At 45.1% G+C, this 144,179-nt stretch overlaps 2 protein-coding genes across 3 annotated transcripts in view; both read left to right on the top strand.

Annotated features, from left to right (window-relative positions):
* Positions 1–34,329: 34,329 nt before the first annotated feature.
* ADRA1B (adrenoceptor alpha 1B) lies at positions 34,330–101,877 on the top strand. The gene is made up of 2 exons (XM_040345232.1): positions 34,330–35,579; positions 100,738–101,877. The coding sequence occupies exons 1-2, from the start codon at positions 34,631–34,633 to the stop codon at positions 101,289–101,291; spliced, it is 1,503 nt and encodes a 500-aa protein (XP_040201166.1). The 5' UTR covers positions 34,330–34,630; the 3' UTR covers positions 101,292–101,877.
* Positions 101,878–140,580: 38,703 nt separating this feature from the next.
* TTC1 (tetratricopeptide repeat domain 1) overlaps positions 140,581–144,179 on the top strand; it is a 15,953-nt gene continuing 12,354 nt past the window's right edge. For both annotated transcript variants that reach the window (XM_040345230.1, XM_040345231.1), the window contains exons 1-3: positions 140,581–141,004; positions 141,044–141,154; positions 143,791–143,851. In XM_040345230.1, the coding sequence (XP_040201164.1) occupies positions 140,666–141,004; positions 141,044–141,154; positions 143,791–143,851 (511 nt within the window). In that variant the 5' untranslated portion in view covers positions 140,581–140,665. The remainder of the gene's footprint in view (positions 141,005–141,043; positions 141,155–143,790; positions 143,852–144,179) is intronic.

The raw sequence follows: 144,179 nt of genomic DNA, 5'->3' as shown, positions 1-144,179 counted from the left end.
AAGAGATTTCACTTTAAGCCAAACCTTTTGAAGTAAGAAATACGTGGGATAGAGTCTATTTTGAGGAGTTAAAACACAGGGATTCTAAACCCCCAGGTATATCTTGCATCTTCATATGATACCGCATATGGGAATGCGCAGAAGGAGACAGCGAGGCTGCTATATTGGTCCTTATCAAAAAAGCCCCAATAGGGTGTTAGATTTGAGCCTCTAGATAGTATAGCCAAGGGTTAGGCAAGGCAACCCCACCCCGATCCTTGTGGCACTGAAGTTGCCCCAGTCTAATCCTAGGGGACTTGTCCTTCCATAGCAGGGTGGGGAAGGTGGTATTGACTAGTCTAAATAGTGGAACTAGCACTGGGGAATTATGCAGGAGGTAGAGAAGTTGGAGCATATAAATCATCCTTATAAGGTTAGCTTTGCCAATCATAGAGATCCATAATTTATTCCAAATGCTAACTGTGGCCCTGAGACCGTGTATAAGCAGCATTATATTAAGTGTACAGTAGTCTGTTACAATAGGCGAGATATATATATCAAAGTACTTGAATGATCGGACCACAGGAACAGGGCAGAAATCAGCCAATGATGGGGCAACTACATCGCTCAGCGGCAAAAGGGCAGGCTTGGCCCAATTAATCGTTAAACTGGAGTAAGAACCAAATAAGGTTATTATGGCCATGACTTCTCTCAAGGAGGCACCTGTGTCATCTAGAAATAATAGCATGTCATCGAAAGCTAAATTGAAAGCTTGGGAAGTCATGCCACCCTCCCTAATTGAAGCTACAGATGCGTGGTACAGCAATTGGACCCAGGAAATGAAAGTGTCACCAAAGCCAAATCACTGCAATGACTGCCATATGTAGGGCAATTCCATGCTTTCGAATGCCTTATTGGCATCTAAGGAAAGAAATGCCTTTCAGTACACTTTCAGTAGTTGGGATGCTAGACTTTCCACGTAAAGTTTGTATACCTCTGTGTGAATACCATCTTCCCCTGGGGCCTTACAATTTGGGAAGGAAGCAATCACTGCAATTATCTACTCCTCCTTTATAGGAGAGTCCAAGGCCTTCTTGTGTGATAACGAGAGTTACGGAAGATTGACCTGGTCTAAGAACTGAGGGAGCTCACACATAGAGGTCTGTGTTTTGGATTGGTATAAAAGCATGCTAACTCATCTACGATCATTTTGGGGAAACTATTCAGCGTCCCTGTAGCAGTACATAAAGCAGAGATAGGGGCGGTCCCCTGTTGTGTATGAACAATTTTGGCCAGCAGCCAGCCTGTCTGCTCATCTTCCGCATAATAGGCCTGTTTCCTAAAGAACAGTTTCCTCTCAAATACCTTCAATTGATGAAGCACCTTTTTAGCCTCCAGCCATGCCTCCAGTCTTGGCGGAGAACATATATTAGCGCTCTGTTTCCTGAACCATCTGAGTAATGTGTAAATAAATCATGCCCTTGAATTGCATTTTGCACTGCTTTCATTTCTGAAATAAATAGACCCCACAAAGAGTATTTCAAAAGCATCCAAACAAAAAGGGGATCTATAAAGTCTGGATGTACTTGAAAATAGGCTTTAATGTGGGATGTTATAGAGGTCTTATCTGGGAATAAATTAAGCCAAAAGGGATTAAGTTTCCAGGGAGCCTTAGAAAGACTGGTGTGGCCATGCAATCACATGGGACTGATCTGACACTGTCCTAGCAATGTATTACAGTTTAGAAACATCAGGTACACAATTAGCACAAAAATAGTAGACATAAATCAATTCTTGATAGTGACATAAAGGTTTTAGAAAAGCAGGAAAACGTGCTATCCCCAGGATGTTTACATCTGCTGAGGTCTAGCCAACCCACTTCCTTGGCAAACCCGCTTAAAGTTGTTCCCTTTAAAATGAGGGCACACCACTGCTGGCGGGGGCTTGTCAAGGGTGAGACACATATAACCGTTAAAGTCTCCCATGACCAGTACTGGGACGTCAGGCTTGGTGAAGAGAAACTGAACCAGCAATCTGAGGACCACTGTAGAGAAGGGGGGTGAAATATATACAGTTGTTATAATACACACAAACTGAAAAATCTTATAGTGCAGAAAGATTATATCTTCGGAGTATCTGGTAATCTAATGCAGTATGTCCGCAGTATCTGGTAATCTTGTGCATTATGTCAGCAGTATCTGGTAATCGAATGCAGTATGTCCGCAGTATCTGGTAATCTAATGCAGTATGTCCGCAGTATCTGATAATCTTGTGCAGTATGTCCGCAGTATCTGGTAATCTAATGCAGTATGTCCGCAGTATCTGGTAATCTAATGCAGTATGTCCACAGTATCTGGTAATCTAATGCAGTATGTCCGCAGTATCTGATAATCTTGTGCAGTATGTCCACAGTATCTGGTAATCTAATGCAGTATGTCCGCAGTATCTGGTAATCTTGTGCAGTATGTCCGCAGTATCTGGTAATCTTGTGCAGTATGTCCGCAGTATCTGATAATCTTGTGCAGTATGTCCGCAGTATCTGGTAATCTAATGCAGTATGTCCGCAGTATCTGGTAATCTTGTGCAGTATGTCCGCAGTATCTGGTAATCTTGTGCAGTATGTCCGCAGTATCTGGTAATCTTGTGCAGTATGTCCGCAGTATCTGGTAATCTTGTGCAGTATGTCCACAGTATCTGGTAATCTAATGCAGTATGTCCGCAGTATCTGGTAATCTCATGCAGTATGTCCACAGTATCTGGTAATCGAATGCAGTATGTCCACAATATCTGGTAACCTTGTGCAGTATGTCCACAGTCTCTGGTAATCTTGAGCAGTATGTCCGCAGTCTCTGGTAATCTAATGCAGTATGTCCGCAGTCTCTGGTAATCTAATGCAGTATGTCCGCAGTATCTGGTAATCTAGTGCAGTATGTCCACAGTATCTGGTAATCTTGTGCAGTATGTCCGCAGTCTCTGGTAATCTTGTGCAGTATGTCCGCAGTCGCTGGTAATCGAATGCAGTATGTCCACAGTATCTGGTAATCTTGTGCAGTATGTCCGCAGTATCTGGTAATCTTGTGCAGTATGTCCACAGTATCTGGTAATCTTGTGCAGTATGTCCGCAGTATCTGGTAATCTAATGCAGTATGTCCGCAGTCTCTGGTAATCTTGTGCAGTATGTCTGCAGTCTTTGGTAATCTCGTGCAGTATGTCCACAGTCTTTGGTAATCTTGTGCAGTATGTCTGCAGTCTCTGGTAATCTTGTGCAGTATGTCCGCAGTATCTGGTAATCTAATGCAGTATGTCCGCAGTCTCTGGTAATCTTGTGCAGTATGTCCGCAGTCTTTGGTAATCTCGTGCAGTATGTCCGCAGTCTTTGGTAATCTCGTGCAGTATGTCCACAGTCTTTGGTAATCTCGTGCAGTATGTCTGCAGTCTCTGGTAATCTTGTGCAGTATGTCAGCAGTCTCTGGTAATCTCGTGCAGTATGTCCGCAGTCTCTGGTAATCTCATCCCCATTTAGAGTCCTTCATTATTAACAGTGTAATTTTTTAGTTTGTTTGCGCCGATCTGTAATGCTGCGTACACATGATCATTTTGCGGCATGAAAAAAACTATGTTTTTCGGCACGTAGAAAAAACAAAGTTTTTCCAACTTCATCATTAAAACGACGTTGCCCACACACCATCGTTTTAAAAAAATGCTCTAGCAAAGCGCAGTGACGTACAACACGTACGACGGCACTCTAAAGGGGAAGTTCCGTGCGGATGACGCCACCCTTGGGGCTGCTTTAGCTGATTCCGTGTTAGTAAAAGACTTTTCTGTCTGTTACAGCGTGATTATGAATGGTAGTTTTACCAGAACGAGCTCTCTTGTCTCATAACTTGCTTCTGAGCATGCACAGGTTTTTAACGTCGTTTTAGCCCACACACGATAATTTTTTACAACCCGAAAAACAACATTGTTTAAAACGTTGTTAAAAAAATGCAGCATGTTCGAATTTTTTTTTTTGTCGTTTTTCAGAACCCGAAAAATCATGTGAAGCCCACACACGATCATTTTAAATAATTTTTTTTAAAAACAACGTTTTTTTCATGCCGAAAAATGATCGTGTGTACGCGGGCTTTAGGCTGAGCTATATACCATGATTTGTGATGCTGGGGCTATATACTCTGTCCTGTGATGTTGAGCTGTATACTCCTGACACTATGGGCCGGATACATTGGCGCATATTTATGCCGGCGTAGCGTATCTTATTTGCACTACGCCGGACCAGCGCAGAGAGGCATGCACTGTATTCAGAAAGCTATTACTCACCAAGATGCGCCAGCATAACGTATTTTCAACGGCGTAGGGCAGCGTAAGTGTAAGTGGGCGTCACCCCATGCAAATGATGGTCCGACCGTGTCGCAGTGGTTTACATTGGGCGTATCTTAAACGGCGCATGCGCTGTGATGTGGACGAATTGACTGCACCCATCTGCGCATACTCACAACTACGCCCGGCGTAACCCCTAAGGCCCCGTACTCACGACCAAACATGTCTGCTGAAACTGGTCCGCAGGCCAGTTTCAGCAGACATGTTTGGTCGTGTGTGGGCGCGAGCGGGCCGAATTCCAGCAAACATTTGCCCGCCGGGCCTTTTCCCAGCGGACAAATATTCCTGGACTTGTTTTAAAACAGTCCGCTGGAATCCTGCCCGCTCGGACATGTACGGTCGTCAGTACAGACCTACCGTACATGTCCAGGCGCCCGCCGTCCCTCGCATGCGTCGAATGACTTCGACGCATGCGTGGAAGCATTTTAAAGGCGGGCCGCCCACGTCGCTGCGTCATTGTCGCGGCGACACCGCGTCATCGACGCGGCGACACCGCGGACACGCCCCGCGTATTGTTTACGCGCGGACTTCTGTACGATGGTGTGTACAACCATCGTACAGAAGCCCTCTGGCAGACATGTATGGTGAAAACGGTCCGACGGACCGCTTTCACCATACATGTTTGGTCGTGAGTACCCGGCCTCAGATACGGCGGCCCAACGCCTATGCCCAGTGCATAAATACTCCCAGACATACGCCCGTCAAGTGCAAAAGTACACAAGCATTTTTTTTACTGCTAGTACTTTTGTTATTTTCTTGAGGCATGTCTGCACCAGTGGTGACTGCTAAGGGTCGGAGGAAGCTCAATTTCACCCCTGAGGAGAAGGCACTTATTATCGAGGGCCTCAATAAGTACGGCGCGTGCCTCTATGTGGCACTGACTGGCACTACCAGCAAGGTGGAAAAAGATCAGATCCTGCTGGAGATAACCACACAGGTGAATGCCCTTGTCATGGAGGCTAGGACCCCCAGGGATATAACGAAAAAGATTAACGATCTGTGGCGTCTTGTTAAAGAAAAGCTGGCAAAGATCCGGAGGCATGCCAGTGGCAAAGGAGGTGGACCAGCCACCAACATCACCCTCACTCCTGATGAGCTGGTCATTGCCCGATGCCTGGAGAGGGAGCAGGTTGAGGGCCTGGAGGGATTTGATTCGGTTGATCAGCCCTTGAGGACAGGTAAGTGTGTTTTATCTTCTCTCCGGTGTGTAGCATGTGTGGGGGGGCAAGGGAACATGTGACAAGTGTGTGGGTCCACCAACATGTGAATGTTTTGTGTCATCCACAGATGTCCAGGAGGGAGCTGGGCCGTCGTCGGCTGATGGGTGACCGACGCCATCCCTGGCCGAGAGTGCCCCCAACTAACCTGTAGAGGAGGAGCAGGTCACTATGAAGGAAGGGTTTTTCATAGTGGAGGAGACCCCCATACCTGTACCCTCCCAAACCTCCTCCCCCATCAGGGATAGCCCCTCAAGGGCCACCCCCCCCATCAGGGATAGCCCCTCAAGGGTCACCCCATCCAGCCTGCCCAAAGCCTCTCCTGCCCCAAGGAAGGCTACACGAAAAACAAGGGGTGTTCCGGAGGCATTGGAGGAGAATTTGGCGAGGGACCAGGCCCGCCAAACCCACCATCTGGCTGCCTTAGTGGGGGACCTACACCATTTGGCAGAGAGCCTGGCCTCCTCGGCTCAGACCCAGGCTGCCTGTACCGTAGCTCTGCAGCAGGCTCTCACCCAGCTGGCGGGTCAGAATTTTGCCATCAATGACAGCCTGCAGGATGTGAGTGGCAATGCACAGGTATTGTCACGTGTCTGGGGGAGCTGCAGGCCACCACATCAGGCCTTGTAACGGAGGTCCGGAGCCTGGCAGAGGCAGTCCAGGCCAATACGGCTGACATGCAGGTGGAGGGGAGGAGCCTGGCAGCTGCCGTACAAGAGGAGGGGAGGCAGACACGGCGCCACCTGCGCAACACCACCACCCGCCAGCTGCAGATGCAGGCGGTGACAAATTCTTACCTCTACCGCATTGCCCTGGAATTGGAGGGCAGCCAGGCAGCCAGAGAGAGACCGGGGGATGTACCTCCACCAGACAACCCCCCCCCCACCTGAGGCTCCCCCCAAGCGACTGCGGCCCAGGAGCCTAGGCACCAGGCGCAGCCCACGACAGGGCAGATGTTTATTTTTTGCTTTTCTTTTATGCTCAAATGATGAGTTTTTTGTTTTATTTGTATACTCAGGTGATGAGTGTTTATTTTTATTTAAACTCAGGTTATGAGTTGTCTTTTTTTTTCTAATTCCTGCACATGGGGAGTAGTGCAGGCTACAGTGTGACTGGTGTGTGAATGTGGGGGTGACATTCCTGCCGGCAAAGGGGTGTCACCCTCGGTCTTTGGGGAGAAGTGATCCCCACGACCGTGTGAATGTGGTATGAATGGACAGCGACATAATTGGGACCTTGGCGTGGCGTTGCTGCTCCCAAGTCCTGCATGGTGGACTTGGGCTAATCCAATGTGTGCAACATACTGTGGTGGAACCATAATACTGGGCCACATAGATAAGTAGAGTATATAAGGGTGTGCAAATATATCTCTGATATGCTGAAAAATAAGTTATCTTCAATCAAGACACATAAAACATTTGCTAGTATTATTAATATGTGTCTTGATTGAGGATAACGCATTTTTCAGGATATCAGAGATATATTTGCACACCCTTACATACTCTATCTATCTATGTGGCCCAGTATTCTGTTTCCACCACAGTATCCAGATCCTTCTCCCATGCCAAATGGTGCAGAAGCCTATTAAAGAGGAAGTAAACCCTATATTAAAGAAAAAAAAAACCCTGCAAGACAAAGGCATAATGAGCTAGTATGCATAGCATATTAGCTCATTATGAATTACTTACCTGAGAACAAAGCCCCCGCTGTGGTCCTTGGACACGTCCTCCGTCGCCGCCATGATACCCGGAGTAACTTCTGGGTATCGCTGCTCCGGTGTTGTGACTGGCCGGAGCAGCGATGACGTCATGCGCGTGGGAGCCGCCATTAACGGCATGATGCCGTTAGTAGCGGCACACTCACTGTGCCTGCGCGTCGTTGTCTACAGTGCATGTGCCTTAGACATCGGCACTGCCTTTCTTGGAAATATCTCCTTAACCGTGTAGGTTAAGGAGATATTTCTTGGACCTACAGGTAAGCCTTAATATAGGCCGCATATTTGCGTGCAGTAGAAGCAAATACAGATGTGCCGAGAGTGTCTGCCAGCAAAGTTACTGGTGGCTAACGGAAAGCTCCCGATCACTGCTTGCATTTGGGAGCTTTCCGATCATGTGACCACTGTGACAGCTAATCATGGTGGTCACATGATCATAAAGCCCACCTCCCAGCATCCTAAACCCCTTAAAGAGGCTTCTTTACAGTAAGAACTGTGAAAATATGGAATAGACTCCCTCATAAGCTGATTTTGGCCAGCTAAACTAATTGTTTTAAAAAAAGGCCTGAATTCTTTCAAAAATGCATATTGGTGCATATTGATCCAGGGAACATCCAATTGCCACCTGGGGGATCAGGAAGGAATTTTTTCCTCTGCTGGAGCAAATTGCATTATGCTTTAATGAGTTTTTCTGCCTTCCTCTGGATCAACTGTGGGTATAGGATAGTGTATATGGAGGCTTTCGATTTGTGAGTGTGGGGTTGATTTACTATAACTGGGGAGTGCAAAATCTGGTGCAGCTGTGCATGGTAGCCAATTGGATTCTAACTTCAGCTTGTTCAGTTAACCCCTTAACGCCCGCCGCACGACTATATACGTCCGCAAAATGGCACGGACATGCAGAAGGGCGTATATATAAGTCCCTGCCTTCTAGCGGGTGGGGGGTCCGATCGGGACCCCCCCTCGCTGCGTGCGGCGGACGGATTCCCTCGGGGAGCGATCCGGGACGACGGCGCGGCTATTCGTTTATAGCCGCTCTGTCGCGATCGCTCCCCGGAGCTGAAGAACGGGGAGAGCCGTATGTAAACACGGCTTCCTCGTGCTTCACTGTGGCGGCGTATCGATCGAGTGATCCTTTTTATAAGGGAGACTCGATCGATGACGTCAGTCCTACAGCCACACCCCCCTACCGTTGTAAACACACACTAGGTGTACCCTAACTCCTACAGCGCCCCCTGTGGTTAACTCCCAAACTGCAACTGTCATTTTCACAATAAACAATGCAATTTAAATGCATTTTTTGCTGTGAAAATGACAATGGTCCCAAAAATGTGTCCAAATTGTCCGAAGTGTCTGCCATAATGTCGCAGTCACGAAAAAAATCGCTGATCGCCGCCAATAGTAGTAAAAAAAAAAAATTAATAAAAATGCAATAAAACTATCCCCTATTTTGTAAATAGGTAGAAAAATACGTATCGGCCTAAACTGAGGAAAAAAAAAACATTTTATATATGTTTTTGGGGGATATTTATTATAGCAAAAAGTAAAAAATATTGCATTTTTTTCAAAATTGTCGCTCTATTTTTGTTTATAGAGCAAAAAATAAAAACCGCAGAGGTGATCAAATACCACCAAAAGAAAGCTCTATTTGTGGGGAAAAAAGGACGCCAATTTTGTTTGGGAGCCACGTCGCACGACCGCGCAATTGTCTGTTAAAGCGACGCAGTGCGGAATCGCAAAACCTGGCCTGGGTATTTAGCTGCAAAATGGTCTGGGGCTTAAGTGGTTAAACTGATTGCAAAATCTCGTTTTTTTTTCTCTCAAAAAATACCAAACATTATATACTTACCTGCTCTATTGCAATGGTTTTGCACAGAGCTGCCCAGATCCTCCTCTTCTGTGCTCCTGGCTCCTCCCTCCTGTTGAGTGCCCCAACAGCAAGCAGCTTGCTATGGGGGTACCCGAGCCGAGTCACAGCTCCCTGTGTGCTTTCAGACACAGAGCCTCGATTTGGCCTTGCACTCCTCTTTCTCCTGATTGGCTGACTGACTTTAATTGACAGAAGTGGGAGCCAATGGCGCTGCTGCTGTGTCTCAGCCAATCAGGAGAAGAGTCCCAACAGCCGAGACACTCGTGGACATCGCAAAGGAGAAATGGGGCTCAGGTGCTGCACACAGAAGGTTTTTTATCTTAATGCATAAAGATAAAAAAACTTTTTGACTTTATACCTACTTTAACCACTTAAGCCCCGGACCATTTTGCTGGCCAAAGACCAGGCCATATTTTGCGATTCGGCACTGCGTCGCTTTAACTGACAATTGCGCGGTTGTGCGACGTGGCTCCCAAACAAAATTTGCGTTCTTTTTTTCCCACAAATAGAGCTTTCTTTTGGTGGTATTTGATCACTTCTGCGGTTTTATTTTTTTGCGCTATAAACAAAAATAGAGCGACAATTTTGAAAACAATCTTTTTTTTTACTTTTTGCTATAATAAGTATCCCCAAAATATATATAAAAAAACATAGGGCCTGATTCCCAAAAAGCTGTGCAAATTTAGGATTATCTAACTTATGTCATTTAAGTTACGGCGCCCTAAGTTGGTGTCGTAAGTACCGTATCCACAGCGCATTTGCGCACAAAATTGCGCCATCCTTAACCTAAGTTCCAATGCGTAAGGCGTGGTTATGGCAAGTGGGAATGAAGTGGGCGTGCTTCATTGTAATGAGCCGTGACCCCATGCAAATGAAGGGCCAGCCGTACTGCGCATGCGCGCACGAATCTGGACCTCACTGCGCATGTGCAGAACTTTGGTCATCGCAATCAGTGAGATAGGTAAAAGGCCAAGCGTACTTAGTTTGAGGATCGCCCTGTGTCTAAATAGCCCCAGTCAAACACACTTCTATTGCAAAAGTATTTTCCTGTGTTCTCTTCCTAAAGCAAGTTGCTTCTGCTTTGAACGTTTGTCAGTGTTTGTTGGTAAGATTTGTTTGTGAGAAAAGTGTTTGTGGAGTTGGAGGGTATAGTTGGTGTTTGTTTTTGATAATTTGTTCTTTGTTTTGATTGTTTGCCTGTTTGTTTTTGATAAGTGTGTCTTTTTTGGTGTGTGATTGTTTTTTGTTTCCCTTTTTTGCCTGTTTGTTTTTGAATTTATAGTAGCTGTCTGTTTTTTTTTTTTTTTTGCTTGTTTTTATTTTCTTTGTTGTGTGTGTGTATTGTTGTTTGTTTTTTGGGTGAGTTCCCTGTTGCTGGGTGTTGTCTGTCATGGCTCCCAAGCGCAGGAAGCTAAATTTTACAGTGGCAGAGAAGCATATACTTGCTCAGGGCGTCATTAAATATGGGCGATTTCTCCATGGCCCTGAGAGCCACAACACCACCCCGGCCAGGAGGAAGGAGATCCTTTAAAATATTACCGATCGGATCAATGCGGCGGGGGGGGGGAGACCAGGACCATCGCTGGAGTTCAAAAAAAGATCAATGACTTGAGGAGCGTGTCCCGGAACAAGCTGGCAACGCTGCATGCCCATACCAGGGGCACTGGAGGAGGGGGACCCTGCCCAGTCAGGATGAGTGAGGAGGAATGGGCAGTGGCCCAGTGTTTCCACCCACAGCAGGTGGTGGGCCTGCCTGGCTTTGACTCTGATCCTCTTATGAGGACAGGTAATTTTTTTGAATTTCTATCTGGTGATTAGCATGTGTGGGTGGGGGAAGGGAAGATGTGCCAAGTGTGTGGATCCACCAACCTGTGATTGTTTTGTGTCCTCCCCAGATGGCCAGGAGGTTGCAGCCCCATCAGCCCAGGAGGTTGCTGGGTCATCAGCCCAGGAGGTGGCAGCCCCATCAGCCCAGGAGGTGGCAGCCCCATCAGGTCAGGAGGTGGCAGCCCCATCAGGGCAGGAGGTTGCTGGCCCATCAGGGCAGGCTGCTGCACCACCCCCAAGACAGGCTGATGCAGAGTCCCAAGAAGGGCAGGATTCGCCATGGGAGGGGAGTGCCTACAACTCCCCTAATTTGGATGTTGAGTGGGAGGAGGATGAGGGGGAGGAAGATGACAATATTGAGATTGGGCAGCAAATCATGATGGGCCAAGATATGACCTTTGAGTCATCCCCTGAGGGAACCCCAGAGGCGCCCAGCAGTCAGGCCACCATCATGGGTGGCCCCTCCCAACCCTTCTTCAACATGCAGCAGCACCCATGGCTCACTCCAACCCCTCCTCCAAGGCCACAAGCCTCAGGGGCAAGTAGGAGGCCGACCCCGGAAACCAGGGGGGGGTTTGTGCGTCTGCCGGTCAGTCTGTTGAGGGACAATGCCCGGCAGACCCGCAGTCTGGCTGAACTCAAAAAATCAATGACCAAGGTGGAGCACAGCCTGGGTGCAATGAGGGAGTCACTGGGTGACGTGGCCACCAACTCAGTGGGGGTCATCACGTGTTTGTGGGACCTGAAAAACGCAACAACAGGCGTGGCCCAGGAGGTGACTGCCCTCACCCAGGCTGTGCAGGCCAATACCCGGGCTGTGCAGGCCAATACCCGGGCTGGCCAGGCTAATACGGCTGACATTACTTCCTGTCTGACAAGGATAGCCGTTGCCTTGGAGGGAAGGCCAGCAGGAGGACAGACACCAGGGGAGGCTCCTTCTTCCCCTGCACAGACCCCCCCCATGAAAATACTCCCTCCCCTGCACAGACCCCCCCCATGAAAATACTCCCTCCCCTGCACAGACCCCCCCCCGTGAAGATCCCCCAGTCGGCCGTGGCCGTCCCCGTGGCCGTGCCCGTGCCTGTGGGCAGCCCAGAAGGAGCACTTGGCAACATCCTTAAGTTGCAGGGGTACTTTTGATTTTTTTTTTGTTTTGTTTTTTTGATACTGTACTTATGATTTGGTTTATGTGTGTGAATGATGTGTGAATGTGGGGGGGTGGCATTCCTGAAAACATAAGGGTGTCACCCTCAGTTTTGGTGGAGTAGGGATCCCCAGGACCAGGGAGAAGTCACCCTAGGTTCCTGAATGGTGTATGAATGCACAGTGACATAATTGGAGCCGTGGCGGGGCGTTACTGCTCCCAAGTACCAAAGGGGGGGGGTACTTGGATCTAATCCAATTCGATGTGCATGTGATGTGTCTGTGCTAGGGACCACAGTGACATGCATTCATGCATTCTCATTGTGAGATAATTAATGTGCGTTTTGTACCAAAAAAAACATTCTCATTGTCATATAAGTAATGTGCATTTTATGTACAAAGAAAATATTTAAACGTCACATAATCTCTGTGATTTTTTCTGGGCAAAGCAAAAAAATAAAGATAATTAGGGTCCATTTACTGGGCAAAGATGCCTTCAGCCAGTTGTCTCCTTATTGCCTGGCCCTCAGCAGTCCGGGTAGAGGGGTTTGGGGGGGGGGGGATTGCCTGGGTGGGGGGTTAGGTCAGGACATATCTCAACATGCAGGCCCCTTCTCAGAGCAAAATTATGGAGGATGCAACATGCCCCAATAATTTGGCAGACAAAGTCTGGGGAATACAAGAGTGTACAAACGTGCCAGATGAGGCCATGGGCATCTACAATCACCTGGACGTTGATCGAATGCCAGCCTTTCCTGTTTCTGAACAGGTGTTCAGTTTCATGGGGGGGCTGTAGTGCCACATGGGTGCAGTCTATCGCCCCGATGGTCCTTGGGAAGCCAGCAATGCTGTAGAAATCTGTCATGGCTTGCAGACGCTGCTCCGCCTGGGTGGGCATCACAAACTGGTTGGTCATGCGCAGCAGTATGGCAGGGACCACCTGATGGACAAATCGGCTCATTGTCGACTGGACCATCCCAGCCAGAACTCCAGATGCACGCTGGAATGAGCCACTGGATAAAAAATGGAGGGTTGCCATCACTTTATGTAGAGGTGTCAGGGCATGGGAGCGTCTGGTTGGGGTGATAAGATCCTCATGAAGTAGTTGGGTGATCTCCAGGATGGCTTCCCTATCAAACCTGTAGTTGCCATACACCTCATAATCTGGCATTTGCAAAAGATCACGCCGTGGCGGATAAACTCTCGCCTGTGCCCTCATCCTCCTCCTCTGTGCCCTCCTCCTCCTTTGTGCCTGTAAGGCGGCAAGTGCCGTCAGAATCATAGCTGGCCCTGGCATTTTTCAACAAAGATCCTTCTCAACTATAGCTCTAAGCTCTAGTCACTACCTACAGCAAACCCTTCCACAGCATGTGTAAAATTAGGGCTGGTTTTATAATGTGGAAATTTAGTCAGGGAAACTAACAGGTGCGCACAGGGCGGAAAATACGGCGCACACACTTAATTTTGAGAATCGCCCTAACTCCCTCATTTGCATCTTTGCCTATCAAAAACAGCGGCGAGACTAGCGTAATTTGCGCCCGGGGATGCGCAGGTGTAACTAATTTAAGTACGGCTGAAAATACGGAAATCTGCGCTTAACTCGTTTTGAAGATTGTGCGCAAATATACGCGCCGTGTAAATTTAGAAAACTTGAGTTAAGTCTGCGTATCTCTTTTGGGAATCAGGCCCATAATTTTTCCTCAGTTTAAGCCGATATGTATTCTTCTACATATTTTTGGTAAAAAAATTGCAATAAGCGTATATTGATTTTTTTGCGCAAAAGTTATAGCGTCTACAAAATAGGGGATAGAATTATGGCATTTTTATTATTAATTGACTGCGACTTTATAGCGGACACATCGGACACTTTTGACACATTTTTGGGACCATTGTCATTTTTTACAGCGAACAGTGCTATACAAATGCACTGATTACTGTGACAATGACACGGCAGTGAAGGGGTTAACCACTATGTGGCGCTGAAGGGATTAAGTGTGCCCTAGGGAGTGCTTCTAACTGTAGGGAGGATGAGCTGTGTGTGACACAACAGTGATCACCGCTTCCGATTACAGGAAGCTGTGATCACTGTCCTGTCACTAGGAAGACTGGGGAAATGCTTGTTTACATCAGCATTTCCCCATTCTCCCTCACCGTGACATGATTGCGGGTATCCCCGCGGACATCGAGTCCACGGGACCTGCAGTCGGAGTCACGGAGCTCTCGGCGGGCACGCACGTCCACAATGCCGCTTCTCAAAAGGGATGTATATATACGTCCTTTTGCCTGCCCGTGCCATGCTGCAAACGTATATCTGCGTGCGGCGGTCAGCAATCGGTTAAACTTTGACAAAAAACCTGCAAGCTGATTGGTTTCTATGCAGAGCTTCACCAGATTTTGCACTCTCCAGTTTTAGTAAATCAATTCCTGTGTGTGTTTTTTTTTCTCTGTAGAATGAACTGGATGAACTTGTGTCTTCTTTCAACCAGACAAACTATGGGCCAGATTCACAGAGGAAATACGACGGAGTATCTACTGATACTCCGGCGTATTTTCAAATTTGCCGCGTCGTATCTTTATTTGTAATTCACAAAAAAGATACGACGGCTTTTGGCTAAGATCCGACAGGCGTACGGCTTTGTACGCCTTCGGATCCTAGGTGTAATTTTCCGGCAGCCGCTGGGTGGAGTTTGCGTCGTTTTCCAGCGTCGGGTATGCAAATTAGCTGATTACGGCGATCCACGAAGATACGCGCGTTCGTCGCAATCTCTTATGTCGTCGCTAGTCGTTTTTTCCCGTCGCAAACTTAGGCCTGCTTTTTCATGGCTTATATTTAGAAACAGCCATGTTAAAGTATGGCCGTTGTTCCCGCGTCAAATTTCAAATTATTTTTTTTGCGTAAGACGTCCGGGAATACGAAACAACGTAACGCACGTCGCCGTTCAAAAAATACGTCGGGGCGCCGTAATTTCGCGCAAAGCACGTCGGGAAATTTTCACATGGAGCATGCGCAGAACGTTCAGCGGTGGTACACGCCCCATTTGAATTAGGCGGGCTTGCGCCGGACGGCTTTACGTTACACCGCAGTAAGTTTACATGCAAGTGCTTGGTGAATCAGGCACTTGCGCTGAAAACTTGCGGCGGTGTAACGTAAAGGGGATACGTTACGCCGCCGCAGATATCTGTGAATCTGGCCCTATGTAACTATGTAAAGCCACTGCGCAGTATAGAATAAAAAACAAAAATGACACTGCTACTGTGAAATGTGACTTGTTAGAAATGTATTATTTTTGCAGAGTCAATTTAGTGAAGGTCCATTTTAAAAAGATTTACACTTGTATTTCGTCCATCGACTTGACACCTTATCGGTTAAGTTGACCTCAGCCACTCAGATCTAGGGCTAATTTAATATTGACAAATATTATACACAGCGTTACATGACCTTTATTACAAGCGCAAATCAATAGAGAATTTGCATAACAATCAGGTATGAAGCTGGCACCGGTTCACCCCAATGCGATGTGAGTCACAGGAAAACAAAATGGCTGATGCCGAGATAATTGTGCGTAATGATGCATTTATACATGCTGGAATTTTCTGACAGTGAATTATTCATACACTTGCCAGGCTTCCAGGAAAATGTCCCCACAAGTACATTTTTGTTTTCCCACAGGAATTTGCCCGTGAGGAGAATACTTTCCAGACAAAGCAGTTGAGGGGGGCTGCCTTCCTGATTGACCTGACAGTGAAGATGAGGTGTTATCCAAGGTGCAAATTAATTCTGTTAAGACAATCTAGATCTTTATTGATCTTCTTCTGTAACAATACATATGCATATTTATAAGGTCTGTTACAGTCTCTAGAGGTATGAAAGCATGATTTTAAAGTAGGTGTAAATTTTAACCGAATGACATGTAGTTCACTTAAGCACTGTGTATCATTAACAACAATATACAGTATCTCACAGAACTCCCCTCACATTTTTGTAAATATTTTATTATATCTTTTCATGTGACAACACTGAAGAAATGACACTTTGCTACAATGAAAGTAGGGAGTGTACAGCTTGTATAACAGTGTAAATTTGCCGTCCCCTCAAAATAACTCAACACACAGCCATTAATGTCTAAACCGCTGGTAACAAAAGTGAGTACATCCCTAAGTAAAAAAAATTTCAAATTGGCCCCAATCAGCCATTTTTCTTTCCCGGTGTCATGTGACTCATTATTGTTACAAGGTCTCAGGTGTGAATGGGGAGCAGGTGTGTTAAATTTGGTGTTATTGCTCTCACTCTCATACTGGTCACTGGAAGTTCAACATGGCACCTCATGGCGAAGAACTCTCTGAGGATCTGAAAAAAAGAATTGTTGCTCTACATAAAGATGGCCTAGGCTATATTGCCAACAGCCTGAAACTGTGCTCCCAAAATTCAAAGAGAATCAGTTTGTTTTGAATAGAATACAAAAGAATAGATTAGAATCGAAAGATGGTTATATTGGGCCAGATCCACAAAAGGGATACGCAGGCGTATCTGCTGATACGCCGTCGCATCCCTGTTTCTATCTATGCGGCTGATTCATAGAATCAGTTACGCATAGATATCCCTAAGATCCGACATGTGTAATGGACTTACACTGTCGGATCTTAGGATGCAGTACCGCGGCCACCGCTGGGGGCATTTCTCTTCGAAATCCAGCGTCGGGTATGCAAATTAGCACTTACGGAGATCCACAAAGCTTTTTCCCTTCGTTAGGCTCCATTCACACCTTGGCGACAAAACGCCCGACGCTCGTGCCGCTGGAGAGGAGAATTGCCATTGATGTCTATGGAGATGGTTCACATCTCATAAACGCCGTACGCCTGTCGCCTGAAAACAAGTCCCGGACCCTTTTTTTCAGGCGGCATTGGCGGTCGGCCATAGTCACCAATGGCAATTCTTTGTGAAAAAAAAAAAAAAGGAACCTAATTGCGGCAAAATACGCCGCGTACGCGGCGTTACAATGTGAATGGGGGCTTAAGTCTCCGTAAGTGTTAGTTTTCCGTCGCAAAATTAGGGCTGCTTTTACAAAGTGTAAACTTAGTACACCATGTAAAAGTATACCCTTCTAACCCGCGTCGCTGTCAAATTTCTTTTTTCCCGCATCTCTTTTTTACCCGTCGCGATTCACAAAACTCGGCGCAACGTAACGTAACGCAAAGCACGTCGGGAAAATAGCGTCGGGAGAATGCGCAGTACGTCCGGCGCGGGAGCGCGCCTAATTTAAATGGGACTCGCCCCATTTGAATTGGCCCGCCTTGCACCGGACAGATTTAAGTTACACCGCTGCAAATTTCCAGGTAAGTGCTTTGTGGATCGGGCACTAACTTGGGCAATTTGCGGCGGTGTAACTTAAATCACAAAAGTTATGTTGCGCCCGCTCGTTGTGGATCTGGCCCATACTTTCTATTCTATTCTGGGTTTTTTTCCCTATACTATTCTGTTATTTTCTATGCTAATCTATTATTTTCTATTCTATTTAAATTAAAATTTGTATTCTATTCTATTGTTTTTTAACCACTTCCATACAGGGCATTTTCACCCCCTTCCTGCCCAGACCAATTTTTAGTTTTCAGCGCTGTTGCACTTTGAATGACAATTGCACGGTCATGCAACACTGTACCCCAATGAAAAGTTTTTTTTCCCCCACAAATAGAGATTTGGTTTGGTGGTATTTGATCATCTCTGCGGTTTTTATTTTTTGCGCTATAAACAAGAGAAGAGCGACAATTAAAAAAAAAAACACAATATATTTTACTTTTTGATTTCATAAATATCACAATTTTTTTTTAAAAAAATATATTTTTTCCTCAGTTTAGGCCGATACGTATTCTTCTACATATTTTTGGTAAAAAAAAATTCGCAATAAGCGTATATTGATTGGTTTGCGCAAAAGTTATAGCGTCTACAAAATAGGGGATAGTTTTATGGCATTTTTTTTATTCTTTTTTTTTTTACTAGTAATGGCGGCGATCTGCGATTTGTATTGTGACATTGACATTGCGGCGGACGTATCGGACACTTTTGACACTTTTTTGGGACCATTCACATTTATACAGCGATTAGTGCTATAAAACTACACTGATTACTGTGTAAATGTGACTGGCAGGGGAGGGGTTAACACTAGGGGGCGCTGAAGGGGTAAATATGTTCCCTGGGAGTGATTCTTACTGTAAGGGGAGGGGGACTCACAAGGGGAGGAGACCGATGTGTGTTCCTCTGTACTGGGAACACACATCGGTCTCCTCACCTCTGACAGGAGGTGGATCTGTGTGATTTAAATAGTACACTCCCCCTAGCCGTGGAATTTGAATTCCGCCGGGGGATTTAGGATCCGCCGCCGCAAGTTTGGAGGTAAGTGGTTTGTGAATTAGCCACTCTCAAACTTGCGGGAGCGGATCTTAAATCACGTAGATCGAGCGGATCTATAGATCCGCTGATCTACGTGAATCTGGCCCAATAGCTATATATATATAGCTTGATTAAAACAGTATCTTTTCAACAGCAGCAGATTCTCATTCTCCCTCTTAACTATGTGAGAAAAACATGGGATTGTGGGTAAATCTTATACCCAAAAACCCATGCTTTTTCCTTGTAGTTAAGAGGGCTGGACTGGAAGGGAGCATTTGTCTTTTAGACATATGCACCTTCTATGACACTGCAGTGAGAGGCGTGCATTTTTATTTGACAGCTGGGGCTAATGGTACTTTAACATTCATCCAAGACTCCAAGCTGTCCATTGAGCTTGGCGCCTCTGACAAGACGTTAGGAGAGGCACTGTGAGCTCTACCACTCAGTCTGCTGCAAACAGAGTGTGCCAGCTTGTATTTAAACTGACTGCTCTGTATGTAGCTTCTGACAGGCTGCGCAAGGATCTCTGGAACCATGTGTCGTAGGAACCCCACATTTTTACCAGTGGTGGGGTAGGACTTAAGCTACCTACCCCCCAATGGGATCTGTGACCTCAGGTCGCCAAACTATGACCCTCGAAGCTCGGTTTTGTTTTAATGTTCATGGCAGGTGAGGCTAATGTCTATGGCAGATGAGGCTCTGCTTTACCTGCCTCCCCTGACTGCATATCCCTGGTAAGATGACTGCAATGGTTCTGTGATTCGGAGTGTTCTGCACTAAAGAGCACAACTGTCAGGAATCATAATATAAAGGGGGTATAGTATTCTACACTAGAGACTACTGGCAGGAAGTCATGATAATGATTGTTTTACTGTGAAGATGAAATATCATAGTGCCAGTGTGATTATCTGAACAGTTTACATTAAAGCGTTGAAAATACTTTTGGGCTGGACATTCTATATTCTGGATGTAGCGCCCTCCTACATAGGCTGTTCGATAAATTTAGTATGTGACAGTGAAAATAGCTGGCAGTTGGAAAGGTCTTTATTGAAGACGATGTTGGTGTAAAAATCCAAGAACAAGACAGTTCTCACAAGATGTGTTTCAGCCTATGTGGGCCTTAGTCATAACTGTCTTGTTCCTGGATTTGTACCCCAACATAATTTTCAAAAAAAAAGATTGGATTTTAACAAATCAAGTTGCTGGATCTTTTGACTGCTATATACCTATGACTTGAAGAGGCTTTGAGCGGGGCACCACTAATCTATCTAACCTCATTTGAAACAGGATTGCAGGGTGGTAGTGGGGCTTTTGCTGTAGCTTTTGCTGTAGCCACTGACTGAAGCAAAAATTATTTTGTTTCCACAGTCTGGAAGTTTGAGTACCTCCCCTTGGCTCTAAAATAAGTTTCTGGAGATGAGGATTCAAATACCCAGCCTGAATAATTAGTAGGGTCTATCCAATCCAATCCAATCCAATTTGCTGCCTAAATTCAACGTCACCTTTTAAAGTGGACTGCGCCTACAACTTACCCTCTGAAAGTGAACTATGCACACAACTTTACCTTTTAAAGTGAACTATGCCAACAAATTTGCCATTTAAACTGCCCCTTTGGTCACACTTTTTAAAGGTATAGCACCTAATATTGTGGGCCAACGTGAAGGACCCCAACTAAACTGGCAGAAGCCTCAATATTCAGACTATTTTTTATACCCAGGGTCTATTCCGGTAGCAGTACTCCTAAGTAGTAGGGTCTTCTAGATTTTCAAGCTTAAACCTAGACCTCTCCTGACTGAGGGACTAAAAGTGATATAGCCATTTCGTTATCATGATAACCAAATATGTCTCACTTAGGGAGTAATCTCCCAGTCAGAAGGCCATTGTTTAGGCTCTTGGTCCTGCAGGACATAGGAGGCCCCACTTTAAAGAGTATGTGACTACACTGCATTGTTATTGTGTTGGCTCACTGTGTTTAATGGTTAACCTCTACACTATTACATTGTCCTACCATTCTATCTACCAATACAACCTGTTTATTTCATCACAGTTGGTGTGTATTCTTCTTGTGTGACTGCCAGGAGACCCCCCCTCTCCCCCCCAGCCAAGGTATTCTGGTGGTGTCAGCAGGGGTGAGGCTCTGTTTAGGGTCATGGAAGAGTAGAGGACGCTAATGAATCAGCTTCTCCTTCAGGGGTAGCACTACACTCCTTTACAACTGGCTACAATACCTGCTGGCACTTCCAACTTTGGAGGAGCATGTCACTTTCTCCCCTGGTAGAAAGCAGCTGCAAGGGAGTGAAGGAAAGCAGAGTATATAGGGTTGGGGGGCAGTTCAGAGACACTTAGATGGGTGCAGCCAGGGCCGTTTGAAGGAATTTAGGGGGCCCCAAGCAAAATTGGGGCCCCAAGCAACCCCCCGCACGCAATGCCTATGTTTAGCGATACACTAATTTTTTAAACCCATGTTCTTACTCCCGCCCCCCCCCCCCCGTCCCTATGTTTTTCTAATCTCACCTCCACATCTTCCCTGTAGGCTGCCGCTGTAGCGTGGCCGAGCTCCTCTTCCTCCTGTCAGTCTGGTGTTCTATCATTATGGATCCCCAGCCCCCTATCAGATGCCTGCGCAGGTACCGCGCGGTACAGGAGATTCAGTTTCCTGTGTTCCCGGCCAGACTGAAAGGAAGTGAGCACTCAGTATGCACTTCCTGTCAGTTCGGCCAGAAACAGGAAACAAAATCTCCTGTACCGTGTGCGGTACCGGGCCGGACTGATGGGACTCCAGGAGGAAGGAAGAGGAGCTCGGCCATGCTACAGCCTGGGAAGGGGAAGTTGGGGGCCCCAGGCCAGCTCGGGGCCCCAAGCAATTGTTTGTTTTGCCTGTCCTGTAGCAACGGGCCTGGGTGTAGCATGGTGTGGTGGAAATAAGACACACAGTCCAGGTGCAATGTAAAGAACTTGTATTGAAGTAAGTCAAAGACAGTTCACAACAAACCTAGTGGGAAGACAACCCAACTGGGAACACTCACAAATTCTCATAGCATGTAGTGGAGCAGGTTTCAGCCAAACTGACAGCGCCTGTTAGGAGGGGCAAAATGTGGAATAATCTCCTGCCCAAGCCAGAAGAAGTTCAGAGAAGTTGCCTTCCTCATCTGGAACCTTTCCCTGTCGCTAGTACTGACCCTGACAGGCGGAAAACCTGTCCCTACCCTACCCACTCGCAAATGCACGTCGAAACCTAGGGAACAAGGACTTAAGAAGATTGTGCAGACACGATGGCTGAACAAGGGTCACCTTAACACAGCGCAGCCAACCAGAACGCTGCCTTCAGGAGCGAGAAAACCTCAGAGGAACCAAGTTTCCCATGACTTCCTCTTCAGGTTGTGATGCTGCTCAAGTCTGGTGCCATCTACAGTGGAGGAAGCAGACTGCACCTGCCTATACACAGTCACTTTGTACTGCACGGTCAAAGTGCCAGCGTCTTTTAAAGTAGATTTTGACTGCATTTTACACATGCAGATCACCATAGATTCCTGAAACTGATTGCAAAGGCAAGTGAAATTTGATCATCTCCCTTTGTACATCCTGACTTAGCTACCAAGTGCTCTTTGTTGACATTTACAAAATCAATCACTAGGAGGGTGAATTTAACCAACAAAAAGGTACACTAAAGTTTTGAAGAATACCACACAGATGGACATACAAACAGTGCAGTTGAATGTTCCTCTAAAAGACAATTATATCCAAACACTTAGCAAAAATACCTGAATTTGTCCTGCAGCATCTCAGCCTCCTGTTATATTATGTGCAGCAGCACTGGGAGCCAATCAGGCTCTGTTGCATTGCACATGCGCTGGCAGGGAACTTAGCACGTCCATCACAATACTGACATTAGAAGAGAGCAGAGAAATTATGTATATGTTTGTTGCTGCTTCTTCATGGTCCAATCATCAGGCTGCAGGTGGTAAAATTACACCAATGTATTCTTTAACACCAAGCTGTGCTGCCTGGCAAGGGCATGTATGAATCACACTGCACTGAATTGCAAATTCATTGTCAGATAATACAGCTCATAGTTAACCTCTTCACACCAGCAGTACGCATATATGCAGCCTCTCGGCGGGTGGGCCCTAAGGCCAAGCATCCACATATATGCATACCAGCATGTAAACAAAGCTGTGCCGAGAGTGCGTGCCCTACGTGTTCCCGGCAGTGCTATGGCGGCTAACGGAAAGATCCCAATCTCTACTTGTGGTCGGGAGCTTTCTGATCATGTGACCGCTGTGACAGCTAATCATGGTGGTCACATGATCAAAAGCCATGCCCCGCCTCCCTGCATCAGAAACCTCCCAAAGGGCCGGCCGGCGTTAACGGGCTAAGCTGTGTACTGAGTTAAAGGGGAGTTCCACCCACAATTTCACTTTTTAAATATAAATACCCCTCTAATACACAAGCTTAATGTAGTCTAGTAAAGTTAGTCTGTAAACTAAGGTCCGTTTTGTTAGGTTGTTAGAGCATTTAGTTAGTTTATAATCTAGAAATAGACCGTGGCCATCTTAAGTGTGGGCATCATGAAGCCAGACTGTATGACTTCCTGGATTTCAGCCTTGCAGATCTCACACATTCTCAGTGCTGCACAAGCGATGTAATAGGTTTCAGTCAGGTTTCCATAGCAACGGGAGTGTCAGAGGGAGTTGCCGCCCCTTCTCTATGTAAATAGGCTATTTGCAAGGACAACTGGGATACATGATGCCTATCCCAGAAACCCTTGCAAATAGCCTTGTGACTTAATAGCCTAGGCTAATAAGGAGGAGGAAGTAATGAAGGACTACAAAATAAAGGTATTTACAAGCAACAAAATCACTATGAGATTAGGGCATGCAGCACAGACAAACATAAAAAAATGGGTGGAACTCCACTTTAATGATAAAGTCCTATAAAATATACCGGCATGCTATAAATACAGAACATACAATAAAATACTTACTTTGGGAACTTGTTTATATTATATTACAAAGAATATAGCAGCAGGAATTTACATGCCATGGTCACAAGGAAGCACAGCCAGGAATCACAGCAAGGAAATCTTAAAGGCAAAACTTTTTTCTTCATTTTGGATAGAGTAAGGGGGGGATAAACCTTACCTGATTTTTATTTCTTTTTTGCCATCTCATTGCAGAGATTTCCCTTTACTTCCTGTCCCATAATCAAACAGGAAGTGAGAGGAAATCCCTGCAAATTAAGGGAATACCTTGGGGACCCCCAGGTCACCAGAACTAGAGTCCCCATTGAAAGATTTCCCCTCTATTACTTTTCTGGAGACAACCCAAAATTTGGAATTTTACTTTCACTTTCAATGATAATGGTAAACAGGACAAATCGAGAGGGTGAATGACGGGGACACAAACAGCAATAAAAACTGACAAGCATTCTAATCCCTCTGCACTCTATCCAAAACTAAAAAAAAGAAAAATTTTAACCTTTAGTTATATGTCAATGTAAACTGGTCACAAGAGAAACACAGAAGATACCATGGCAGAACTCTTCCTGAAAATGCTAGTTGCCTGACTATTATGCTAATCTTTTCGCTATAATATCTGAGTCACTGACCAGGAACTTGTTACATAGTAAGGCCCCTTTCCCGCGTGTAAACCGTGTAAACCGAACTTTTGAGCATTAAGAACGCAGTGACGTACAACACTACGACAAGGCGAGAAAAGGAAGTTCAATGTTTCCGAGCATGCGTCAAATTGTTTCCAAGCATGCGTGTTTTTTTTCTCATCAGAATTCCATACAAACAAACAGATTTTCCGATAGGAATTTTTTCCATCTGAAAAATTGAGAACCTGCTCTCAAAATTTTGCTGGCGGAAATTCCGACAGCAAAAGTCTGATGTAGCATACACACGGTCGGAATTTCCGATGAAAAGCTCACATCAGACTTTTGCTGGTGGAAATTCCGCTTGTGTGTATGGGGCATTAGTCAAGCTAAAAAAAAAAAAAAAAGACATATTGGCCAGATTCAGATACAGTTACGCCGGCGTATCAGTAGATACGCCGACGTAACTCTGAATCCGTCGTAAATTTAAGCGTATTCTGGAAACCAGATACGCTTAAATTAGGCTAAGTCTAAGTCTCCTACGCCGTCGTATCTTAGGGTGCAATATTTAGGCTGGCCGCTAGGTGGAGCTTCCGTTGAGTTTGGCGTAGAATATGTAAATGCCTAGATACGCTGATTCACGAACGTACGTGCGCCCGTCGCAGTAAAGATACGCCATTTACGTAAGGCATTTTCTGGCGTAAAGTTATTCCAACAAATAGCTGGCCTAGTCAATGTTAAGTATGGCCGTCGTTCCCGCGTTGAAATTTGAAATTTTTACGTTGTTTGCGTAAGTCGTCCGTGAATGGGGCTGGACGTAATTTACATTCAGGTCGAAACCAATACGTCCTTGCGGCGTACTTTGGAGCAATGCACACTGGGATATGTACACGGACGGCGCATGCGCCGTTTCGTAAAAAATGTCAATCATGTCAGGTCACCAAACATTAACATAAAACACGCCCCCCCATCCTCATTTGAATTAGGTGCGCTTACGCCGGCCCCATTTACGCTACGCTGCCATTAATTAGGAGTCAAGTGCTTTGTGAATACAGTACTTGCCTCTCTGACTTAAGGCGGCGTAGCGTAAATACGATACGCTACGCCGCCTTAAAGATGCGGCGACCTACTTGAATCTGGCTAATATGTCTACTTAGTTAAACTGATAGAAAAAATGAATACATAAATACATTTAAAATCTCCACATACAGAATCCTATACTCACAGTTGATCCAAAGGAAGGCAACAAAGACCTTATAAAGTGTGATCCAATTTGCTCCACCAGGGAAAAAAATAAAATTCCTTCTTGATCCCCTAAGGCAATCAGATATTCCCTGGATCAACAGTCTCTGTTGTTACTAGATTCTGTGCACCCAACTTTTTTAACAATCAACTAAGCTCGCAAGAACAAGTATGAAGACCAGGAGAGAAAAGAAAATTGGAGGTTCTTATCTATAAGTTATTCTAGATCATTGACTCAAAGTATTAAAGATAGCATGACGGCCAGGCAGCTAGCATTTTCAGGTGTGTTCAGGAGGACAAAAAAAAGTCAGTACGTGATTCAATGCATCAGAGTTCAGCCACAAGTGGAAATATCAGAAACCACAACTGAAATAGGAGAACAATAATCTTCTGACGCTTATAAAAGGAACAAGAAGTTTCAGAGCGACAATACTGGCACCACGGCAACTTGGCATACGATGCCGTACAATTTGGCATAGGGTGCGTATTTGCTAGTTTTGGAGGATAGTTATGTTTCAGTTAATAGTTCAGGCAGCAGTTTCTTTTTTGGAGCTAAGGGTTAAAATAGTTTGTTTTGGATTGGGGTAGGAAATAAAACAGAATTAAGTACAGTAAAACCTCGGATTGCGAGTAACGCAGTTTACGAGCGTTTTGCAATACGAGCTGTTTTTTTGTTTTTTTTCAATCCTGACTCGATTTGCGAGCGTTGTTTCACAAGATGAGCAGGATTCAAGCATCTGGGGTGTGCAGTACTGCATGTGTCCAGAGGGGGCGCCGGTGACACTTGGAGATGCTCGAAAACACTCAGAAACACTTAATTTCCGAGTGTCTCAGAGCGTCTCTGGGCGTCTCAGAGTATCTCTGCGCATCTCTGAGTGTCTCAGAGTAATCTCAGAGCGTTTTCGAGTGTCTACGGTGCCCCCCCACCTCTGGCCACATGCGGTACTGCATACACTAGCAGTGACACTGGAACAAAAACACACTGGACTGCATGTGGTGTGAACTGGCCCTGAAATCAAAAACAATTATTTTTTAATTATAGCTTGCATATTCTTAGAGCTTATGTCTGCTTTATTTATTTTTTTTTTTTTTAAATTTAGGTTTTATTTTTTCCATTGTCATCTGGTGATCTAGCCCATAAGTCTGTTGTTTTTTTTCAAAAGAACAAGGTCTATTGCACTCACAGTGATGAGACAAGCAATTTAACACTAACTGACTTGCAATGCTCAGCTTTTATTTATTTATGTTAAACCTTTATCCCGAAAGGAAAAAAAAGCTGTATTCTCTAACTTAGGCCCCTTTCACACGGTCAGACTGTTCAGGTCCGCCTGTCAGTTTTGTCGGCGGACCTGAACGGCCGCTCCATGCAGTCCTATGGAGCATCGGATGTCAGCGGAGACATGTCCACTGACATCCGACCCAATCCGCCAAAATCAGACGGATGGCGATATGTTCCCATCCGTCCATGGCGGATGCTGTCCGTTTTTATCAGATCTCTCCATAGGAGACAGCGGCGCTGCACAAGCCCCTCCCCACTCAGTGAGCAGAGAGGGACTTGTCATCCGCCAGCTCAGCGGAGAGGTCTCCCACTGAACTGTCGGGAGCTGGCGGCAGTGCTGGGACAAGGTCATCTATAGCCCAGGGCAAACATGCCAAATTGCCCCCCCCCCCCCAAAGATTATGATTATGTGTCAGCAAAAATCCCCTCCTCGCCCTCAAAAAAAAAAAGCACTAACCTATGTGCCTCCCTAAGCATGAATCCCCCTTCCTCCCAGTACAACTTCATCCCCCCTGCTGAAAACCCCCCCAACCCAATATTATTCCCCCAGCTCAAATCCTCTCTCTCCCCATATGCCCCCAGCACAAACCCCCCCCCCCCCAAAAAATGTTCCTCTCCAAGCACAAATCCTCTACCCCTCAACACCCCCCCCCCCCCAAGCACAATTCCTTTCCTCCCTCCTCCTAGCACAGATACCCCCCAATCGTCCCTACTAGCATTAATCTTCACCCCCAAAAAAATTCTTAGCACTGATCTTAATCCCTCTCCCACCATATTACCTTTTCTAGCACAAATCCCATTCACCCATCTTCCATCCCAACACAAATCCCCCCAAATCACTACTCCCAGCACACCTCCGAAAATCTCCCCTCCTAGAAAAAGTCTTACTTCCTGCCACACCCCACCCAAAACAAATCCCCCCTCCAATCTCTTTGTGGTGCCCCCCCCCCCATCTCACATGATACCACAGTGCCCAGGGCAGCCGACCCTCCTGCCCACCCCTTGTCCCGTCCCTCCGTAGCGACGGAGTCCACCTCGTGTGGAAGAGGCCTTAGGCTCCATTCACACTTGAGTGTTTTGGATCGTGGGTAGAATTGCTGTGATTCCAGATTCATGGAAAAATTAAGAACGTGTTTGCAATGCCATTATTTCTTAATGGCACCCCAAATGCAGTGCTATTTTGACGCTACAATCAGCAGGTGCCGGCGGACATCGAGTCTGTGGGATCCGCTGATTGGCTCCCGCTGTGTACTGTAGACTCAAGTGCAGGATCATGTATATATATATAGTTACATAGTTAGGTTGAAAAAAAGACACAAGTCCATCTAGTTCAATCAATAACCAATATACGTGATCCTGCGCAGCACGGCCGCCCTGTAGTAGTAAAACGGTTTTAGGGTGGTCAGCAAGTGGGGAAACAGAATAAAAGAATAGGGAGAAAGCTTCAATTTGTTAGTGTATTCAAACCTGCTAGTACATGTAACACTCCTCTCCCCCATTAGCTACCAGTGCTGTTGTCCAAAGGTGCCCCCTGTGCTCCTTCATCCAGAGTGGAGGCACTCTAAGACAGCATTCACATTTCAGCGTTTTGTATCTGCCCACGATTTCAAAGTGCCGATGTGTGAATGACAAATCGCGGGACCAAATCACCAATAGACCTGTACACTGCCGAAAAATGTGTTTGTTTTCGTTTTAATTTGTTTTTCGTTTTAATTTACTCGGAAGGGTGGTATTTATTTGCCACCCCCCAAAAGAAAAACCCACCAGCCTTTGAAATTGCAGTCAGCCTGAATGCAGCCTAATGTAGGGTACACACTATAAGAAAATCACACGGACAATCGTCCGATTTTCCTCGTTGTTTCACAGAAAATCGGAACCGATGAACGAAAAAATACGTATGAAAAGTCTCGTACGACAAATGCTTTTTTGTTGTTGTTTATTGTTTTTGATCATGCCCTGTCTTTTTCTGATTTTTCTTGTATAAAAATGGTACTTATTAACCACTTCCCTACCGCCCACTGTCAAATGACGTCCACAGATGGGATCTCCCATCCTGGGTGGACGTCATATGACGTCCTGGGCTTCCCGGCTGTCTAGGGGGAACGCGCGCCACTGGCGGCACACGCGTGCGGCATCGCCCGGGACCTGGTGCGCGTGCCAGGGGGCGCGATGTCTGCCGGGCACCCACGATTGCTCGCAATCACGGCTGGACCGTGGATCTGTGTGTGTCAGGTGAGGAGATCGATGTGTTCTCTCAGTACAGAGGAACACACATTGGTCTCCTCCCCTTGTGTGTCCCCTCCCCCTACAGTTAGAATCACACACTTGGGGACATATTAACCCCTTCAGCGCCCCCTAGTGTTAACCCCTTCCCTGGGGTCCTAATCAAAATTCTGCTAAGGGGCCCTTTACGGTGGCCAAAATGAGCGTGGTTCACGCTAAATAGTGGGCGTGGCTTATGTGGGCGAGGCTCAGGTGGGGTGTGGTTAGAGTCTGAGATGAATGAGGGATGGAGGGAGAAAGAAAGAAAGAAAGAAAGAGGGAGAGAAAGAGAGAAAGAAAGAGGGTGAGAAAGAGGGAGAGAAAGAGAGAAAGAAAGAGGATGAGAAAGAGGGAGAGAAAGGGGGAGAGAAAGAAAGAAAGAGGGAGAGAAAGAAAGAAAGAGGGAGAGAAAGAGAAAAAGAAAGAGGGTGAGAAAGAGGGAGAGAAAGAAAGAAAGAGGGAGAGAAAGAAGGAGAGAAAGTAAGAGAGGAAGAGAGAACGAGAAAAAGAGAGAAAGAAAGAAAGAAAGAAAGAAAGAAAGAAAGAAAGAAAGAAAGAAAGAAAGAAAGAAAGAAAGAAAGAAAGAAAGAAAGAGAGAAAGAAAGAGGGATGGAGGGACAGCAGGCCCAGATCCTACACCACAATAGAAATGTGTATTCAATAAAGTTTAACAAATCAGCAGATAAAGATACTCCAAATATCTGGTTAGTGCTTCAATCATCCCGGCACCATGGTTGTTATGGTGTCAGGATGATTGAAGTGCATTATTTCTATTATTACATTGTAATATAGAATGAAATTATTTAACTCACCATAATGCAGAATCAGTGGAAGCCCTGAGTCCCTCCTTACATCAGGCATTCCCAGCAGAACACCTCCTTACATGAGGTGTCCTCAGCGGAGCTCCTCCTTACATGAGGTGTCCCTAGCGGAGCCCCTCCTTACATCAGGTGTCCCCAGCAGAGCCCCTCCTTGCATCAGGTGTCCCCAGCAGAGCCCCTCCTTGCATCAGGTGTCCCCAGCAGAGCCCCTCCTTACATCAGGAATTCCCAGCGGAGCCCCTCCTTACATCAGGCTCTCCCAGCGGAGCCCCTCCTTACATCAGGCTCTCCCAGCGGAGCCCTTCCTTACATCAAGTGTCCCCAGCAGAGCCCCTCCTTACGTCAGGTATTCCCAGCGGCGCCCCCTTACACCAGGCAATCCCAGTGGAGTCCCCCCTTACACCAGGCATTCCCAGCGGAGACCCCCCTTACACCAGGCATTCCCAGCGGAGTCCCCCCTCACACCAGGCATTCCCAACGGAGTCCCCCCTTACACCAGGCATTCCCAACGGAGTCCCCCCTTACATCCGGCATTCCCAGCGGAGTCCCCCCTTACACCAGGGATTCCCAGCGGAGTCCCTCCTTACATCAAGTATTCCCAGCGGAGTCCCTCCTTACACCAGGTATTCTCAGAGGTGTCCCCCCTTACATCAGGCATTCCCAGTGGAGTCCTCCCTTACACCAGGCATTCCCAGCAGAGTCGCCCCTTACGCCAGGCATTCCCAGTGGAGTCCCCCCTTACACCAGGCATTCCCAGTGGAGTCCCTCCTTACATCAGGTATGATCCCCCAGCAGCAGAGACTCTCTCCGCCGCCATTACAGTACAGAGTGGACAGTGGAGGAGCCAGGCGGGTAGCTGCCAAAAGGTATTGAGCTGTGGCGCCGCCCACCCTTGCCCCTTCCCACATCATTTCACAGACAGACGGCAGCGGGGCGGGAGGTGTGCGGTGCCGCAGCTCAATTCCTATTGGCAGCCACCCGGTCTCCTCTTATTTGGTCTTCAAGAAAATGGCGGTCGGCGGAGACATTGTTGCCCGGCCACGGACCTCTAGCGGCGGCGTCGGCGGTCTTCAAGAATGGCCGCGGACCTTTAGTGGCGGCGGTGAAAAATTGGGGTCCTCGAGTATTTTGCAGGGCCCTACGCAGCTTGCGTAGCAAGCGTATAGGGCGGATCGACTCTGTGTAAGTATAACATGTCTGCTGTTTAAAAGAACAAAAAAAAAACTATACAAGTCCTTTAATGCATTCTATGGATTAGGGTGAAAAACCTTCTGTAGTGCTGCAGCCCCCCCTCCCCCCCCCCTGTTTTACTTACCCGAACGCTGTCATCCTCCATCCAGGGAACAAGCACACCATAGATTGATTGATTGATAGCAGCTCAGCCGGGGGGGGGGGGGCAGGGCTGAGTCCTGCATTCTGTGTGAATGGACACAGATGTAGGACTAGGGAGCGCACTCGCATGGGTGTCCACCAAGGAGAGCGCTTCTTCAGCCTGGACACTAAATGCGGGGGGGAGCCACCAGCACTGCTAATGGACCCCAGAAGAGGAGGATCGGGGCCACTGCAAAACCAACTGTACAGTGGAGGCAAGTATGACATGTTTGTTACTTTAAAAAAAATTAAATAAATACAAGGGTTTACAACCCCTTTAAGGGTCCGTTTACACTAGAATGCAGTGTGGGAAAGTGGCTTCCTGCACCACATTCTAATCACATTGCCTGTGCAATCTGTTGGGGGGGGGGGGTCAGTGCAAAGTGGACGATGCCAACCCAACATCGAGGGACAGTGGAAGGAGGATGGCTGATCCCAGAAAGGTGAGTGCCGGGCGGGGGGGGGGGGCAATCTGGCAGCATTTTACAGGGCACAGTGGCGACAATTCATTGGCACAGTGGCGACAATTGATGGGCACAGTGGCGACAATTGATGGCACAGTGGCTGCGTTTGGCATGGCACAGTGGTGACAATTGATGGGCACAGTGGTGACAATTGATGGTACAGTGGCGACAATTGATGGCACAGTGGTAACAATTGATGGCACAGTGGCTGCTTTTGATGGCATAGCACAGTGGCTGCGTTTGATGACACAGTGGATGCGTTTGGCATGGCACAGTGGTGACAATTGATGGGCACAGTGGCGATAATTGATGGCACAGTGGCTGCATTTGATGGCATGGCACAGTGGCGACAATTGATGGGCACAGTGGCAACAATTGATGGGCACAGTGGCAACAATTGATGGGCACAGTGGCGACAATTGATGGCACAGTGGCTGCGTTTGGCATGGCACAGTGGTGACAATTGATGGGCACAGTGGTGACAATTGATGACACAGTGTCTGCTTTTGATGGCATGGCACAGTGGCTGCGTTTGATGACACAGTGGCTGCATTTGGCATGGCACAGTGGTGACAATTGATGGGCACAGTGGCGATAGATGATGGCACAGTGGCTGCATTTGATGGCATGGCACATTGGCGACAATTGATGGCATGGCACAGTGGCGACAATTGATGGCATGGCACAGTGGCGACAATTGATGGCACAGTGGTGACAATTGATGGCATGGCACAGTGGCGACAATTGATGGGCACAGTAGCAACAATCGATGGGCACAGTGGCTGCATTTGATGGCACAGTGGTGACAATTGATGGGCACAGTGGCTGCTTTTGATTGGCACAGTGGCGACAATTGATGGCACAGTGGTGACAATTGATAGCATGGCACAGTGGCGACAATTGATGGGCACAGTAGAAACAATTGATGGGCACAATGGCTGCATTTGATGGCACAGTAGCGACAATTGATGGGCACAGTGGCTGCTTTTGATGGGCACAGTGGCTGCATTTTATGGGCACAGTGGCGGCAATTGATGGGCACAGTAGCTACGTTTGATGGGCACAGTGAGGCTGCAATTGTTTTGTTGTTTTTTTGTTTGTTTGTGCCCCCCCCCCCCCAAAAAAAAAATTTGAGCACCAGCCGCCACTGCCCCAAACGCAGGACACAAATGCAGTGCGTTTGTCCGCACTGGATCGCATGGTAAAAAAGTGCGTTTTCATGCATGCACTACTTTTAAAAGTGATATACGATTTCAGCCCATTCAAAATGAATAGTGCACAGAACTACATGCGAAGCGCACCGGAACCGCACAGCGTTCAAATGCCGTTTCTAGTGTGAATGGGCTCTAATACAGAAGGTGTGTTACTGGCCAGATCACAAGGTGTAAAGAGAAGGGAAAAAAGACTAAAAAAAAGAAAACAAATTAATACAGCCACTACATCTAATGATTGGTAAGCTGCAATATAATACATTTGTGATTTGGTGTTTAACCACTTAAGGACCCCTTCACGCCGATATACGTTGGCAGAATGGCACGGCTGGGCACATCCACGTACATGTACGTGGCCCTTTAATCTCCCGCGACCCGGTCCGAAGCTCCGTGGCCACGGTACTTGCGGACCCGATCGCCGCTGGAGCTGAAGAACGGGAGAGCTGTATGTAAACACAGCTTCCCCGTTCTTCACTGTGGCGCTGACATCGATCGTGTGTTCCCTAATATAGGGACACACAATCGATGACATCACACCTACAGCCACACCCCCCTACAGTTAGAAACACAGATGAGGTCATACATAACCCCTTCAGCGCTCCCTGTGGTTAACTCCCAAACTGCAACTGTCATTTTCACAATAAACAATGCATTTTAAATGCATTTTTTGCTGTAAAAATGACAATGGTCCCAAAAATGTGTCAAAATTGTCCGAAGTGTCCACCATAATGTCGCAGTCACGAAAAAAAACCGCTGATTTACCATTAGTAGTAAAAAAAAAAAAATTATAAAAATGCAATAAAACTATCCCCTTTTTTGTAAACGCTATAAATTTTGCGCAAACCAACCCATAAACGCTTATTGCGATTTCTTTTTACCAAAAATAGGCAGAAGAATACGTATCGGCCTAAACTTATATATTTTTGGGGATATTTATTATAGCAAAAAGTTAAAAATATTGCATTTTTTTCAAAATTGTCGCTCTATTTTTGTTTATAGCGCAAAAAATAAAAACCGCAGAGGTGATCAAATACCACCAAAAGAAAGCTCTATTTGTGGGGGAAAAAAGACGCCAATTTTGTTTGGGAGCCAAGTCGCACGACCGCGCAATTGTCAGTTAAAGCGACGCAGTGCCGAATCGCAAAAACTGGCCGGGTCCTTTAGCTGCATTTTGGTCCGGGTCTTAAGTGGTTAATAGCACTTTATTAAGCCTTCTATGATTTTGCAAACACCTTACAAGAAACCTTACAACAAATAGTTGTGTGAAGAGTAAGCCTAGGATTACAGTGAAATTACAACTATTAAAAGTGAACAATCAGATGCGACTTTGAGCCAAGGAGGTCAGTTAACCACTTCATTCCTTGCCACCCCAGTAAAGATTTCTGTACCTTTTAATGGGTCCCCTCCGGCGAGAAAAATGATAATTAAAAGTCTCAATCCATACCAAGCCCTGACTGCAGCTGGCAGACAACTGTCAATGCTCGCAGTCACTTTGCTGGGCTTTCTTTTTTTGGACAGCTGCGCCCTCTAGTGTCCGCTCCGATCCCTGCGCTGTCCTCGTGATGTCACTGGTAAGAAAAGCAGCTGCTAAAAGCGCTTTCTCCCGGAGATGGTTAGTGGTAGCAGCATGCCATGCCACTTCCAGAGCAGAGGTCCCGATCTCCTGAGATCACACTTTCACTCTTTGGTCTCAGCATCCTCACGTGATCCGGAGGAGGGCATCATCATCCTCAGGACGCCCAAGAACTGAATTAACTCTACAAAAAAGTTGGGGGTGAGTTTTTCCCTGGGGTACACCAGCTTTGCTAGGACTTCACCATGCTCTAATTATTTCCTGGTGATCACCTGCTCCAGCACCCACCTTGTAGTGCCTATGGATGACCTTTCAAACACAACTGTGGGTGAGAACTATACATTTTCTCCAAATGTCTCCTGGGACAATGGAAGTTCCATAGTCCACAACCAAACGGATGGTAATAGGACTCACCTGCATGTAGACTTAACAAGGGCTATGCTCCTTGGATTCACCTTGGGGGCCTTTATATGCGTGGCCATCGTGGGCAACATCATGGTCATCATCTCGGTGGTGGCCAACAGGCAGTTGAGGATCCCAACCAACTATCTGATAGTCAACTTGGCCATAGCTGACCTTCTCCTGAGCACCACTGTCTTACCTTTCTCCTCAACCCTTGAGATTGTGGATGCTTGGGTATTTGGGAAGATATTCTGTGACATTTGGGCCGCCATGGACGTTCTGTGCTGCACGGCGTCAATTTTCAGCCTTTGCGCCATTTCCATCGACAGGTACATAGGAGTTCGCTACTCTCTTCAGTACCCTACTATAGTGACCAGGAAAAGGGTCTTGCTGGCTTTACTCTGTGTCTGGATATTGTCTATAGTGATCTCCATTGGACCCTTACTGGGATGGAAGCAGCAGACAGCTACTAATGAGTATGTGTGTAATATTACTACAGAGCCTTTTTATGCCATCTTCTCCTCCCTTGGATCCTTCTTCATCCCTCTTGTTGTCATTTTGGTGATGTACTGTAGAGTCTATGTGGTAGCCAAAAGGATCACCAAGAACTTAGAGGCTGGGGTGATGAAAGAGAGGATGGACTCCAAGGAGCTGACCCTGAGGATCCACTGCAGGAATATGAATGATGGCATGCCTAACAGTAAAAACAAAAACCAGCAGACGCGAAGCTCCTTGTCCGTGAGACTCCTTAAATTCTCCAGGGAGAAGAAAGCTGCCAAGACACTAGGGATTGTGGTGGGCTTGTTCATCCTGTGTTGGCTTCCATTCTTCACCTCTCTACCTTTAGGTAAGCATCAAGTATAAAAGACTTGACCTACCCTAAAAAAATAATGTGTATTCTTGTTTGAGGCTAATGCATTAAAGTAGACCTTTGTTTTAGTTTTGGATAGTACGAGAAAGGTTCAGATCCGCTATGAGGACTCGGCGACCTTGGTGGAAAATTCTGCAAGGCAAGGACTTAAAGTGGAGGTTCACCCTATAAAAAATTTCTAACACTACATCCAGCACCGTGCTGCATATAAAATGACACTGACCTTTATTTTTTTTTTGCCGTAGATATAGTTTAGCCGTGGAATTCACCGCGGCTTCCGGGTAGGGAATCCTGCGGGAGTGGGCGTTCCTATTGTCATGCCAATTGATTGACATGCTAAACGACGGCGCACACAGCGCATCACGACTCGGGTAGGCTCGGCTCTATTCGGCGCCTGCACACCGGCGCCGAATAGAGCCGAGCCGACCCAAGCTTCTTTCGGGAAGTCGTGACGCACTGTGTGCGCCGTCGTTTATCATGTCAATCAATTGGCATGACAATAGGAACGCCCACTCCCGCGGGATTCCCTACCCGGAAGCCGTGGTGAATTCCACGGCTAAACGATATCTACGGCAAAAAAAAATAAAGGTCAGTGTCATTTTATATGCAGCACGGTGCTGGATGTAGTGTTAGAAATTTTTTATAGGGTGAACCTCCACTTTAAAGTGTCTCTAAACCTCAGACATTAAATATGAACAAAGCATATCCCTCTATAGTGTGTACTTGTTTTAATTAAGAGCACTAAGGGGTTGGTTTACTAAAACGGGAGAGTGCAAAATGTGGTGCAGCTCTGCAGTCGGATTTGAGGATTTTTTTTCCGGCACTCTCCAGTTTTAGCAAATCAATCCCTAAGGCAGGCCAACCACGGGTTACAGGAAATAAATTCTGCAATGTTGACAGGGGAATCAGCAATTGTCTTCTCCCGGAGGGGAACTCAGAGAAGACAGCCGCTAGCAATAATCCTAAGAGAATCAGGCAGGCTGGTTGTACCCAAGCTGCTCGATCGACTTGGTACATTCATCCTGCCCAGTAACGCTTCAAATCGCGGCTGGTTTCTGCTGAACTGGTCGAAATATGAACTGTGTGTGGCCAGCCTAAGACCCCTTTCACACTGCCGACGCCCATAGCGTCGGTGGTAAAATAGCGGTAAAACGCCGCTATTTTACCGTCGGATTTGCGGCGCATTTGGGCCGCTAGCGGGCGCTTTTAACCCCCGCTAGCGGCCTGAGAAAGGGTTAATACCGCCGGCAATACGCCGTTGTAGCGTGGCGTACCGTACCATTGGGGCTGCCCAATGATTTCAATGGGCAGGAGCGCATTAGCAGCGGTGAGTTCACCGCTGCTAATGCGCTCCAAAGAAGCTACTGGCAGGACTTTTTCTGACGCCCTGCTAACGCAATGCTCCAGTGTGAAAGCCCTCTGGCTTTCACACTGGAGACAATAGAGCAGCAGTTTAAGGGCGGATTGCAGGCGCTATTTTTAACGCTATAGCGCCTGCAAAAACACCCTCAGTGTGAAAGGGGTCTAAGCTTCATTTCTGTCTGCTGCTTGGTTCCTCTATCAGCGTGAATCACTTCTGACAATTTTTCCTGACACCAAAAAAAAAAAAGGTGACGGCAGGAATCTCCAGCTGATTGAGAGCCTCAGCTCTGTGTGCTGTGTGAAAGGGGGGGGGGGTGCCCCTTCAATCCAATCAGCTCTCAGATCTCTCCTCATTGAGCTCTGCAGAGTGTAACTTCAGCTCTCTGCACCCTTTTTCCAGCAGTTTAGGCAAGTTGTGTAAATTCTGGACTTTGAAGGGATGTAGAGAGGAGGACACTGCAAGTAAACAGGTACAACTTATGTAAGAGGATTTGTTTCATCTCTGTGTATCTCATGAGAATAGTCCCTTCACTGGGTATGCGTAAGGGCTTACGACCATTTTAACTTCATAGTTCCCCTCCCTGAAATCTGTATATTAGTATGGATGATCAGCTAGGAGTCATCAATCAGGGTTGTATGTGACTCCTAATAAACTCTTCATAGCAATATATTGAGGGTTTACTTCAAGCGGACCTTCACCCCCTTCAATAACTTTACATAAATATACCCAGCCCCCCAATCCTGTTACACAATATGTACCGCAATTTTTTTTATTTTAAAATACCTTTTTTATGGGACCCAGTTGCACACCTAGACGAGAATGTCGTCATGCAGCTCCCACAGCCTCCTGGGATTCCATGTCACCAATGGCAGGAGGCTTTGGGGCAATCTCCGCCGCACTGCGCACATACCATGCAATCTACTCCAGACACTGCATGCGGCCATCAACAGAGGACAAGCTGCAAGAACTAGTAAAGCAGGCTATAGATTATGCGATTTTCTCGCAGGTGGTTGCAGGAAAAAAACTCCCAATCCCGACTGACTGCATTGATGGGAGAATCCCTCCCGTGGAGCTATTGTGGAGATATTGTGGAGCTATTGTGCCCTCCTGGCTGAGGGGGTTTGGAGGGGAGCCATCCCTGCCAGGACAACACAGTGATTACTACTAGTGGCTATAGCCACTGGCAATAATTGCATAATAAAAATACGACATGCTGGTTGTACCCAAGTTGATTGATGGATCGACTTGGCTACAATCAGCCTGCCCATAGATGGATCGTCACTGCTGAACCGCCCGAGATTTGATCCATATAGCCGGCTTAAGGCTCCATTCACATGTGTGCGACAACTTTGGACAACTAAAGTCGCATGACATGTCGCACCCCATGTTCTTCAATGATACCCATTCAAATACGTGCGTATTAAAGTCACCGTGACTTTAAAAAGGTTCCTGCACTTCTTAGGTCCAAATTCTATTCGCCTTGAGTGCCAAGGACTTCAACGTAAACCCTCAAAAGTCGCATGAAAGTCATGCCTGAATGTTATACATGAAACAGTTGTGCGTTATCATTGGTCAAAGCCAAATCGTATCCAAGTCGCATCCATCCAGAGTTGCATCAAAGTTTCACCAAAGTTGCACTCCAAAGACCAAAAGTGAATGGAGCCTAAAGCCCCGTACACACGAGAGGATCGATCCGCTGGAATTGATCCGCGGACCGGTTTCAGCGGATAGATCCCCTGGTGTGTACGATCCAGCGGATATTTTTCCGCGGATATTTTCCCCGGCGATGGATTTCCAGTGGATCAAAATTTCTTAACATGCTAAGAAATCGATCCGCTGGAATCCAGTCCAGCGGATTGATCCGATGGTCTGTACAGACTCACCGGATCAATCCGTCCGAATCCATCCCTCGCATGCGTCGTAATGATTCGACACATGCGTGGAAGTCCTTATATTACAGCGTCGCGCACGTCGCCGCGTCATCATTGCGGCGACGGCGCGACACGTCACCGCGGAGGGGATTTATCCGTGGAAACGGACCTCCGGACCGTTTCCGCGGATCGATCCTCTCGTGTGTACTAGGCATAAGAGACAGCCAGCCCCCTGATGACGTAAGAAGAAGATGGCGGCACAGGTCCCGCAGCAGAGCAGTGGATTATACCAGGCAATGCTGATTTCGCTGGGTGTGTATGGCCCCATACACACGGGAGGATTTATCCGCGGATACGGTCCAGCGGACCGTTTCCACGGATAAATCCTCTCGAGGATTTCCGCGGATTTCCATGCGATGGAGTGTACTCACCATCGAATCGAAATCCGCGCCGAAATCCTCTGGCGATGACGTGTCACGCCGTCGCCGCGATTATGACGTGGTGACGTGCACGACGCTGTCATATAAGGAATTCCACGCATGCGTCGAATCATTACGACGCATGCGGGGGATCCCTTCGGATGGATGGATCCGGTGAGTCTGTACAGACCAGCGGATCCATCCGTTGGGATGGATTCCAGCGGATAGATTTGATAGCATGTCATCAAATATTTATCCGCTGGAAATCCATCCCAGGGGATAAATATCCGCGGAAACAGATCCGCTGCAGTGTACACACCATAGGATCTATCCGCTGAAACCCATTCGCTGGGATTTTTCAGCGGATGGATTCTATCGTGTGTATGGGGCCTATGAGTTTTGAGGACAGCAGATAAGGTAAAAGGGAAAATAAATAATACAAATTTAGAGGGGGGGGTGAAGTTCCTCTTTAGGAGAATTAGATTGCGGCTGATTCTTAGTTATCTGGGCAGGGAAGGGCATCTTTGTGCTGCAGTTATGCATAACAATAAAAAATTGGTTAAGGTCAAGCCCTGTTCCATCCAAAGGAAAAAAAAAAAGAGAGGTAGAGTTTCACTGTACGTTTCTTCTGACTGTGATGAGAGCTGAGCTAATTATATGGTGTCACGAGTCTGCATACACATGTATCAGCAGCTGTTTATTTAAGTGTATGTAAGGCCAAGGTTTCTTTTTCTTTTTATAGTAGGGAAAGGTTAACTCCTATCTGGTTTCTTTTTTATTTATTTTTTGGTATCTTAGTCCCATTGTGAAGAGTTTTCTTCACTTCCTGTGTTAGAGACACAACAGGAAGTAAGAGGGAAAAAAAGAGACAGTTGTTACCAGCACCGTAGTCCCTACTGAAAGATCTTCCATTACCTCCTGTTCCAGTAAAAGCCACAAAAGTATGGATTGCCCAATAATATCTGACACTTTGCACTGGGACTTTTTTATATTCTTTTATATATTGTTCTTCTCATTTGCCACTTGCACATATGTTTTATGTTTTTTTTTTCATTTGGGTTGTAGGGTGTGGATCTTCAAGCCTACCCTGAAGTCTAGGGGAGAATGGTTTCAGGTTTCTATGAGGAAGGACCCTCCCACGACGAAGGTCCCTCCCCTGACACCCAACGCATCCCCCTTTCCAGGGCAGTAGACTCCTGATAGGGGCAAGACAGGGGAGAACGGAATCTGAAGGCCACGACGAAGGAACCTCCCCTGACACCCAACGCATCCCCCTCTCCAGGGCAGTAGACTCCTGATAGGGGCAAGACAGGGGAGAACGAAATCTGAAGGCCACGATGAAGGACCCTCCCTGACACCCAACGCATCCCCCTCTCCAGGGCAGTAGACTCCTGATGGGGGCAAGACAGGGGAGAACGGAATCTGAAGGCCACGACGAAGGAACCTCCCCTGACACCCAACGCATCTCCCTCTCCAGGGCAGTAGACTCCTGATGGGGGCAAGACAGGGGAGAACGGAATCTGAAGGCCACGACAAAGGAACCTTCCCTGACACCCAACGCCCCCCCTCCCCAGGGCAGTAGACGCCTGATGAGGGCAAGACATGCTTAGGTCCAACTAGTCAAAAGGTCGGACCGAAGCTGACCAACAAGTGTTAGGTGAGGGGCTCTACTCAAGAGAGACCCCCCTTCCCCAAAGTAGGGAATAAAGGAAACTGTCTTGCTCCTATCAGGAGTCTACTGCCCTAGGGAGGGGGGCGTTGGGTGTCAGAGAAGGGTCCTTCCCCGTGGCCATCGGGTTCCTTTCTCCCCTGCTTTGGGGAAGGGGGGTCTCTCTTGAGTAGAGCCCCTCACCTAACACTTGTTGGTCAGCTTCAGACCTTTTGACTAGTTGGACCCAAGCATGTCTTGCCCCATCAGGAGTCTACTGCCCTGGGGAGGGGGGGCGTTGGGTGCAGGGAAGGGTCCTTCATCTTTGGAAGGGGACCATATGCAACCAAGGGGGTTGATTTACTAAAGGCAAATAGACTGTGCACTTTGCAAATTGCAGTTTCTATAGATCTTAGTAAATCAGCAGAAGCTCTGTTGACTTCCATCATCCAATCAAGTGCAAGCAAAAATGCTGTTTTTTTTTTTTTTCCTTGCACGTGATTGGGTATTCGTTGCAAAGTGAAGCTTTATCTCATTTACTAAGCTCTGGAGCAACTGTACTTGCACAGTCTATTTGCCTTTAGTAAACCAGCCCCTATGACTCACTCTAAGTGCACTTTTTTGTGTGTGTTTCACGTGCACTTTTTTGTACACCCTGGTGTCTAGTTTTTGCCCCCTCCACACCCCCGAGACATAATCAGAAATAAAACCCCTATTTACTTATCCAAAACTGCAAAATTTGACTTTAGATATACTTTATGATGCAAGGGACAGATTGCTGAATATATACAATATACTGGATATAACTGTCTCTGGGGCATTACATCGTTTATCCAATTCCCACTGGTTTATTAGATAAGAAAATATGTTTTTTTTACATTTATTGTTTTTAAAGCGGAGTTCCACCAAAAAAAAAAAAAAAGAAGAATTAAAAGTCAGCAGCTACAAATACTGCAGCTGCTGACTTTTAAAATAAGGACACTTACCTGTCCAGGGCACCCGCAGTGTCCTCACCCGAAGCCGACCCATCCCTGGGCTCCCGGATGGAGGCTCCGGTGTTCTATCGAGAAGTGTCCGGATCGGCCTGCGCATTCACAGTACAGATAGAACAACAGCTGATTTTTACGAGCAGCTGTTGTGTCGGCGAGACGACGCCTGCGCACAATAGCGGCCACTTCTCGATAGAACACTGTGTGCTGCGGTGAGGGGTGGATTTTTACTTGATGGGGGCAGTTTATTAAATGATGGGCAGTGCTGCTAAGATGCGGGCAGATTTTTTAATGATACCCAGTGCTGCAAAACACATATTTTTCTGATATAAGCGTCCACGAAGAATAGCAGAAAAATATGTGTTATGCAGCACTACCCATCATGTACTAATTGGCCCCTCACCGACATGAACACGCCTTGCAGCGCGGGGCACAATCTGACAGAAAAAAATCTTCCGTCTGCGATTGTGCGCAGGCGCCGTCTCGCCCTCACAACAGTTGATCGTAAACTCAGCTGTTGTGCTGCACATGTGCAGTTCATCCTGGGCACTATTCGATGGGGGGGAACTTCTTAACAGAACACTGGCATTGCTAGTAAGGGAAGCAGGAAGTGAAGCCTTGCGGCTTCACAGCCTGATACCCTACTGCACATGCGTGAGGCGCCCTGCGCGTTCTTAGTGGTCCCTGCTGTCTTCTGGGACCTGTGTGTCTTCCAGAAGACAGCTGGGTGGGGGCAGAGGAGGGACCGGACATAGCTTAGATCACTGTGGAATCTGCGGCGATCTTTCATGGGAGCAAATACCTGTATTAGACAGGTATTTGCTCCCCCCTGAAAAGTACCAAATGTGACACCGGAGGAGGGGGGGGGGGAATCCGGACAGCGGAAGTTCTATTTTTGGGTGGAACTCCACTTTAAGTGCCTAAATCACAAATAAGAATTGAATAATTGTATAGTACAAGTAAAAAGTATTATAAACCAACAAAAGAAACAAAAAATGTAGGAATGGCCTTGTCTGATTTATGAGGGTGGGAGGAGAACAAATGTTTTATAAAACTTAAATTCAATTTTAAATGCAACGTTTTACAATAAAGTTATAATATTATGTAATCATTCTGTAGTTTTTCAACCAATAAATCTTTTTGTATTTTTGTTTGACCAATAAATCAACAATCTGGATAGATAGATAGATAGATAGATAGATAGATAGATAGATAGATAGATAGATAGATAGATAGATAGATAGATAGATAGATAGATAGATAGATTTTTTTATTATTATTAAATCAAATTTATAACCAATTTTTAGCCGGATATATATATATATATATATATATATATATATATATATATATTTTTTTTTAATAATCATATTTTTGGTATTTTTATGCCTATAGCATCCAATCCAAGCTCTCGCTTGTACCTTGTTATGGAGGAATAACTTCTGGATTTTGTTTGGTATTTTTTTATTTATTTTTTGTCCTGGTTTAAATCAATGTAGAACATCAGTATATGTTCTTACTTAGCATAGCTGAAGAAACGCTGAGTTATGTAACAGACATAGTGCATGTAAGAAGGATGTGCGGTAATTTATCGCAAACTTTTATATAGAAAAGTGAAAGCAATGAAATTCCATGATAAACTGGCTGCTGTAGGTTAATGTACTAAATACACTTCACTGTCGGGAAAAGGAGAAATTTCACATATATATTTATATATATATATATATATATATATATATATATATATATATATATATATATATATATATATATATATATATATATTGCTACTTTGGAGTGGCAGAGGGCTGCCTTTTTATTAAAATAGTTTTTGCTGCTTTTTATTACAAAATATTTAAATTAAAACAAGCTTATGGCCAAAGCTGCACCCATGAGCGTGGTATCATTCATTTACAGCCAGTGATTGGCTGTTCAGTAATAGGGATCTGGGTATCTAGGGATATATATAAAAAAAAAATTAAAACACCAACCATCTTGACCTATATGATATCTTCTTTTCTTGATACAACATAATATTTTATTTATATATATATATATATATATACACACACCATTCCTTCCTTGTATTTTATAATCAATAAATTGAGTATTATATTTTGTCTTTGCATTAAAATTCATATTAATAATAATAAAAATAATAATATTATTGTTGTATTTTTTCTTGGAAATGTGCATTTGACAAATTTGACAAATAGCTGCACAAATATTGTGCGACATAAAAAGAAAATTCCAACAGCCACCATTTTAAAGAGTTCAGAGCCTCTGCTTTCAGAAAATATAGAATGTTTGGGGGGGTTTCTAGCAAAAAAAAAAAAAGAAGATTTTAACATGTCTGTGAAAATATAAAATAAATTGTCCTGGAGTTCTTATTCAATAAGTGGTTAAAGCATATTTCCCTCCCCCTCTTCAAGCCAAATTCCTGCTGCGTATGTCCCTCCTGTACCCCCAGCTCCCACACCGCCATTTTTAGTAATAAAGTCATGAGTGGTCGGCTTCTTCTGCATATTCACTACCACCAATGACGTTAGAGCCGGAGTTGTGTAAATAAGAAAGAATGAATGGGCTTTTTCCCAAGATCTCAGGAAAAAAGCTCATTCATGTATTTCTTTTTTCAGTCTTACCTAGGAGAGTTCCCGGGAGGCCCTGGTGACATAGTCAAATACAGAATTTGCTATCAGCATGCAGCACTGCATTCAGCGATGATTAATTATATTGGGAGAAAAAGTCTGATTTTAAACCAGTAAGAGGTCCTTTAAACTCATGGGTCCCTTTAGAAGTTTGCTACCAAAGTTCCGACATCCTGGCATTCTTCAATAAACCAGGTATTTTCAATATACAGCTTTATTATATTTAATAAATTAATAATATTGTATGTTCCTCAAATGGAACTAGGAGTGGGGAACCCCTTACTAGTTCAGCATATGTCAGTGTTAAAGGACTTCTATTCCTATACCCAGGGCTTTTATTCTCAGACAATAGGTGGAGGTACTCCCCCTTTTCCAATCACCCCTTGTCTCCGCCCCCTACCCACCTCTGAGCACCGTCCCTAGGTTCCACCCCCTACCCACCTCTGAGCACCGTCCCTAGGTTTCCGCCCCTACCCACCTCTGAGCACCGTCCCTAGGTTCCACCCCCTACCCACCTCAAAGCACCGTCCCTAGGTTTCCGCCCCTACCCACCTCCGATCACTGTCCCTTGGTTCCGCCCCCTACCCAACTCTGATCACCGTCCATTAGTTCTACCCCCTACCCACCTCTGAGCACTGTCCCTAGGTTTCACCCCCTACCCACCTCTGAGCACCGCCCCTAGGTTCCAACCCCTACCCACCTCTGAGCACTGTCCCTTGGTTCCACCCCCTAGCCACCTCTGAGCACCGTCCCTAGGTTCCACCCCATACCCACCTCTGAGCACCGTCCTTTGGTTCCACCCCTTGCCCACCTCTGAGCACTGTTCCTAGGTTGCACCCCCTACCCACCTCTGAGCACTGTCCCTAGGTTCCACCCCCCTACCCACCTCTGAGCACCATTCCTAGGTTTCACCCCCTACAGACCTCTGAGCACTGTCCCTAGGTTCCACCCCCTGCCCACCTCTGAGCACTGTACCTAGGTTCCACCCCCTACCCACCTATGAGCACTGTACCTAGGTTCCACCCCCTACCCACCTCTGAGCACCGTCCCTTGATTCCACCCCCTACCCACCTCTGAGCACCGTCCCTAGGTTCCACCACCTACCCACCTCTGAGCACCATCCCTAGGTTCCACCCCTACCTGGAGAATACAGAAGCAAGTATCATTTTTGGTGCTAAGTAGTTTGTATGGAGTTTGCTAAAGAAAGGCAGTAAAACAGGTCCCCTACAGCCAGCAATATTAGACCCCCTCAGCACCAATAGACCTCCCCAGCAACAACAAATCTCCCCAGAAACAATAGATCCATCCCAGTAAATACAGATACCCACAGCAACAATAGATCCACTCAGCAACAATACACCTCCCCAGCAACAATGGATCCCTCCCAGCAACAATATATCCCCCAGCAACAATGAATCCCCCACAGCTAAATACCCCCACCGCAACAATAGACCGCATCAACAACAATATATCTCCCCAGCAACAATAGATTTTCCCAGCAACCATGGATTTCCCTAGCAACAATAGATTTCCCCACCAACCATAGATCTCCCCAGCAACAATAGATTTCCCTAGCACCCATAGATCTCCCCAGCAACAATAGATCCCCCACAGCTCAATACCCCCAACAACAATAGATCCCCACCACAACAATAAACCCTATCAACAACAATATATCTTCCGGGCAACAATTGATTTCCCCAGCAACTATAGATTTAGTCAGCAACCATAGATTCCCCAGCAACAATAGATCCCCCACAGCTAAATACCCCCAGCAACAATAGATCCCCACCGCAACAATAGACCCCATCAACAACAATATATCTCCCCGGCAACCATAGATCCCTTCCAGCAACAATAGATCCCCCACAGCTAAATACCCCCTGCCACAATAGATCCCCATCGCAACAATAGACTCCATAAACAACAATATATCTCCCAGACACTATAGATTTCCCCAGAAACCATAGATCTCCCCAGCAACAATAGATCCCATCAACAACAATATATCTCCCCAGCAACAATAGATTTCCCCAGCAACCATAGATCTCCCAGCAACAATAGATCCCCACAGCTGAATACCCCCATCAACAATAGACCCCCACCACAACAATACATCCCATCAACAGCAATATTTTTCCCCAGCAACAATAGATTTCCCCAGCAACCATAGATCCCTACAGCAACAAGAGAACTCCCAAGCAACAATGGATCCATCCCAGCAGGGTGGATTCGATTTAAATTAATTCAATGTAAATCATGATTTAAATCACTAGTAAAAAAGTCTCAATTTAAATCTCTATTTATACAGTTCTATTCACTTTAATGGGATGGCTGGTGATGCGGCAGTGACACAACAAGGTGAGGGACATGGCAGCAGCAGGTGAGCGGATGCCCACTAACAGGCGCTGCCATGATGGGTCTGAAGTGGTTATTATGTGAATCACACATTTGGAGAACTACTCAAATTATTTTATTTAATTAAAACAATAACATTGCCAGTGCATGTTATCTCAGTTTGCAGAGCTTGAATCCATTGAATGAGTTTACCAAAAAGGAAAATATTGCAAACACACATCCTCATGCTACATAACTAGGCTCCATTTCATGCTGAATAAACTCAATTATTAATGTATCTTAAAGCGGAGGTTCACCCTAAAAACAAGTATATACCATTCAATCCAGCATACTGCCGACATGTACAGTATGCTGTTTTTTTTCGGTTTACATACCGTAGTATAGGTATTTCCCCCCCCCCCCCGGCTTCCGGGTAGTGAATCCCGCGGGAGTGGGCGTTCCTATTCAGAGACTAAGTGATTGACGTATGACAAAAGCTTCACCCCCGGCGCATTATGCGTGTCACCAGTTTCCGAAAAAAGCCGAACATCGGTGCACAGGCTCCGTATAGCGCCGTATAAAGTCGACTCGCAGTTTGGCTTCTTTCGGAAACTGGTGACACGCATTATGCGCCGGGGGTGAAGCTTTTGTCATACGTCAATCACTTAGTCTCTGAATAGGAACGCCCTCTCCCGCGGGATTCACTACCCGGAAGCCGGGGGGCAAAATACCTATACTACGGTATGTAAACCGAAAAAAAAAAACAGCATACTGTACATGTCGGCAGTATGCTGGATTGAATGGTATATACTTGTTTTTAGGGTGAACCTCCGCTTTAAGATACATTAATAATTGAGTTTATTCAGCATGAAATGGAGCTTAGTTATGTAGCATGAGGATGTGTGTTTTGCAATATTTTCCTTTTTGGTAAACTCATTCAATGTATTCAAGCTCTGCAAACTGAGATAACATGCACTGGCAATGTTATTGTTTTAATTAAATTAAATAATTTGAGTAGTTCTCCAAATGTGTGATTCATGTGAATGTGTCGGCAGTATGCTGGATTGAATGGTATATACTTGTTTTTAGGGTGAACCTCCACTTTAAATAGAAAACTCTTTAGATATATTTTTACTCCAAAAGCATTTTATTAAATATAATTTTAATTTAAAAACAAAACATAAAAAAATATATTTTTTTTAAATCATTGATTTTTATCCACCCTGCATCCCAGTACCTATAGATCCCCACAGCAACAATAGATCCACTCAGCAACAATAGATTTTCCCAGGAACAATAGATCCCACCAAGCATCAATATATCACCCTCACCGCAAAATACCCCCAGCAACAATAAATCTCCCAGTATCCAGCATCAACAGGCTCTCCAGCAGCCAGCAACCATAGACCTCCCCCCCCAACTGTAGATGTCTCTCATTAACAATTTACCCCCCCCCCCCAGAAACAATAGATCTACCCTGCCAACTCACTCTCTCCTTTCTGCTACAATCTATGACCCCCAATACAGACCTCATTGGAGGACTTCTTAAAGCAAAGTGCTGCGTACTATGCTTTTTTCGTAAGCACTAGCAGGGATCCTATCAGCTACCCCACTGGCTCAGTGGAGGGTGAAAGCACTGCCCCAGCCTTTGGATCAGGAGGATGATGGAGGACCATAAGCCTCTCATGTTGAATAGGTATATCCAATGCATAATAGGTTATGTATTAAAAAACCTTGTGGCCTGGATCCCATAGCTCATTAACTGCTTGCCGACCGTCTATAGCAGTTCTACTGCTACAGAGCAGCCACACTACGCAGGATCACGTGTATATATATGCGATCCTGCACTTGCAGGTTTACAGCTCAAGTGTGTGTTGCTGGAGCTGATCAGTGGGCCCTGCAGATCCGATGTCAGCCAGCACCCGCTGATTGTTCTGCACATAGGCAGAATGGCAGCCTGCCTATGTAAACATGGCAGATTGCCGTTCTGTCAGTACGGAAGGCATGGATTCTGTGTTCCTGTAAAGCAGAAAACGCTGATCCGTGCCTTGCATTAGTAAAAGCACCTCCCACACTACACTGAAACACCATCTAGGCACATAGTTAAACCTTTGATCGCCCCAGATGTTAACCCCTTCCCTGCCAGTGTCAATTAATACAGTGACAGTGCAAACTTTAGCTGTATTAGTGTCACTGGTCCCCAAAAAAGTGTCAAAGTGTCAGTTAGGTGTCCAATTTCTCCGCCACAATATCGCACTCTCACTATAAGTCGCTGATCACCGCTATTACAAGTAAAAAAGAAAAAAAAAGTTCCATAAATATATCCCATAGTTTGTAGACTTGATGGGGCAGATTCACTTACCTCCGCGCATCTTTACGCCGGGCGCAGCGTACCTAAGATACACTACGCCACCGTAACTTTTTTTTTTTCTCGAATCCTTAAAGAATTTGCGCCGTAAGTTACGGCGGCGTATTGTGTATCTTTGGCGGCGTAAGGGCGCGGAATTCTAATGGTTGTAATTTTACACAAATCCCTATTCGCGAACGACTTACGCAACAACGTAAAAAATTCAAATTTCAACGTGGGAAACACGGCCATACTTAACATTGAGTACGCCACCATATAGCAGCTTTAACTATACGCCAGAAAAAGCCGAACGCAAACGACGTAAAAAAATGCGCCGGCGGGACATACGTTCGTGGCTCGCCGTAACTAGCTAATTTGCATACTCGACGTGGAAATCGACGGAAACGACACCTAGCGGCCGGCGGAAAAAATGCACCTAAGATCCGACGGCGTACTAAGACATACGCCTGTCGGATCGATCCCAGATGCCGTCGTATCTTTGTTTTGTAGATACAAAACAAAGATACGACGCGGGAAATTTAAAATTACAGTAAGTCTTTTGTGGATCTGCCCCGATAACTTTTGCACAAATCAATCAAAATGCGCTTATTAGTACTTTTTTTTTTTTTTTTTTTTTACCAAAAATATGTGGCAGAATACACATTGGCCTAAACTGATGAAGACATTTGATTTTTTAGATTTTTTTTTAATGGATATGTTTTATAGCAGATAGTAAAAATTTTCACAATTGTAAATAGATTTTTGTTTATAGGGCAAAAAAAATAAATCGCAGAGGTGATCAAATACCACCGAAATAAAGCTCTATTTGTGGGGGGGGAAGGACATCAATTTTATTTTAGTAAAGTGCGCAGTTAAAGTAACGCAGTGCCGTCTCGCAAACAATGGCCGGGTCATGAAGGGGTTAAATCTTTTGAAGCTTGTGAAGATACTTTGGGGCGAAGGTGAAGGGTGACTTTGAGGGCAACAGACCAAGCATAACCTTTTTTCATTTACATACATACTCTGGTTTAAAGTATAATTTAAAGCAAACAATTTTTTTTAATTATTATTATTATTTGAATAGTGTGGTAAGGGGTTAGAAGCACTGTTAGGTTTTGATTGCTGCCCTCATTGGATATTTACTTTCACTAACTGTCCTGATCACCATTACCGCAGTGAATAAAGGATCAATTAAAATCTTGAGCTGTCACAAGAACAGAAATAGAAGAGAGATCTTCCAATGGAGACGTGTTTTCCTGTGGCAGCTTTCTAATATAAGTAAGCCTCTGGGTGACGTCACCGCTCAGGTATTACCAGCTGCTGTTGAGCACGCTCTCCTCTCCCCTGTAGCAGCGCTGGCTGACACAGGGAGATTATGTAACCAGGCTGGAGGCCCACCCGCCGAGAGGCCACATATTTGCATGCTGACGGCGCCAAGAGGTTAAGTATGGTTAGTAAAAGCCTGACATATTTTTTTCAATGACAGGGTCACTTTTCCTTAAAGGGGTTGTTAACCTATGTGTTTTTTCACCTTAATGCATCCTTGCAGTGTCGAGTCCCCCCAAATTTCCGTGGGCGCATCCCCGCCGTCCTTCTCTCCATGGAGTCCCGGCTTTGATTGGATAGATTGATAGCAGCGCAGCCATTGGCTCTCGCTGCTTCTAATAAAATCCAATGACGCAGGGCCGAGTCATACACTCGTCATCTATAGATGCCGAGTTTATGACACAGGAGCGCGCCCGCAAGGTAACCCCCTTGAGAGAGAGCTTCCCAGAGGGGGTTATCTAATGCAGGGAGGAGCCATGAGAGCCGCCGAGGGACCCTAGAAGACGGCGTTTGGGTCCACTCTGTGCAAAACAAGCTGCACAGTGGAGGTAAGTATGACATGTTTGTTATTTAAAACTAGACAACGTGTAATCATCCAGGCAGCGCTATAAGCATAAACACACTCAGGCCTCGTACACACGGCCGAGTTTCTCAGCAAACCGGAAACGGGTCGTGTGTACACTTTTCAACGAGGAAACCGCCGAGGATCTCGTCGGGCCAAAAAGAAAGCATGTCTTCTTTTTCCCCGACGGCAATGGGAAAAGTTGGCTCACCGAGATCCTCGGCGGCTTCACAAGGAACTCGACGAGCAAAACGATGTGTTTCGCCCGTCGAGTTCCTCGGCCGTGTGTACGAGGCCTCAGACTCCTAAGCATAAGACCACTTTCACACTGCTGCCACATATAGCGTTGGCGGTAAAATATCGGTAAAACGCTGCTACTTTACAGTCGAATTTGCGACGCACTTTTAGCCCCCGCTAGCAGCTGAGAAAGGGATAATGCCATCGGCAATGCACCGCTACAGCAGCGTATTGCCGGCTGTACGGCGGCGCTGCCCCATTAATTTCAATGGGCAGGAGCGCATTAGCAGCAGTGAGTTCACCTCTGCTAATGCGCTTCCGAAGAAAGCTGCTGGCAGGTTTTTTTTCTGACATCCTGCCAGCGCAACGCTCCAGTGTGAAAGCCTACAGGCTTTCACACTGGAGACAATAGGGCAGCTGTTTGAGGGCAGATTGCAGGCGCTATTTTTAACGCTATAGCGCCTACAAAACGCCCTCAAAGTGAAAGGGGTCTTACAAAAGTAAACGATATCCCCAAATGACGAGTTCACATCAATACTGGTAGTTGTGTAGCCTCACTCTGACATGTTTCGTCTTGATACGACATCATACGGACGCTCAGATGATGTTGAATTTGTAGGAGGAGGTTGTGTTATCTACAGTTTTTGTATGACATGTTTGTTATTTAAAAAAACATTTTTTGAACCTTTTAGTATCACTTTAAGCTTGGTTCACACTAATGCAATATGGGAACGTGCACATGAATGCGCATGTTAACAGAGAGTGCGACATTACATTCTACTTGCGTTGGTGCCATTCATTCTGAAAGGTACCTCAACAAACCTTGCCAACTGATGTGCTTTGTGTTGTGGATGTTATAAAAAACAGTAAGTTTTTAGCGCATTTAATTTGACTAGGCTGCCTTACGCAGCACTCGTTAACGCAAAGCAGTACATTGTGACCCTAGCTTTAGTGCATAGCTCCAGGCAAGACTTGGCAGTGCTCCATGTTCTCCAGCTTCTCCAGCAGTTAAGCTACAGACCATTTATTGGGAAGTATCCCGTCTTGTACAGACGTATCAGAGGTTTGGAATATAAATAATACACCCCAGGTTGGATTCCATTATTTTTACTTTATAAGCTACAGACCATGACTTTTCCAGAATGGAAATAAACCCTAAGCTGCAGCTCCAGGCAGCTCCAGGCAGCTCCAGGCTGCTCCAGAACACCCAGTTAATCCTCCAGAGCTGCTCCAAAAATGATTTCTCCGGCTTCAAAACTGTAGTTCAGCTTCAGAAGCATTACTTTAATAACAGCTATGTTGCTGAAGTGCAAACGAAAAGATATTTTATATAAATACTTTTTTCTTGGATATAAATATACCAGTCCAAGTTTATCTTTTACACTTGAAAACTGTTAAATACACTTGAATTGTTTAAAGCCTAAAAGACAAACTTTATTTTTTAATAGAATTTTCCGAGTGAGTAAAGTAAACAGGGTGCCTAGTAATAAATAACATTTAAAGTTATTACAGTCAGTGGCGGAACTACCAGGGTTGCAAAGGTTGCACCTGTGACCGGGCCCTGGGGTTCTGCCACTGTGGAGGGGCCCCAGGGAGGCAGGACATTGCCGATCTTTGTTTTTTAAAAACCCAGCACTTTTCTCATGTCTGTGACGGGAGAAGAGGGCTATGGCAGTGCTGTAGTCTAAGCTCGGCTCGACTGCTCCGGCGGCAGGGGGCGGGTTCAGAGGTGGCATTGTGGAAGCCCTGAAGGAAAATAGCGGCAGAGGCGGCTGACCTGAGTGGAGGAGGTCCCAGGGCTCAGGCTGATGTTTAGTGTACAGACCCCTCCTCCTGCACTTTACTGCAAAGGCGGACACCTGCTGCAGGAAGTGACACCAAGAAGGAGCCAGTAATCCACAGTTAAATTTAACATGCACAGTGAATGTCAGGGCTGTAGCAGGGAGAGGGCGAGCTGGACGAGAATAGGGGGGCCGTGAGGTGGGCTGTGTGCTCCGCTTTTTCTAACACTGACATTACAGGAACAGGCTGGTCTGCATGGCATGGAACAATGGCAGCAATCACTCCTCAGGGCTCTCTGTAGAGGCCACTCTGGAAGTGCTATCTTAGTACCTCCAGAGTGCCCCCTTTACATCCTCCACATTGCCCCCAGAGTGCCCCTTTACATCCTCTGCCAGAGTGCCCCCTTAGTACCTCCACAGTGCCCCTAACATCCTCCAAAGTGTCCCTTTACATCCTTCAGATTTCCCCCTTTACATCTTCTAAAGTGCCCTCTTTTCATCCTCTAGAGTGCCTCCAGAATGCCCCTTTACATCCTCTGCCAGAGTGCTCCCTTAGTACCTCCAAAGTGTCCCTTTACATCCTTCAGATTGCCCCCTTTACATCTTCTAAAGTGCCCTCTTTACATCCTCCAGAGTGCCTTTAGAGTGCCCCTTTACATCCTCTACCAGAGTGCCCCCTTAGTACCTCCACAGTGCCCCTAACATCCTCCAAAGTGTCCCTTTACATCCTCCATGATACCCCTTTACATCCTCCTCCAGAGTGCCCCCTTAGTACAGTAGCAGCTACATGTAAGGACTGATAGTATTATTTGTTTATGTTCTGGTTTAGTTACATCTTAAAGTGGTTGTAAAGGCAGAAGTTTTTTTTACCTTACTGCATTCTATGCAATAAGGAAAAAAATCTTCAGCATGCAGCTCGTCCTGCAGTCCCCCTAAATACATACCTAAGCCCAATCTCGATCCAGCAATGTGCACAAGAGCCAAGAGCCGAGGATCTCTTGCTCCTCATAAACACCTGCTGCTGTCAATCAAAACCAATGATGAGTAAAACACAAAGAGCGTGGCTCGGGAGCGAGCACGCAAAAGTGCCCCCCATAGCAAGCGGCTTCAGCCTTTGCAACCACTTTAAATATGCTTTCATTATGAATCAGGAATAATAACTATATTATAATTAATATTTGTTCCAAAAGGAAAAAAGAAAATGCCAGGGAAATCTATTCTGGCTAACGCTCCTAAATAGGGCATCAGAACTCTGAATGTGATAAGAATTGTAAATCAGTTCACTATTCTGACCAAAAGGGAACTATTCAAGAAAACCAAGCACAATCTTTGGACAAGAACTGGAGGGGTGTACTCTACTTTCCGATGTGAATGAGAATAATGATTGCTAGGATACCAGTAGTTGTAGATTCTTGGCATGTACGAGTTTGTTGCTGTTTTTACAGATCAGTCGCCGTGTTCCTTTGATTCTTTGCAGAAAGAGTTGTTTTCATAGATTTTTAAGTTTAGATATTTTTCATTAAAGCAACACTGGTGTTGTACAAAAATATAATTGTAAAAGAAGACAGTAACTATTTTCAACATATCTAAATGATATCCCTTTTCTCCAAAAATAATCCAAATATCCACTACGTAAACGGATACTAAGGGCTAGATTCAGATAGAATGGTCTATCTACCCGCCCAGCGTAACGTATCTCAGATACGTTACGCCGCCGTAATTTAGGGTGCAAGTTCTGTATTCAGAAACAACTTGCGCCCTTAGTTACGGCGGCGTAACGTATCTGTGTCGGCGTAAGCCCGCCTAATTCAAATGTGGATGATGTGGGCGTGTTTTATGTATATTAACTGTGACCCCGCGTATTTTAAGTTTTTTACGAACGGCGCATGCACCGTTCGTGAAAAAATCCCAGTGCGCATGCTCAAAATTCCGCTGCAAATCGTCATTGCTTTCGACGTGAACATAAATTACGTCCAGCCCTATTCGCGAACGACTTACGCAAACGACGTAAAATGTTCAAAACTCGATGCAGGAACGACGGCCATACTTAACATAGGATACGCCTCATATAGCAGAGGTAACACGTACGCCTAAAAAAACGTAAACAACGTAAAAAAATGCGCCGGCCAGACGTACGTTTCTGAATCGGCGTATCTAGCTCATTTGCATATTCCTTGCGTAAATATACGGAAGCGCCACCTAGCGGCCAGTAAGACACTTACGCCGGTCGGATCTTAGGGAAATCTATGCGTAACTGATCCTATGAATCATTGGCATAGATACGACCCCGCACACTCAGAGATACGACGGCGCATCTGGAGATACGCCGTCGTATCTTCTATGTGAATCTACCCCTAAGTCTTCTTTTTCTTTTCTCATTAAAATAACAAACATGTGCAGTGGGTTTGCACAGAGCAGCACTGATCTCCCTCTTCTCACTCCTGGCCCCTCCCACCTGCCAAGTGCCTCCATAGCAAGCAGCTTGCTATGGGGGCACCCGAGCAGGCTCGACCCCTCAAGCCACTGCTCTGTGTGTCCATACACACACAGAGCACAGCTCAGCCCCGCCCCTGCTTTCTCCTGATTGGCTCACTGGGTGTGATTGACAATGTGCATGAGAACAGCGACTCTCCCTGGTCTCTTCCTCCTTATTGGCTGAGCGGGAGCCAATGTCTCAGCCAATAAGGAGGAAGAGAGCCGCACTCTCAGGCCTCGTACACACGACCGAGTTTCTCCACAAAACTCGACAAGCCAAAAAGAGAGCAAATTCTCAATTTCCTCGATGGGAATGGAGAAACTTGCCTTGTCGAGTTCCTCAACAACCTGACAAGGAACTCGACGAGGAAAACGATGTGTTTCGCCCGTCGAGTTTCTCGGTCGTGTGTACGAGGCTTCAAGCACATCGCTGGATCAAGATGGGACTCAGGTAAACGATAGGAAGGGCTGAGGGGGCTGCAGACAGAAGAATTTTATTTGCATGAAGGTAAAACCTTCAGCCTTTATAACCACTTTAATGACCCTGTAATCTATTTTTTAATGAAATAATTTCTGTGTTTTTCTTGTATCATGTTCCGTGAGCTCTTAAACGTCTTCTTATCCCCCCTCACTTCCATTTTCTTGGAATGAGCAGTACATATTAGTTGCATATTATATAGTGATACTCCCTAAAGGGCCCCTGAATTTTGGGTTCCCCTTCAAGCTGCAGGCAATATGCATTTTCCTAAGGCATTTCACAGTCAATGAACCAGTCCTTGTTTTTCTTTATTTAGACTCAGTTCACATCTTAGCGTATGGGGGCAACAATCACTGTAAAATCGCGCAAATAGAATCGCATGGTGCCCATCACCCAAAAGAAGCTTGTATACTTCTTTTGGGCAACAGACGTCCCGCAATTTTATCGCGATTGTCACCTGACGATCTCTATTCCAGAGTTTGACGATTCTTTCATATAACAAGTGGCGAGACTTATCTGCTCACTCAGCTGTCAAAAGAAAAAATCCATGCAGCCTGAATCCATGCAATATTTTTTACTTTTTGCTATAATAAATATCCCCCAAAAATATATATATAAAAAAAACGTTTTTTTTTTCTCAGTTTAGGCCGATACGTATTCTTCTACCTATTTTTGGTAAAAAAAAATCGCAATAAGCGTGTATCGATTGGTTTGCGCAAAATTTATAGCGTTTACAAAATAGGGTATAGTTTTATTGCATTTTTATTAATAATTATTTTTTTAATACTAATGGCGGCAATCAGGGATTTTTTTTCGTGACTGTGACATTATGGCGGACACATCGGACAATTTTGACACATTTTTGGGACCATTGTCATTTTCACAGCAAAAAGTGCTATAAAAATGCACTGTTTACTGTGAAAACTAGGGGGCACTGTAGGGGTTAAGTGTGACCTCATATGTGTTTCTAACTGTAGGGGGGCAGGGCTGGACATGTGACGTCAGTGATCGTCTTTCCCTATATCAGGGAACAGACGATCACTGAGACTGCCACAATGAAGAACGGGGAAGGTGTGTTACACACACCTCTCCCCGTTCTTCAGCTCCGGTGACCAATTGCGGGACACCCGCAGCGATCGGGTCCACGGGTACGGCGGGCGCGGTCACGGAGCTTCGGACTGGGTAGCGAGCTCGCCGCCGGCGGCGCGCTCGCTACCCCAAGGCTGGGCTTAAAGAGACACGTACAGGTACGTGATTGTGCCCAGCCGTGCCATTCTGCTGACGTATATCGGCGTGAATGGGTCCTTAAAGGATCACTAAAGGAAAAAAAAATGTTGCCTAAAATTAATGTCTGCAAGGTAGACAGACAGAATAGTGTAATGATTCTGTTAAAAAAACAAGTAAATACCTATTAAATTCCTTCATCTATATCACCTCCGTCATTCTAGTTTCTGTTCTCTCATTCACTTCCTGGTTTGCATCGCTCGTTCATGCAAGAACTACATTTCCCAGTATGAATTGCGGCACGCCCAGTAATTCACACCTCCTTGAATTCTCTAACGAGTAGAGAGCGTCCTGCCACACAGATGTAGTTCCCAGGAGGGGGTGAGCACGTTACTGACCACCGCAGTAAAGCCTCCCATCACGGTGGTCAGTGAAATCAGACAAGCAGGAAGTGAACAGAACAGAGAATAAATAGAGCAACTTCTGAGCAAAAATGAACAATGAGGAAGTGAAAAGAGGAATGTCTGCAGGTAAAGGATACTTATTATGGAAAAAAAAATGTTTCCTTTACAACCCCTTTAAGTGGTTAAGTTAAAAATCAATATTTTTTTGCAAAAAAAATACTTGGAACCCCCAAACATTATATATATTTCAGCAGAGACCCGTGGCAATAAAATGTCAATTGCTGCAATATTTTATGTCACACTGTATTTGCCCAGCGGTCTTTCAAATGCAATTTTTTGGGAAAAAATACAATTTAATGAATAAAAAAAAGTTAACAGTAAAGTTAGCCCAATTTATTTATTTTTTTTATGTGAAAGATGATGTTACGCCGCGAGAATCGTGATCTATCTTCTAAGCAAAAAAATTGTGATTCTCATTTTAGCCAGAATCGTGCAGCTCTACCCAGAACTTGATTGCTGAAAAACTTGAGGATAACCCTCACTCACTGGACTACTCCCTCCAGTTCTTGCACACTCTGGCTAGTCCAAAATCCCAAATTAGATGCAGGTACTTCAACTTTCCCTGATGAAAAAAAAATGCTAGCACACTGGGCTCACTACTGAATAATCCCCAAGCAAGGGTTAAGGCTAAGGCCCCGTACACACGACCGAGTTTCTCGGCAGAATTCAGCCAGAAACTCGGTCGGAGCTGAATTCTGCCGAGAAACCCGGCCGTGTGTACACTTTCGGCCGAGGAAGCCGACGAGGACCTCGGCGAGGAAATAGAGAACATGTTCTCTATTTCCTCATTGTTCAATGGCAAATTTCGGCTCGCCGAGATCCTCGGCGGCTTCACAAGGAACTCGACGGGCAAAACGATGTGTTTTGCCCGTCGAGTTCCTCGGACGTGTGTACGGGGCCTTAACAGTTCTCTGCCTCTTGGTAAGCTGGCTGAAGATTTCACTCGGCAGTAAACTTCCTTTTAGGCTGGACAATGTAGATCAGGGGTCTCCAAACTGCGGCCCGAGGGCCAGATGTGGCCCTTTGCTAGCCTTAATCCGGCCCTTGGGACACAATTCATTCCACTGATATGAGGCACTATTCCTCCCACCGACACCAACAATGGGACACTATATCTTCCAGGGATACCAATGATGGGATACTACTAATAGGGGGAATACTCCTCCTACTGACCACCAATCCTGAGGCCATATTTATTCTCACTGATGTCGGGCCCATGATATTTTCTGCCCCCGCTGGCCACAATCCGGCCCTCCTAAAGTCTGAAGGACAATAAAGGTGGCCCTTTGTTTGAAAAGTTTGAAGACCCCTGATGTAGATGTTTACTCATGCAGTCCTTTTTTTGTCCTGGAGCATAGCTGGTGACTTCTGTTCGGGCCTTCTGCTGGTCTGGTCCCACTGACTAATCAGAGTGTCTTCTGGCTGAGACTGGAAGCGAGTAAGAGTCTTTCTGCAACTATTTCCTCTCTCTCTCTTCAACCGTTTCTGCTGGCCCCTTGCCTGGAGACAGAGCCCCCTAGCACAGGAGCCCCCTCCAGGCCTCTTTTTTATAGACTCTGCTCTCCACATGGCAGATTCCTGAATACTTATGAGCCACGGTCCACGATCCTTCCCCCAGGTATTGGTAGAGTCCCCATGAATATTCAGGCTGAGGTCTCCACTACTCTGCCCACTAAGTTCTAGGACCTTCTAGAAGCTTCCAGAAGTAGGGGGGAGGTGACCAAGACTCAGCCCTCAAAACCTGCCAAAAAAACTACATGACCCCAAATAACCTGGCATCACAGACTAAAGTGAAGCCCAACTAAATTTGTCTACACTACCTGACTATGTACACAAGGAGGTGCTAAATTAAGAAAACTTTAATCAAGTATAATTTATTTTATAAATAAGAGTTTAGTGTCACTTTAACTTTCTCACACATGTCGTTGAACACTGGTCTGATATAGGAAAACACAGAAATAGACACCTCAGAAAGGTAAGTCCCTGTGGACTTCTGGGGGTGATATCACTAAACTGGGGCAGTGTTTGGTGACACAGACAGTGGGAAAAATAAGAAGTTACAATCTTCTTTTACAGGAATACCTTAGCTTGATGAACAGGGCCTTTCAAATCTCGTTGGACTCAGCCTAAACAAAGCTGTCACTATTTTAAAAAGAGGGATCCTAATAATCCTGGTGTGTTTTATTTTTATTGAGCTTTATGGTGTATAAGATGTTTTATATAACATATATCACATTTGTATAGAACAGTGTTTTTCAACATTTTTGTAGTCAAGGCACCCTTTAGAATTGCGCACAACCCTCGGTGCACACCAGTCTGATGACTTGTTTACACAAGGTGGTGGATGTGCGGTACCATGCATTTAAGTGGGCGCAAACAAACATGCAATTGCTGGATGCATGGTGGTGCCATAAAGAATTGACACACATGCGCAACTGCAAAAGGCAGCGCATTTTTCACGTGGTGCTGGAAAATTCGCAATTTAACGCGTTATACAGTACTGCACCTGGTGTGAAAAAGCCCTAAAATGTAGTTTGTAAGGCAAATTTAAGTGGGCAGTAGGTTGTTACTCCCCCCTTCCAAAACAAGAAAATACCCTGTCTAGCACAAATCCCCTCTTAGCACAACCCCCCCCCCGGCACAAAATCTCCCCCATGACACAAACCCTCCCTGCTAGCTACAAACCCCCCTTCCTAAATCCCCCCTTCTAACACCCCCCCCCCCCCCCCCAAAACAAATTTCCCCTCTTTGTCCTTGCTACAGCGAGATGACACATATCCCTGTGTACAGGCCGGCCATGAAAGGGAGAAGGGAGAGCACATCTCATTACTCATCCAGGCTCCCTTTAAACCCCCCCCCCCCATATTGCTGTTATCTGTACTTTTGCTGCCAAAACTGAAAGCTGTGCGGGCCGCCCGACCTGCCCTTAGCAACTGATGACGTCATCGGTTGGTAGGACATGGACGGGCAGCTTACACAGTTTTCAGTTTTGATGGCAAAAGTACAGATAACAGAATAGAGGGGGAGAGAGTCTGGACTGGAGGAATAACAGAAGGTGCCCTTTATGGCACCCTGGTTGAAAAACCCTGGTATAGAATAACTTGTTTACTATGAGCTTAAAAATTTAGATAATCCAAAAGACATATCCTCCAAATGAGATTTGGGGGGATATCCAGCCCAAAGTTTATTTGACATGATGGCTTTCTTTGAGCAAGGAAGAGTGTTTCATCCTTTTTGCTGCTTTGGTATAACAATCTGTCACTATGCAAGATACCTGTGTGAGAAAGTGCTGATGGAAGGGGTCATTGAGGTAGATCAGTAAGCCCTAACCGGATTACATTAAATTTGCCAGGACAACTGTGGGATTGATTTACTAAAACTGGAGAGTGCAAAATCTGGTGCAGCTCTGCATAGAAACCAATCAGCTTCCAGGTTTTATTGTCAAAGCCTAATTAAACAATCTGAAGTTAGAAGCTGATTGGCTACCATGCACAGCTACATCAGATTTTGTTGTACTCTCCAGTTTTATTAAATCAAACCGTGTGTCAAAAAACTATTACTGTATTTGCTGGCATATAAGACTACCTTTTACACTTAAAAAAACTGGCCAAAAAGCAGGGGTCGTCTTATACGCCGGATCAGCTGCTCAGATGCCTGCTGGATGTGTGGTAATACTGTATGTAGCTCCGGCTACATATACCGCTTAGCCAATCTCGGTGAGCGTTGTATTCAAATGAATACAGAGCCTGCTCTGATTGGAGTAACAACCTCTGCCAATCCGAGCAGGCTACATACAGTAGCCTGCTTGGATTGGCTTTGAGAGTCAGAGAGGAGTGGCCTGATGTTACAGCCTCTGCCAATCCAAGCAGGCTTTGTATTCATTAATTGAATACATCGCTTGCCGTGATTGGCTCCAACTCCAGCAAGAAGGAAGAAGGATATGGCTCCAGAAGGAAGAAAAAGGAAGCGTCGAAAGCCTCGGAAGGGGGGTCGTCTTATACGTTGAGTACAGGCAAAAAAGCTTAAAAAAATTTAAAATTAGGGGGTCGTCTTATACGCCCGGTCGCCTTATACACCGGCAAATACGGTACCTACACTGCTAATGTAAAAATTTACATACGATTTTATTGATTGGGTTTAGATCTGCTTTAGGGCCTTATTCGCATGTAGGGGCAAATTATGAATTTCTCTGCATATTAACAAGAAGTCTACACACCGAAAAATCCATCTTTATTTGGTCATATGCATAAAAAGAAGGATTTGGGACTTTAAATGAAGCACATATAATGATGTGCCACCATCCCTGTTTGTAGGAAGGCAAAGGAAAGGTTTGGGATTTTATATGAGGTGTGTAACCAACCGTTGGTATATTACATATAAAACATGGTATACATTCATGTACAAAAAGGTGGATGCATATTAAAAACAATATGTGATCATAGAAGGAACACATTCAGCAGCAAAACACTGTAGGACATGAGGAAAGTCTACGTGTTTCGTGCTACGTCAATGCTTAATCATGAATCACAACCGTGGCTGATCTAGCATGAAAAGCATAAACTTTCCTCATGCCCCACAGTGTTTTGCTGTTATATGTGATGCTTTTATGAACGAATAAAACTGGATTCTTTGGTGTGCAGCAGTCCGGACTCTTGTCAAGGCTCCCTCCAAGAAGCTCAAGGCTCCCCCCAAGAAGCTTAAGGCTCCCCCCCCCAAAAAATGAAAAGTCAGCAGCTACAAATGCTGTAGCTACTGACTTTTAACCTCCCTGGCGGTATGATTATTTCAGAAAAAAGGTGCTAAAAGCGGTACCTTTATTTGCAAGGAAATTTGGCGTTTTTATATTGTAGGCCTGCAATTCTTAGGAATAACTCACTTAAATCTGACCAAACAAGAGTCTAGTAGGCATCCTGGGTATGAAATATTTTTTGAAAACAAAATTATAAATTATAATATAATAAATAATTATAAATAAGTATATCAAATAATAATATAAATATAATAAAAATTATTCAATAATGTAATCAACTCAAAATCACTGAAATTTGCTCAGTTGCAGAATTGCCGCTGTCATTACTTTTATTTTTTTTATGACGAATTTCCCCACAAATCGCTATCGCACAATTCTGCAAGTGATTATAATTTATTATTGCTGTTTTCTAGCTGCTCTAAAAGCACTTTTGACATAAAGGGATACTTTTGGTTGCTATGGACAATCTACAGTTTTCAGGCAGAAGGAACAGTTTTTATTATATAAAAGAACACGTAGGGCACTGGGCAGACCACTAGGGACAAGGGGGGTGTGTATTTTTTTTACATACAGTACTGTAATCTATAAGATTACAGTATACTGTATGTAAGGTGTTTGTTTACCTTTTTGAATTTGGCGCCGTTCTCCGCTCCCGTGCGTCGTAACGTCACAGGGAACGGAGATCGGCGGCACACAGAGGCACTGTGTGAATCGAGCGAGGTCCCGCTCGCTCACACAGCGCGGTGGCATCACTGGATCCAGGGACAAGGTAAGTAAACCAAGCCTGTGGATTCAGCGAGGCGAGCCCGAGTCTGACTCGGGGTTACCGATCGTAGCACAAAAATTTAACCCCGAGTCAGACTCGGGAATACCGCCAGGGGGGTTAATATAAGGACACTTACCTGTCCAGGAATCTAGTGGTATCCTCACCCGAGCCGATATCTGGTGCTATCAGGTGCTGGCGCCACCATCTTGACTAAGGGAAACCAGCAGTGAAGCCTTGCTGCTTCACAGCTGATTTATGACTGCACATGCATGATGCGCTTTGTGAATGGGCCGGACTGTGGGGGAAGGAGTTTTCTGCGGCAAACTGAGCTGGAAGTGGGAGCGGGCACCTTTCAAACCAGGTACCCCCCCCCCCCCCACCAAAGGTGCCAAATGTGGCAGCGAAGGGTGAGTAAGCAGACAAGTGGAAGTTCCCCTTTTGGGCTTTAATATACATGCTTCAGTTTGAGAAGCTGAGCTAGCACCGGTGTGGAGTGTGGTGTGTAGGACCATTACAGGAGACCCACCTGTAGCAGCATCACAGGAACTAAATTCCTGTGGGAGACTCAGCAGGGTTTCTGCAAACAGCTGTGTGCAAGAACCCCCCCCCCCCCCCCCAAAAAAAAGACCACTGATCACGGGCATACATTGATTATCTGTGGATGATCGGCCCAGGACGAAAACTAATGATAACTGCTTTTCAAATATATTATAATACAATATAATAAAAAAAAAAAAATAATACGGTAAAAAAAAAAAAAAAACTCTATGTTCCCTTAAAAGTCTATCTTTGGGGAAAACAGAAAACTCCAGTTGGTGAGCCCTGCATTGTACGTTATGACATCACATAGCCTGCGACCACCAGAGCAAGAGGAAGAACAGGTTTTGGGGACCTGGTCTAGAAGAGTGGGAGGAGCGTGTGGGAGCGGAGGATCAGGTAAGTATGTGCTCTTTCCTATTCTCCTAGGCATGAATAAATATTTAACCCTTGTAGTGCAGGGGGAGCTTTTTGTCTTACCTGGAGTTCAGCTTTAGGTTTTCATGCATATGGACGGTTTGAGTATTAAAATCTATCTAGCATCAAATCACTGCATTTTTGCCCATCTTACATACATACATCCTCCCTCCATGAAAGCATCAGTGTATAGCTAAGTATGAGCACGGGTAAAATGCTGGAATTTTCATGCTAGAGTACATTTTAAGACGCAAACCGTGCACGGGGCCCTAAGTTAAGCACAGTGGACTTTGTGACTTTAGCACAGTTGCCAAGTTTGCTAGAAAGCCTTTAAAGAATGGTTTACTAAAATAGCTGTTTGCGTGTGGCCACTATATGAAGCTCATATTACCGAAATTTAAGACAACCTGCAAAGAACAGTAAACATTACGGTGCTTAACAAATGGATTAAGCGTGAACAGAAAACACTTCTATATACAGCGGGAACACGTCACTTACCTCCTGCACAGCAAGGTAAATCTCTGGCAGCCGTCACAAGTCAGACTGCCGATTGGCTGATTATTTCACAGTTCAGAATGCTCTGTTTGGATGCAACATAACAAACCAACATCATAACTACAACTCTTTGTAGGAAATCAAACGTACTTTTCTGATATCCGTACAATTCCCGTAAAAAAAGGAACAGGCATTTGTGTGCAATTGACTTTTTAATTTACTATAGAACGGGTATTTTGTCCATGGTGGGTAAACCACCAACTTCAATTTAATCCCGCATTGCCAGCTACACATACTTCCCGGTCACTCTATGTTGTGTCCATAGTAAAGAGAAACACCTTGTAGTTTAGAATATGGGGATGCACACTTTCAATAAAGCTCATTCATACCAGTGCGTTGCAATAACGTGTTTATTTTACATCACGGTGTTCAAGCAGTTATACCACGGCCATGATTACAGCTGTCAGCTATAACCCCAGTATCTTTTTATTTCACCTGGCTAATGACCTACACTATAAAAGTGATCCTAGTGGCTAATTAGCCACTGGATCGCTTTCACAAGTTGCGGGAGGGGCTGTCTCCTCCTGCTGCTCTCCGGTGCGCTTTTGTTGTTTCCCAGGCTCTACCGTCCCACGGAGAGCCCAGGATCTGATACAGCGGTTCCTACTGGTAAAAATAGAGATGATCGGGGACTGGAACATCCTGGATCATCTTTATGGTCTAGGACAGTGTTTCTCAACTCCAGTCCTTGAGGTGCCCAAAATAGGTCATGTTTTCAGGCTTACCATTATTTTGAACAGGTGATTTGATCAGTTTCACTGCCTCAGGCTGGGTTCACACTACTACACTACTTTCATCCTACTTTGCTCTGCTACATTGGTCCTACATTTATCCTACATTGGTCCTACATCCATCCTACTTTCATGAACAGGATACTACTTTGGTCCGACTTCAATGATATTCAATGGGCCTGAAGTAGGATCAATGTAGGACCAAAAGTAGTACAGGGAGCATTTTCAAAGTCAGACCGACTTGTGTAGGACCAGTTAAGACGGCTCTCATAGGGAAACATTGATTTTCACACGTCATGCTACATGAGGCTCCCAATGTAGGACCGTTTGTCGGACAAGTGTGAACCAAGCCTTAGTAAATACTATAGCCATGTAATCTGAGTGAAATCCTGAAAACATGACCTGTTTGGCGCTTTGAGGACTGGAGTTGGGAAACACTGGTCTAGGAGACCGGAAGCTACGAGCATTTAATCACTTCTGGTTAGGGGAAATCTAAACGTTAGATCAGCGGTCTCAAACTGGCGGCCCTCCAGCGGTTGCAAAAATACAAGTCCCATGACATGAGGCATTACAAGGCTGACAGTTACAAGCATGACTCCCACAGACAGAGGCAGTTGGAGACCCCTGTGTTAGATCAATGTTTTTTTTTTTCTTTAATCTCATTCTTTCAAGGGTAGCAGAGAGACCTGGGATCTTAATCACCTCAGATGTCTCCATAAAGAGGACCTGTGATGTTTTATTGCTATCACAAGGGATGTTAACATTTCTTCTGATATTGTTAAAAGTGATCCAAAAAAATAAAGTGACGCAGTAAAAATAAAATATTTTTAATAAAACAAATAAAAAAAAATCACGCTTAACCTCTTCCATACCGGGCACTTACGCCCCTTCCTGCCCAAGCCAATTTTCAGCTTTCAGTACTGTCGCACTTTGAATGACAATTGCGCGGTCGTGCTACACTGTACCCAAACAATTTTTTTATCATTTTGTTCCCACAAATAGAGCTTTATTTTGGTGGTATTTGATCCCCTCTGCGGTTTTTATTTTTTGCGCTATAAACAAAAGAAGAGTGACAATTAAAAAAAAAAAACACTATTTTTAACTTTTTTATTTAATAAATATCACAATTTTTTTTAAAAAAACTTTTTTTTCCCTCAGTTTAGGCCGATACGTATTCTTCTACATATTTTTGGTAAAAAAAATCGCAATGATCATATATTGATTGGTTTGCGCAAAAGTTATAGCATTTACAAAATAGCTGATAGATTTATGGCATTTTTATTTTATTATTTTTTTTACTAGTATTGGCGGCGATTTGCGATTTTTTTACTGTCACCGTGACATTGCGGCGAACACATCGGACACTTTTGACACGTTTTTGGCGCCATTCACATTTATACAGCGATTAATGCGATAAAAATGCACTAATTACTGTATAAATGTGACTGGCATTCAAGGGGTTAACACTAGGGGGTGAGGAAGGGGTTAATATGTATACCTGTATTGTGTTCAAACTGTGGGGGAAGGGGGGTGACTGGGGGAGGTGACCGATCTGTGTCCCTATGTACAAGAGACACAGATCGGTCTCCTCTGTCCCCTGACAGGACGTGGAGCTCTGTGTTCACACACAGAGCTCCACGTCACTGCTCTTTCGTTACCGATCGCGGGTACCTGGCGGACATCGCGACCGCCAGGCACGCGCATCGGCATCTCGGGGACGCGCCGGGCGCGCGCCGCCGCCGGCGCGCTCGCGCGCCCCCCAGTGGTCGCAGGAATACAGGACGTCATATGACGTCCTGTTGAATATTCAGAGTCAACGTGGAGCCGTCATTTGACGATGGCCCGGTACTCTAGTGGTTAAAGGGTCCCCATGCTGATGGGCAGAGGCGAACGCATACATAGGCCCTGTAAGCATATGTAAACTGTGTTCGCACCACACATGTGAGGTATCGCTGCAAATGTTATAGTGAGAGAAATCAGTCTAGCTCTAGACCTCCTTTGTAACTCTAAACTGGTAACCTGTAAATATTTAAAAGTGTAAATATATAAAGTGTTATCTATGGAAATTTTTAAGTATTGTAGTTTGTTGCCATTCCACGAGCCTGCGCAATTTTAAAGCCTGACATGTTAGGTATCTTTTTACTTGGCTGAACGTCATCTTTTATATTTGACCCCAAATAATTGGTTATATATTGTGTTTTTTGCATTAAAGTTCATTAAGTTGTATTTTTTTTTTATGATTGCTTTTGAAAAACCGCTGTGCAAATACTGTGTGACATAATGTTGGCAGTTTTCTAAATCCATTTTCTAGCAAAAAAAGTACTACTTTTTACATGTACAAGGCCTGATTTTCAAGTAGTTAAAGGGTCACTAAAGGAAATATTTTTTTTAGCTAAATAGCTTCCTTTACCTTACTGCAGTCCTGTTTTCATGTCCTCATTGTTCGTTTTTGCTTTGATGTTGCTGTAATCCTTCTCTGTTCTTAACAGTCTGTTTCCTGATGAAAAAAGTCATGGGAGCTTTCTCTCTGTGGCACTAATCAAGGAGGTGTGATTACTGTGTGTCTTAAACCCCTCAGAACCAATCAGTTTCGTTTTACAAACCATCTCTGCCCTCTATTGGCTCTGTGTCTCTGTACTTCACAGAAGCATGAAACTAGATGCATAAACGAAACTGAAACTACAGGTACATTATATGATTGATTTGTATCTATTTTTAATCATTTTTAAAAGGAATCAGTTAACTATTATGTCTCTATACCCTGTAAACAGTCATTTCAGCAAAAAAAAAATGTTTTCCTTTACAACTCCTTTAAAGCAAAGCACAGAATTGTTCATTAACCACTTCCTGTCCGCGCTATAGCCGAATGACGGCTACAGCGCGGACCTACTTTTCCGTGAGGACGTTAATAGACGTCCTCCCCTTTGCACCCTCCTCGCGCACTGTGATCACCCGAGTCACTGAGACTCGGGTGATCACAGATCCGAGTAAGGGGCCTGTCCTGGCCCCTTACCATGTGATCAGCTGTCAGCCAATGACAGCTGATCACTTGATGTAAACAAAGCTCGATAATCAGGGTTTTTTTCTTCTCATGCCGACAGCGTGAGGGGAAAAAAAGTCGATCACTGGCTTAGGTGCAAGGGACATCGCTCCCGAAGAGGAAGGAGGCACATCTGCCTCATGTGTGCCAATCTAAACCCCTGCAAGTGCCACCTACCAGTGCCCACCAGTCCCACCTATCAATGCCCACGAGTGCCACCTATCAATGCCCACAAGTGCCACCTATAAATGCCCACCACCATTGGTGCCAATCAGTGCCTCATTAGTGCCAACTAGCAGTGCTGCCTATCAGTGCCCATCACTGCCACCCATCACTGCCACCCATCAGAGCCCATCACTGCCAGCTATCAGTGCCACCTATCAATGCCACCTATAAGTGCCACTTCTCAGTGCCCACCAGTACTACCTATTAATGCCCTTCATTGCCACCCACCAGTGCCACCTATCAGTGCCGCCTATCAGTGCCCACCAGTGCAGCCCTATCGGTGCCTATCAGTGCAGCCCATCAGTTCCCATCAGTGCAGCCTCATCAGCGTACATAATTGAAGGAGAAAAATTACCTGTTTGCAAAATTTTCTAACAAAATATAAAAATATATATATATATATATATTTTTAAAATTCAGTCTTTTTTTTAAAAAATACCAAAAAATAAAAACTGCTGAGGTGATCAAATTTCACCAAAAGAAAGCTCTATTTGTGGGAAAAATTATAACATTTTCATTTGGGTACAGTGTTGTATGACCGCGCAATTGTCATTCAAAGTGCATCAGCGCTGAAAGCTAAAAATTGGTCTGGGCAGGAGGGGGGTTTAAGTGCCCAGTAAGCAAGTGATTGAATGTGTTTGCGTGCTGTGGTGCCATTTATAGTGGCTGGAATTCCAGTATACCTTGCTTGCAGCACACCCCAACATGCAGTAATACAATACCATCCTTTGTGGTGCAATGCACTGTCCAGACTTAGAACAGGAGCATATTTTTGGTCAGTTATGGTATGTTAGGCACCCCATTCACATGTGTGAATGCCATAAAGATCTTAAATTACACATGTTATTTACCTGTAAAAGCATATCTTGGGTAGACATTCATAATAGGCTTAGATGTCCGCTACTAAAGCACATAGCACCTCATTGGCTAGTTCGGTTTCCTAGGACCCCCAGTGACCCTATTCACAGCCCATTATATGTATGACAGTTTATGCAGATGTTTTAAATGGTTTGGCGTGTATAAAAAAAAATTCTTTGGAGTATACCGCTGACAGTTCCCACTCCTCTTTTGAGGTATGGACCTCTTTTAGTTATTTTTGTCCCTAACCCCCCTCTTTTTTTAGACATCCATAATCCCTGAGACTGCAGACACTCAAGTGACACTCTATACCAGTGATGGGGAAGATTTTTTTGGAACTACATTTCCCATGGTGCTCAACTACACTGCAGAGTGCATGAGCATCATGGGAAATGTAGAAAGCATCTGGGGTGCCAAGGTTTGCCATCACTGCTCTATACTCTTCCTCTTTGCTTCTCCTCCGGCTGCTGCATAAAAGGACATGTAGGGAGGGGTGGAGGAGCTGACCGAGCGCAGAGAGTAATTAGACACTCCCAGAAGAAGAAAAAGCTATGACATGTAAGGAGCGAGAAGACCGTGCTTCCTGGTTCCATACCCATCATTCTAACAAAGATGTACTCTTATTTTTTTCCTTGCAGTGCCATTGATCATTCCCCCGTTAATGAAGAAATGGCTGTACAAAATTATGTTCTCTAGTGCGCATGGAGTTGTTTACAGCTAGATATTCCCAATTTTCTACTATCCCCTGGATTCTCTTCTGGGATAGTACCATGTTTAACTGAAAATAAGACCTACCCCGAAAATAAGACCTACCGTTATTTTCCAGGAGGGCTGCAATATAAGCCCTTCCCCCTGAAAACAAGCCCTAGTTTAAAATGCTTGTACAATCCTATAATGCACTCTATTACAGTTGTATGTAATGTACAATGTGTGTGTTTCTGTAATATAATTGTGGGGACGAGAGCTTCGGCGGGTCACAGCAGTGCAGAATGGCACTATAACAAAGGTATTTGGCACAATTATATTACAAAAACACACACATTGTATACTACTGTAATAGTAAAGTATAGGATTTTACAAGAATTACTATCAGGCAGGGAGAGAGAGGGGGAGAGAAGACAGCACATTACATGATAAGACCTACCCCTAAAATAAGCCCTACAGTGTCTTTTGTTGCCAAAATTAATATAAGACCGGGGCTTATTTTGGGGGAAACACAGTATCTACTTCCAAGACTAGCTGCTAGCAAAAATCTCTGTGTCCTGCCAATGGGGATGGGGATGGAAACCCACACATATAGGTAAAGTATATAAAGTATTTCATAGTACAATCAAACCTGAGCCTTTCTATTTGACCATTGAGCACCTGGCATGCACCCCTGCGCATCAGATTTTGTTATAGAATTGTAGATGATAAAATAGAACTATAATAATTTTTCTTTGACCGACCCTGGACCTATAGAAATTACAAAACATACTGTAGAGTTTATGGTTTTCTATTACTGTGCTTTTGACCAGAAAATTAAATGTAATTTTTACTTGCTCATGGACCCTTCACTGTCTTCTGTCTGTGGCACAAAAAAATAGGAAGCAATTGGATACTAGTTGCCATAATAACTGCAAATGTTATGATAATAAATTTTCAAAATAAATTGGATTTAGGTTTATTTTAGACACTTTGGCAAGATATACTCGAGATCAAATGCACTTTAAACTAATAATAAAGTAAGGGGTTATAAATAAATTATAAGAATGCAGTCCATAAACTCTGGACTGTTAACATCCCCATTTGGGGGATGTGTATTTGTATATATTATTATTATTATTATACAGGGTTTATATAGCGCCAACAGTTTGCGCAGCGCTTTACAACATAGGGGCAAACAGTACAGTTACAATACAATTTAATACAGGAGGGATCAGAGGGCCCTGTTCGTTAAAGCTTACAGTCTATATATATATATATATATATATATATATATATATATATATATATATATATACAGAGAGAGAGAGGAGTGAGTGTGCGTATATAAAATGCTGAACAGGTATGTGTCAGATTAAATATACACTTTAACCTAGTAGCAAAGTAAATTATAAATGATTAAATATCAATAGACATGTGCATTTGTTTTCGTCCAAATGCATTTTCGTCTGAATTTTAGGTATTTTTTTAACAAACGGAAACGAACGCACAGAATACGAAAACCGAAAGATCTGACATAAACAAATGCTTTATTTTCGTTTTCGTTGGTCGAATGTGCCTAACCTTAACTCTATTAGTCTAAGAATATTCTACATAGAGAGAAAAGATTCGACATTCGACATATAGTCTGTATCTGTCTGTATCTCCCGTCTGCCAGCCATACTTCTGCCTATCTGTAGATGTTAGAGAATATGTGGCGTGTATATATGTTGTTTATATACCCCTCCGAGCACCCAATACCCAGTGGATGCCTAGGTGGTAACGAAAGATAGAGGAAGTACACCTATCAAGACGGATCGCACGAACTCGCTGTTCGTAGGAGATAGGCCCGCTGCTAGAGGCCTCCATGTGAGTGCACGTGCATGTGATATATTATCTTCCACACCTGCAGTCACAGTATTATGCCATATTTGCCCTTGTCTTTCACTTCCAACATGACCATTTGATTTGGAGATTTTGATGTCACCTCAACCCTGCTGAGCCTGTGAACATACAGTGTGTAAATTGGTTTTAGGCTGTCCGTGCTATGGCCTGGAGGTGAGCCTTTTATACCACTAGAGGTGTGCGCACCGAAGTCTGCTCTTCAACCACGGGATACCCCCTTGGGCCTCTATTATTGTTCACAGTGCACTTTAAGATTTTATTTGTGTTATTTGACGTTTTTACCTCATTACGGTCCCACATTTTCCCTCTTCTGGGACTTCTGGGACTCCATTTGGATTGTGTTTTATTTGAACTTTTTGGCACCCCCTTGGGCCTCTATTATCGTTCACAGTGCACTTTAAGACTTTATTTGTGTTATTTGACGTTTTTACCTCATTGTGGTCCCACATCTTCCCTCTTCTGGGACTTCTGGGACTCCATTTGGATTGTGTTATATTTGAACTATTTGGCACCATTCACATCAACTAAGCTGTTATTTGACTTCTTTACCTATTACGGTCCCACATCTTCCCTCTTCTGGGACTTATGGGACCTCATCTGGATTGTGTTATATTTGAACTTTTTGGCACTATTCACATTAACTAAGCTGTTTGGTTTTACATGCTTCTCATGTTTGTGATGTTCATCATTTAATTTAATTATAGTGTATGATTAATATTTAATTTATGCTCACCATTACTGACTCACAGACCTCCCACCCTCACTGGCTCTAGCGATTACTCAGTGGTGGGTTTTTGCTACTCACTTTCTTGTGCATCTGCTCTTTACCCTTCCTCACACAGCGCAGTCACCATCATCTATTTCAGTGTTCCTTTTTTGTCCTCCTCCTAGGACCTAAATAATTTTACCTTCAGATTTTTAGTCTAAGTTCAGTCCTGGCGGTGTTTTTTTTTTGGGAGAATTTAATGGCTGGAGTCCAACAAGTCCCCGCTATTAGCGGGGTGGATTGCACAGTACAGAATTAATTCCTGGTAGAAGCTTACTATCTAGCCATTGGCTAACAAGCTACTTGTGGTCAATCGTCCTGGCTATTAGCAGGAGACCTTCTTCCCCACAGATGATGCCCAGGTGATTTGTCTATGCTCCCACTCCCAGGCTGGACCGGATCGTTTTGGTAATGTATCATTACAGTATCTTTTATGGCAGCTGTTTGTGTTTGTTGTTCGTCAGCGCCGCCTTAAGCCTTACCTTCCGGGTCTATGGCTACTGGAACGCATTGTGCGTTTCACTCTCTCCTCCTTCAGTCTCTTGGTTGTGCGGGCGCGAGTCTCCGGCTCGCGCGTGCGCAGTGGAGTCCATTTGCCGATTCGCGCAGGCGCGCGCGGCAGTCAGGGCCACGCCAATCACAGCGCAGGTGCGCGGCGTACGTGACGGGCGCGGTGACGTCATCGAGGGCAGCAGATTTAAAAGGCTGTCTGCTACAGCTGATTCTGGGGATTTCTCCTAGGATCGCTGTTGCTCCCAGGCTCAATCCTTATTGGAGAAGGTAAGGTGCTTGGCTGCACTCTGTCCTTATACACTGCACCAATTGTCTCCTATACTTTGTTGCCTGTGCCCTGCCCTCATTGTGATATTTTTTTGTAAATTGTTTTCAGTGGATATATCTTTACCACTATGGATGTGTCACCGCCCCCCAGTGGCCAACCCTTACGCCGCAGGTAGGATGGAAATTTTCTTTCCTCTGCCTGTTTGTTTGGGTTATTGTATCTTTTTCTTATTGTTTCTTTCTCCACCATCAGCCCTTCTAGGTCTGATCGTCAGCCCTCAGTTCATGAAGTCATTGACGTCGCTAGAGCACATCGTCATCATTCTAGGTCAAGCTCTAAACGTCCAAAGAGCAGGTCACCCTCCAAACATCATGGGGAAAAATATAGATCCACCTCTGACCGCCATTCCCACCGTCATTCGGGCAATTCTGGAAGAAGATCTTGCTGGGGGTGCAAGGCCCAGGTCCCGGAAGGGAAATCTCTCTGTGATCCCTGTTATTCTCGTGCGGCAAGAGAGAGGGTGGATGGAGACCAACAAATTGAGGCTCTGGTCAGGAAGGTGGTCCAGGAATCCCTGAACAAACCTGATCCCAGTGGTGACATTCTTTCACCTGTAGTTCCAGCCCCTGTCCTTATACAGGATGACTCTGAGGTTCCGGGTCCATCTCAGCGCAATCGCTCCTCAAGTTTGTCCTCCTCTAGCGAGGTAGAGAGTGTCGTCAATTCCACATGATTTGATTTTTCTCTAGTCCCAAATCTGGTTAAGGCAGTTAAAGCCGCTCTAAAATGGGAAGACCCGGTGGAATCTCCTAATAAGCAGAGAAAATATTTCAAACACCTCAAGAAGGAGCGTCCCAGCTTTCCCCCTTTGGGTGAACTTGGTGAAATGATCACTGATGAGTGGACTACCACTGAAAGGAAAAATTAATTGGTCTCTAAAGTATCAAAGATGTATCCGTTTAAACGTGAAGATGTGAAACACCTAGAATCGGCTCCTTTGGTGGAGTGAGTGAGTGAGTGAGTAACTTGTATAGCGCAGCAAATGCGAACTTAATCGCCTCAAGGCGCTTGTCATCCAGAGTAGTACAGATCTTTCAGAAGAGGTGGGTCTTTAGCTTTTTCCTGAAAGCCCGATGGTTTTCTTCCAAGCGGATGGTCGTGGGTAGAGCATTCCAGAGCCGTGGTCCTTGGACCGAGAATCTTTGTTCTCCTTTCGATTTGTAGCGGGATTTAGGAATTTGGAGAAGGTTTTGGTTGGTTGACCGAAGCATGCGCTTGGTGACGTACGGTTTTATTTTCTCGCATAAGTATTGAGGAGCTTTTCCCTGTGAACATTTGTGGGTGAGGCAGAGCGTCTTGAATGTCACCCGGTCCTGTACGGACAGCCAGTGGAGGGACCTCAAGACTGGGGCGACTGATTCCCACGGCTTTTTACCTGTTACCAGTCTGGCTGCCGTGTTCTGGACGACTTGTAGACGCGCCATCTGGTATTTTGGTAGCCCTAAGTAGAGGGAGTTTGCGTAGTCGAGTCGTGAGTTGATGATTGTTCCGACAACTACTGCCGTGTCTTCTTTCGGGATAAAGGGGATGAGTCTACGTAGCATGCGGAGCAGATGATGAGAGCTGCTGACGACTGATCCTATTTGTGCATCCATCGTCATGTCTGAGTCGAAGATGACTCCGAGACTTTTGATTTTTTTGCTTGGTGCGATGGTTTGTCCGAGGATGGTGGGTGGTGTCCATGTGGTCCTAGCAATGGATTTTTTATTTGCGTGAAGGATGAGTAGTTCTGTTTTCGATCCGTTAAGTTTGAGGGAGCTTTCGGTCATCCAATTGTCGATCAGTGTGAGACACTTTCCAAGTTCAAGAAATTGGTCTTTTTTGTTGGTGATTCGAAGGTAAAGCTGCGTGTCGTCCGCATAGGAGTGGTAACGCAGGTCCTGTTTGCTGATGATTTTGAGGAGCGGGCGGATGTAGATGTTGAAGAGTAGAGGTGAGAGGGGTGATCCTTGCGGGACTCCGCATGTGATGGTCCGTGTTTCTGATGTGAAATCTCCAAGTTTCACGGTCTGAGTACGATTTTCCAGGAAAGATGCGAACCACGGTAGGGCTGCGTCAGAGACTCCTGCTACTTCTTTGAGTCGCGTGAGCAATATGTTGTGATCTACTGTGTCGAAGGCTGCACTAAGATCCAGCAGCACTAGGAGACAGGATTCTCCGTCATCTGCTGCTTCAAGGGCGTCATCCCATATCTTGAGAAGAGCCGTTTCTGTGCCGTGGCCTGGGCGAAAACCTGATTGTAGAGGATCTAGGAGTTTGTGGTCGTCCAGGTGGGGCTGGAGCTGTTGCACTACTGCTTTCTCCATGATCTTGGAGATCGTGTTCAGGCTTGTTACCGGTCTGCGCTGGTTAGGGTCTTTCGGATCGAGGTTGGGCTTCTTTAAGAGAGGTTTTATTATGCCTTGTTTGAGGTTGTCCGGAACCATCCCTTCCCTGAATGATTGGTTTATGATGTGCGTTATGGTGGATGCCAAGATGTCCGTGCATTCTTTCAAGAGTTTTGTCGGGATGATGTCACGTGTCTAGTGACGATACGCGTGGGGGAGGAGCTTGAGTGACGGGACGCACGGAGGTGCCGGATGAGGAGCCTGACAAGCTGAGCAGTTTACATGCACACACGCTGAAGCCTATTTAATATCAGGGATTCGTGAGTGATGTTCTGAGTGTTGTGAGACGTTGGTGTTTCATTTACAGTATCACACTATTGGTCTCTTTTTTCTCCCTTTTCTTTGCATATATGAACATGTGAATACCTGGTGAAAAGCATTTTGACCTGACAGGTCTGATCACTACATCATCAAGCTGATTATATCTCTCACACAATGTGTGTGTGTGGTCTGGCAAAGTGCCTTTGAGTTGCTTTCAGGATCATAGCAACTAGGGACGATACACATGGAATTTGGAACTCTATTTTTTGTATCATTTTCTTTTTTTCTCCAGTAACTTTGATGTGTTTGACACCTTATTTAATCAGTTGATTCAGCGCATTATCCTTTTCACTTATTTCGTTTGGGGATGTGTTGTCTCGGAGGCCTCTGATGATGTTTTTTGTGGTGTCGATGGTAATTGGGATCAGCTCGAAATTCATCGAAGTTTTGTTGATTTCTTCTTCTTGCTGTATCTGAGTAGGGTTTATGTTTTTTTTCTGTTGAACTGTTGCCCGAATCTTTTCAATTTTGTCGATAAAAAAGTCTGATAGTTCGTTGCAGAATTCTTGTGTCTCACTTGCAGGGGGCTCCAAACAGGAGGGGTTCATAGCCTTAGAGACTAGTTTAAAAAGTTCCCGTGGATGGTTTATGGCTTTGGAGATGGTGTTTGCGAAATGGTCTTTTTTGGCTTTAAAGATTGCTTTGTGGTAATTTTTGGTGAGGGTTTTGTACTTTGTGAGGTTTTCTTTTGATGGGTTCCTCCTCCAGGCTCCTTCAGCTCTTCTGCGTTCCTGTTTCAGTAGAGTGAGAAAGTCATTAAACCAGCCTGAGTTATTTTTTCGGTTGAGAGCTCTGCGTTTTGGAGCGACTGTATCTGCTGTTTGTAGTAGTGCTTTGTTTAAAGCGTTGAGAGTTTGCTCCGTTGAGTGGTTCGGATTTGGTACGTCTATTTTAGTTGCTAGTGTGATTTTGAAGAGCTCAGAGTGTAATTTCTTCTTTGATCTTGCCCAGTGTATAGTTGTTGGGAGTTTGGGTTTTTGAAGGACGGTATCGGTGGTTAATATGAATTTGATGGCGTGGTGGTCCGTCCATGGTAAAGGTCTATTGTCCATAGTGTTGACATTCACGTTTTGTATGAAGATGAGATCCAAAGTGTGACCTGATGTATGTGTTGAAGTCTTTATCAGTTGCTGCAGACCCCGTTCTTCCAGTTGGTCGATGCAGGCGGTAGCGATGGGATCCTGAGTTGAGTTAGCCCAGAGGTTGAAATCCCCAAGTAGCAACAGGTTTTTGGTTTTCAGAGTGTGCGTCGAGAGGAATTCGGAGAAGGGTGAGAGGAGATGCGTTTTTGGTCCAGGTGGTCTGTAGCATAGTAGTATATGGACAGTTTCTTCTGGTGTAGTTTGAAGCTGCAGGGTCAGAGTTTCCATAAAGGGCAGAGAGTTCTGCAGAGTAGGTTTGGTGAGAGCGAGGTGGGATTTGTAGATCACTGCAAGGCCTCCTCCTCTTTGTCCTGTTCTATGTTCGGTTAGGATGCGATAATTTTCGGGCACCAATTCTGCTAAGATGGGGTTACAGTCGGGTGTTAGCCAACTTTCTGTGATAAAGAGGCAGTCTGTATTGTGTTGGACGATGAAGTCATGGATTTCCTTTCTGTGTTTGACTGCAGATCTTGTGTTGATCAGGGCGCATTCTAAGTGTTGAAGTCGCTGCGGTGGCTTCTCTTTTTTTGGGTTTGGTTGGCGGTAGATTCTTAGTAGTCGTTCTTTCTGTAGTGTTTTTTCAGTGGTGGCTGGAAGCGTGGCGGCCAACTTCCTTAAGTTGCGGAGGGTGTCCGCTGCGTACTTGATGATGATCATGGTGGGAGATAAATTGATGGCGAAATGCTGGTACTGTAATCCTGTTGATCCAACGATGATGGGGATGGTCCTCGGGGGGGGGGGGTGTTGTTCCCGGAAGGTTCAGTTGGTATTCGCTCAGTGACAGTGATGAGGATCGGTAAAAATGCTGCAAAAAAGATGGTGACCCGGCCTAAACCGCCCCCCTCAGTTGATCCAGAGGAAGGCGAAAAACCCTAGCCTAGCGGCCAATTGCTGCAGCGAGGGAAAAAATTCCTTCCTGACCCCAGTGGCGATCGGAAACCCTGGATCAAGCTGCTAAGTGTGGACCCCGGTTAGACTTACCTGGGAGGTGTAGGGTGAGCTAGGAAAAGAACGTGCAGAATGGGGTGGGAGAAAGGAGGGGGAGCCGAGATGGCCCTTACTTACCGGGTTGTGATTATGCTACTGTCCAGATGTCTCTTGTCTGTGGTCCCCTGGGTGTTGATCAGTGTCTGTGTGGCCTGAGCGTTCCCAGGCAGGTCGGCTTAGGGTGGGTGGTGAGGAGTCCTTTTGCCTCAGCTGGGTGTACCAAGATGGCCGCCGGAACCACAGCTAGGCCCGAGCCACGGTCTGTCCTGGTTCTCCTGGCCGAGATGCACTGCGTGGGCCTGTCTGGCTGGAGGCGATGTAGAGGAGGAGGAAACAGGGGAAGCAAAGCCGGTGGCTGGGGCTGGGCCGCAGCCGTGCTCTTTCCTGCTGCTCAGCCCGCTTAGGGGAAGTGCCCGAGGACACCTGGGAGACCACAGGCGGCAGGCGGCGGCTGCGGCGGCGGATGAACTGGTGAGTGGAGCGGGGGGGGGGGGGGGTCTGGCGGGGTCCCGCGGACTGTGTGCGGCGAATGTCGCCTTGGTGGTCCGGGGGGGGGGGGGCTCCGCGGCGGGTGAAAAAAAAAAACGCCGGACTCAGCTGGAGGGAGCTGGTCGGCGGGCCAGGTGGTCCCGGGGGGGGCTGGATCCCGGGGTCTGGATGGAGCGGCTGGGGAGGTGAGTAACGGAGTGCCGAAGCGGGGGAGAGGGGAGCACTGGGATTCGGCTCTGAGACCGCTCTGGGACAGCTAACAGGAGCTGCTGCAACACACGTCCGCACGTCTGTAGTCTTGCTCAGGACAGGCTGCTTCTGGACGCCGCTTTAATGAGACTGGTTAAACATGTTACCCTTCCTTTGGAAGACACAGTTTCCTTTAAAGATTCCTTTAAAGATGCTTTGGACAGAAAGATTGATACAGATCTAAAACGCATATATGTCACAGCAGGTATGGCATGTAAGCCAGCTCTGGCAATGGAGGCTTGGACGGATGAAGTGGATTCTACTCTGTCCAATATGTCTGGTCTTCTGGTCAGAGACTTACCGGTTCATGAGTTAAGAATGGCTGCTGCCTTCCTGGGTGAGGCTTCCCTTGACATTATCCGCCTGGTGGCACGGGTCATGCTCTCGTCTGTTACAGCCAAACGTGCCCTATGGCTCCGTCCTTGGGTAGCCGATCCAGCCTCTAAACAGGCATGGTGTCGGATTTTATCTTCCAGGGGTCCTCCCTGTTCGGGAACAAACTTGACAGCGCTATCTCCCGTGCCACAGGGGGCAAATCAGGGTTCCTTCCTCAGGATCGCCGTCCTTTCAACCAAAGGAAATTTTTTCCTAGGCAAGATCAAGATCGTGCCAGAGAGGCCCGACGATACAAGCCTGGTAGGGAGTTCAGGAAAAATTGGAGAAGAAACCAGCCTTCGGGTCAAAAACCCACAAAAGGAGCAACTTCAGGTAGCCGTGACGCCCCTAAGTCCTTTTGATATGGGGTCTGCCCAGAAGGAGCAGGTTGGTGCTCGGCTTCTGCAATTCCGGCACGTCTGGGCAGCCTCAATAAAGGATTTTTGGACAGTCAAAACAGTGTCCTTAGGTCACTCCTGGACCTTTGTCAGCCCTCCTATACTTCAGTTTGTCTCCACAACTCTGCCCCATTCAGAAGAAAAGAGAAATATCCTTCTAACATACACAAACACTCTCCTGTCCCAGGGCGCCGCTATACAGGTGCCAGCAGCAGAAAGATTTCAGGGAATGTACTCTCCTCTATTCATGGTTTTGAAGAAGTCCGGCTCCTGGAGGCCAGTGATAGACCTGACGCATCTGAACACCTTTATCAAAAAGGAGAAATTCAAAATGGAGTCATTACTCACAATTCGTCAGACCATTCTACCAGGCGACTGGCTTGTGTCAATCGACTTGAAAGATGCCTACTTCCACGTGCCCATAGCGGCAGAATTTCAGAAATACCTTCGGTTTGCAGTGGGCAGTGTTCACCTTCAGTTCACTTGTCTCCCGTTCGGGCTTACAACATCGCCGCGAGTGTTTTCAAAGCTCTTACTGGCTGTCGTGGCCTTGATCAGAATGAGAGGCATTCGTCTACACCACTATCTGGACGATCTGCTGTTACTTTCAAAGAACAGGGAACAGTTATTGCTACATCGGGCCCAAGTCATTCTCACTCTAACCAAGTTCGGTTGGCTTTTGAACAGGGAGAAGAGTCACCTAGAACCCACACAGTCTCTAGTCTTCCTCGGTGCCCAGTTCAATACAGTTCAGAGTACCATCTCTCTACCCTTGGAAAAGATCCCAGTCGTCCGAGAAAGAGTCCGTCTAGCTCTGGAGTCCCCTTTCCTCAAAGCTTCACTCTGCCTCAAAATTATAGGCACCATGGTGTCAACAACCCCCATGGTGAGGTGGGCACAATGGAGAATGCGTCCTTTCCAGAGGGGTTTTCTCCAACAATGGGATCCGAGATCCCGGGACCACTTGATCAGGATAACCCGGTCGATGCGGGACAGCCTTCTCTGGTGGCTTCTGCGGAAAAATCTCCTCAATTGTCTCTCAATAGCCCCGGTCTCCTGGATCACAGTCACATCCGACGCCAGCAGCAGCGGCTGGGGTGCCCTTTGCCTGAAGGAAGTAGCTCAAGGGAAGTGGGACTTCTCATCTCAGAAGATAGTATCCAATATCCTGGAACTCCGTGCAGCCTTCAGTGCCCTTCAAGCCTTCGTCCATCTGGTAAAAGGGTTTTTTTTTAATCTCATGTGTCAGTATTTTTTTTTTTTACATTTTTTTTTTTTATTATTTATTTTTTTATTTTTTTACAATTTGTTTATTTTTATTTATTTTTTTACAATGCTTTATTATTTTTTTTTTTAAGGAGGGTGGGGGGAAATGTACAGTGTCAGTGTGTTTTTATTTACATTTTTATTTTTTACAATTCATTTTTTTATTACAATTCATTTTTTTTATTTTTATTTTTTATCAGCCCTGTTGGGGGGTCTTTGGTGAGATATCAGGGGTCTTAACAGACCTCTGACATCTCCCCTCTGAGACAGGGAAAGGTACTAGGGACACAAATTCCCCAGTCCCTTTCTCTACAAACTCAGCTGCGCTGAAAATGAAAGAAGAGAAGCCAGCGGCTTCTCTTCATTCATAAACTGAAACATCGTAATCACAGGAGGTTACAATGTTTCAGTTCTGTGAATGGACAGAGTCAGTGATCACTGACTCTGTACATTCGCAAAAAGGTAGGAGCCGGGTTTACCGGCTCCTACCGCCGCTCTCCATCCTGACAGATCGGCAGCACGGAGGGGGGCATAACGGCGGCAGCATGGAGGGGGGCATAACGGCGGCAGCACGGAGGGGGGCATAACGGCGGCAGCACGGAGGGGGGCATAACGGCGACAACACTGATTGGCCACATGTTTCTCCATATCCAGATGTACTAGGCATTTCCTTCAGCTCCTGGCACTAAAATGACAGCGAACAAGGAAAGATGGGCATATGCTGGAGAGAGGTGGGGGATGGAATCAAACTTGTTGCTTGTTGCTTTTCTCCGAATAACGGCGGCAGCACGGAGGTGGGCATGACGGCAGCAGCACGGAGGTGGGCATGACGACGGCAGCACGGAGGTGGGCATGACGGCGGCAGCACGGAGTGGGGACACGGCGGCAGCAATGGGCAGGACAGAGGTATGACAGCGGCAGCAAGGAGGGGGGACACAGCACGGAGGGGGAATTGAGGAGGACACAAGGACAGTCAGCGGTGATCGGTGCTTGTAACTCCCCACTGCACTGATCACCCTGACTGTCCAAGTATCGGGTGAAGCATCGGAGCATTTGCCCGAGTACATGTACTCGGGCAAATGCTTGGTATCACTCCCGATACCGATACTAGTATCGGTATCGGGACAACCCTACTCCTAACAGTGCATACTTACTGGACTGCTGGTGCCCAGACCTACCAGTGCTGAGATCTTGATGCCTAAAACTATCTTCTTAACTAAATAGTTAAAAGCGAACCTGTTAAAAAAAAATAGCTAAAAGCGATGAGTTTTGAATTGGCAATATGTTAGTGAACTCCTGTCCCCTATCTTTAATGTACATTACTTTAATTAATTTAATTAATTAATTTAATTAATTAAATACATACTATAGGTTTTATGTCTAATCTCGTTTATCGAGTTCATAGGTATAATAAAACACAAAGAAAATTGTCATAGAAAGTCAAAGGAATGGAAACATATCAAAAAGGAACCTTGACATATCCAAACCCACACATATAGGTAAAGTATATAATGATAACAATCATCAACAACAGACTCATATTTTTCCATTAAAAAGGAAAACAACCATCATTCCATAGTACGATCAAGAACATACAGATGACCGAAACACAAATCATAAAAGTAGGGGAGAAAACAAATACCTATAGCAACATTGTAGGTAGGATATTGACAGAGGACTACCTATGAAACACAGCACCTCTGAAACCTAAAACAGCAATAGAGTCATAAAAAGAATAAGACCAGAAACAATGAGAGAGAAGAGAGAGAACAGAAAAAGAGAGAATGGGTAAAAAAAAAAAAAAAAAACACAAAAAGCAATATAAATAACAAAATAATTAAAATAAGGGAAAGCGAGGTTAGGGGTGATGGGAGAGGCATGAGAGGGCTGTAAGTACCTAGACCAGTGGTCTCAAAGTACCGGCCCGCGGGCCATTTGCGGCCCGCGGACCAGTTATAAATGGCCCTCAGGCAGGGTGGAAGTGAGGGGAGCAAAAAAAAAAAAAAAATTTTTATTTTTTTATTTTTTTGAGCTGGTGCCATCTGGTGGTGACCCGTTGGTATTACAAGTTATTACCACCAGATGTGAGCTGGCGCCATCTGGTGGTGGCCGTTGGTATTACAAGTTAAGCATTACAAGTTAAACAGCAATTCTAATGTCATTTTACACTATTTTCACTGCCATATTCTTCCCTCTAATTAGAACCCCCAAACATTATATATATTTTTTATCCTAACACCCTAGAGAATAAAATAGCGATCATTGCAATACTTTCTGTTACGCCGTATTTGCGCAGCGGTCTTACAAGCGCACTTTTTTGGGAAAAAATTACACTTTTTTTTATTAAAAAATAAGACAACAGTAAAGTTATCCCCATTTTTTTTAATATTATGAAAGATAATGTTACGCCGAGTAAATTCATACCCAACATGTCACGCTTCAAAATTGTGTCCGCTTGTGGAATGCCGACAAACTTTTTTACCCTTTAAAATCTTCATAGGCGACGTTTAAAAAAATCTACATGTTGCATGTTTTAAGTTACAGAGGAGCTAGAATTATTGCTCTCACTCTACCAATCGCGGCGATACCTCACATGTGTGGTTTGAACACCGTTTACATATGCGGGCGCTGCTCACGTATGTGTACGCTTCTGCGCGCAAGCTCGTCGGGATGGGGTGCGTTTTCTGGCTCCTAACTTTTTTAGCTGGCTCCTAGATTCCAAGCAAATTTGTCAAACCCTGACTTACACCAGTGCTGGTGGTAATAATGCGCTCGCTGACACCAGTGCTGGGGGTTAATAATGTGTTCGCTGACACCAGTACTGTTGTTTTTGAAGTTTGAAAGTTTGCATGCGGCCCCCCATGGCATATGAAAACTTGTCTTGTGGCCCTCAGGTAATTTGAGTTTGAGACCCCTGACCTAGACAAAACAGATGGGGAACAAAAACGGTTGGGAGTTACTCAGGAGGCTAAACCGCGGTAGTAGTAAACTCGTCAAAAGCAGATGAGATCAAAAACTATTCCAGACAATTCAAATAAGTCTATGACCGTCAGATTTGTCTTCATCCCAAACTATCATGTTTTTCATTTATTCGATCTGATTAATTTCACAAGCCCAGGCAGATAAGGTTGGTGGGTCAGATTGATGCCAACATCAAGCAATAACAGATCGAGCCGCAGTTAAGTAATGCCTAATCAAACTTTTTTTAATCTGTTTATAGGAGCCCGACACAAGAGAAAGAACAGTAAGGCCGGCCATAGACGGGTTGAATTTCAGCCGGTTCAACAAGAACCAGCTGTGATTCGAACTGTGTGTGGGCAGGCAGAATAGATTATCGCTAGCGGCTGCTATAGTCACTAGCAATAATCACTGTCTTCTCCCAGCAGGGACAGCTTCCCCCAGAGAACCCCCAGTCAGCACTGTCTATGTTGAAGGATGGAATTGTGCAAATTTCTTTCCTGCCGTGTTTGCAGGAAAGGAATTCGCACTGTCTACTGCCTGCCTAAGCTGGGGCTGGTTAGGGTTCGTGTCACCCTCTGGATCAGCAAGCAATTGCAGTATCTTGTCCCAAAAAGGGAGGCTATAGGGGTAAGTGCCCCGAATATGAATCATGGTGCCAGGATGGCAAACAGCGCCAATATGTGTCGGGGATGGCACAATCTATTTTTTGAAGGATTGAGGGGCAACAATACCACCTAGAAAGTATGAAATGACAGCATTCTTGGGCGATGGAAGACGTTGAAAGCTTGTAGGATAGAGCAAAGTCTTTAGTCCACTCCAGTTCATCTGCCGGTACATTCAGTTCCTGCTCCGATTTGGATAGGAATAAAGGTGAATTCAGATAAGATTCCCGCAATAAGATTTGGTCATACTGTAAGTTTTAAACCAAATTTTCGATAGATAAAAAAAACAATAAATGCAGTTATGTAACAAAAAAAAAAAATGACTTTGAAATGATTTCAAATGTAATCCCCTGTACAGTAGTGCTCAGACTGGGACTAAGGGCACTAATGTATCCCTTTAGTAACCACTCCCAACTCCCGTATTTTGATTGGTAAAGCTGAACTAGATATAAGCTGTATACACGCCCAATAAAGTAGGCATTTCTCTTTGAACCTATTCCGTGTATCTTCTGTTCATGTGATATGCCTCACGACCGGGGTCTTCTGGTAAATTGCACTATTAATCCAGGGTGGTCCGTCAGAAGTACTTGAAGTACCGTTTGGAATTCTCTTCAGTACCTGGGGCCAGTGAGGTGTGCTGCACACAGGGCTGATCTGCCCTATAGGCTCACTATGCAAGCCACTTAGGGCCCCGCAACGCTGCGGAGGGCCCCCCAAATTACTAGAGACCCCGCCTGGTGAGAAGTCATTTTCGGCCCCTCATCCCACTTCTCAACTCGCTGGCTGCATGGGAGGTAAGAAGTCAACCCCCCCCCCCCGCCTCTCACTTCAATGTAAGATGTAATTTCCGACAGCAGAACACCCCCTCCCCCGCTTCTCAACTTTAATCTTTAATGTGACATGTCACTGTCGGCAGCGCAAGCCCCCCCGCTTTTCAACTTTAATGTGACATGTCATTTTCGCTGCCAGTAGAAGAGAGCAGAAGCATGATGTAATCAGTTTTCTGCTGCCACTTCATTGTGCCGTCCCAGGCTTGGGGCAGTGAGGTGACCTAGCTGGGCTGTTTTAGCGCAGTTGAGAAAAAATCTGGTCTCCAGTCTGGCTGTACCGTCTGGCAGAGTATAAATCTTTTGTCAGGTTAAAGAGCGCCCATAGATGTATTTCAGTTGGGTATTTAGCTGTTGTCTGGAAATATTCAACTTTATGTATGTTGCCGTATTACAACTAAAGAAATCCAGATGGTTTTATATGAATTCTCTGCATATCCAGGTACAATTTTCTCTGTGAGAACCGACCCTGAAATACAGATTTGGGGAGTTTTACTAGTAGCGGTCAGTTTAACCTCATTTATGTATATTAATCTATTTTTGTTGTGGAAACCGCATTACGTGCACTGGTTGGGATACATTTCAGGGAGAAGTAATCTCTCCTTCTAGGGTTATATTAGTGTTGGCTTCTCCTGGTTGACATTTGTCTGGTTTTATGATGCATTGTCTGGGTAAAAAGAGATCCAGATAGAGCATATTTAACTTGAAATTTATAAACTGTTCCGATGGCCAAGAACCACTATGGCCTGCTATAAAACACAGCAACCACCACTCATGGTCCAGGGCATAGCATGCAATTCCTCCACACAACCAATAGGTAGACTTAATAAGGAACAAGTCAGGGAGACAATATGGGGGAGACCATTGCTGATTTAGCAAGTCGGCCATGGTGATTCCCATATTTCTTCCCCGATACGTTAATTATAAAGCAAAGCTCTTCTTCTGCTAAGCAAGTATTATAACATATACCATTGCTAAACTAGCACTTTGTTATGTACCGTATTTATCATCATATAACATGCACAGGCGTATAACACGCACCTTCATTTTAAGAGGAAAGTTTCAAGAAAAAAACTTAAATTTTAAATAAAGAACTTTGAAGCAAAATAAGGGTCAGTGCCCATCAATGCAGCCTGATCAATGCCCATCCGTAGCCTTACGATTTCCCATCAATGCAGCTTGATTATTGCCCATCTGCAGCCCCCCCATTGCCATGAATGCAGCCTGATTAATGCCCATCTCAGGAGGGGGGCAGGATGAGCGTCGTCAGATTACATACAGCGAGAATCTACTGTTTACTCGGCGACCTCTTTAATACAAAGTCCCGCCTCCTGGACCGGCTTCTATGATAGACAGAACACTGGTCCAATGCCGGTGTCCTGCCGAAAATGTTCCCCTGGCGGATTAGGTCCCCCCCTGTACTGCACAGTGCTTGCGCAGTACAAACCTCAACCGAGCCTCTGAAAATAGCCAAAAATGTAGAGCTGAGAGTCAGCTCTACACGGCACATGCGCAATCACTATGACACATGCCGAAAGCTCCCGATGCTAGTGCTACTCTACAAGGGGCGGGGGTGATTTTAGCAAAAAAGTCCACGTCTTAGCGGGGCACATTGCAAAACCCACCCATCAACAGTGCAAAACCCGCCCTTCATTTGTTTTAACAGCCACGCTAAGACATGTACTTTATTGCTAAAATCACCACCGACCCCGTACAGGGGGGGTCCTTATGCGCCGGACGGAACTTATTTGGCAGAACACCGGCCCAGGAGACGGGACTTCCTATTACAGAGGCGCTGAGTAAACAGGAGATTCTCACTGTATGTAATCTGATGGCGCCCGTCGCGGCCCCCTCCCCGTTCTCTCCGAGGCAGCTCAAATTGCAGTATTGGCGTATAACACGCACACAATATTTGGAACCGATTTGCAGTGTTACACGCCAATAAATACAGTCATTTTTTTCTTAAAGTGACCTCTCCATTTTAATTGGTAGCTGCTGTAATTTTCTAAAACTATTTAAATTAAAGGTTACTTTCCTGCAATACGGCAACCTGGAGACATCTTTTGCACCGTTGGTATACAGAACACCCCCAAAAATCGAATTTGCTACTTGTGTGATTTTTCCCAGAAGCACAAACTCAGATAAAAGTCAAAGTCCAGGCATCCCCTGTGATAGGGGCTTAAATTTTTTATGACTTCCAAGAAATCTTCCACAAGAAGTAGAGACTTGTATCTGGGCCTGATTCTCACATCAGGATCTTGGGAACTTAAAATATCCCAAATCTTGCAAGTAGATGTTCAAGCTCTGTACAGAAACACTTTCATATAGGATTTGAGATATATATATATATATATATATATATATATATATATATATATATATAAATATATAAAACTTTTATTATTTTTTTACTAGTTAGCAGGGTGGATTTGATTGGAGCCGATTTAAATCACTATTGAAATCCTAATTTAAATCACTAGTAAAAAGGCTTAATTTAAATACACTCAATTTAAATCATAATTTTTAAAAAGAGCAATTGTCATCTCTGTCCCACAGCGGCCCCCCTCTGAGCCACTATTGACTCACCGACAGTTCCATTCACTTTAATGGGACGGCTGATGATGTGGCAGTGACACAACAAGGTGAGGGATGTGGCGGCAGTAGGTGAGTGGATGCCCCCTAACAGGCGCTGCAATGATGGATCTGAAATGACATGTGCTCTTAAAATGTAAGGAGATATTCTTGCTGGTAGTTAGAATCTTTATTATTTGCAAACAAAATTAAGGTTTCCTATTTAGAATAATAAGCTGTCAGGTTAGTAAAACCGCAATATCAGAACCAATTCAATCATACAGTTTTAGTGTACTTAGATTTGCAAAACAATCGGATAAAGGAATATTCCTGAACTTTGGGATTTTTGTTTTATGGTTACTGTCAAGTTGTGTGAATGCATCAATGCAGTGCATGTCATCTCAGCTTGCAGAGCTTGGATTCATTGAATGAGTTTACCAAAAAATGTAAATATTGCAGAATATACAGCCTCATGCTACATAACTAGGCTCCATTAGGGGTGATGGGAGAGGCATGAGAGGGCCGTAAGGACCTGGATGAAACAGATGGGGAACAAAAACGGTTGGGAGTTACTCAGGAGGCTAAACCGCGGTAATAGTAAACTCGTCAAAAAAAAAAAGCGCTGCACTTTTTTGTATTTAAACTCGTCAAAAGCACATGAGATCAAAAATTATTCCAGACAATTAAAATAAGTCTATGACCGTCAGATTTGTCTTCATCCCAAACTATCATGTTTTTCATTTATTCGATCTGATTCATTTCACAAGCCCAGGCAGATAAGGTTGGTGGGTCAGATTGATGCCAACATCAAGCAATAACAGATCGAGCCGCAGTTAAGTAATGCCTAGTCAAAAAAAATTTTATCTGTTTATAGGAGCCTGGCACAAGAGAAAGAACAGTAAGGCCGGCCATAGACGGGTTGAATTTCAGCCGGTTCAACAAGAACCAGCTGTGATTCGAACTGTGTGTGGGCAGGCTGAATAGATTATCGCTAGCGGCTGCTAAAGTCACTAGCAATAATCACTGTCTTCTCCCAGCAGGGACGGCTTCCCCCAGAGAACCCCCAGTCAGCACTGTCTATGTTGAAGGATGGAATCGTGCAAATTTCTTTCCTGCCGTGTTTGCAGGAAAGGAATTCGCACTGTCTACTGCCTGCCTAAGCTGGGGCTGGTTAGGGTTCGTGTCACCCTCTGGATCAGCAAGCAATTGCATAGTGTTGCTCACGAATATTCGCATTGCGAATATTCGACTCGAATATAGCATATTCGAGAAATCGCGCTATATTTCGAATTTCGCGGTGAATATTCGCAATTCCGAATATTCGCATTTTTTCAATTTGATTTTTAAAACAGATCACATCCTATCGACGTCTAAAAGCATTGCTGGTATGATTAGAGACCCTGGGCCGAGTAGCTAAGCTGAGGCGATCCTTTTATGTTGCCAAATTGAAAAAAAAAAAATTGCGATTTTTCGCTATTGCGAATGCGAAAATGATTGCGAATTTTCGATAACTGTGGTAGGAGAACTCTGATTGTCTCTGATGCAAAAGGGGGGGGCTTTGTGTATGTGTATGTTATGAATATTTGTATGTTTGATATTATTATTTTTTGTAAGAAGGAAAAAATTGCGCATACCTTAAAAAAGGGGAGAATACAGCAGCAACTCAAAAATGTTATACAACATAAATTAATACAAGACAGAAAATGGAGTCGCTCTACAAGAATAAAAAATATGTCTAGTGACAAGACATGTGGGCAAATTATAAAATAAGCAAGCGCAAATAACTTGTGAAATACACAGTGAAACAAATATATAAAGAAATATAGTCCCAATAATAGAAAAATAATCTTTCATAAAAATGTCTTTGATATGTGAAGTGAAAAAAAGTCCAAAGCATGCTGCATGAACGTGTTCAATCTTTAAGGTGTTTGATTGACAAACGGCTGTGACAGATGGATAGAGTAAAGAATCACCACCAATGCAAAACACTTTTTATTTTCTATTGTAAAATATCAAGAATATTCTGAGCCAATCAGAGTGCTCCTTCTGCATTTGCCGAATATTCGCAATTATTTTGTATTGTAAAATATCAAGAATATTCTGAGCCAATCAGAGTGCTCCTTCCGCATTTGCCGAATATTCGCAATTATTTTGTATTGTAAAATATCAAGAATATTCTGAGCCAATCAGAGTGCTCCTTCTGCATTTGCCGAATATTCGCAATTATTTTGTATTGTAAAATATCAAGAATATTCTGAGCCAATCAGAGTGCTCCTTCCGCATTTGCCGAATATTCGCAATTATTTTGTATTGTAAAATATCACGAATATTCTGAGCCAATCAGAGTGCTCCTACAGCATTTCTCGAAATTGCGCAATAAATATCGCATTCGCATGTTGCGATATTTCGATAAAATATCACGAATATTCTGAGCCAATCAGAGCGCTCCTCCAGCATTTCTCGAAATTGCGCAATAAATATCGCATTCGCATGTTGCGATATTTCGATAAAATATCACGAATATTCTGAGCCAATCAGAGTGCTCCTACCGCAGTTATCAAAAAATCGCAATTATTTTCGCATTCGCAATAGCGAAAAATCGCAATCATTTACTTTCGATAAAATATCACGAATATTCGAATTTAGCGAATATATCTCGAATATTCGAATATATATTCGAGATATATCGCGAAATCGAATATGGCATATTCTGCTCAACACTACAATTGCAGTAACTTGTCCCAAAAAGGGAGGCTATAGGGGTAAATGCCCCAAATATGAATCATGGTGCCAGGATGGCAAACAGCGCCAACATGTGTCGGGGATGGCACAATCTATTTTTTGAAGGATTGAGGGGCAACAATACCACCTAGAAATTATGAAATGACAGCATTCTTGGGCGATGGAAGACGTTGAAAGCTTGTAGGATAGAGCAAAGTCTTTAGTCCACTCCAGTTCATCTGCCAGTACATTCAGTTCAGCATATTTATTATAGCAAAAAGGGCGTCAATTTTGTCTGCGCAATTGTCAGTTAAAGTGAGGCAGTACCAAATCGCAAAAAATGGCCAGGTCATTGGGCAGCCAAATCTTCCGGGGCTGAAGTGGTTGAATTGATTTTTTTTTTATTTTTATCAAATGCATTTTATTAAGATGCTTTTGGAATAAAAATCTATCTAAAGATAGTTTTCTATTTAAGATACATTAATCATTTAGTTTATTCAGCATGAAATGGAGCCTAGTTATGTAGCATGAGGCTGTATATTCTGCAATATTTACATTCAATGAATCCAAGCTCTGCAAGCTGAGATGACATGCACTGCATTGATGCATTCACACAACTTGACAGTAACCATAAAACAAAAATCCCAAAGTTCAGGAATATTCCTTTATCCGATTGTTTTGCAAATCTAAGTACACTAAAACTGTATGATTGAATCGGTTCTGATATTGCGGTTTTACTAACCTGACAGCTTATTATTCTAAATAGGAAACCTTCATTTTGTTTGCAAATATTGAAGATTCTAACTACCAGCAAGAATATCTCCTTACATTTTAAGAGCACATGTCATTTCAGATCCATCATGGCAGCGCCTGTTAGGGGGCAACCACTCACCTGCTGCCGCCACAGCCCTCACATTGTTGTGTCACTGCCACATCATCAGCCGTCCCATTAAAGTGAATGGGACTGTCGGTGAGTCAACAGTGGCTCAGAGGGGGGGCCGCTGCGGGACAGAGATGACAATTGCTCTTTTTAAAAATTATGATTTAAATTGAGTATATTTAAATTAAGCCTTTTTACTAGTGATTTAAATTAGGATTTAATCAATAAACGTATATTGATTGGTTTGCGCAAAAGTTATATAGCTAGATTCACGTACCTGTGCCTAACGTTAGGCAGGTGTAGCGTATCGCATATACGCTACACCGCCGTAAGTTAGAGAGGCAAGTGCTGTATTCACAAAGCACTTGCGTCCTAAGTTACGGAGGCGTAGCATAAATGTGCCGGCCTAAGCGTGCCTAATTCAAATTGTGAAGAGGTGGGCGTGTTTTATGCTAATGAATCGTGACCCGACATGATTGACGTTTTTTACGAACGGCGCATGTGCCGTCCGTGGACATATGCCAGTGCGCATGCTCCAAATTACGCCGCAAAGACTTATTGGTTTTGACGTGAGCGTAAATTATGCCCAGCCCCATTCACGGACGACTTACGCAAACGACGTAAAAATGTAAAAATTTGACGCGGGACCGACGTCCATACTCAACATTGGCCGGGCCAGCTTTTTGTTGGACTAACTTTACGCCTGAAAACGCCTTACGTAAACGGCGTATCTTTACTGTGACGGGCAAGCGTACGTTCGTACGTTCGCATTCTAGGCGTAAATCAGCGTTCACGCCCCTAGCGGCCGGCCTAAATAGAAAGCTAAGATACGACGGCGCAGACCATCGTATCTTAGCTAGATTTAAGTGTATCTCAATTTGAGAATACACTTAAATATACAACGGCTTAGATTCAGAATTACGACGGCGTATCTACTGATACGCCGGCTTAACTCTTTCTGAATCCGGCTAATAGAGTCTACAAAATAGGGGATAGATTTATGGCATTTTAAAAATAATTTTTGGTGGTTATCCGCTATTTTTATCATGACTGCGACATTATGGACACATCGGACACTTTTTGACACTATTTTGGGACCATTGAGATTTATACACCAATCAGTGCTATAAAAATGCAGGGAAGGGGTTAAACAGTAGGGGGCGATGAAGGGGTTAAGTGTGTCCTAGGGAGTGATTTTAACTGTGTGGGGGCTGGGCTACAAGTGACATGACGGCGATCACTGCTCCTGCTGACAGGAAGCAGTAGATTACTGTCCTGTCACTAGGCAGAACAGGAAAATAACTTGTTTACATAGACATCTCCCCGTTCTGCAACTCCGTGACACACACGATCGCCGGCACTCGGCAGACATCGAGTCCGTGGGTCGCACGGTCACGGAGCACGCACCTGCACAACGGCAAATTCAAAGCAACGTACAGGTAAGTTGCTTTGCGCAGCTGTGCCACTCTGCCGACCTATCTGCGGTCGGCAAGTGGTTAAATAAAAAAAAAATATTAAATCATTGATTTATATCCACTTTGCTGGTTAGGAAGACTTACCTGACATGGTGCCTCTTTTGTGAAGTTTTCATTTTCTGCTGCTTCAGTCGCCTTGAGCTTCAGCTTTTCACTATTGAGCATTATATACTCAGCCACTATTACGTCAGTTTTTGTTTTCTGACTCGACTCTGAACAATTCCTGTTATTGTCTACTGGTTGAGCATAAATTTGTCATCACCAAACATACTGTATTTCTCTATGATAGAGCTGTCAGACTTTCACTACCCTGCAGATGTTTACAGTAAATACAAGTCCCATGATTTAAGCGTTCCTGCTGGGATGTTCAGAAGTCCTCTTATACCAGGCATATATACAATACTGTGCAAAAGTTGTAGGTGGGTGTGAAACAATGCTGTCAATTAAGAATGCTTTCAAATATAGAAGTGTTAATAGTGTATTTTTATCAATTAAAGCGGATGTCCGCTGAAAAACAAAAAATTAAAAGCCAGCAGCTACAAATACTGCAGCTGCTGACTTTTAATATTAGGACACTTACCTGTCCTGGAGTCCAGCGCCGTCCGCAGCAGAGGACGAGCGATCGCTCGTCACTCTGCTGCCCCACGCCATCCTCGGTGAGGGAACCAGGAAGTGAAGCGCTCCGGCTTCACTGCCCGGTTCCCTACGGTGCATTCGCGAGTCGCGCTACGCCTGCCGATTGGCTTCCACTGTGTACTGGGAGCCGAGTGCTCCAAGAACACAACGGGGGGACGGGGACGGGAGGTGACGTCATGCCCGCAGTCTGCCCGAGACTGTGTGGCCGGAAGTGGGAGCAAATACCTCCAAACACCGGAGGGGGGGGGGGGTTCCGATCAGCGGGAGTTCCACTTTAGGGTGGAGCTCCGCTTTAACAAAATGGAAAGTAAATGAACAGAAGAGAAATCCAATTTAAATAATATTTGGTGTGATCGCCCCTTTGCCTTCAAAACAGCATCAATTCTTCTAGGTACACTTTCATACAGTTTTTGACAGAACTCGGCAGGAAGGTCGTTCCAAAAAACTTGGAGAACTAATCACAGATCTGTGTATGTAGGCTGCCTCAAATCCTTCTGTATTTTCATGGAATCACAGACAGACTTGATGATGTTGAGATTATGTTGGGCTCTGTGGGGGCCAAACCATCACTTCCAGGACTCCTTGTTCTTCTTTACGCTGAAGATAGTGTCTGTGGGCAACAGTGAAGTGTGGCGGAGTTTGGGGCTGCATTTCTGCAAATTGAGTTGGAGATTTGGCAAGGATCAATGGTGTCCTCAATGCTGAGAAATACAGGAAGATACTTTCCCATCATGCCATACCATCAGGGAAGCGTGTGATTGGCCCCAAATCTATTTTTTAACAGGACAATGACCCAAAACACATAGGCAATGTTATTAAGAACTATCTTCAGGATAAAGAAGAACATGAAGTCCTGAAAGTGAGGGTTTGGCTCCCACAGAGCCCTAATCTTAACATCATCGAGTGTGTCTGGGATTACATGAAAAGACAGAAGGATTTGAGGCAGCCTACACCCACAGAAGATCTGAGGTTAGTTCTCCAAGATGTTTGGAACAACCTACCTCCCGAGTTTCTTCAACAACTGTGTGCAAGTGTACCTAGAAGAATTGATGTTGGTTTGAAGCCAAAAGGTGGTCACACCATTTCTCTTCTGTTCATTTACTTTGTTAACTGATGAAAATAAACAATTAAAAATATATTTTTGAAAGGATTCTTACAGAATTTATTCACACCTGCCTAAAACTTTGGAACAGTACTGTATACTAGTACATTTTAAAATAAGCTTAATACCATTTAACCACTTGAGACCCGCGCTATTGACAAAAGACGTCAACAGCACGGTTCTCAGGTGCCAAGTGGACGTCTTTGGACGTCATTTGAAAGCATTACCCGCGCGCCACTGGGGGGCACGCGGCGGGTAACCACTGTGCCGCCGCATCGCTGGGAAGCCGGTGCGTGTACCTGGCGGCCGCGATGTCCGCCGGGTACACGCGATCGTCGGTGACACAGCCGGTGACAGCAGGGACGTGGAGCTCTGTGTGTAAACACAGAGCTCCACGTGCTGTTAGAGGAGAGGAGACCGATCTGTGTCTCTTGTACATAGGGACACAGCATCGGTCACCTCCCCCAGTCACCCCCCTTCCCCCACACAGTTAGAACACACCCAGGCTACACATTTAACCCCTTCCTCACCCCCTAGTGTTAACCCCTTCCCTGCCAGTCACATTTATACAGTAATTAGTGCATTTTTATAGCACTGATCGCTGTATAAATGTGAATGGTCCCAAAATTGTGTCAAAAGTGTCCGATACGTCCGTCGCAATATCGTAGTCTCAATAAAAATCGCAGATCGCAACCATTACTAGTAAAAAAAAAAATAATGAAAAAAAATCATAATTCTGTTCCCCATTTTGTAGGCGCTATAACTTTTGCGCAAACCAGTCGCTTATTGCGATTTTTTTTTTTTTTTTACAAAAATACGTCGAAAAATACGTTTTTTTAAAAAAAAATTGGGATATTTATTATAGCAACAAGTAAAAAAAATATATATTTTTTTTAAATTGTCGCTTTTTTTTGTTTATAGCGCAAAAAATAAAAACCGCAGAGGTGATCAAATACCACCAAAATAAAGCTCTATTTGTGGGGAAAAAAGGACGTCAATTTTGTTTGGGAGCCACGTCGCACGACCGCGCAAATGTCAGTTAAAGCAACGCAGTGCGGAAGCTGAAATTTCGCCTGGGAACGAAGGGGGTTTATGTGCCCAGTAAGCAAGTGGTTAAAAGACAATAATTCAACTTCTCTAAACTTTTTTGATGAAGTAATTCTTTGACAGGCTGCCAGACCTCAGAATAACGGGGTAACTTTTTTCCACAACAGTCCCACGCGTTTTGGTCCTGTATAATTAAATATAGCTTTAATTAAACAAAGGTTTGAGGCATTTGATTAATGGGGAAAAGATTTGGAAAGTCTTGATTTTTTAGCTCAGCAAATAAACTGTGCAGCAGAAACAGAAACACAGAGATAAATCTGGGACAAGTCTTTATTTTGATAAGGGCGGAGGTGACACATAAAACCTCTGGTTTGGAACTGTGATTCATAACGCCAGTGTAAAATGCTGCAAATGTCTGCCATTCCGATGTACTGACATTTGTGCTGGAAAATGAAATGCCAAAACCTAAATAATCTCTACAACCTGAGGAATTTAACAGGTTTTCTGCTTCCACGGGGAGGGAAGAAAGCCTCACACCCTGCTACTGTCTGGTGGTGGTTGGATCTCCTTGATGGGAGCCATCACCACTAAAATTGTCGAGAAGCTATGGCCACTACCACTGCTCATATTATTACTGAAAAATGTATTTCTTTAAAATCCCCGCTTCACTGTGCTGGTACAATGCCACCACTATAATCATGTTTTGTTATGGTTATAAAGGACCACTTCCAACTATCTCCTGATGAAGTGGACTGCTGGTCTAAGAAACATGTTGAACATTGTCTTTCCATCTGTTATTCTTATGCAAATATTTTTTAATAAGGCCTAAAGTGACATTTAACAGTATATGATTACTGTTTTTGATTACAACAATATAGATGTTATTATGATGAATTGGATGTTAAAGGCTTAAAGGATAGGTTCACCTTTCGTAACACGTTACATGTTAAAACCATATTCAGGGTGTTACTGTAGCACCGAACCCCGAATTCATCCCAATCCCCTGTTGTGACAGTGAGTGGGGGATCTTCTCCCCTCACTCTCTGTCACAATTAAAAAAAACTGCAGCCATGCGGGGCTCCACCCACCTGGCCGCACCATTCATTCACAGAGTTCTGTGAATGTTAAAAGGATAAGTGCCAACAGGCTTTGCAGCTGTCCGATTGTAGTTATCATTGAACTACCAGGGCACTGTTGAGTGCTCTGGTAGTTCATTGATTCTTCCTGTCAAACTGCCTGCTCTTACAATGTATGGGTGGACATCTTACACTGACAGTCTATAGGAGTCCTGCATGGCACCCACGATCTGCTGATCACGGCTGCAATGCTTTCCAGGCTCCTACAAAAAAATACTAAGGCCTGTTTCACACCTATGCATGTTGCAGTTTGCATTATACAGGTGCATTTTGCGTTTTTCAATACACTTTTTTCATCCATTAAAGTCTATGGAACCAAAAACCAGAAAAAGGTCCCCGTCTCTTTCCATAAAATGCACAGATGTGAACTACATCCATAGGAAACCATGTTATATGGACTGTAGTGTGTTTCTGAAAAACTGAAAATGCTTAAAAATGCATAAGTGTGAATCAGGCCTTTGCATCTTTAGTGCTTTTTGCATTTTGGCGATTTGCACTACAGAACGTGTTCTGTTGGAAATCATGTTAAAAGGACTGTCGTGCAAATCTGCAAAACGCAAAAAGCACTAAAACTGCATAGGTGTGAATCCAGCCTGAATTCACATTTTATTACAAGTGAGCAAACATCGCCAATACATTTTATGGCTTTATAATCGTATGGAGTAAATGGTATGCATTTTTAAGAATGATATTGGTAATAACTATGGGCCAGATTCTCGTAGATATCTGGCGGCGTAACGTATCTCCTTTACGTTACTCCGCCGCAAGTTTAACGGGCAAGTGCCTGCTTCCCAAACCACATACCTGTAAACTTGCGGCGGCGTAGCGTAAAGTCCACCCACGCAAGCACTCCTAATTCAAATGATCCTGGTAGGGGGCGTGGATCATTTAAATTAGGCGCGCTCCCGCGCCGATCGTACTGCGCATGCTCCGTCGGGTAAATTACCCGACGTGCATTGCGCTAAATGACGTCGCACGGACGTCATTTGTTTTGACGGTAACGTAAATGGCGTCCAGCGCCATTCACAGACGACTTACGCAAACGATGTTACATTTTCAAATTGGGACGCGGGAACGACGGCCATACTTAACATTGAGTACGCCACCTAGGGGGCATGTTTATCTTTACGCCGCGTATCGCTTACAGAAACGACGTAAAAACACTACGACGGGCAAGCGTACGTTCGTGAATCGGCGTGACTAGTCATTTGCATATTCTACGCTGACCGCAAAGGAAACGCCACCTAGCGGTCAGCGTAGATATTGCAGCCTAAGATACAACGGCGCTGGCCGTCGTATCTTAGGTATGTTTAAGTGTATCTCAGTTTGAGAATACACTTAAACATACGACGGCCTTAGATTCGGACTTACGTCGGCGTATCTGCTGATACGCCGGCGTAATTCTTTGAGAATATGGCCCTAACTCTGGTATTTTTAAAGTGCTGTTGTCATTTGACTTGTGTTTGTTTTATTATGTTGCCTATGGGATGTGGGTACATTTACAACAAAGTAACACAAAGTAAAATCCTTATAATCTATACATTTTACTTTTATAGGAATCACTAGCTAACTTTATGGGCTAAATTTATGAGATTTACGTTTTGCTATGTTATAGGGAAATGTTAATTGCACCTAAGTATTACTCTGAAGAAAAAATGTACCGTTTGTCTAGCATTTCTATTGCAAAATAGTAGTACACTTGCCGGTATATGGAATGTGCCTAGGCACTCCTATGCCTGAACAGGCCAAGATTCAAACCATTGTATGGGCCGGCTGAATGTACCTAAGTTGATCAATCAATCAACTTGGGTACAACCAGTCTGTTGGATTTTACATGCGATTCTTGTTAGCGGCTATTATCAGGCCCAGATTTTCTCCCTTTGCCGCCCCAAGGTCAGGTCCTTCAATGCCGCCCCCGCCTGTGCAAGAAATAGGGGGGACATTATCCGCTGGGGGACTTTTTTGGCCGGACACTGAGAAGCGGGGGGGGGTGTTGCTGCCAAAAATGACATTGAGCATTGGGGGGTACTGCTGCCGAAAATGACATTGAGAACCGGGAGGGGGGTTGCTGCTGCCAAGAACTATCTCTCCTCCTCTTCTCTCTGTTTTTTCTCCTCTCACCATCCGCATTAACAGGGGGGAACTCCCGATATGAAAGTAAAAGTGTCCTCTCCTCTCAGCCGCAGTGCCGCCCCCAGCACCCATTGCCGCCCCGAGGCCTGGCCTTGTTGGCCTTGTCTGGAATCCGGCCCTGGCTATTATACACGATAGCAGTAGTCACTGTGTTCTGCCTCCCCTCGCTGGGAGAACACAACTGCTACATGGGAGGGATTCCCCCATCACCACTGACTGAAGAAGAAAATTGCTCCATTTACGCCCAGCTTAAAACCCAATAACTGTATATTTGCAGTGAGAGATCTATAGCAGCGGCTGCCTCTGCCTGCTAGCCTGAGGAGTTTTGGAGTGAAGTTTACTGATGTCGCTACTGTGCTGCTCAATGTTCTCCTTGCTGGAGGCTCTGACATGAGGAAGCAATTCCCTGCCTCCACTAATATGGATACCTCAACACAGAGACACAGGTGCAGAACAAGCTATGGTAAGTCAGTATTCAGGTAAGATCAGCTGTAGGGAAACCACAGGCAATACCGGTAATTAGTCCTCTGCCTTTTTTTGGGCACAACTTCTATAGTTCAGGTTCTAAAGGCAGTTTTTTTACCGTAATGCATTCTATGCATTAAGATAAAATACCTTCGGTGTGCATAAACATCCCACAGCCCCCCTAATACTTACCTGAGCCCCATTTCAATACAGCAATGTCCACGAGAGCCTTGGCTCTCTGGGGACTCTCCCTCCTCATAAGCTGAGACAGCAGCCATTGGCTCCCGCTGCTGTCAATCAAAGTCAGTGCATCAATAAGGAGGAGGGGCAGGGCCAAGCCGTGGCTCTGTGTCTGACAGACAGAGGAGCGGCTTGGGTGTTCCCAGACCAAGCTGCTTGATGTGGGGGCACTAAGCGGGAGGGAGGGGCCAGGATAGCTGGCGGGGGACCCAAAAAGAGGAGGATCTGGGCTGCTGTGTGCAAAACAACTGCACAGAACAGGAAAGTATAACATGTTAGTTGTTGTTTTTAATTTTTTTTGTTAAGCATAGCCTTTAATATCACTTTAATAGGGTGTATTTAGTGATTTGATTCTTCCAGAACGATTTTCATAAAACAAGTGTTTTGATTTCAGGACTTTATATCTTTGCTTATTTGCAGGTTCGATCTTCAAGCAGTTAGAACCTCCAGAAACAGTGCAGAAAGTCATCTTTTGGCTTGGCTACTTCAACAGCTGCATCAACCCAGTCATCTACCCCTGCTCAAGCAAAGAGTTCAAGAGAGCCTTCATCCAAATTTTAAGGTGTCAGTGGGGGAACAGCAGAAGGCAGTCTGCTTTGCGCAGATCCCAGTACCGCCCTCGAAGCAGTACCAGCACCTTAATCCAGTCACGTAAGGAGTCCATGGATGACAAACACTTTATAAATGGTAGCCAGAGGACAGTGACGTCTATCACTCCAAGCCCAAGCTACAGGAGCAGGTCACCCAAAAAAGAGAGCAGTTCTCGAGACTGGAAGCAATCTTATATCCCTGTAGACTTGGATCAAACACAGACTTCAGAATCCAATATGCAGGACAAATCACAAAGTGTCTTCATTTTCCAGGGGGCTTCAGACTATAATGGGCACGGGACCGATAATACAACACAAGACCACAGTGGGTCTAAAGCCAACCCCAGTCTGGTTGTAGTGCAAGACTCTATTCACTTTAGATAATACCCATTTAGCAGACTTTAATGTGCAAAAGTGCCATATACTTGTACTAGTGGGTATTTAGAGCTCTTTTGATAATCTTGGATCCTTGGACAGGTCAAGAATTTAGGATTTAAAGGGAACAAAACTCAGTGATTTTCAAGTACAGCAGAAGCAAGGTCTAAATAAAAAGGCCACTTGAAGTACAAAAATAGATGTTAAAGTATATGTCTACTTTTTTTTTTTTTTTTGGGCTTAGATAGTGTATAGAAGGATTAGAACTCCTGTCTTTGGTGTTATTCAGGGTTCCCTTTGAGAGATATCACATCACTCACTATCCCGGTGACTTTGGATTCACTGAACTAGAAGTGAGAGGAAATCCCCAAAAGCAAACAGAATTCAAAATATTTTTTCGGGGTAGACTAGAACCCCTATCAGATTTTTTATTGCTGTGTCTTTGTTTAAGATTATCCCTCACTCTTTGTCTGGTGATGAAACCATTATCAATAGTATAACCTATCAGAGTAAGCAGAGTGACGTCTCTCTTAGCCCCCATTCACACCTAGGCGTTTTGTCGCCTGTAGTGTGACGCCGCAGCAGCCCCGAGACGCTGGAGGGATGAAAACACATTGCCCTCCATGGAGATGGTTCACATCTCTACGCCGAACGCCGTACGCCTGACGCCTGAAAAAGTCCCGGACCTTTTTTTCAGGCGGCTTTCGGCGTTCGGCATAGGAGATGTGAACCATCTCCATAGAGGGGGTGAGGCTGCATTCACAATCGCGGCGTTTTGTCGCCGCAATTCGCGGGACAAAACGCCTCGATTTTGTACGCCTACGTGTGAATGCAGCCTTAAGCCTCAGGCCTCATACACACGACCGAGTTTCTCTGCAAAAACCAGCAAGAAACTTGCTGGGAGATATTTTTTTGCCGAGGAAACCGGTCGTGTGTACATTTTCGTTGAGGAAACTGTCGAGAAACTCGACGAGCCAAAAATAAAGCATGTTCTCTATTTCCATGACGGGAATGGAGAAAATTGGCTTGTCGAGTTTCTCGACGGCTTCACAAGGAACTCGACGAGCAAAACGATGTGTTTCGCCCGTCGAGTTTCTCGGTCGTGTGTACGAGGCCATATACACACGATTGGATTTCCATCGGACAAATCCATGTCTGAAGGGCATTGGCCATGAACTTATTCTGCATACAGACTTTTTCAGCCAACATTCACAAAACAATGTGGTTTTTCTGCTATTTAGCGCCACCCTTTGGGCAACTTCTGCTAATGTTGTCTTATGCCGTGTACACACGATTGGACATTCGACAACAAAACTGTGGATTTTTTTTCCGACGGAATGTTGGCTCAAACGTGCTTTGCATACACACAGTCACACAAATGTTGTCGGAAATTCCTGACGTCAAGAACGCGGTCACGTACAACACTACGACGAGTTCAATGATTCGGAACATGCGTCAAATTAATTCCGAGCATGCGTAGGGTTTTCGTGCGTCGGAATTGGCTACAGACGATCGGAATTTCGTTATCGGAAAAATTGAGGACCAGCTCTCAAACATTTGTTGTCGGAAATGTCCGATGGAGCATACACACGGTCGGATTTTCCGACAACAAGCTCACATCAAACATTTGTTGTGGGAAATGTACGCGGCATAATGGTTAGCATTGGTTTGGAGCATGCGTGTTTGTACTTTGGATTTGTGTACACACGATCGGATAATCCGATGGAACACATTTGTTGTTGGACAATTTGAGAGCATGGCCATCCAACATTTGATGAATTTCGACGACAATTTTCTGATGGAGCATACAGACAGTCGGATTTTCCGCCAAAACACGTCCATCGGACAATTGTTGTCAGAATATTCCGTGTGTACGGGCTTTAATAGAGCCTCAGATAGCAGAAAAAAATCCAACAGGGTTTTTAATCTCTCCTTAAAGCGGAGTTCCGGCCACAATTTCACTTTTTAAATATAAATACCCCTGTAATACACAAGCTTAATGTATTCTAGTAAAGTTAGTCTGTAAACTAAGGTCCATTTTGTTAGGTTGTTACAGCATTTAGACACTTTATAAAATAGAAATTGACTGGGGCCATCTTAAGTGTGGGCATCATGAAGCCAGACTGTATGACTTCCTGGATTTCAGCCTTGCAGATCTCGCACATGCTCAGTGCTGCACAAGCAGTGTCAGATCAGGTTTCAGCACCTGTGCTGTCCAAGTCACATGATTCTTTGAGACTGGGGAGTGCACAGACTCCTGTAAAGCTACACCCACTACATTCCCAAGGAGTCTGTGCGGTGTAGGTTAGGAAGCATTGAGCACCTAGTTGCAGGAAGTGGGAAGATTAACTATTCTGCCTAGCAACAACACTTTGAAGGCATCTAAAAAAAAAAAAAAATTCGTAAAGGACTAATGACATTTTTTTAAAACTACTGATGTAATGTTATATTTATGGGTGGAACTCCACTTTAAGGCCTGTACACACATTTGGAAATATCCAAAGTACAAACATGCATGCTCAGAAGCAATGCTAACCATAAGACAACATTAGCAGAAGTTGCCCAAAGGGTGGCGCTAAAGAGCTGAAAAACCACGTAGCACTTCTAGTACGTCATTACGTTCGCGTTTGTTGGCTGAAAATGTTTTGCCGTGTGTATGCATACCAAGTTTACGGACAACGTCCTTTGGACAAAAATCCACGGATTTGTCCGATGGAAGACCGATCGTGTGTACGAGACTTTACTCTCTCCAAAACTAAAAAAGAAAAAGTTTGGCTGGATATGGAGAGATTCACAAATTCACCAGGTGGAAATAAAGAGAGAAAAAAAATAACATAGCCACCACATCTAAAGACTAGGAAGCTGCAATATTTGACATGTACATTTTTGGGTTTAGATTTGGCTTTAATTTAAAGGTATCCAACCTGAGGCCCACGACGGCTATAAATACGGCCCGATACAAAATAGCAAACTTACTTAAAAAAAATTAAAAATTATGGATTTTTTTGCAAAAATTTGTTTACACTTTGCAAACACGCGCAGCCGAAGAAAAATGTAACAGTGTTTCTTTACTGGACTTTTATATCTTTTGTATCTTCCCCAAGAAAAACCCCCACTCTTCACAATCACGACTTATTCATGTAATCGGTTTTTGGCAGCACCTATATTTGTGATCGACTATTTTCAAATGTGAAGCACACGAAAGGGCAATATTCAGCCACAAACTATAACATGCAGAGGTGCAGAACATTAAAGACATAAACGGGTTGATTTACTAAAGGGAAATAGACGCTAGTTGCTCCAGAGCTTAGTAAATGAGGTAAGGCTTCACTTTGCAAAGAATAACCAATCACATGCAAGGAAAATAAAAAATATTTGCTTGCACATGATTGGATCATGGAAGCCAACAGAGATCCTCCTAATTTACTAAGCTCTGAACAACTTGCTTTTTCAAAGTGCACAGTCTATTAGCTAGATTCAGAAAGACTTAGCCTAAGTCTGAATCTGCGCCGACGTTAATTTAAGCGTATTCTGGTAACCAGATACGCTTAAATTAGGCTCAGATACGAGCGGCGTAAGTGTCTTACACCGTCGTATCCTAAAATGTAATTTTTAGGCTGACCGCTAGGTGGCGCTTTCATTGCGGTCGGCGTAGAATATGTAAATCACTAGATACGCCTATTCACGAATATACGCCCGGCCGACACAGTAAAGATACGCCGTTTACGTAACGCATTATCAGGCCTAAAGTTATTCCACCAAATAGCTGGAATAGTAATGTTAAGTATGGCCGTCATTCCCGCGTCGAAATTCGAAAATTTTACGTCGTTTGCGTAAGTCGTCCGTGAATAGGGATTTACGTCATTTACGTCCACGTCGAAACCAATAGGACCGTGCGGCGTACTTTGCGGCAATGCACACTGGAATATGTAGGCGGACGGCGCACGCGCCGTTCCAAAAAAACGTCAGGTCAACCCAAATTAACATTAAACACGCCCACTCAGCCTATTTTGAATTAGGCGCGCTTGCACCTGCCGCATTTACGCTACGCCGCTGTAACTTAGCAGGCAAGTACTTTGTGAATCATGTACTTGCCTCGCTAACTTACGGCGGCGTAGTGTAAACACGATACACTACGCTGCCGCAAAGTTAGGGCGGGCTTTCTGAATCCACCTATATGCCTTTAGGAAATCAGTCCCAAAGTGTGAGGCTTCAATTGGGCTTTTAATCAGGGCTTGTCTAATATAGAAGCCAGGCAGTTCATGGACCTAAAATATTGTAAAGGGGTTGTAAAGGTTTGTTTTTTATTTTCTAAATAGGTTCCTTTAAGCTTGCCCCCATCATTTGAGCCGTTCTGGCTGGGGGTTAGTCAGCGTGCTCGCCCCCTCCCTTAGGACTACATCCATGCTGGGAGACGCTAAAAAATGTTTCTTTGTCTGAATTTCTCACTTCCTGTTTCTCCTCAGTAAGCTGTTCTGGCTGACTAACCCCCATGGATGATGGGGGCAAGCTTACAGGAAGTGAGAAATTCAGACAAAGAAAAAAAAACATTTAGAAGGGAAATGGAAGGAAAAGGTAAGTGAACCAACAATGCACTAGCTTAAAGGAACCTATTTTGAAAAAAAAAAACAAAAAACCTTTACAACCCCTTTAAGTTGTTTTATTTGTATTTAGTTCAAGAAAATACTCATTGGCTCCTAGAGACTAACTGACTTCAGGGTGCTTCTTTAAGGAGGATATTATTTTGTGTCCAAAGGACAGGCAAATGACTTGTCAGCAATGTTGCCTGTGGTCTCCCTGCATAGCCCCATTACTGACTTACCATGCCTTGTTCTGTATTGGTGGAGGTAGGGGTAGGGATGGCTTACTAATGTGACATCACCAAATCTCCTGAGACTAGCAGTCAGAGGCAGCAGTGCCTTAAATCTCACACTGCAGATATACCGTTTTCAGGCCTTAGGCACAGGAGTGCCTAGGTCAGTGATGGCGAACCGTGGCACCCCAGATGTTTTGGAACTACATTTCTCATGATGCTCATACACTCTGCAGTGTAGATGAGCATCATGGGAAATGTAGTTCCAAAACATCTGGGGTGCCAAGGTTCGCCATCACTGGCCTAGGCACACTCCTATCCTAGGAAGTGCACTGCTTTTTTAGTCAAAAGGTACAGTTTTGAAGGTACTGCTTAGGCAACATTTCCAGATATTCCCTGTAATATAGAAAATCTTAAGTTAATGCCCAGTGACAACTGTTATTGAGAAAAATGTGGATTATCATTGAAGAGGAGCTTTATTGGGACTAAATCCCGAAGCACGTACTTCATGAGTTCAATGTGAATAACTTGTTTATGCCAGCAGGTGGCACTGTTGGCTTTTTTTTTTCTTTTTTACTTTTTTTTTGCAGATCTATGTGCTATGTGGCATTTTGTACAGATTTAAAACCCTAGCTAGACCTTACTGAATGAACTTTATTTAGCTGGGAAAAAAGAAGTAACTATACATTAAGTCAGCTTCACATGGAAATATAGAATATATTTTCACCTTCATATCATTTATCATCAAAAACAATGACTTCTGTCGTTTTTATTCCTGCAAAATGTTAGCACACATTTTAACATATAAGGCTGCTTCCACATGCGCAGCCTACACTTTGTCTCAGCAGGGGATTTAAGACTGATCCGCGGAATGTAAATGGACGCGCATGCTCATGTACTGAAATCCGGCTGCCCATAAGGATATATTGCAGTTCATTTTTGATCCGTCTGATCACGAGTCAAAGATGGACTCATGGAATGCTCATGTAAAGTGGACCTTAACCTGTTACATGTGTCTCCCTCCACACTTTGCTGTAGACTTAGGGGCAGATCCACAAAGCGAGTACGCCGGCGTATCTACTGATACGCCGGCGTACTTTCAAATTTCCAGCGTTGTATCTTTGTTTTGAATCCACAAACCAAGATACGACGGCATCTGGGTTAGATCCGACAGGCGTACGTCTTCGTACGCCTTCGGATCTAAGATGCAATTTTTCGGCGTCCGCTGGGTGGCGTTCACGTCGTTTTCCGCGTCGAGTATGCAAATTAGCTATTTCCGACGATCCACGAACGTACGAGCGGCCGTTGCATTTTTTTACGTCGTCTCTAGTCGGCTTTTTTCGGCGTATAGTTACAGCTGCTGTTTTATGGCGTATAGTTCAACCTGCTATGTTAAGTATGGCCGTCGTTCCCACGTTTAATTTGAAATATTTTTTTTTGTTTGCGTAAGTCGTCCGTGAATCGGGATGGACGTAATTTACGTCCACGTCAAAACAATGACGTCCTTGCGACGTCATTTAGCGCAATGCACGGCGGGAAATTTAGGGACGGCGCATGCGCAGTTCGTTCGGCGCGGGGATGCGCTTCATTTAAATGAAACACGCCCCCCTACTCGCCGATTCGAATTAGGCGCCGTTACGCCGCGAGAGGTAGACTACGCCGCTGTAACTTTTGGCGCAAAATCTTTATGGATTCGAACGAAAGAGAAGTAAGTTACGGCGGCGTATCGTATCTCTGATACGCTGCGCCGGGGCAGATCTTTGTGGATCTGCCCCTCAGTTTAAACTTGCTGTTGGGGATGGTAAATACAGATGGTTGAGCAGCGTTTTTAAGGCCTCTGCTAAGATGCAAAGGCAGCGGTATAAAATGCCGTGGCAAAAATGACCCCCCCCCCCTGTTGCATTTAGTGGGAAGTAAAAGGAAATGCACCCATGGCGCTGTGTTTTAGGCCTCATTCACACTTATGCAGGTTGCATATTCCTGGTGCATTTTGCGTTTTTCAATACACGCTTTTCATTCATTGAAGTCTATGGAACCAAATACCAGAAAAAAAAACCTGGCACTTTTCATAAAATGCACAGATGTGAACTACATCCATAGGACACCATGTTCCATGAACTGTAGTACACACGATCGAAATTTCCGATGAAAAAAGTCAGACGAAATTTTTTCCTTGGATATTCCGACCGTGTGTGAGCCCCATTAGACTTTTTTACCGTTGGAGTTTAGAAATAGAACATGTTTTATTTTTTCCGATGGAAAAAAATCCTATCGGAAATTCCTATTGTCTGTGTAGAACTCCGACGGAGAAAAAAACATGCATGCTCAGAATCAAGTCGACGCATGCTCGGAAGCATTGAACTTCATTTTTCTCGGCTCATCGTAGTGTTTTACGTCACCGCGTTTTGGACGGTCGGAATTTGGTCTGACAGTGTGTAACGGAATTCCGACGGAAAGTTCCGTCGGATTTTATCCCATGGGTAATTGCGATCGTGTGTACAGGGAATGAAACTTGTTAAAATAGGTAGTGATGCAGTTACCTAACGTAACTTCTCCTCATTGCCTTTTAAATGCCCTCGGAAAAGCGATCTATCGATGATCACTCTTAAGAGGGCAAACAAGTGTAAAGGAGCCGTAATAAAAATTCACCATGATAAACATCCCAGTCTTTTTAAGTGCAGAGCATGTCATTGCAATTACTGTCATGTGACAGCGCCACTGCTTAGTGATTGGCCAAGTTTTGGGACACCTGACCATCACACCCATATGAGCTTATTGGGTTCATTTTTTTTTGTTAGCCCTCATTCACACTAAGCACGGCTTTGAACTCGCACAATTTCAAAGCCGCATTTCAGTTCGACTTCAGGGGGCAACTTGAAAGACATCTCTGCAGGTTCATGAACAGATGTCTAGTGAAATTGGCCCTGAAGTCGCCAAAAGTAGTGCAGGAACTACTCTCCTAAAAGCCTTTATTCCCGGCAGCAGCGCTTTGGTAGAAAAAAAACGACTGACGCTTGTAAAAGTGTGTAACACGTTAAGGAGTATTTACAGGTGTCAAACATTAATTTATTTCATTGGCCATTGGAATTAAATAATGCCGTAGCCGTAACACCAGGGCCGTGACAAGGGGTGGGCAGGAGAGACAGCTGCCCTGGGCACTGTAGCATCATATAAGGTTGGAGGGGTGCTATGAGGAGATTGGGGGAGGGGATTTGTGTTGGGGGGGGAGGGGGTAAGATTTGTTCTAGGGGGGGAAATTTGAGTGGAAGTGGTGATTTAGGGGGATTTATTTTGGGATGGGGGGATGGGAGAAGAGATTTGTGCTAGGAGGGAGGGTATATGGTGGGGGGGATTTTTTTTGGGGGGGGGGGGGGAATTATGCTAGTAAGGATGACTGGGGAGTATTTCTGCTAGGAAGAGAATTTATTTGGGGGGGGGGCATTTGTGCTAGGAGGGGGAATTTGTGCTGGAAGGGGGGATTTGTAGTGGGGGAAAGGATGTGTACTCGGCAGGGAAATTTGAGGGGTAGAAGATTTGTGCTAGGGAGGGGTACTTTTTTCTGTCTTGGGGGGGGGGCAAAGATTTGTGTTGGGAGGGGGGATTTGTCCTGGGAGTTTTATGCTTACTTTATGCAGATTAGTTTTTCAATTTTTGAGGGGGGGGGGGGTTTTGCTGACACATAATGCTCATACATCTTTGGGGGGTGGGGCATTGTGGCATGTTCATCCTGGGCTCCATATGACCTTGTCCCGGCACTGGTTACCACACATATACAGGCGTCAAGTGTTTTTTTCTGCCAAATCTGCTGCTCCTGGATGCACTGGCAGTGGGGTTTTTTCCTGCCTCTGAAAGCCTCTGCCTCGAAATGCTGCTAGAAGCCTGTGTGTACATGAACACATTGGATAACATGCAGGGGAGTTTAGAAGCAGGGGGGAAAAAACAGCTAACACCCCTAGAAGCAGTTGTAAAAATGTCCAGTGTGCATGAGGCTGAGCATTTGTGAGGTCAGGTACAGATGTTGGATGAGAAGACCCGGCTTGCAGTTGGCATTTCAATTCAGTAGGGTCAGATCACTGCAAGTCCCTCGAGATCCGCCACACCAAACACATCAAATCATGTTTTTAGGGAGCTGGCATTATACAGCAGAACAACCATGCTGGAACAGCAAAGTGGTGATAATTTGTGCCGCACCAGAATTCAAAACATCGCAGCTGTGGCACAGTAGTACCTTGAATTACGAGCATAATCCGTTCCAGAAGAATGCTTGTAATTCAAAGCAAGTTTCCCCATAGGAATCAATGGAAACTCAGATAATTCGTTTTAGTGTCACTGCTAGTATGCAGTACTGCATGTGGCCAGAGGAGGGGGGTGCCGGAGACACTCGGAAAGACTCTGAGACACTCAGGAACGGAATCCTGCTCAGGCTTGAATCCTGCTCGTCGTGCGAGACAATGCTCGCAAATCATGTAAGGATTTAAAATGAGGACCACCCAGCCCCAATAAAATAACAAGTTTTAAGTCAGTGTGCTTGCAACATTTCATTTATTATATATTTCTATTGGATCCCCAATGGCAGTACCTTTTTTTTTTTTTTTGTATTTGTTTTAACTAATTCGTCTTCAGCCTTCTTGGGGCTGGGTGGTCCTAATTTTAAATCCTGACTTGATTAAAAAAAACAGGCCTTCTTGGGGCTATGTAGTCCTCATTTTAAATCCTGACTTGATTTTTTAATTTTTTTTGTTAAAACAGCTTAAAGCTGAGATTCCCCCTAAAAAAATGTTCTAACAATACATTCAGAAGACTGATTACACTGCGGGTAGGATGTTTTTTTTTTTTTTTCGTACATACCTCGATATCGCCGTTTCATCCCTCGGCTTCCGGGTATGTTTCTTGTGGGGCTGGGCGTTCCTAGTTGATTGACGTTCCTCCGACCGACTTGACGTCACGACTTTCCGAAAGAAGCCGAACGTCGCTGCGCAGGCGCCGTATAGAGCCGACTCAATACGTCGCCTGCGCAATGACGTTCGGCTTCTGTTGGAAACGTTGTGACGCGCAGTATGCGCCGGTCGGAGGAACGTCAATCAACTAGGTCCAGCAAGAATCATTCCCGGAAGCCGAGGGATGAAACGGCGATATGCGATATGATCGAGGTATGTACAAAAAAAAAAAGCCAGCCTACCCGCAGTGTAAGCAGTCTTCCGAATGTATTGTTAGAAATTTGTTTTAGGGGGAACCACCCCTTTAAATTCATTCCTCACTTGTTTAATTAAAAAAGACCAAGTCGGTTTTGTCCCGAAAAGGCAGGAACGTCAATCAACTAGGTCCAGCAAGAATCATTCCCGGAAGCCGAGGGATGAAACGGCGATAACGAGCTATGTACGAAAAAAGAAAAAAAAAAAAACAGCATACCCGCAGTGTAATCAGTCTTCTCAATGTATTGTTAGAATTTTTTTTTAGGGGGAACCTCCACTTTAAATTGCGAAACCGCATTACTCGCAACCCAAGGTTTTTACTGTACTCTCATACAGTTTCCATTGCAGATTAGGAAGGGGGTGGTAAAGATGCAGCTCAATCATCTGTTTTTTCCGGCCAAAGACAAACTTTGATGTAGGTCTCAAAGATACATTTTGTTGCAAAATTGTCTCAAAAATGTGACACGCTAGTTAAAGTTGTGACACAATCAACAACTTTCTCCAACATGGAAGATGATCGCTGATATGGCAGTACAGTGTTTCTTTATGAATTGGTCACATCTACAGCACCATAAAGTAAAAGTGTCATAAATAAGAGCTATTTTATTTTGTCGTATGTGTTGGTACTGACAATATAAATGTTGCAGGGTTTTCATGAATTTGGCTTACATACACACTGACAAAAATGTGACGCAAATGCGTTATTGAACCGCCCCCCCCATCGTGTGAACAGTTTTCTTATTTATTAATGAAATAGTGACAGTTTCCTAATGGGACATCTAATGTAATGTTATTAAATATATAATCATCCATGTGTCATTTGTTTGTTTAATGGGTTTTATTGTATAAATTTCAAATGTATTTGCCCACAGTGATTAGCCTAAAGGTATTTATATATAGCTGCATTGTAAATATGATATCTTTATGACACCAATAAAATAACAAGTTTTAAATCAGTGTGCTTGCAACATTTACTTTATTATATATTTCTATTGGATCCCCACTGGCTGTACTTTTTGTTGTTGTTGTTTTTTTTGTTTGTTTTTGTTTTAACTCATTAGTCTTCAGCCTTCATGGGGCTGGGTGGTCCTCATTGATGCAGAGAGCAGTAATGACATCAGGACTTCAATACAGCGTGAGTAAAGGGGGCCAAGGTGATACTCCCTCATATAATAGGGCCATGATGCCCTGCACTCATAGGTTAAATGACACTGGGTAACCAAAGACATCTTGTGGTGAAGAGGTACTGCAAGGGCCAGCTTTGGATTGAAAGTAAGTACTGTAGCAAAGGATGCTTGTTTTTTTTTTTTTTTTTTTTTTTTTAATTTAAGCATCATTAAAATCACTGCTTCCGAAAAAATAAAAAGGCATTTGTTACCCTGTATGGAGATAAGGCCCAGTATATAGGTATGTGTAAAGCAGGATTAACCTGCAGCTGACCACATGAGTGAATATTTCCGATGTGAACCACCCAGCCCGATACAATATACATAGGGCCAGATTCTTGTAGAATCAGCGGCGGCATAGCGTAAACCATTTACACTACGCCGCCGCAAATTACTGGAGCAAGTGCCGTATTCTCCAAGCACTTGCTCCGTAATTTGCGGCGGCGTAGTGTAAATGGGCCGGCGTAAGGCCGCGTAATTCAAAGGGGGCGGCTTATATTTAAATTAAGCGCGCCCCCGCGCCGATCGAACTGCGCATGCGCCGGGCGGAAAAATAGCCCAGTGCGCATGCTCCAGCTCACGACGGAAAACGTCAATGACGCCGACGTGAGCATCATTGACGTAAAGTTGTATTCGCGGACGACTTAGGAAAACAACGTAAACGACGGAAAAAGCCGACACTGACCCGACGCCATACTTAACATCGCATACGACGGACCTTCGTAAACTTGCCCCTCATATAGCAGGGGCAAGTTTACGCTTACGCAAACGTCGTAAATTCACTGTGTCGTCCGCGCGTACGTTCGGGAATCTCGCGTAAATAGCTAATTTGCATAGACTACGGGGAAAACGACGATGCGACACCTAGCGGCGGGAAAAAAAATTGCTTTTAAGATCTGACAGCGTAAGAGCCTTACGCCTGTCAGATCTAATGGATATCTATGCGTAACTAATTCTAAGAATCAGTCGCATAGATATGCCGGGCCAGATTAGGACTTATGACGGCGCAAATGGCGTTACGCCGTCGTAAGCCTTTTAAGAATCTGGCCCATTGTATTCAGTTTAGCTAGATCCATTCCTGTTATTCTCTTCCTAATATACTAACAGGCAGGCAGTTGATTGTGGTAGCTGCAGTATTTTCAGACAGTGTACTGTATCCTGTGCACGGTGTGCAACTAAAGCTAACTGCAGACAATTTCTGGTGTTCTCTTCATAATAATACCACAGGCAGGCAGCTGCAGTTGTTTCATTCAGTGTACTGTATCCTGTGCACAGTGTGCAACTAAAGCTAACTGCAGACAATTGTTGGTGTTCTCTTCCTAATAATACCACAGGCAGGCAGTTGATTCTGGTAGCTGCAGTAGTTTCAGTCAGTGTACTGTATCCTGTGCACAGTGTGCAACTAAAGCTAACTGCAGACAATTGCTGGTGTTCTCTTCCTAATAATACCACAGGTACCCATGCCGTTTTTCCCAATAATTTTCATCCATATTGCCGGGACGAGACATGACATTCAAGCCGCAAGCATTTTCAAATGACTTTTATTCCTTTAGAAATGTAATTTTGTCCAGGGACAGTTCTAAACACGGGAAACACGCACCACTTTACAGGCATGCTGTAGACACCCCCCAGGCACGATATTTAAAGGAATATTTCACTTTTATTTTTCACTTTAAGCATCATTAAAATCACTGGGCCAAATCCTCAAAAGGGATACGCAGGCGGAACTGCTGTTCAGCCTGCGTATCCCTGTGCCTATCTTTGGAACTGATCCTCAGAAGCAGTTTTCCAAAGATAGGCAGAAGATCTGACATCTGTAAGACACTTACACTGTCAGATCTTAGGATGCAGTACCGCATCCGCCGCTGGGGGCATTTCGCGTTGAAATGCCGCTTTGCGTATGCAAATGAGGACTTACGGAGATCCACAAAGCTTTTCAGCTTTGTTTTTTCCTGCGTAAGTTTACGTTTGCATACGTAAAATTAGGGATGCTTTTACAAAGTGTAAACTAGTTACACCTTGTAAAAACAGACCTTTTTTTCGATCGCCGCTATTTTTTTAAAATGTTGAATTTTATTTTTCGGCGCGTAACTTTTTTTTTACCCGACGCAACTTTATTGTCCCGTCGCAATCCACAAAGCCCGGCGTAACGTAATTTTGCGCGCTGCCCGTCGGGAAAATGACGTCACGAGCATGCGCAGTACGGCCGGCGCGGGAGCGCGCCTCATTTAAATTGTCATCGCCCCCTGCAGAAGAGGACCGCCTTGCGCCGGAGACATTTAAGTTACACGGCCGAAAATTTCTAGGTAAGTGCTTTGTGGATCGGGCACTTAGGTAGAAATTTTCCGCCAGTGTAACTTAAATGGTAAAAGTTAAGTTAGGCTACGATTTTGTGGATTTGCCCCACTGCTTCTGGAAAAAACTGCAGTTTTTAAAACTTTTTTTGCATTGATACATGTACAACGGGTCCCCAAACCCTTTTTAGGACAATAAGTTTGCGCAAACTTTCGGTCCATTCGAATGTTCTGATGCAAACCGAACCGGGGGGTGTTCGGCTCATCCCTACTCTCAAGTATTACATATATTGAACATTATGTGCACCAAAGCTCCCAACTGTCCCTAATTTTGAGGGACTGTTCCTGATTTCGAGCAATGTGCCTCAGTCCCTCATTCCACCTCATTTGTCCCTCATTTTGGTCTGATCTTAATAGATGTATGAAAAATTCACTTTTTATCTATCATAAAGTTTTTTTACAGCACTAAACCTTTCATCTGATTTCTAAATAGCTGCATTTGTAAATTCCAAAAGCAAAATAAAGTAATATTAGTGGTAAAAAATAACTTGTGGGTTTAACCAATCTTGTTTGTTTGTACATTCTCCTTTAAGGGGGTGTGGCAAGGGTTGTGTCTTATGCCTGCATACTTTTGCTGATAGGTGTCCCTCATGCCCATCTCAAAAAGTTGGGAGGTATGTGTTCAGCCCTGGGGCCTCATTTTGGGGCCCCCTTTAGTTAATAAGTTGACATCCACTGGTTTAGGCAGCAAGCATTTTGTTATGCTGTAAGAAAAAAAGTAAATAATGCTTATAAATAATATAACAACATTTTATTTAGATAAAATAAACACAGCCTTTAAAAAATGAATAAAAATACATTGCATACCAATGGCAAAAGCCAAAGGTGCTTTCTTTCATATATGTCCACATCACACAACCAACCATCCCACCACCACTACCACTACAAAAGGGAGCTGGGGAGGTGTAGATAATGCTTGATATGGTGAGTAGTGTTGCTCACGAATATTCGCATTGCGAATATTCGACTCGAATATAGCATATTCGAGAAATCGCGCTATATTTCGAATTTCGCGGTGAATATTCGCAATTCCGAATATTCGATTTTTTACAATTTTTTTTTTAAAACAGATCACATCCTAGATATCTCCATCGACGTCTAAAAGCATTGCTGGTATCATTAGAGACCCTGGGCCGAGTAGCTGAAGCGTTCATTGAATTTTCCCGAAAAATCGCAATGCGATTATTCGGCAAACGCAATATCGCGCGATTATTTTCTTCGCCCCTATCTTCCGCATCAGAGCGATTTTTACAGTTTCATTTTTAAAACAGATCACATCCTAGTGATCTCCATAGACGTCTAAAAGCATTGCTGGTATGATTAGAGACCTTGGGCCGAGTAGCTGAAGCGATCATTTTATATTGCCGAATATTCGCAATGCGAATATTCGGCAATAGGAATATTGCGCGATTATTTTCTCCGCCCTTTTGCATCAGAGCCAATCAGAGTTCTCCTTCCACACTCGTCAGAGGTTAGCAACCAATAGGAACCTGCCTGCATGGACATTATATAAGCTCACTCCCCGCACCATTTCATTGCAGATTCAGAAGCTGGCTAGAGAGTGTGGAGGCTGTTTCTGTGTTCCTGTGTCTTTGTTCCTGATTGATTTATATCAACACCAGCATAGTGCTGCATTGCTATTTAGTGATTCCAGTGCATCTTTTCCAGTATATCAACTGCTTTTTTCAAAGCAATAGACCCAAGAGCTTTTTTCAAAGCTACGTTTTGTGCTGTTTTGTGCTGTTTTGTTCATTTGTGTTACTGTTTGATCCTGCATCTTCGCTGTTCAGTGATATTTGCTAGAGATTTCAGTGCACATTTTGCTGAGCTTTCTAAAAGAGCTTTTCTAAAAGCTAAGTTTTGTTCATCTTGTGTTACTGTTAGATCTTGCAGGTTCGCTGTTCAGTGATATTTGCTAGGCATTTCAGTGCACATTTTGTTTAGTTTTTCCTAAAGAGCTTTTCTAAAAGCTAAGTTTTGTGTTCAGTTTAGTTAAATTTTGTGTAGTAAGTGTACACACTGTTAGTGTACATTTATTTCATCTAGCTTAGCTTAGTGTGTGTTTAGTGTCTGCGTTTTGTGTTTAAAAAAAAAAAAAAAAAAAAAAAAAAAAGTTAGTGTTTGTTTAGTGCTTTTTTTTTTTCTTTAATTTTGTAGTCCTTGTCTTTGGTGTACTACTTTTCTTATAGTTTAGTAGCTGTCTGTGTACGTCTTTGTCTGCGTGCCTGTCTTGTAAAAAAAACACAAAAACACATTTTGTTCACATTTCCCCCCCCCCCAATAAAGTTTACCCCCCCCCACACACATATCAGCAATAATGAGCGGCATCCGTGGCCGTGGCAGCAGGGGTAGGGGAGTTACTCCCAGTGCTGGATCGCTGCCAGCACGGGGTACCTCTCGTGCCCCTACTAGTGGTAGAGGATCGGGTGCAAGGGGAGTACGCCTGATCCGGGAGTTCTTCCCATCGGGCAGCCGCCCGATATTGCCATCTCAGGCTGAAGTAGTGGTGGACTACATGGGGCACAGCAGTGCCACTGAGTCGTCGGTCCCGACTCACAGTAGTACCACCATTACACCGGTGCCTGTAGTACCCCCCCCCCAGCCCCCAAGAGTCCAGCATCTTACTGTTCGACAGCGACAGTGATAGGGATATCTTGGGGGAGGCCATGCATCAGGCAGACCTTCAGCTCTGTCCTGATGGTCAGGACCTTTTTGAAGGGATGGATGAGGAGGATGGGATACCTGCTGGCAGTATCCCAGAGACATCCCTTCAAACTGGTGCTGCTGTTTTGGTGCAGGAAACAGCAGCACCTAGTCAGACCCAGGCGTGGGTGAGGGGACAGCGGAGCCAGGCTAGAGGCTCCATGTCAGTTGGTTCCCTCAGACCAACACATTTCAGCCCTTGGTCTGACATCTCTGGGGGCGAAGAGGGTGACCCATCATGGTTGCCATCTGACGCGTCGGCTCACTACGTCAGTGACGACGGGGAAGGTAGGCACCCTGGTGAAACGGTGCGCCAGGTCACCACCAGGGAGACCATCGTCAGGGTCTCCACTGGTGATGGCAGCAGGAGGTGTCAGGAGGAGGAGCAGCAGCAGCAGCAGCAGGCAGCTCCACCTGTGCGCACCGAGTCCCAGCAGGTGCAAGTAAGCGTCACCCCATCTGACAGGAGGGCGGTGCTGAAGTCACCTGTCTGGAATTACTTTACCCTGGTGGCAGACAACCCTACCGTGGCCATCTGCCGGATTTGTAAAGTGAGGGTGAAGAGAGGGAAGTGTTTGGCTCGGGTGGGTACCACAGCCCTGAACCAGCACCTGAGGATAAACCACTGGGCGGTGTTTGACGAGATGAAGCGTGGTGGTGGTAGCAGCGCCACCACCACAAGTGAGCAGGGTACAGCAGCCCCTGCCACATCTTCATCTCTTTCCAGCAGGTCATGCCCCCCCGCTCCCTCTAGTAGAGGTACTGGTACCGGCAGCCAGACCTCTACTTCCACAGCACCCTCCACGTCTGTGTCCCGCACTGCCGTCCGGCGCCAGGCGTCGATTTCAGACGCCTTTGACCGCACCACTCCCTTCCCCCCTGGAGACCGACGTGTGCGTTCCCTCAATGGGCTCCTGGCAAGGGTTATTGCCCAACATCTGCTGCCCTTCAACATAGTTGACAGCAACCCCTTCAGGCAGATGTTGGAGCAGGCCCAACCCCAATGGCGTGTCCCCAGCCGCCATTTCTTTGCCAGGACTGGTGTCCCTGCCCTACACCAGCACATTGTGCAGAATGTAACCCTGTCGCTGGATCACGCTGTCAGCGACAGGGTTCATCTGACAATGGATGGCTGGACCAGCAGGCATGGGCAGGGGCGCTACATCAGCTTCACGGCCCATTGGGTTTCCCTCCGAGGCGTCGGTGAGGGATCGGCGGCAACCGATCTTGTGGTGCCGCCCCGGGGTGTCCAGGGGAGAACTGCTGGTCTCCCTCAAGCCACTGTCTCCGCAGCTGCTGAGCCTCCCAGCAAGCGCCCCCGTAGCTACTCAAGTGTGGGGCACGTGCGCTGTCAGGCCGTGCTCCAGCTTGTTAGTTTAGGGGACCGGAGACACACTGGAGAAGAAGTGCTGAAAGCACTTCAGGCTCAGGTCCAGAAGTGGCTGACACCCCGAAGGCTCCAGGCAGGTATGGTTGTCTGCGATAACGGCAGCAACCTACTCGCCGCCCTTAGTGCTGGCAGTCTGACCCACGTGCCCTGTCTGGCACATGTCCTCAACCTGGTGGTGCAGAAGTTCCTGCGCACTTATCCAGGGTTGAGTGACATTGTGGCAAAGGCGCGTAGGATTGCCAGCCACTTCAGGCGCTCCCCAACCGCTACCGCGTCCCTGTCCAAGTTGCAGCGGAAGTACAGTCTGCCCCTTCACAGGCTGATTGTGGACAGTGTGACGCGGTGGAACTCCACCCTCCACATGCTGAAGAGGTTGTGGGAGCAGCAAAGGGCGGTGAGGGAGTACCTGATGGAACTAGGCACTGAGAGGGCTTCACCACAACTCCCTTTCATCGCCTGTGCGGAGTGGGGGCAGATAAAGCAGGTCTGCCAAGTGTTGTCCTCCTTCGAGCAGGCGACCAAGATGGTCAGCAGTGAGCACATCGGCCTCAATAGCGTGCTGCCAATAGTGTTCATGCTGGAGAGGACACTAGATCACCTGCTCGAAGCTGGGGAGAGTGCCTTGGTGGAGCAGGAAGAGTCAGCAATGCTCCACCGAGACCAGGGCCAGGACGAGGAGGAGGAGGAGGATGATGATGATGAGGAGGAGGTGGTTGCTGGTGTCGTCCCGGAGTCAGGGCCTGGTCAGGAGGGAGAGCCGGTGTTGGGGGCACCGATAGTCCGGGGGTTGGGCATCTCTGAGTTTGACCAGCAGCGCCTCAGGGATGAAGAGTCGGACCTCATTCACCTGGCCAGCAGTGAGCAGTCACAGCGGGCTGTGCTCTTCCCCATGGCTGCCCACATGCTGAGATGCCTCAGGAGGGACCCCCGGGTTAAGACCATCAAGGCGAGGGATGATTTCTGGATGGCCACCCTTTTGGATCCCAGGTGCAAGGGGAAACTGGAGCAGTTCATCCCAGCCAGCCGGAGGCAGCACCGGATGGAGGAACTGCAGGCAGGCATTGTCAGACGGTTGGAGCAGGCAACTCCCCGGCCTCCAGTTGTCCCCCCTCATCTCACCCAGCAGGTGGCTGCACCCAGCAGCAGCCGAGCAGGGGACCTAATGGATGAGATGAGGATGTTCTTCCAAACCGAGCGACCCAGTACCAGCACCAGCAGCAGCAGCAGTCACCACCAGCGGCTGGCCCACATGGTGGCAGACTACATGGCGTCCGTCGGTGCTTCTGACAGTATGAGCACCGACGACCCCATGGAGTACTGGGTTGCCAGATTGGACACCTGCCGCGAGCTCGCTCAGTATGCGCTGGAGTTATTGTCTTGCCCCCCCTCCAGCGTACTATCTGAGCGGACATTCAGCGCGGCAGGTGGGGTGGTCACGGACAAGAGGACCCGTCTGTCCACAGACTCCGTGGACAGACTCACATTCATAAAGATGAATGAGTCCTGGATCGGCGGTGACTTTCTGGCACCCGTCGTCGGTTCAGGGCGCTGAAGGGTCCCTTGTCATGCATTCCCTGATGGAGCCCCGGACCTGATGTATTTACAGTGCTGAATATAACTATTTTAACATCTGAGAAAATCAATGTTAATATTTGGTACAGTAGGCTTTCTTTGCAATTACAGCGGTCAAACCTTTCTTGTAGTTTTACACCAGCTTTGCACACACTGGAGGAGGGATTTTGGCCCACTCCTCCACACAGATCTTCTCTACATCAGTCATGTTTCTGGGCTCTCGCTGAGAAACACGGAGTTTGAGCTCCCTCCAAAGATTCTCTATTGGGTTTAGGTCTGGAGACTGGCTAGGCCACGCCAGAACCTTGATATGCTCCTTACAGAGCCAATCCTTGGTTATCCTGGCTGTGTGCTTTGGGTCATTGTCATGTTGGAAGACCCAGCCTCGACCCATCTTCAAAGCTCTAACTCAGGGAAGGAGGTTGTTGCCCAAAATCTCGCAATACATGGCCACGGTCATCCTCTCCTTAATACAGTGCAGTCACCCTGTCCCATGTGCAGAAAAACACCACCAAAGCATGATGCTACCACCCCCATGCTTCACATTAGGGATGGCGTTCTTGGCATGGTACTCATCATTATTCTTCCTCCGAACACGGTTAGTGAAATTATGATCAAAAAGTTATATTATGGTCTCATCTGACCACATGATTTTCTCCCATGACTCCTCTGGATCAGTCAAGACACCTATGTCAGCAGTTATTTCACACCCTATATACTCTTATTAATACTGCTGTTCATCATGGCACCTCCTGCCCAAGTGATATGACTCTGTATCAACTACTACTGTTAATACTACTACTGCTGCTTCTGCTGCTGCTGCCGCCCAGTCAATACACCTATGTCAGCAGTTATTTCACACTCTATATACTCCTATTCCTACTGCTGTTCATCATGGCACCTCCTGCCCATGTGATATGACTCTGTATCAACTACTACTGGTAATACTACTACTGCTGTTTCTGCTGCCCAGTCAAGACACCTATGTCAGCAGTTATTTCACACCCTATATACTCTTATTAACACTGCTGGTCATCATGGCACCTCCTGCCCAAGTGATATGACTCTGTGTCAACTACTACTGTTAATACTACTACTGCTGCTTCTGCTGCTGCTGCCGCCCAGTCAATACACCTATGTCAGCAGTTATTTCACACTCTATATACTCCTATTCCTACTGCTGTTCATCATGGCACCTCCTGCCCATGTGATATGACTCTGTATCAACTACTACTGTTAATACTACTACTGCTGCTTCTGCTGCTGCTGCCGCCCAGTCAATACACCTATGTCAGCAGTTATTTCACACTCTATATACTCCTATTCCTACTGCTGTTCATCATGGCACCTCCTGCCCATGTGATATGACTCTGTATCAACTACTACTGGTAATACTACTACTGCTGTTTCTGCTGCCCAGTCAAGACACCTATGTCAGCAGTTATTTCACACCCTATATACTCTTATTAACACTGCTGTTCATCATGGCACCTCCTGCCCAAGTGATATGACTCTGTGTCAACTACTACTGTTAATACTACTACTGCTGCTTCTGCTGCTGCTGCCGCCCAGTCAATACACCTATGTCAGCAGTTATTTCACACTCTATATACTCCTATTCCTACTGCTGTTCATCATGGCACCTCCTGCCCATGTGATATGACTCTGTATCAACTACTACTGGTAATACTACTACTGCTGCTTCTGCTGCCCAGTCAAGACACCTATGTCAGCAGTTATTTCACACCCTATATACTCTTATTAACACTGCTGTTCATCATGGCACCTCCTGCCCAAGTTATATGACTCTGTGTCAACTACTACTGTTAATACTACTACTGCTGCTTCTGCTGCTGCTGCCGCCCAGTCAATACACCTATGTCAGCAGTTATTTCACACTCTATATACTCCTATTCCTACTGCTGTTCATCATGGCACCTCCTGCCCATGTGATATGACTCTGTATCAACTACTACTGTTAATACTACTACTGCTGCTTCTGCTGCTGCTGCCGCCCAGTCAATACACCTATGTCAGCAGTTATTTCACACTCTATATACTCCTATTCCTACTGCTGTTCATCATGGCACCTCCTGCCCATGTGATATGACTCTGTATCAACTACTACTGGTAATACTACTACTGCTGTTTCTGCTGCCCAGTCAAGACACCTATGTCAGCAGTTATTTCACACCCTATATACTCTTATTAACACTGCTGGTCATCATGGCACCTCCTGCCCAAGTGATATGACTCTGTGTCAACTACTACTGTTAATACTACTACTGCTGTTTCTGCTGCTGCTGCCGCCCAGTCAATACACCTATGTCAGCAGTTATTTCACACTCTATATACTCCTATTCCTACTGCTGTTCATCATGGCACCTCCTGCCCAAGTGATATGACTCTGTGTCAACTACTACTGTTAATACTACTACTGCTGCTTCTGCTGCTGCTGCTGCCGCCCAGTCAATACACCTATGTCAGCAGTTATTTCACACTCTATATACTCCTATTCCTACTGCTGTTCATCATGGCACCTCCTGCCCATGTGATATGACTCTGTATCAACTACTACTGGTAATACTACTACTGCTGCTTCTGCTGCCCAGTCAAGACACCTATGTCAGCAGTTATTTCACACCCTATATACTCTTATTAACACTGCTGTTCATCATGGCACCTCCTGCCCAAGTGATATGACTCTGTATCAACTACTACTGCTAATACTACTACTGCTGCTTCTGCTGCTCAGTCAATACACCTATGTCAGCAGTTAATTCACACTCTATATACTCCTATTACCACTGCTGTTCATCATGGCACCTCCTGCCCAAGTGATATGACTCTGTATTGTCAATGTCTACTACTACTACTACTGATCAATCAAGACACCTATGTCACTAGTTATTTGCCACTCTATACTACTATTACCACTACTGATGCTGCTGCTGCTGTTCATCATGGCACCTCTTGCCCGAGTGATTTGACACTGTATTGTCAATGTCTACTACTACTATTACAGCTCAGTCAAGACACCTGTGTCCCAATTTTTTGGTACACTATTGACTACTATGACCACTACTGATGCTGTAAAGTATTCCCCAAGTGTTTTTATGCTATCTATTACTATTACCACTACTGCTTGTAAATCATGCCTGTGTGATACTTAGTGGGAATGCTTTAATAAGCATTCCCAGTATGGATACCCGTAAATGTATTAATCTTAATTAGTGTGAATGCTTTAATAAACATTTCCAGTATTGATATACGTAAATTTAGTAATCTTATTATTCCTTACGTTTTTTGGTTCTGCGTAACTTCGGCATACTTTCAGCTATTGAGACCATTCAACTGTAAAAATGTTTGTCTCGTTCAGCTAATGATGGGACTTCTTCAAGTTTTTTTCTACTTTTTACACTTTTATAAATTTTAAGCTTTTAGACCCTTTTTTTTAACATTGAAGTCAATGAGAACATCCTTTTCCCCTTTGAATTCACATGCCCTGCCAAAAGTTTCAGCTACTTCATACTTTCACTTACAGACACTGAAAAAACTTTAAAGCGGTCACAAAATATTTAGCTATCCGGCTATGACTTTTCAGATCGTTATCGTTTACAATTTTTTGGTGAAAACGCAATTTACGTTTTGCGAATTTTTCACAAAAATGCAATCGGTCATAATGTAATCCTATGGAGGGGATTTAGAGTCTGTCATGTGACCTTAACATTGGAGATCTTTGTAATTAAAAATATCTTTAGAAAAAGGGGAAACAAATTGGTCTCACGCCCACAAGATCTACTTTTCATACACAATTTTTATATCAAAACGTAGCTATGCTTGTCTGGTTTATGGCAATGTGATCAATTCTGCGATACGTATTTTAGTTTTAGTTATTGGAGCAACAGCCAGAAATTAGGTCTCATAGACTCTCATGTTAAATTATCTAAAAAATGTTGCTGCAGAACTCACAAAGACGCTCTTTTCTAAATCGCAGACATGGCCACATTTTTAAGTTTATCAACATAAATTTCATATCGATGCGTTTACAAGGGCCGTGTATTTCAAACGGTGTAGTCGTTGTATCAATTGCATGTACGTTTGAGGATTTATTAAGCTTTGTTTGGAGGCTTAAATCATGTATTAGATCTGTGAATTAAAAGCGTTTGTAATGTTATTTCTTTCCATAAATAACTTTCCTGACCTCAGTGCAATATTCCTCCTCACTGACCTGGGGGGAGGGGAAACCTATTGAGGGGGGAGGGGCGACCAGGAAGTCAGCATACTCTATACTTTGCAGATAGAGAAAGAAGCTGTGTGTCCTAAAGATAGTGTAGTGGTTATGGTGAATGTCTTTGGCAAGGGGCTCACCAATTAAGCTATTCAGCATTCCCACTCGCATTTTCCTCAGGAAATGCATTGTCTAGTTATATTATATTTTAATACTCCTGCTGCTGCCTCCATGCTGAGTAAAGCTTCATGACCTCTCTGGCACAGCGGATCCACCAACAGCCTCCGCTACAAGCTACCAGACCGGATCTAAACAGCAAGTGTAACTATAACAATGAACCTTATGTTAAACCCTGTTTTGCGGCATTTATACTGCAACCATTGGGCTGTCTGCAAGAGCTCATCTGCATTCTCTCTCTTTCTTGCTCTCCCTCTCTCTCTCTTTGTATATATATATATATTGTTGCTTTTGTTATGTTCATTTTTCAACAGTTTATTTTGTGTTCGTCGTGTCTGTGTCGTGTGCTTTAGTTTGTCCTAGGTTACTGTTAAATAAAATAATAGTATAAAATGTTTTTGCTTATTATGAAGTTAAATGTGTTGATGTTGATTTGTTTGATGTGAAGTTAGATGTGTTGAAAAACCTACAACTCTATCTCAAAAAGAAATGAAACATTTCCAAAAAATAAGATTTTTTAATACAAAAATAAATTCAAATATAACTATCAATGCGTTTCTGAATGCGTTCCAGTTCCGCAATATGATCCGATAGCTGCTGCTCTAGCAGAGCATTTTGTTGGGTTAGGTAGCTCATCTTCCGCTGGTTTTGCAGGATCCTCTGGTGGGTCTTTTTGATGAGTCTGTTCTGCCTTCTCAGATCTCTTGATGCTGTTAGGATATAATAAAAAAACATTTGGATTTCAAAGAACGTTACCAAATAAATAAAATATTTTTTTGGCTTATTAATCAATCATTATCATGTGTATACACTTGTTATGTGTCTAACACATCCCGGGAGTGCAGAATTATTAGGCAAATGAGTATTTGGACCACATCATCCTCTTTATGCATGTTGTCTTACTCCAAGCTGTATAGGCTCGAAAGCCTACTACCGATTAGGCATATTAGGTAATGTACATCTCTGTAATGAGAAGGTGTGTGGTCTAATGACATCAACACTCTATATCAGGTGTGCATAATTATTAGTCAATTTCCTTTTCTTTGGCAAAATGGGCCAAAAGAAGCACTTGACAGACTCTGAAAAGTCCAAAATAGAGAGATATCTAGCAGAGGGATGCAGCACTCTTAAAATTGCAAAGCTTCTGAAGCGTGATCATAAAACAAAAGAAGCGTGTGGAAAAACAAAGGTGCAAAATAACTGCCCATGAACTGAGAAAAGTTAAGCGTGCAGCTGCCAAGATGCCACTTGCCACCAGATTGGCCATATTTCAGAGCTGCAACATCACTGGGGTGCCCAAAAGCACAAGGTGTGCAATACCCAGAGACATGGCCAAGGTAAGAAAGGCTGAAAGACGACGACCACTGAACAAGACACACAAGCTGCAACGTCAAGACTGTGCCAATAAATATCTCAAGAAAGATTTTTCTAAGGTTTTATGGACTGCTGAAATGAGAGTGAGTCTTGATGGGCCAGATGGAAGAGCCCGTGGCTGGATTGGTAAAGGGCAGGGAGCTCCAGTCCGACTCAGACGCCAGCAAGGTGGTGGTGGAGTACTGGTTTGGGCTGGTATCATCAAAGATGAGCTTGTGGGGCCTTTTCGGATTGAGGATGGAGTCAAGCTCAACTCCCAGTCCTACTGCCAGATTATGGAAGAGACCTTCTTCAAGCAGTGGTACAGGAAGAAGTCACCATCCTTCAAGAAAAACATGATTTTCATGCAGGACAATGCTCCATCACACGTGTCAAAGTACTCCACAGCGTGGCTGGCAAGAAAGGGTATTAAATAAAAAAAAGTAATGACATGGCCTCCTTGTTCACCTGATCTGAACCCCATTGAGAACCTGTGGTCCATCATCAAATGTGGGATTTACAAGGAGGGAAAACAGTACACCTCTCTGAACAGTGTCTGGGAGGCTGTGGTTGCTGCTGCACGCAATGTTGATGGTGAACAGATCAAAACACTGACAGAATCCATGGATGTCAGGCTTTTGAGTGTCCTTGCAAAGAAAGGTGGCTATATTGGTCACTGATTTGTTTTTGTTTTGTTTTTAAATGTCAGAAATGTGTATTTGTGAATGTTGAGATGTTATATTGGTTTCACTGTTAAAAATAAATCATTGAAATGGGTATCTATTTATTTTTTGGTTAAGTTGCCTAATAATTCTGCACAGTAATAGTAGTCACCTGCACACACAGATATCCCCCGAAAATAACTAACACTAAAAACAAACTAAAAACTACTTCCAAAAAAATTCAGCTTTGATATTAATGAGTTTTTGGGGTTCATTGAGGACATGGTTGTTGTTCAATAATAAAATGAATCCTCAAACATACAACTTGCCTAATAATTATGCACTACCTGTATACTTCGAGCATCAATACCATATTATGGTTCTACAATCTGACAGGTGCGCTTTATATGTTGTCCATTTTTATATCTACATTTTATTGTTGAAATGTTATTAATCATTGTGCACATATTTACCTTCCTGAACGAGGCTCACAGGACCGCTGTCTTCCTCCTGCTCTTCTGCTTGAGAAGTTGGGGTGGTGGGGGGGGGAAGCTCCTCAGCTTGCTCCTCAACAGGAGCTGGGGTTGGGGAGTGGGAGGGCCCTGGCTGCTCCTCCTCATCCATCTCCTCCTCTGCCGCATCCTCCTCTGCCGCATCCTCCTCCTCCTCCTCATCGGCCTGGCGCCTTCTGCGCTTGGCGCGCACAGCTGGTATTGGAGCACCTATAATAACACAATGTTCATATATTATAAAAATGTTTTCTAATGACGTATGCAAATTCTGTGTACTCTGCTGTATTGTATATGAATACAAATTGATTTATATAGACAGTTAACCAATGGGACAATGTTATATTAAAGGGTCTTGTGGGCACTACAGGGGACTGAGCGTGAGCTGGGATGCCACCATGTTAAAATGAGCTGTTTTTGTCTCCTTTGTTTTGTTCAGACGATCTCATGTTAAAAAAAGGGCCTGATGGAGCACACGGGATTACTATAACAACCCCACGCCTAACACAGGAATTTAGTGGTAATCTATATATATAAAACTCAACGTGTGTGTGCATGCATGTATGTATGTATGTATGTATGTTCCAGCATCACGTACAAACGGCTAAAGATATTTATATGAAACTTGGCACACAGGTTACTTATATGTCAGCCACAAACATAGGATAGGTGGTTTAAACCTTACCCACCCCCATTTGCCATGGTCGGGGTTTTTCTTTAAAGTCCCATGCAAAGCAATGGGAAAAGTATGTTCCCACATAACTTCTGTGTTCCTGTCTGCTGTCCCATGTCTTTTTTCAACAGTACTATGAATACCTTGGCTGGTGGTGATATATGTTAGCACAACATGGCATCTTGGTTAACAACATCTGACCTTACATGAATTACATATGACCTTACATAACTGTCACCAAAGGAGCTGCGGTGGCTCCACGCGATTGCCACTGCGCTGACAAGTGATTCACCTCTGCAGCTAGGGGTTCGGATCCCGCTCTCGGCTACATGTGAATTGAGTTTGGTGGTCTCAGCCCCGCCCCCGGTGGGTGTGCTATGCGAGGTTGGGTTGGGAGGACCCCCTCACACCCGCCATTGCCAACCGGGGCATGGAGAAAGGTGGCAGATTGCCTCTGGGGGAGGCCTCCCAACTCCTGCAGGCCGGCTCCTCTCTCTTTCGAGTTCACGCACAAAATACACTTTTGAAAAAAAAAACATAACTGTCAACAATAACTTACCTGGATGATATCTAGCCCGAAGACGTCTGACCTGATCCATTTGGCGCCTCTTCAGGTCAGACCACTTCTTCACAATCGCCTTGTGGTCGTGTTGGCCGCCAAAGTCAGCGATTAGGGCGCTGACCACAGCCCTTTTCTCTGCCTGCCTGCGGAGCAGGTCGTATCCTGTTTCCAGGAACTTCTGCAAGATGAAGAACAAAGTATATTGTAATACTTCTGTTGACAGCCTTATGGATATATGATGTAAATGTATGCTATTCAACAATTGGAAGCATTCTCGCCTTATTAATCAATGACAGGGGTAACATGACAGATTTTATATCCTGCCATTTCGGTCGCCACCTTTTTTGCATAAATATAGCAGCCATTATCATTTGCATAATTATGAATATATTATTAACAACACAGGATACACGTATAGGGGAGATATGCGTTGCTAACTCTTTTCCCTGTCAGGAGCCTAACGCCCCGGGGGGTCAGAGACGGGACCTTTTCGGAGGACCACTGACGTATGTACCCGTCGCAGTTTTTTGTGATGTCACTCTTTAGGTGTGTGCACATTTTTCACTGCATCCGGGTGGAGTTTTTGGGTTGTGTTTTGCACGCTACAGGCTTTTCAACAGAAAAAAACCAGCTGGAGGCAGAATGGTTGCAAAACACTACGGGTTTGTTACCTAACTCAGGGTTTCAAGACCAGTCCACCTCCAGCTGTTGCAAAACTACTACTCCCATCAGCCACAGTCTGTCAGTGCATGTTAAGAATTTTACTTTTGCTGCATCTAGGGTGCCACAGTTTAGAGACCCGTGCATAAAGGCCTGAAAAATGGGGGCCTGCAGAACTTACAATACTAGAAGTGCCAGCATTCCCAGGCATGCTGGAAGTTGTAGTTCTGCAACATCTAAAGGGCAATATGTATTCGAACGTCCTTGGGCCTTGAGGACACTGAAGTCAGGACGTTCGCATACGTCCTATGTCCAAAAAAATGTTAAATTCATTATGCTAAATAACAAGGAAAAGTGCCTAAATACACATTTGCCAACCAGGGTGTCTGCAGCTGTCCAGGCATGCTGGGACTTGTAGTTTTGTAAAAGCAGGAGACACATTTTTTGTGAAATACTAATATCTGATCATATATACTAACTTTTAAACTAGACTAAAATGCAGTTGAAGATAATGAAATAACAGTGGTCAAAATACTTACACAAATCAGCAACTTTTCGTCAGATACAGTGAAATTACTTCCAACCATCTTGCTCTGCGATTGCGTTGCGATCATAAAGTTGGAAACTGGCAAGGGTCCAGGAAATGGTCGCGTGTTGTTCGCGTGTTGATTGCGCTGCTTGGACCGAGATGGGTCCATATGGCTTCGGCTGTATGGACCACAGTAACTCTTTTCCCTGTCAGGAGCCTAACGCCCCGGGGGGTCAGAGACGGGACCTTTTCGGAGGACCACTGACGTATGCAACCGTCGCAGTTTTTTGTGATGTCACTCTTTAGGTGTGTGCAAATTTTTCGTTCCACCGGGTGGAGTTTTTGGGTTGTGTTTTGCACGCCACAGGCTTTTCAACAGAAAAAAACCAGCTGGAGGCAGAATGGTTGCAAAACACTACGGGTTTGTTACCTAACTCTGGGTTTCAAGACCAGTCCACCTCCAGCTGTTGCAAAACTACTACTCCCATCAGCCACGGTCTGTCAGTGCATGCTAAGAATTTTACTTTTGCTGCATCTAGGGTGCCACAGTTTAGAGACCCGTGCATAAAGGCCTGAAAAATGGGGGCCTGCAGAACTTACAATACTAGAAGTGCCAGCATTCCCAGGCATGCTGGAAGTTGTAGTTCTGCAACATCTAAAGGGCAATATGTATTCGAACGTCCTTGGGCCTTGAGGACACTGAAGTCAGGACGTTCGCATACGTCCTATGTCCAAAAAAATGTTAAATTCATTATGCTAAATAACAAGGAAAAGTGCCTAAATACACATTTGCCAACCAGGGTGTCTGCAGCTGTCCAGGCATGCTGGGACTTGTAGTTTTGTAAAAGCAGGAGACACATTTTTTGTGAAATACTAATATCTGATCATATATACTAACTTTTAAACTAGACTAAAATGCAGTTGAAGATGATGAAATAACAGTGGTCAAAATACTTACACAAATCAGCATCTTTTCCTCAGACTTAGTGAAATTGCTTCCAACCATGTTGCTGTGTGATTGCGCTGCGATCATAAGTTGGAAACTGGCAAGGCTCCAGGAAATGGTCGCGTGTTGTTCGCGCAATTGCGCATGCGCGATCAAAAAATCGCAATCGCAATATGTTTTTTGGTTAAAATATCATAAATATTCGATTTCAGAGTGCTGCTACAGCAGTTTTCGAAATATCTGCAATCAATTTCGCATTCGCATTTTGTGAAATTGCGTTAAAATATCTAGAATATTCGATTTCAGAGTGAGCCAATCAGAGCGCTCCTCCAGCATATCTCGAAATTGCGCAATAAATATCGCATTCGCATGTTGCGATATTTCGATAAAATATCAGGAATATTCTGAGCCAATCAGAGCGCTCCTCCAGCATATCTCGAAATTGCGCAATAAATATCGCATTCGCATGTTGCGATATTTCGATAAAATATCACGAATATTCTGAGCCAATCAGAGCGCTCCTCCAGCATATCTCGAAATTGCGCAATAAATATCGCATTCGCATGTTGCGATATTTCGATAAAATATCACGAATATTCTGAGCCAATCAGAGCGCTCCTACCGCAGTTATAAAAAAATCGCAATTATTTTCGCATTCGCAATAGCGAAAAATCGCAATCAATTAATTTCGATAAAATATCACGAATATTCGAATTTAGCGAATATATCTCGAATATTCGAATATATATTCGAGATATATCGCGAAATCGAATATGGCATATTCTGCTCAACACTAATGGTGAGTAGTGTCAGACTGTCAAACACATTTCGAGGCCTATGCTCTTCTTCAGGGTCAATCCAAAGGACCTTAATGTTGAGAATAGGCAAATATAAACATGAACTCAAGTATACAGTGGGTATAGAAATAGAATCACATGTTGTTGCTTTGCAGCCTGAAATGAGGGCAGATGCAGTTTTTGTTTTATCCAGCTTTATTTACTCAGTGCAACTTTTAACATCCAAGTGAAAGATATAACTAGAGTTGAGCGAACCCGAACCCGAATAATTGCTGAAAGTTCGGGTCCGGGTTCGGAGTTCTGGAAAAAAAAATGCGCGGAGGTCCCCCCAAATTCAATAACCAGACCCTTTAGGTCTGGTATGGATATTAAGGGGAACCCCGCCATCAATTAAACAAAAAATTACGTAGGGTTCCCCCTAAATATCCATAACCAGACCCTTCAGGTCTGGTGTGGATTTTAAGGGGAACTCCACCCCAAATAAAAAAAAAATGGCGTGGAGTTCCCCCTAAAATCCACACCAGACCCCTTATCCGAGCACGTTGACCTGGCCGGCCGCAGAAAAGAGGGGGGGACAGAGTGCGGCCCCCCCCTCTCCTGAACCGCACCAGGCCACATGCCCTCAACATTGGGAGGGTGCTTTGGGGTGCCCCCCAAAGCACCTTGTCCCCATGTTGATGGGGACAAGGGTCTCATCCCCACAACCCTTGCCCGGTGGTTGTGGGGGTATGCGGGCAGGGGGCTTATCAGAATCTGGAAGACCCCTTTAACAAAGGGGACCCCCAGATCCTGGCCCCCCCTGTGTGAAATGGTAATGGGGTACACTGTACCCCTACCATTTCACGAAGTAAGTGTAAATAGTAGTTTTCAGAAAAAAAAAACACACACACCGTAGAACAAATTACTTTATTAATTAAACCAAATAAAAATCCAGCGGTGAAAATAGACGATCGATGCTGCTCGCTGCTCCATCGTTGTCTCTATCCAGCGTTGCGTGATCTCTCCAGCGACGGGTGATGTCTCCAGCGATTGGTCCAGCGATGAGAACATCCATCCATTCAGAGCACAGCTCAGCGAATGACGCGCCGATGCTTTGACGTTTGTTTTATAGGGGAGGCGGGCCACGCGTCACGTGACCCTGTCCCGCTCTGACGCAAGGGCTGTCCCAGTGACATAGCAGAGTGTGCGTCAGAGGGGGACAGGGTCATGTGACGCGTGGCCCGCCTCCCCTATAAAAGAAACGTCAAAGCATTGGCGCGTCATTCGCTGAGCTGTGCTCTGAATGGATGGATGTTCTCATCGCTGGAGACATCACCCGTCGCTGGAGACATCACCCGTCGCTGGAGACATCACCTGACGCTGGATAGAGACAACGATGGAGCAGCGAGCAGCATCGATCGTCTATTTTCACCGCTGGATTTTTATTTGGTTTAATTAATAAAGTAATTTGTTCTACGGTGTGTGTGTTTTTTTTTTTCTGAAAACTACTATTTACACTTCCTTTGTGAAATGGTAGGGGTACAGTGTACCCCATTACCATTTCACACAGGGGGGGGCAGGATCTGGGGGTCCCCTTTTTTAAAGGGGTCTTCCAGATTCTGATAAGCCCCCTGCCCGCATACCCCCACAACCACCGGGCAAGGGTTGTGGGGATGAGACCCTTGTCCCCATCAACATGGGGACAAGGTGCTTTGGGGGGCACCCCAAAGCACCCTCCCAATGTTGAGGGCATGTGGCCTGGTGCTGTTCAAGAGAGGGGGGGCCGCACTCTGTCCCCCCCTCTTTTCTGCGGCCGGCCAGGTCAACGTGCTTGGATAAGGGGTCTGGTGTGGATTTTAGGGGGAACTCCACGCCATTTTCTTTTTTAAATTTGGGGTGGAGTTCCCCTTAAAATCCACACCAGACCTGAAGGGTCTGGTTATGGATATTTAGGGGGAACCCTACGTCATTTTTTTTTTAAAATTGACGGCGGGGTTCCCCTTAATATCCATACCAGGCCTAAAGTGTCTGGTTATTGAATTTGGGGGGACCTCCGCGCATTTTTTTTTTTACTAAAAGTCCGTGTCCCATTGACTTCATTGGGGTTCAGAGTTCGAGTTCGGGTTCCCAAACCCGAACTTTTTTTTTAAAGTTCGGGTACGAACCCGAACATCCAGGTGTACGCTCAACTCTAGATATAACACCAACATGTCAGAAAAAAAAAATTAAAACAGAATCACTGAGCTGGAAAAAAGAATCCCGCTTCCTAAAAATTATTTGCAAACTCAATCAGGTGTAATCACATTCTCAATGGCACTCAAAGGCATTTGACTTTCAACTGTGATCAGCTGTGGTCATTTTCATTAGCATGAAAATAGCTTTCCTGGAGCATTTCAGTCCCTGGTAGTGCAATTGAAGCAAGCAACCAACTATGGGAGGCAAGGCACTGTCAAAAGATCTCTGTGATAAAATTGTGGACAGGCACAAGTCAAAAGATGGATGCAAAAAAAAAAACTTCAAAGGCATTATGAATGCCTAGAAGCACAGTGAGGTCTATTATTAAAAAAAGGAATTTGGTATAAAACAGATCCTTCCTGGATCAGGACATCGCTCCAGACTGGATAAAAGAGCCAGAAGGAAACTGGTGAGAGAGGCTACCAAGAGGCCTACAGCAACTCTGAAGCAGTTGCAGGAATTTATGACAAAGTGGTCATTGTGTGCATGTCACAACAACATCACAAATTCTCCACAAGTGTGACTTGTATGGAAAGGTTGCAAGAAAAACTCCTCAGAAAAGGCCACATGCAGTCATGACTGAGCTTTGCCAAAATGCACTTTAGAGATTCTGAGGCCACATGTTGATGGGGACAAGGACCTCTTCCCGACAACCCTGGCCATGTCTGGGTTTGCGGGAGGGAGGCTTATCGGATCTGGAAGTCCCCTTTAACAAGGGGGCCCCCAGATCATTGTACCCCTACTAATTCACCAAAAAAGTGTCAAAAAGTATAAACCACAATAGACAGTTTTTGACAATTACTTTATAAAAAAAAAGTGTTCCGCAATGTCCATCCATTTTCAATCGCGCCGCCCAACTGACCTGAAAAATAGGGGGAAAAAATGAAAAAACTCCACCACCTTCGGAGGCCTCCCGGCGACTGCTGTCTTTTACCTTTGACAGGTCTTACATAGGTAAGGGCGGGGCCACCCACTGGCGTAACTGGATGATCCCGCCCTCAGTTACGTCGCCGAGTGGCCCCGCCCTTGCCTATATAACAGCTGTCACAGGGGGGAGGCCTCCCATCGAGGCGGAGCTCTTTTATTTTGTTTTTTGGGTCTCTTTTTTCTAGTTTTTGGGTCCGTCAGGCAGCGTAATTGAAGATGGATGGACATCGCGGGACAGATTTTTTATTTTTTTTATAAAGGAATTTTCATAAACTGTATGTTGTGGCTTTTACTTTTTGACACTTTTTTTAGTGAATATGTGGGGGTACAATGTACCCGATACCCATTCACATGGGGGGTGGGATCTGGGGGCATCCAGATTTCAATAAGCCCCCGCCCACAGACCTCGACAACCAATGGCCAGGGTTAAGGGGCAGAGGTCCTTGTCCCAATCAACATGGGGATAGGATGCTTTGGGGGGCACCCCAAAGCACCCTCCCCATGTTGAGGGCAAGCGTCCTGGTATGGTTCAGGAGGTGGGGGAACTCAATCATCCCCCTCCTTTCCTAGCCTGCCAGGCTGCTTGCTCATATAAGGCTCTGGTATGTATTTTGGGAGGGACCCCATACATTTTTTTTTTTATTCTGGCGTGGAGTTCCCCTTAAAATGTATACAGATCCAAAGGGCCTGCTGTGGATTTTCAGGAAAGCCCCATGCCGTTTTTTTCTTAATTCTGTCATAGGGTTCCCCTTAACCACTTCAATGCACTGTATTATATACTCTACACTGAATACATGGGGGTAGATTCAGATAGAAGATACGACGGCGTATCTCCAGATACGCCGTCGTATCTCTGAGTCCGGCCGGTCATATCTATGTGCCTGATTCATAGAATCAGTTACGCATAGATTTCCCTAAGATCCGACCGACGTAAGTGTTTTACACCGTCGTATCTTACGGCGGAATTGCGGCGGAATTTCGAGCATGCGCACTGGGATTTTTTCACGAACGGCGCATGCGCCGTTCGTAAAAAAACGTCAAATACGCGGGGTCCCAGTTAATATACATAAAACACGCCCACATCATCCACATGTATACATACTAAACTGCCTGCACGCCACTAACTAACCTGCTTAATCTAGCTCACAGGTGTCAAACACAAGGCCCGTGGGCCAAATCCGGCCCTCCAGGCCATTTCATGTGGCCCTCACACCTCTCCTGCAGCTGCAGGAGAGCTCCAGACCTTCTCTGGTCCTCCTCCAGACCCTTACTTTCTGCTTTCAAGCAATGCATCCAGCTTCTTCCCAGCAGCAGCATAAGGAAAGGGGGTGCACTGTGATGTAAGGGAGAGTGGGGGACTCAACTTCTGATGGCGGGTTGGCTCTTGACATCTAATGTAAGGGGAGGGGATGCGCTGGACATCTAATCTTACAGATACAACCGGCCCTTTTGAGGGCAATCATAATGCTGATTCGGCCCACGATGAAATTGAGTTTGACACCCCTGATCTAGCTCAAGTTCTTTCAATCCCTGCATGTTATCACACTACATATGGCCGCCATGTAAGCAGTCTTATATAGTGTGGGGCGTGGACTTAGTCTTACGAGCCATGATTGGCCAAAAGCACCCTGCCTTTGGCCAATCATGGCTTTCCCAGAAGATCAGGTGCATGCTTTGGCTAATCAGCAGCCGTCAATACACTGTAATTGTAAACTCGACCCCAAAGACCCAAACAACCGGAGGCCCATAACAGGTCTAAATGTTTTCTCCAAGGTAATGGAGAAAGTAGTTGTACAACAGCTGCAACTGCATTTAGACACCCATTAACCACTCGACCCGTTTCAATCAGGCTTCCGTCCAGGTCACGGAACAGAAACGGCGCTGCTCAAAATATGGGACGACGTTCTAGAGGCCGCAGACGAAGGAGAATCTTGTCTCCTGATACTGCTGGACCTAAGCGCGGCTTTTGACACTGTAGACCACGGACTACTACTGGCTAGGCTAACTGAAGTAGCCGGAGTCGCTGAAGGTGTTTTACCCTGGTTCTCCTCCTTCTTGGAAAACCGATCACAAATAGTGAAACTGGGGTCTTTCACTTCTGAAAAACGTACGGTATCATGCGGAGTCCCTCAGGGATCTCCCTTGTCGCCGTATTGTTTAATATCTATCTTCGCCCTCTCTTTGAAATCATCAGGAACGAGAAGCTACTTTACCACTCCTATGCAGATGACACTCAACTGTATTTCCGCATCTGCAACAAAAAGGATCATTCTCTTGGACTAGAGAAATGCCTTACTCTAATAGATAACTGGATGACAAACAGTTATCTTAAACTCAATGGTTCAAAAACAGAACTTGTCCTGTTTCACACTAACCGGAAAAATCACCCCGCGTCAACATGGACTCTCCCGCCCATTCTGGGCAAAACTATCACCCCTAGCACCAAAGTCAAAAGTCTCTGAGTCATTTTCGATACCTACATGACAATGGATGCACAAATAGGGTCAGTAGTCAGCGGATCCCACCATCTGCTGTGCCTACTACGCAGACTCACGCCCTTTATCCCGAAAGAGGACATAGCAGTCGTGGTGGGAACAATCATCAATTCCAGACTCGACTACGCAAATGCCCTCTATCTAGGACTCCCCAAATACCAAATCACTCGTCTGCAAGTCGTTCAAAATACGGCCGCTCGATTAGTGACTGGCAAAAAACCATGGGAATCTCAATCTCACCTTCACTGAGATCCCTTCATTGGTTGCCAGTAAAAGACAGAATCACTTTCAAGGCACTCTGCCTAATACATAAGTGTATTCAAGGCAACGCCCCCCAATATCTATGCGAAAAAATAAAAGCCCATAACCCCAATCGCATTCTGCGCTCCACCAATCAAAACCTACTCCAGATACCCAAAGCCAGATACAAGTCCAAAGGGGATAGAAGATTTGCAGTCCAGGGACCTCGCCTGTGGAACGCTCTACCAACCACCATCCGACTGGAGTCGGACCACTTGGCCTTAAGGAGAAAGATTAAAACCCATCTCTTCTGAGGTCAAGGGGTTTTCCTTACCCATGGAATAGATACAGCGCCCAGAGGTGATTCAGTTCGCATGTGCTGCGCTTTACAAGTTTCTCACTCACTCACTGTAATCTCGCTCGCTTAAATTTGCCATAAACGCCCCATATGTTCGGTTCGTTTGCATACAAACGAACACCCGATGTTCAACTCGAACATGTGTGGGTCCAGTGATGGTCAGTGGAAAAATGTGTGGGTGTAGTGGTGGTCAGTAGAGAAATGTGTGGGTGTAGTGGTGGTTAGTGGAGGAATGTGGGGGTGCAGTGGTGGTCAATGGAGGAATATGTGGGTGCAGTGGTGGTCAATGGAGAAATGTGTGGGTGCAGTGGTGGTCAGTGGAGGAATGTGTGGGTGCAGTGGAGGTCAATGGAGAAATGTGTGGGTGCAGTGGTGGTCAGTGGAGGAATGTGTGGGTGCAGTGGAGGTCAATGGAGAAATGTGTAGGTGCAGTGGTAGTGCATTGGAGAAATGTGTGGGTGCAGTGGTGGTCAATGGAAAAATGTGTGGGTGCAGTGGTGGTCAGTGGAGGAATGTGTGGGTGCAGTAGTGGTCAGTGGAGGAATGTGTGGGTGCAGTGGAGGTCAATGGAGAAATGTGTGGGTGCAGTGGAGGTCAATGGAGAAATGTGTGGGTGCAGTGTTGGTCAGTGGAGGAATGTGTGGGTGCAGTGGAGGTCAATGGAGAAATGTGTAGGTGCAGTGGTAGTGCATTGGAGAAATGTGTGGGTGCAGTGGTGGTCAATGGAAAAATGTGTGGGTGCAGTGGTGGTCAGTGGAGGAATGTGTGGGTGCAGTAGTGGTCAGTGGAGGAATGTGTGGGTGCAGTGGAGAAATGTGTGGGTGCAGTGGAGGTCAATAGAGAAATGTGTGGGTGCAGTGGTGGTCAGTGGAGAAATGTGTGGGTGCAGTGGTGGTCAGTGGAGGATTGTGTGGGTGCAGTGGTGGTCAGTAGCGAAGTGCATAGGTCATTGGTGGTCAGTAGGAATGCACAGAGCAATAGTGATCAGTGGTAAAGTGTGTAGGACATTGATGGTCAGTAAAGTGCACATAGACAGTGGTGGACAGTGGTGAAGTGTGCAGAAGATTAGCAGTCAATAGTGCACTGGTGATGTGGAAAAATGTGTACGTCGCACGGGGACAGTGGCAATCAGTGGTGAAGTGTGTAGGAAAGTGGCAGTAGAAAAGTGTGTAAGTCATGGCGGTCAGTGGTAAAGTGTGTAGGTCATTGGTGGTAAGTGGATGAATGTTCGGCGGTCAGTGGTAAAGTGTGTAGGTCATTGGTGGTCAGTGGATAAATGTTTAGCGGTCAGTGGTAAAGTGTGTAGGTCATTGGTGGTCAGTGGATAAATGTTTGGCGGTCAGTGGTAAATAGGGTGACCACGTGTCCCGGATTGCCCGGGACAGTCCCGCATTTTGCAGGTCTATCCCGGGCAGGGCCGGCCTTTGGGATGTGCTAGCCGTGCGGCTGCACAGGGCGCCATGGGCAACAGGGGCGCCGTGCGGCCATCACAGCTCGCAAAATGTGAGTCGCAGCAGGGCCGGGCGGTCGGCTCTACCACTAGGCGGATTAGGAAGGCAGCCTCCTAGGGCGCACTGCCACCTAGGGGCTCCGCTGACTCTTGCCTCACCTCTTCCTCCTCATTGTCACTCCCCAGGCTCCCGGCAGAGGATAGAGGGGCCCTGGACAGCCTCGTTGTGTATGTTTAGGTGACCAGGGGGCAAGGGGTGAAGATGGGGGGGGGGCGCCACAGGGCGCCTGAACACCTAAGGCCGGCCCTGATCCCGGGCACCTTCATTCCAGGACAATACAGTGTCCCGGAATGAAACTGACACAGCCATCCCCCAAGCCAAGCTGATACCCCCCAAAAAAGGGTGCCACATCACGGCTTTACTCACTAACAGTACTTGTCCTGGCCAAGAAATGCCTGGAGAAGCACAATCCCACCCCCTGCTTGTGATTTGGAGAAATCATAAATCCCACCTCTTATGTCCAATCACTGTGCTGTGATGCGTTACAGCACAAGCTGATTTTTTGGAAGGGGGGTGTCCCTGAATGGCAGTTTGGAAATGTGGTCACCCTAGTGGTAAAGTGTGTAGGTCATTGGTGGTGGTCAGTGGATAAATGTTCGGTGGTCAGTGGTAAAGTGTGTAGGTCATTGGTAGTCAGTGGTAAAGTGTGTAGGTCATTGGTGGTCAGTGGTAAAGTGTGTAGGTCATTGGTGGTCAGTGGTAGTGTATAGGTCATTGGTGGTCGGTGAAGTGCACAGGGATAACGGTGGTCAGTGGTAAAGTGTGTAGGTCATTGGTAAAGTGTGTAGGTCATTGGTGGTCAGTGGTAAAGTGTATAGGTCATTGGTGGTCGGTGAAGTGCACAGGGATAACGGTGGTCAGTGGTAAAGTGTGTAGGTCATTGGTAAAGTGTGTAGGTCATTGGTGGTGAGTGGTAAAGTGTATTGGTCATTGGTGGTCGGTGAAGTGCACAGTGATAACGGTGGTCAGTCAGTGAAGAATACAGTAAAATTGTAGTTTTTATTTGTGTACTCCCTACAATTTCCAGGAACAATCGCTTAAAAACCCTCTTTATCAGCCACTGTTGCTATCTATGCCAGGCTTTTGTCACCCCTGCATGAAAAGCCAGGGAAGCCGAACTAAGCACAACATGGCTACTGACTCCCTCCCTTCTGACTTTGCACCACTTAGACAAAAGACTGCGCGCTAAGCCCCGCCTGGTACAATAAAGTTTGCTGTATTCAAACACTACGCCTTTCTCCAAACTAGAATCGTACCGACCAATGAGGCTGAAGGCTTAACCGTCTTCGTCATCAATAGGCGACGGAAGTGACGTTGTAGGGCTCAGGGTCTGTCACCGGCTGTGAGAGATGGAGAAAACGCAGAGCCAGCGCTCTGGTAAAAGAGAGGAGGATGAGGAAGAAGACTTCCATGACTGCACGGAGGACCCGGAGAGGCTGAACGGAGAGTCAGAGGAAGAGTTCACAGTGCTGGAGGCGGAGGAGAGCGCTGCAGAGAAGCCCGCTGTCTTGGACAAGGGAGGTCCTGAGCCTGACAAGAGCAAACCTGAGCCTGTCACCAGGGAGAAGGGAGATCCCGAGCCTGTCATGGCAGAGAAGAGACATGCTGAGTCTGTCACTGAAGAGACAGGAAGTCCTGAGCCTGTTATAGCAGAGAAGGGAGATCCCGAACCTTTTACAGAGGAGGAGGAGGAGGAGGAGGAGGAGGAGGAGGAGGAGGAGAATGAGGAGAATGAGGAGGATTTCGATCCTGTATTGGAGACTGAGATAGGAGATGCAGAGATGGAGGAGGAGGTCCTGCAGGAGATGGAGAAGGACATGAGTGAGGATGAGAGAGAGGTGAATATTGGGAGGATGATATATTTGTGAAGCGAAATGGTGAAAGTAAAGTTTGTGCACACTGATAGGGATTTGTTATTTACTAGTTGCCCTCATGTTATTATAGCAACATAGTGTGACTGATGAGTGCTATGAGAAATCAGTGGGTTACAATGTGTGTATCCAGTATTTTGTTTATGGAGATGAATAAAGATCACACAGCTGTGACCACGGCTGCCTACTGGTAGGTTATCCTATGTATGCTAACTCTAAAGCATGGATATGCAATTAGCGGACCTCCAGCTGTTGCAAAACTACAAGACCCATCATGCCTCTGGGTGTCATGCTTGTGGTTGTCAGTCTTGCTATGCCTCATGGGACTTGTAGTTTTGCAACAGCTGGAGGTCAGCTCATTGCATATCCCTGCTCTAAAGTGAACCCATGACTGGGGCTATTGACATTCAAGTACTTACATTATTAAAAAGCAGTAAATGAGCTTCAAACACAAAACATGCCTTCTCTAAACCTCCTCCGTAGCATATAGTGTGGAGTAACTCATCCTTAAACTTCACAGCAGAAGTGTGGTAGTCATTCTCTCTGCACTCCGCTTCCCTCTCCCAGAGCAACTTTGCTGTGTTTATGTCAGAGAGGAGTAGACTGCAAGGCTCCTGAGTCACTCCTGGGTGGAGAACCCGGTGAGCTGCCGAGTCACTGCTGGGAGGGGGAGCTGTGCTAAGGAATCATTGCCTGAAGGAAAGAGCTGAGCTACTGAATCGCTGCTGGGAGGGGGGTAGTAGGGTGGCCTCAGCTGCTGAGGAACCATTTGGACTTTTAAGATGAATTGCTGTAAAGTGCTAGCAGCTGCAAAGGTTATGAGGGCTTGTTTCAATCTGAATAACATTGTTGAAAAATCTCTAAAAATGTGAATTCCCACAGCCTGACAACCAGTTTACTTTAAAGCGATGATAAGTTCAAAACCCCAAATTTTACATATTGCATCTTACCGATCATTAGATGTGGTGGCTGCATTTGTTTTTTTCTTTTCATAGGCTTTTTTCTCTCCAATTTCACCCAGTGATCTGGCCAGTGACGCACCTCCTGTATTGGAGTGCCCCCACTCTTGATGAAGGAACACGGATGGCACCTTAGGACAGCAGAATTGTCCGTCTGGGTGGGAGGGGAGTGTTAAATGACAGTTTTTTTTTTAAAGCGATTGTAAACCTAGTTTTTTTTTTTTTTTTTTATAAATATATTCTTTTTCCATGCTCTGTGCAAGGTTTTAGCACAGAGCAGCCCTGATCCTCCTCTTCTTGGGTCCCCCACTGGTGCTCCTGGCTCCTCCCACCTGTTAAATGCCCCCATAGGAAGCCAATTGCTATGGAGGCACTTGTGCATGCTCGCTGCTGAGCCCAGCTCTCTGTGTCCATAAGACAAACGGCAGGGCTCGGCTCCGCTCCCACTCCCTCCTCACTGGCTGTAATTGACGGCAGTCATGCCTCTGAGTGAATGAAGAGACAGCCAGGACAGCAGCCTCTCTCATGCACATTGCTGGATCTACATGGAGCTGCATACTGAATTTTTTTTTTTTTTTACCTTTTATACATAGAATGCATGAAGGTAAAAACCCTTCAGCCTTTACAATTACTTTAATTACAGTGGTAGTAAAAAAAAAAAAAAAAACATGCAAGACACTGGCATAATGTGCTAGTATGCATCGCATACTAGCACATTATGAAATACTCACCTTAGAACAAAGCCCTTACAGCAGCACCTGCTTACCACTGAGAGGGTTGACACCTTCTACCATTTTTTTTTTCTGGGATTGCGGGCTACGGCGCTGTGAGTGGCTGGTGCCGCGATGACGTCACATGCGCATGGGAGCCCTCGGTTCCCGCAAGAAGCTCCTGAAGACGCGGCACGGAGTGCCGGACCTTCAAAGCGCAGGTGACATCGACGGCTGCATGCAGGGTGAATATTTCCTAAACGCTGCATATTTAGGAGATATTAATTTTGCCTAGAAGTAAGCCTTATAGGCTTACCTGTAGGTAAAAATAATAAAGCAGGCTTTACTACCACTTTAAAGACTTCGCAATTCTAGCAGCTGTCAGCGAATAGTAATGGTTATATACTGTATGTAGTACAACATTTCTATGCTGTCATTGCAATGTATTCTTTTGCTATATCATAACATAGAAAATATCATGTGACTCTAGCCTAACCCCCAAACTGTATTTCACCTGTGGTGAATCCAAATAAATGGTGTATAAATCAAAATACTTTCAGACGTAATTCATACACTATTTATTTATTTATTTATTTATTCATTTATTTGGATTCAACACATTTAAATGTGGTTTGGGAATTGGGACAGAGCGCAGTCACATAATATTTTATGTTAAGATATGGCACCTTTTTTAATTGGAGAAGCTTGGTGTAGACTCCTTTCTTCTTACTTTCTACTACATTTCAATGTATTCTATTGTAGCATACCATCAGCAACATACCTCACTGAACCAGAATAACAATCGTAATAGCCTGGTTTGGAGATGGTCACGGGAACCATCAATATTAAGTGTTGTTTGTTTGGGAGGGGGGAGGGTTTATGGTGCTGTTGTGACATGGGTGTAAACCAGTCAATGTAATTTTTATTTTTAAAGGACAGAAGAAAGGAGAGCACTCGTTTAAAAGAAGAGGGGAATGAGCTGTTTAAGAAAGCAGGTAAGCAAAACTTCACTGCATGAAACGGCTGTACCAGTTGGGTTGTGGCATGGTGAGACAAAGGAAATGAATACAAAAAAACGATTGGATAACTACTGAGAAGCACAGCTGTGCCTTCTTATTTATTAATATTGCACATAAATATTTAACATTTCAAGTCAGCAGTAGGAGCTTGCCGCTATGTACATTTTTTTTTTTAAACATGTTTATTTACAGTGCTCAATAGCTAAAGCTTTAAATTTGCACTCACAGCTGAAAGAATCAAGGAACTGATTCTTTATCCTCCTTGCCGCTTGCTATTTATGGCCCTTTGACACAGACACACTCT

This window comes from Rana temporaria, chromosome 3 (genome assembly GCF_905171775.1).
Source record: "Rana temporaria chromosome 3, aRanTem1.1, whole genome shotgun sequence".
Lineage (NCBI taxonomy): Eukaryota > Metazoa > Chordata > Amphibia > Anura > Ranidae > Rana > Rana temporaria.
Note: the sequence above shows the minus strand (reverse complement) of the source record. Positions and strands in the feature narration are given on the sequence as shown.

Bases quoted from the DNA above. Each gene is read 5' to 3' on its own strand.
- ADRA1B (XM_040345232.1), top strand. From the start codon at position 34,631: ATGGATGACCTTTCAAACACAACTGTGGGTGAGAACTATACATTTTCT. The intron at 35,580-100,737 runs GTAAGCATCAAG...GCTTATTTGCAG, and splicing joins CTTCACCTCTCTACCTTTAG to GTTCGATCTTCAAGCAGTTA.